The sequence below is a fragment of the Carettochelys insculpta genome, chromosome 4 (genome assembly GCF_033958435.1).
Source record: "Carettochelys insculpta isolate YL-2023 chromosome 4, ASM3395843v1, whole genome shotgun sequence".
NCBI lineage: Eukaryota > Metazoa > Chordata > Testudines > Carettochelyidae > Carettochelys > Carettochelys insculpta.
In genome coordinates this window covers 114,221,552-114,357,582 of record NC_134140.1, presented here as the reverse complement: position 1 = coordinate 114,357,582, position 136,031 = coordinate 114,221,552, and the positions used below count along the sequence as shown (strand labels likewise).

The following is a 136,031-nucleotide window of genomic DNA, read 5'->3' as shown; positions in this document are numbered from 1 at the left end:
TCCCTAATACAGTAAACCCCCACTTTACGCATCTTCAGGTTGCCTGAAACTCGCTTTAAGATGAGTTTCACACAACCCGAAGACACATGGCTGTCCGCCTATCTAGTTTCCCACAGCTGCAGACAGCCAGGCAGACTAAGAGCCCCTTCCCCTGCCTTCCCAGAGCAGCACTAGGCACCACTCTGGGAAGTAAGGGGAAGGCTTTTAGCTTGTCTAGGTGCCCACTGCTGCAGGCAGCCACGTGGGCTAAAACCCCCTTCTCCGAGTGGCACTGCTGTCAAGCTGACAGTGGCACCACTCTGGGAAGGTACGGAGAAGAATTTTAGCCCCCACTAGCTGCCCACTGGTGCAGGCAGCCACACGGGCTAAAACCCCCTCATCCCCCACCAGGCTCATCCCCGATCCACACAAGGGGCTCTCAGCCCCTGCGTACTACAGCCCCACATGGGGCTCGATCTCTAGCAGCAGTCATGGTACACAAGGCTCAGGATCCAGCCCCCTGTCCACCATCCCCGCAGATCCAGCTCCAACCCCTGCATACCCCAGTTCTACTCCACCTTCCCACCCCCCCGCAGCCCTAACCCACCCCAGGCTTAACACCTCAGCCCCAGCCACTGCCCAAGACCCCTCCCCCCCCGACTTACCCGAAATTCGGGATACATGAGGGTTGCACGGAACGCAACCTTCACATATCCCGAAGGACTGCTGCAGTGAACTGAGGTGTTTGACTTCCTTGGAGGAGCAGAGTTTAGCCCCACTGTTCTCGTCAGCATTTCTGACTGGCTGGTTGAAGCAGTTTCCATTTACCATGCTTGACTTCTGTGAATTCCTTTCTGAGGTACCTCACTCTCCCCATGTGTTATATAGAGAAATCACCTAAAAGTTAGGCCTTACGACGGGGTGGCAACCATTCTGGGGTCAGAGGTCACAGACGTACAGACAAATCAGTCGGGGGCCACACAAGTGAGAAGTGGAAAAATAAAACCAGAATACCTCTCTGAAGCAAACAGGAGCAGTCTGGGGATGTGAAGCCTGGCCAGTGGGAGGTGCTTACCTAGTGCAGCTCCCCAGGGGCACACATGGCTCTGTGGACCCCACCGCCCTCTTCTGCTGTCATTGGCTGCAATTCCAGGCAATCAGCCAGGAAGGAGATGCCTCCAGGCAGCACTTCTTTGCACTACTGATCTCCCAGCCAGGGGGAGGGGAAGCTGGTGGCCTGTGGAGCCACTTCCTGCCCCACACCAGGCTGAGCCCATGGGCTGGATCTGGTCCTAGTTTGCCTGATTCTGACCCATGAGGCTCGGGGCTCCACACCCTCTAGCCCACAACAAGCCAGATGCTGGGGATGGGAGTCCTGGGGACTGGATCCAGGCAAGCTGCAGTGTGGATCTAGACTAGGGCTGGGGGTTCCCCACCCCTGTTTTGCAAGGCTCAGTCCCTTTGTGTATGTAACCCGTAGTCACTTTGAGGCTGTTTTCAGTCTTGCAAGGCTACACGAACAAAAATGTAATGGAATGAATACTCTGGGTATAAAAGCTAGGAAACACATTTTCCATCATTTATTATTTAATGAGATTAGATACTGTATACAAATTAGAAAGAACATATAGCGATGTAGCAAAGAAGCATATTGCACTAAAGCGACCTCCTGTCTGCATATCCATGTATAAATGTTACATATGGGTATCATACATTTACATAGCACTTACAGCTGTGTATTTATAGCTGTTCTCTGTTGTGACCTTTGGTGTTTACCTATTCTATATTGTTAAGCACTGAACATAAATACTTTCAGAAACATGCAAAGGGCAGACAACTGAGTCATTAAGCAGGGAGGCTGGCTGAAGATGAGGCTGAAATTCATAGGGGAGTCTGCAAAAACTTAAGTTGAATCCTTAAAAAACCAAGACGGTTCTGGTGCTGCAAACAGAAAATAGAAAATATTTCAATGTTTATTTGTAACTTTTTAACATTTGTGCATAGCACCTGCATATAGACAATGCTCACTTTTTACCCTTTGTGGCTGCATCTGTTCCTACCTCTGTCTGTTGTTGACCAGCTTAGCAGCTTGTGCTGGGAGGGTGAAGTGCTAGCATCCAGAGGCACTAAGGCAAGGCAAACTTTTTTTGGCTCTGCAGTAGGCCAGAATGTACCAGAGGGTACCTCCAAAATGTCCCCTCACATTCATCCTTCAAATTGTGCAAGTTGAACACAGTGCTGTGCGATGAATATACTCAGTACATATCTCAGGAATAAACTATATAAATAATTTCAGTGAAAGTGTAGCGTAAAAGCCTTTAAAAAAGAGGTTTGTCGGTGCTGATATTTTCTTATAAACAAAACTAAAAAAGGAGGTGTTTAATTTAAAAGTAGATTTCCCAGTCCCTCCTCTGGAAGCACATGAATCCCTGCCTGATACACTGGGCTGATTAGGAAACTATGCATGAGAGCCCCTTGAAAATACTGATTACCTGGTCAGATGTGCTTTGCTAAGTGAGTGGCAGGAATAAAGTTTTGGTGGGTTTTGAAATGACATTTTATTTTATAGTTGCTATATTGGCACAATAAGGCTGATTTAATTTCTTGATAACACCATACCTCTTCCCCTCACACATAAGATCAAAAGCATCGTTGATTTTGTCAAATGGCAGAGTGTGTGTCACCAAGGCATCCAAATTGAATTTCTTTGCCATGTAATCAGATACCAGCTTTGGTACAGAATCTACGCTCTTCCAACCTACAACAAAGCATGTAACACTCCAGATCAGATAGGTTTATAACTGTAACAGAGAGGTAACTGTGTTAGTCTGTATCCTAACAAAACAAAAAAGCTATCATGTACCACTTTAAAGACTAACAAAATAATTAACGTAGCAGAGGGGCGTTGCTGGCACATGATGGCGTATATAACGTTGATTGAAGTATAGGAGAATGAGCCCCTAATGCTGTAACTGACATGGTTAGGTTCAGTGATGGTGTCTCCAGAGTAAACATGTGGACAAAGTTGGCAAAGGGGTTTGTTGCATGGAAAAGTTCCAGGATTAGTATTATTGTGGTTGCTAGTGAGAATTCCCCTGAGGCTAGGAGGTTGTCTGTAGGAGAGAACAGGCCTCTCACCCAGAGCCTCTTGGAGTGTAGCACCATGTTCCAGTATAGGGTGTAGGTTGGTGATGATGCTGTGCAGGGCATTGAGCTGGGGGCTATAGGTAATGACAAGTGGTGTTCTGTTATTGATAGGCTCAAGAGGGTCACTTCATGAAGCTGTGGGTGAGAGGTCATCATATGCCAACAATGCCCCTCTGCTGTGTGTGTTGGACAAACTGGACAATCACTTGGCCACAGAATGAAGGGACACAAAGCAGACATTAGGAATCTGAATACACATAAACCTGGCAGTGAGCATTTCAGTGGAGTGGGCCATTCTGCTAAAGACTTTATGTCTTACAACAAAGAGACTTTAACAGCAGATTACAAAGGGAAATGTGAACTGCAATTTATGCTCAGATTCAATACTTTGACAGTTGGCCTTAACAGAGAGAGCATCACAAAGGCAGCTTTCCTGTCTTTGATAGTCATAGTGATCTCGGGCAGGTCACTTCCAGTTAGTAGTTCTCTCCCCTCCAGCCTCCCCCCCGCCGCCCCTTTCTATTCTATGTACCTGATTTGTCAGTTTTTATTTCAGTTTGTTTTGTATCTGTGTTATAAAACCGTCCTGCCATTTCTTGTACAGCACTGTCACCAGATCCGAAGCAGTGGGTCTGCCCCGTGAAAGCTCAGCACCTAATCAATGATTTTGTTAGTTGTTGAAGTGCTGCAGGACTGCTGGTTTGTTTTGTTAGGTTTCTGGCTTGGTTAGAAAAAAGGTAATTTTGGTTCAGGAATAGGAATTCAGTCAGGGATTCACTTCAGGAGGGGATGTGTGTGCAGGAGTGCCTCGATTTTACACAAGGGTTCCCTTCCCACACTGCCTCGCATAGATCGAGTTTTGCATAGGATGGCGGGTTGCTTCTTTCCACCAGCAGAACGCACATTCTGCAGCTGGGGAAGCAGCAGCAGCACCTGGAGCTCCTTTTGCTAGGTAAGTCCTGGGGCTGGGGGGCCAGCTGGGGAGCGTTAAGCCTGGCGGTGGGTTGGGGCTGTGGGAGGGGGGCAGGAGGGTTACGCCCAGGATGGGTTAGGGCTGCAGGGGTAGGGGTGGGGGCAGAGTTGAGCTGGAGCCGCATGGGGGGGGCAGTTGAGCTAGAGCCACGAGCAGGGGTGGCGAGCCGGAGCCGAGCTCAAGTGGTGAGCCGGGCCACGGGGGGTTTGAGCTAGAGCTGCTTGTGGAAGAGGGGTCGAGATGGAGCTCTGCTCAGGTGGTGAGCTAGCTGGGGGTTTGAACCGGGGCAGGTCGGGGGTTTGAGCTGGAGCCACGCAGGCGGGGGGATTTGAGCCAGAGCTGCACACAGGGGTGGTGAGCTGGACCTGGGCACGGGGCGGGGGGCGCTGAGCCAGAGCTGCACGTGGGTGATAAACTGACTGGGGTTTGAACCAGGTCTGGGGGAGTTGAGCCCGAGCTGCGCCTGAGGGCTGGTGAGCCGGAGCCATGAGCGGGTCCTGGGGGGGATTTGAACTGGGTCCCTGTGGGGGCCAGGGGGTTGAACCAGGGCTTGGGGGAGCAGGATTTTGAGTTGTGCTTAACTTGCATTAATGTGAGTTATGCACAACTCAGAATCACACATTTCGAGGGTTTACCGTACTGTGATTCTCCCCCAGCGCTCCCATGGGAGAGGTCAGCATTAGCTTATGGCAGGGAGTCTGTGGAAGGTCCCCCTCACCCCACAGGCTGCCCAAGAGAATATCTGGATCAACGCTCGTTCTGCCCTCTTGTAAGCAGGTCCTTCTTCATGGGGTCTACTAGCTGCCTCCCGGCTCCCTTGCGGGACTGAGGCTACAAGCAGCCTGTGTCACCTCAGCCTATCCTTCTGGGTGCAGTTTCCACTATGGTGATGTCCTGGTTGTGTTGGTATTCCCCGGCAAAGCTCAGGGAGTGAAAAAAGCTGTATTTTGTATGACGAGAGGAAAGTAACAGCAGCCTGGTCATTAAGTCAGTACTCAATTTCAACATGTTTTCCTGTGAGGTTGTTTAAGTTACCCCTAGTTACTGCTGGAATTACCAAGTGGCTCTGTGCTTCAGCCAGCTACCCACCCGGGGGTTACCAGGGACCCCTGGCCAGTCCCCGGGGCTGGAGCTGCTGGTGGGGCTCCCAGCCCCAGGGATTCCAGGGCTCCATTGAACCTGATTGGGTCTCTGGGTTTGGAGCAGCCTGCAGAGCTCCTTGCCCCAGCTGGCTCCCACCTCTGGGGCTGCCAGGGTTTCCCCAGCCAGGCTCATGGGGTTGGAGCTGCTGGCAGGGCTCTGTGCCTCAGCCAGCCCCCCACTGCAGGGCTGCTGGGGTCTCCCACCCCCCCCGGCTGGGGTTCCCACAGCTGGGGCTGCCAAGGTGTTGGTGTAGAGTATTGGTCCGTACTGGCACAAAAACAGCGCTGCATTTAGGGGTAAATTAGAGTGAACTAACAGTGCAGAACACTGGGAGCCAGGACTGGTGGTTATAAACAATCTACATGGACTGTGGGAAACTTGGCCTCACCCACAATAAATGGACATTTGGCTAACTAACATCATGCTGGACCATGGATGCTGACTGAGGAGAAAGTGCCACATTAGAGAGGTTCAACCTGTAGTAATTGCGGTCTTTTTCAATGAAAATAATTACAATGGTTCACATCTAAATAAAATGATAGGGTGAGTATACTAGACTTTGGGCGTGCAATTTTTGGCGTTGCTAAGTTTCACAGGATTCAATAAATCCAGATTGCTCTCTTCATTCTCCCCTTGTGAAATATCTCACTGACATAGTCACTCACTTGTATGGAAACATTCTGCTTTTCCTATAAAAATACAAAACAGCATACAGCTCGGCTTCCAAGAATGCAGTGTGCAGAGAGGGCAAGGTTGTGCAATTTTGGATTAATTTTCTTGAGCTGGATGATAGACAGTCCTTTTGTTTGAGTTTATATTTACCCACATGTAGTGCAAAACAACCACAATATGTTTTTGAAAATATATCTTAGATCTCACGTAAGATGAATAATACTGTTCTTCTATCCCCTCCATTCCCGGCCGCTTTCTTACGGCTAAACTATGTAGGAAAACTGACCTCCGAAGAAAGTGGCATTTATTTTCTTTCCCATTATCAGTTGCATGGGAGAAACGTTGATTGTTTGTCCTCCCACCGCCACTCCAACAATCACACAAGTTCCCCAGCCTACTGTGGTGCACTCCAGGGCAGCTTTCTGAAAGACAAAGCATACTCCAATTTAAAGGGCAGAAGATGAACTCATTACAGTTGTGGGATCAAACTTTTTTAGACTTTTATGGAAGTTTGAGTGAGGACTGAACTCCTAGCCGCAGGCTAAGAGGTACCTGAAGCTGGGTCTATACTTGCTGTGGAAGATCGAACTCCTTGCAAGCCAGCACGGATTAAGGAATGCTAATGGGAGGAGCACTCCATCAGTGTTCTGCAGTGAGGACAGAGAAGAATATCGATTGCTGCTAACTTGGTTTTTGGTATGCAATTGGCACACCTAAAATTGTGTAGCAGCCGTCGACATTCAAGTTAAGTGTAGACCCAGCCTTGCTGTCTACAGAACCTGGCTAATTGTCAAAAAACAAGGATCAGGAGAACAGTAGTTTTCATCATGGAAGAAAGAGTGTTCAGAGCTGCTGACAATTAAAAGTGCCTGTCGTACCCATCACTGCAGTTCAGCTAGACATAAAGATGATCTAGAAATTTGCAAAACAAGAAAGATTTCTTTGACATAATTGTTATGATCATGAGGGTTAGCCAGCAGTCTGGGAGTAAAAGGGTTAACCTCCTTAGCCAGGTGGGGTTGGCCTGTAGGAATGTAGGTAAGAATTAAATTTTGGCTCCTCCCTCTTCTGTTCTCTGTTCCTTTCTTCTTCTCCCCAGCCATGAAGGAGAGAGACACAAAATATTTCCCTCCAAAAACGGGCCCTCCAATCTTCTGTACGTATGGTAAAGTTTAAATAGATCCGTTAGGCTTTATTGTTTTATGGTTTGGGAAGTGGGGTCTGATGTCTGTGCACTTTTTAGAAATGTTCTTTTACTCTCCTTGTAACTAAGTTCTAGGCCCGTGGTGGAGACTCCCCATGTGTTTTACTTTGTGACTCTTCCATCTAGTCATGAGGCTTGCAACACAAATATTGTTGTAATAATAAAAGTTCTTTCTTTTTCTTTTTATTAACTTGGTGTTGGTTAATGTTTGTGTCCTGGTTTTTACTTTTGGGGCTGAGATTTCCCAAGTAGTCTCTCCCTGGTTTCCTTATTATTGCTTGGGTGGTGGCAGCAAATTTTATCCCCAAAATCTAAGGTTTTTAGGATTTGGGGGGGGAAGTTTGTACCAAAACCTGGTAGATAAGGTTTTGGAGGTACTTTTGCTGGCCCCCACTTCTGCATTTATCTTGCTAGAGTGGGGAAGGAGCCATAACAATAATAATACAGAAAGATTGCATGTGTTCTTTATGCCTTCCAAAAAGTCAGTATAGTACTGTGTTTCGTCTTACCTGGTTAATACCACAATCACCTGACTTAAAGACAAATGTTTTACAGGAATTCTGCTTGTTTTAGTAATTCATTTTTACGTCATTTGTATTAAAAATTAAATAGTGATTCCAGTAAATGTCAGGGCCATACTCTCCTTGGGTTGAACAAAACCAGAATTTGGTCCTGGAATCATATTCTTGTAAATTTATACCTCATGCCGCAAAACAGTTTTGTTTTCAGAGGCGATCCCAGGGGTCAGCAACTCCCATTATGGGTGCCAAGAATGGCACGTGACCTGATTTTTCATTGATACGTGAGGTGGGAGCTCAGCCCTGCCAGGCCGCCTGTGGACTAACAAAAGACCAGCTAGTTCTTCCAACCAACAACTAAACAGTAAAGCTCTGCATTTTAATTTATTTACTAATGAAACTGTTGTAAGTGGGATTGTTAGTGACTTTAAAAACTATCAGCAGCACTCCGACCATACGTGGAGGTCAAATTTTGGCACTCCACCTCAGAAAGGTGGCTGACCCCTGGATTATCCCATAATCTTGTAGCTCCTGAATCCACAGATGTGCTGGGGTATTAGGAGACAGGATAAATATCGGACCTCTGTGGTATACTCAGTACCAGTTTGCATGGGTTAAGTAGGATCAAAGAAATTAGTAATTACTAAATAATTATGGGAAAAAAAGATTGAGGAATGTAATAAATTTCTGTTTTTGAGGATTTCTGGTTTATGGAATGGCACCATATGAATCTCTACAACACCAAAAAGGGAGCAAGGGATAAATTTATATGTACCCTCTTGGAGGAAACACATAGAGGAACAAGATCGCACATTTAGCTTATGTAACTGAGGGCTGGAAATTGAACACTGAGGTTATAGGTTTGTTTTGCTGATTGGTGCAACTCGTGAGAACTAGAGAAGATGCTTTATGGAAATGCCTGAGGTAATGTCTCACTTATCTGGTTCTCTTTCCCAATCAGTGAGAGGGATAGTGTCTGAGTTGACATCTAGTAGGAATTTGAGAGATTGCCTTTGGCATTCCACATGATGCAGTGGCTAAATGAACATGTGTTACGAGCCCACAAACCTGCCCAGAGCTAGATACAAGGAGCTGGTCAGCACTGGTCAATTTCCTGGCTCCCATAGTGGTGGGGAGCCAGGAACCAGGTGGCAGCCTAGCTCCTGACTCCCCTTCACTGGCGGGAGCTGGGAAACTGACCTGCACATCGCTGGTCAGTTTCTTGGCTCCCTCCAGTGGAGGGGAGCTGGGAGCCAGGTTGTTGCATGGCTCTCAGCTCCCCACCACTCCCAGGAACTGGGAAGATGCTCCTGTCAGCCCCCCACCAGCTGGGGAAGTCATGGAGAAGCCAGGGTGGCAGGACTGTCTGCCTGCCCAGCTTCCCCCAGCTGGGGTATCTTGGGGCTGGAGCAGGGAGCAGGTGGAGGAACTGCACTCCTGCCAGCCTCCTGCCCCAGGGAATCCCAGGATTTTGACTCATGTTAACGTAAGTTAAGCACAAGTGGAAATTGCGTATATCAATGGTTTACTGTACTAAGCATCCATCTCCCAAAATGGGCAGATCTCCCTTTCATTAAAACGTGCAGCCTCAGCAGGTGCTTCGTGAGTTCTGCAGAACATTTTGCTTCCCCAGAAACAACATCTCAGGGAGTTACAGCTAAGGAAGTGGACCTTCCAGTACCCCCTCTGTAAAGACACTGTGCAGCCCATAGAAAAGTAGGGTTAGCCACTTTATTCTTGTAAGTTCCACATCAAGACTGTACCATATTGGGAGGAGCTATTCAGGGAGACAGCTGCAGGGATGGTCTTTAGAGGGGCCTTGGAGGGGGTGTATTTGTAATGAATTATTACTGTCTTGTAACAAAAACAACAATTGCAGTGTAGCCGACTGTTTTTTCCCAATGAAGTGGTCATATCACACCTGTTACCCCTGAGACCAAAATATAAATACTGTAATGGAACTCTAAACTGAATTATCATCAGTGGGGTAAAACTAACCTGTCTAAACTGAATTATATGCTTCAGTCACTAGGGGCACTGTGTGTAAGAGGCCTTATTTAAAGCTAACCTTAGCCAGACCTGGCAGAGCAGTAAAGGATCTTGTAGTAACTGTATCTAATATGCATAAGCAAGCTGTGTGTCCAGTCCATATCTGGTACAGAAAAACATGAACGTACCATGACAGCAACATTGCCGATGCATTCAATGGCAAAATCAACACCACCACGGTTCATTTCGGTTATCACTTCCTGAATGGGCTTCTTGAAATCCTGAGGATCGAGGCAGTCGGTGGCTCCTAACTCTTTTGCCAGTGAAAATTTATCTTTGTTGATGTCAATTGCAAAGATCCGAGAAGCACCAGCAGCTTTACAGCCCATGACAGCTGACAGGCCGACTCCCCCCAAGCCAAAGACAGCGCAAGTAGACCCAGGTTCGACCTGTAATACTAAGAATGGTTAGGCAATGGCTTTAGAACTCTGGACACAAAAGCAGCTTTCTAAATGTTTGTCTGTGAGCTCCAGCTCTTGTCAGTAAACCACAGTAAATGCACAGGTTGGATGGCACCATATCCGTTTTACTGTTTGAAAAATAAAAGAAATGACCCACTTCTTGTGTGTTTAACGTGTCCTTTGATTCCTGACTCACCCAGATTATGCCTCTCAAATGGCCCTTGGTGTATTGTTTAAATGTTCTTTACTACTAATTAACAACAGAAATGTAGAAACTTGAAACTGAGGTAAACCATCAATTACAGTTTTGTTTTTAAAACTAGAACTGTACTAAAGATTTTAAAAATATATGACACTGTATAAAAATATACCAGCAACACGAGTGGAACTTTTGCATTGTTATTTTACATTGTACCTGCATGTGTGTGTGTGTGTGTGTGTGTGTGTATATATGTGTGTGTGTGTGTGTGTATATATATATATATATATATATATATATATATATATATTAAACTGTGTGGCCACATCCACACGGTTTGCTGCTGCTGGTAGGGTCATGCAAATGAGGGCACTCAACAATGCAAATAAGGTGTTAATTTACAAATTGCGCATTTCATTTGCATACTCTCACGTGATCACTGTCCTAGCTAAAGCTTCCATTGCCACAAAAGAAGTCGTGTAGATGGGCTTCTGTTGAGTAAAACACCCCTTGTCAACAGCTCCTTAATCACTGACAAAAATGAGGGATGAGGGGCTGTTGAAAAGGGGGACTTCGGCTGACAACTCCCCATCTCCATGGCTTGTTTTGTGACAACAGAAGCCTCTGTCGGTAGAGCGGTCACACGAGAGTATGCAAATGTGGTGTGCGATTTGTAAATTAGCACCTCATTTGTGTTGTCGAGTGCCCTCATTTGCATGACCCTGCCGGCAGCAGCACACCATGTAGACATGGCCTGTGTGTACAATGCAAAATGGTTAAGGCTAATGTACTAAAACAGCAAATTCTCCTTTTAAACTAACCGTTAGAGACAGTACTGCACACTAGTTCATGCAAGTAGACCTACTGAATTCATGATAATTATGTGAAACAAATGCCTCATTGAAGGAACTGTTCATGTTAGTATAGTGAGTAGGAGCTGGTCTTTCATTAGCTCACCTTGGCAGTATTGAGGGCAGCCCCATAACCAGTGGAAAAACCACAGCCAATCAGACAGACTTTATCCAGAGGAGCAGCATCGTCAATTTTAACAAGAGAGGTTTCGGCTACAACGGTGTATTCAGAGAAGGTGCTAGTCCCCATGAAGTGGTAAATCTGCTTCCCTCTGCAGGTGAACCGGCTGGTTCCATCAGGCATCAGGTCTTGATCAGAAATAGGTGTTTTAATTTTGCTAGGGAGAAAACAACAACAAAAAAGGAATTTACCTTTCACTGTCTCCTGATGTCAGCCCCCCTCTACTCCAACTCACCAGCCTGCTGCTACTCCAGGCACACTGGCTCCACTCGAGCAAAGATCATCAAACTGGTCTTGGTCGAATGTGAACAGGAGAATTTAGGAAGAGCGCAAGCATCAAACTCGCTTTTATGTCTGTCCTGAACAGAGATTTTAACTGGGGTGTCCAGATGTTCTCCTCTGCTAAACTGTGCACCTCCTGGCTCCTGACACACAGGTTTTTCAACTGGATATTTGAGAACAATTCTCCTGTGACTGTTACTTGCATTTAAAAGCTGGCAAAGACCAATGTTTTGTTCATGGAACTTTCTAAGTGCCTGACAAGCAAGATGACTAGACAGCGGGGTATTCTCTGACCTGACTCCTCTTGGCGAAAAAGGGAGAGGAAAGCCCTTGCATCTCCTCTGCAGAGTGTTATGGTGGGAGACTCTGATCAACATAAAAGGGTGTGCGTGGCTACTATATCATCATTCTTACCACAGTGTAAGAGACATATAAGGGGCAGGAGGGATAAGGCCTGTCTGGAGCTGGCTGTGCTCCAGCTCCTGCCAGTCGTAAGATGGCCTATCTCAACTGGTGAAGGTTAGAGCAGCCCCCAGGCTGAAGCTAAGCAGAGAACCGTATCTGCTTCTGTGAGTGCCTCACAGCCCCTCCGCATCCATGGCCCAGTGGAATAGTCTCTCCTGCTGCTCCCTGCAAGATAAAATGTTTCCAATTCCTACCTGATCTTTTCACAAAGGTTGGTCTTTGGATTCAAGCAGAACTTGCATTGGCCACACTGAGGCATGTAGAGTGGGATAACTTTGTCACCTAGAAGAATCAATATTTACTAGATAGGGTTTCTTTAAAGTTATTACACAATTCGCTGTTATTTTTTCAGTCTCATAGGCCCAGACTTGCAAATTCTCCAAACAGGCCCTATCTATGTTTAGTTCTCTGTTAATTACTCAACCTCTGACTTGCCTGAGTTGTTAAATTACATTCAATATTTTTAGCGCAAAAGATTGTTTGTTTGTTTCTAACGACATTTCTTTCTCCATATTACAATTTATATTTTCCACACAATATGTGAGTCTGTAACATAGCTGAGCAGAATAATAATTCAGATGTTGTTTACATTCCCTGTCACATGCTAGAAACAGGAACAAGCTCGCTGTGCATCTCTTCCAAGCTGGGACTGATAACTGAGGCCTGGCTAAGACAGCTGCAGTTTGCAGCCACTCTGTCAGACATGTTTTCCAAGCAGAAGCAAAAGAACAAGAACCCCCAACTGTGGCTTACCAGGCCTGCTACCAAACTGAGTCCAGCAATATTGTGAAGGGCTTGTGTGCCTTGTATGTACCCAGAAGGTGCTTAAAAACCTAACTTTGGCCTTGTACATAACACACCTTTCATGTACCTCATTCATGGTAAGAGAATAGCTTCTGCATTCTGCAGTGTATCTTCCTGAATGTCTGCTCTTCATTCTTTCCCCTCAATGCAGCTGCAACGGTGAGTCTGTTACCCGCTCCTACCCCAGGTCCTCCAGTACTTCGACTAACACAGATCAGAAGGCAAAAAACAGGTACTTGAGAAGAGATGTTTAATGAGCAAATGGGATCTGACTGCACCAACAAGGTGCAACTAAATGAACTGAGGAGAATGATGCTGCAGATGATATGAATGGTGCATGAGGAGAGGAGAACATGCAGGGAACATGAACACAAGACCCAGGATAAGAGCTTGAGGCTGCTGGGAGAGCAACCAGAGCTGCTTAGGCAACTGGTAGAGGTGCAGGAAAAGCATCTGGAGCACAGAATTCCCCTACACCCTATGCTGAACCATCTGCCCCCCTCACTGACTTCCAACGCCTCCTCTCCCAGGTTCCCTAGAGTGTGTGGGGCAGGGGGAGTCTAGGGCAGCCTTGCACTCAACTCCCAGGGATGTCTGCTGGAACAGAAGACTGTCATTCCCACAGCTGTGATGGACACACAGGGAGCTGTAATTGGCAGCTTGTTCTTGCCCTGCATGAGATCCTGCCCTGGACTCCTTTTCTATATCTGTCCCCTGCTTTTCCTTAATAAAAATGCTGTTGCTCAGAAAGCATGCATTTTTATTGCTTGTGTCAACTCGTTATTTGTGTGTTTGGGGTTTACAGGCCAGTACAGGTTGTACCTCCCTTGTCTGACACCTCGGGACCTGAATGGTCCTGAACGAGAGGATTTGCCAGATGAGGGGAGGTCAGGCCTCCACGCTCGCTGGAAGGAGGCTCTGTTCCTGCAGGGTTCTCCCACAGGGCTGCTGGGCTCCCCATCCTGACTGGGTTTCCCACTGCTGCAAGGCTACCAGCAGGGTTGCATGCCTCAGCTGGCTCCCCACAATCGGGCTGCCAGTGGGGGTCTCTGCCCCAACTGGCTCCCTGCCGAAGGACTGCAGGGCTCACCCCTCTGGCCCTGGGTGGGCCTCTCAGCTTCAGGGCTGCTGGTGGGGCTCTTGGCAGGGCTCCCTCTGTGGCTGGGCTCTTCACAGAGGGTCTTCCCAACCCCAGTTGGGCTCCCTTAGTGGGGCTCTCTGCCCTGGGGCCATCCATGGGGCTCCCCCAAGTGGGTTGCCGGCAGGGCTCCCTGCCACCAGCAGGGCTCCTCCACTCAGCCTTGCACAGCTGGGGTTCTCTGGTCCAGCAACATCCATGGTCCTGCCAAAGGAGGGATGTTGCCAGGTGGGAGTTTCAACTTGTGCACATAATGGAGGGGGCAGCTGGTTAAGAACAACATGCATGACTGTCACACCACCGCCTGGTCATTTGTGAAACCGGTTTTCAAAGCGTCCGTGGTTCTTAGTGGCCTTAAATGTCCTCTCCTTATAGCCCAGAAATCTGGCTGCTCATAATTAGTGGCTGGGTGATCTACCTCAAACCGCCACCCCACACCACCAGACACTTTCCCTCCTCGCTTTCACAGATATTGTGAAGCACAGAGCAAGCAGCTATAACTGGGAATGTGGCTTTTACTGAGGTCTAACATCATCCATAAACTGGGAAAGTGTTGCTTTAGGTGGCCGAAAGCACATTCCACTACCATTCTGCACTTGATGAGCCTCTAGGTGAATTGCTCCTTTCTGTTGTCTAGGCTGCCTATGTATAGCTTCATGAGCCAAGGGAGCAAGGGGTAGGCTGGGTCTCCAAGGATAACTATTGGCATTTCAACATCTCCCTTGGCATTTTTCTGGTTTGTGAAGAAAGTTACATCTTGTAGCTTTCTGAAGAGACTGGAGTTCCTAAAGATGCACGTCACGCACGTTTCCTGACCATCCCACATTGATGTCAGTGAAACAACCCTTATGATCCACCAGCACCTGCAAGACCATTGAGAAGTAACCCTTGTGGTTTATGTACTCTTTGGCAAGGTGGTCTGGTGCGAAAATAGGCATATGCATTTCATCTATTGCCCCACCATGGTTAGGGAACCCCACCATAGCAAAGCCATCCACTATGTCCTTCATGTTCCTCAGTCGCTGTTTTCCCTAGCAGAAGGATGTTGATTGCCCTGGCTTTTTGGATCACATCAGCCTCCGCTGTAGATTTACCCACTCCAAATTGATTCCCAACTGACTGGTAGCTGTCTGACATTGCAAGCTTCTGCAGAGCTATTGCCACTTGCTCCTCAACTCTGAGAGCCACTCTCATTCTGGTTTTGCTGCACTTCAGGGCATGGGAAAGTAATTTGTGAGGTTCAGTGAAAATGGCCTTATGCACATGAAAGTTTTGCAGCCACTGGTCATCGTCCTAGAGCTATAAGTGTGTGGAACCAGAACCGGCGTTTCACTGTGTCCACAGGATTGACTGCTGCCAGCGTATGGCAGTTGCTCCACTCAGTGGTTTCATGCATGTCCTCACATTCTTCTTCCCTCCAACAGCTCCTGGCTAGGCTCTGGACAAATGGCAGTATAATGTGCGAGGTGTTTGCAATGCTTGCCGTAGCAGTTTGAAGTTGAACAGGATCCATGTTTGTGCTGCTATGACATCTGCCTGGATAACCAGGGGAAAAAAGGGCACAACAAATTGTTTGCCATTTGCTTTCAAGCAGGAAGAAGGGAGGAGAGAAATTCATTATTGAAAGCTAACAAGTACCGAGAGTCACCCATTGCAGTGTTTATGTCCCATCAGGCAGTGGGAGCCTAACTCAGAATACAAATTGGCAGCAGAAATTGTGGGCTGGCTACCCAAAGTGTATCACTCTCCAAGTCAAGGGCAGCCATGCTATGGGAAGCATGCTCCATTGAGCTCATTCACCTAGTGAGGACATGCAGCTTGACTTTGTAAATTGGGTTGCTGAAAAATTGACCTTAATAACTTGGACCTAGCCTCATGGTGTAGACATACCCTCAGATACATCAGTGCCTTGAAGCTCTTGCGCTGATTAATTGAGGTGCACCCTGATGATTCCATGAGGAATCAAAACAAATTGAGGACAAAAACAGCTCAAAACCAAAAACCCAAGTGCCACTTTCAGTGTATACCAGCCTGCCTTATCCAGTGTTCCATCTCCAACTGCAACCATCTCTGCTGCTTCAGAATAAGTAGAGATACCCCTTCCTCTGAACACACTGGGAAGGGGAAATCCCTTCCAGATCTGAAGGGATGAGCCCATAAGCATGAGATGTTAGGAACATAAGACAAACTGGAAGGACAATGAAGGCTGCTGAGCCTTTCCCACTGTCATCACACGCTATTCTGTCATGCAACCCCACTCATAAATTTGTCCAGCTTTGTTTGTCACAACTGATAAAGTTGTTTGCCTCCACCACTCCTATTGGAAAGCTGTTTCATAACCTCAGTCCTCTGATCATTAGAAAACTTCTAAAGTCCAGCCTGAGTTTGTTCAAGGCCATTTAATATTCCTTCTTTCTTGTGCTAACTTTGCCCTTTGGCTTAACTAGCTTTTCACTGTCCTTGATGTTTACTCCTGTCCCCTGCAATGTCGTTACAGAAAGTAAGTAATTCCCTGATCACCTTTGGGAGAAGGGTGGTATGAAGGAGGAGTTGAGCTTATGTGCACTGTTTCCAGCAACTGTATTAGTGCCAGGTCGTCTGGCCTAACTCTGGAGCCAAAGTGCTCCTTTATCCCATTGCATTTTATCCCCCATAATGTATAAACCCGAAAGTTTAATTATAACTTAACTTCTAGCCTGATTCTGCACTGGTTTCAGCAGTTCATACCGGTATAAATCATTAACTTCAACAATGTATCATCAACATACAGCCCCAGTTCAGAATGGTGAATAAAGCTCTCACCCTACAATGGTATAGAAAATATAAGTACCTGGTTTAAATTTAGTAACTCCTGGTCCAGTGCTCTCCACAATTCCTGCTCCTTCATGGCCCAGGATGACTGGAAAAAGACCCTCCTTATAACTGGGACTTACAGCATGAGCATCACTACGGCACACCCCCGTGGCAACAATCTGCAAGGGAGCAACACCTTGACATTCACACTGTAGATTGATCATGGAGAATTACGACTGTGACTTGAATCAGATTGGAGAGCTACCCTTACCACTCCAATCCCATCAAGTTTGATGGGAGATTTGAGCTCTTGCCTTGATCATACCAACCCCTGGAACTTCAGCAAGGTCGCAACATTGATGAGTGCCACCTTCGCAGATTCAACTGTTTGCGAATGGCCACCACTTCCCTGGGGCTCCGGGCAGGGAGAGCTGGCAGCTGCTCTGGGCAGGGAGCACCAGCAGCCACTGCTTCTTCGGGGTAAGGAGTGCTGGTGGCTGCCACTTCCCTGAGGCTGAGAACTCCAGCAGCTGCCGCTTCCCTGGCTCCCAATGGCCCTGCCGCGAGTCTCTGCCTCCTGGGAGTCCGCCATATTCGTGAAATTCAGCATTCATGAGGGTTCTCAACACCAAACCCTAGCAAAGGTTGCGACCCTGCTCTGTTGTGCTTTTGCATGACCCAACTATCATCAATATGCAAAGGAAAAAATAAACGTGGATACCCTTTGTATGGAGACAAGTAATCCTAAATTATACAATCATTCTCTGTCCTTTTTGTTGAGAAGCAATGCACAAAGTGAATGAAATCTGATTCTCATGAAATATTGCTAGCCTGTGCATCTTGGTATGATCTAGGGAAGTGGTACGCTGTGGCCCTCTTCAGCAATACAAAGCAAGTATCAATCCCTCTTCAACAGACAGTTAAACTTGAGTGGCAGGTATTATAGGCCAAGGGAGGCACTGCCTCTCCCAGAGCTGTTGCTGCCACCAGACCCTAGTTGTGTGAGTGTGGTGGGGGAAGTTTTTGCTTTTGATTTAAGGTTCTGGGGCAGCTGAGGAAGTGTTATTCCTATGGGAAAGTTTGGGGTCTGTGCAGGGGAGGTGTAGTTGTGATGGGTCTGCCTGGCTGCAGGCACCAACTTGGGGTTTCTCTGGACAGATAGGTGGGAGGGAAGGGCTCCAAAGTATGGTGCCCTAGCCTTCAGTACAAGGGCAGGAGATGGATGGCAGGAGATAAATCACTTGATCATTGTCTTCTGTTCTCCTTCTCTGGGGCACCTGGCATTGGCCACTGTCGGCAGACGGGATACTGGGCTGGATGGACCTTTGGTCTGACCCAGTATGGCCATTCTTATGTTCTTATGTTCTTAACTGGCCATGGGGAGGATATCGTACGGGGGTTGTCTCAGGGTTTTGGGTACATGGTTGACAAGGATCTTGGGGCTGTGGCTGTGAAGGGGGTTAGACAGGGTTCCAGCTGCAGTGGGGGTGGATGGAAGGTGTGGGTCCAGGGGTTAGCCTGTGTGAAGTGGGGCCCATGCTTTATTTATGTTTGTAGCTGATTTTCCCAGCCAGGATATGTTGGTTAATCTTAATTGTTTTTTTCTTTTTCAAATACAATAGCCTTCACTGTTACACTACTTCAGTTTTACAGCAGCATTAAGTGAGATGGCTTACCTTAACTCGAATTTCGTGTTCTTTGGGTGGGGCGACTTCAACCTCTTCAACAGAAAAGGGGCTCCCTGCTTCCCAAGCAATGGCTGCCTTGCATTTAATAACCTTGGAAAGGAGTAAGCACATTTTGGATTTAGAGATTTTACTTTATGCATGCTCTTTGGTGAATTTTGAGAAATAAAGGGCCCGACACTGACCTCATTCATTCTGGGGTGAACCAAGAATAATTCCATTTAAATAAATAAAAAATAAAAAATGCATAACTCATGGACGGGAGATTGATAGTAATGGATATACATCGGAAGTTACGACTTGTAGTAAATTGATAAGGGAAGCAAGGGGACACAAGAACAGATCTGTGGCAAACAGAGCTAAGGAGAATAAAGAGTGTTTAAAATCTATTAGGAGAAAAAGAATTCTGACAATGGTATTGGTCCTTCACTAGATGGAAATGGTAGAATTATCAGTAATAAGGCAGAAGAATCAAAAGTGTTCAAATATTTCTGTTCTGTATTGGGAGAAAAAACAAGTGGTATATTCTAATCCTGTGGTGAGGATAACACTCCTTCCATTCTGCTAGTGTCTCGGGAGGATGTTAAACAGAAGTTACCAATGCCAGCACTGTCCCTAGTGGGAGGTGGGGCCCGGGACACCACTCTCCGTGCCAGGCTCCGCCTCTTCCTGCCTGTGTTTCAGCTACCTTTCCCCCCACTCAACCCCTTCTGCAGTCCTTGCCCTATTGCACCCCTGCCTCCAAGCAATGCAACCTGGTAGATTACCACAGGACCTGGTGCCAGCAGCAGAGGTCAGCCTTCTCCCATACTCACTGTGACATTGTAAAACAGAGTGAACCAGCTCCAGCCCTCTCTGCTCTCCCAGGCCCAGCTCCCAACCCCATCACTCGGGCTGGGCTGTTCAGATTCCTATGGCTCCCACTGCTGCTGGTGAGTGCAGGGGCTGGTACAACCCCAGCTGCCAGTACCAGGCCCTGCCAGTAATCTCCCAGGCCTCCCTGGGCGCTGCAGGGCTCCCCAAAACACAGGGCCTGGGGCCACCCCCCCTAAGCCATCCAATGGCCATTCTGCAGCTAGAGTTATCTGGAGCACAGGACTCTCTAGCCATGTCTCCTTTTTCAGGCCACACCCTGGCGTACTCCCCAGGCAAGAGCAAGCCCTATATTCCATGGGGGTTCACCCACCCTAGCAAAATCATTTGTGTCTGCTTGCCAGTTTTAAGGCTTCTCTGGTAGGGTGTCGTTTAAAATCTGAGCCATCCAATGGCTTAAAATATGAGTAAGCCTCCACTGGTAAGGGAAGGTGATAATCCATCTGTTCTTTCAACAAATTTTATCTGATAGCATTGGCTTATGTTTTTAAGACTTGTACAGATACAAAAATTCACTCTTCTCCTCCTTAGCTATTTAGAATTATTACTTCTTGGCTGAGACCCTTTGTTCCAAATGAATTTGTTTATCTGAGCTATGAACTGATGTTTAAAAAGACGGATCTGTCGTCACAGTCTCCAGACACCGTTCTAATGAGAGCAGCCTGAACTGGGGGTGTTCCTCAAAAATAGCTGAGACAAGACACACTGTTTGAGTCAATGCATGAACATTTTTAAAGACATTTTACCTTTAGCCAGCTAAGAAGCACAGGAATCAGATCTGCCAACTGGCACTGGAAATGTCTTCATTTTTTAAAAATATTGAGTGAACTGTGACTGTCCTATAAAAACTCATTGCAAAATCCATCCCTATGGGTGAAATTCATCACTGTGCAAAGAACTCATAAAGGAATAGACCAGAGTTGGGATTAGGTCTTAGTTAAGATTTATGTGGGTGGGTGGCCTTGTGCTAGTCTTCTGGGCATGTGTGGCAGTTTCAGGCTTGATGGATGGTTGCCCTGCATCATGTGGAACAATTGATGTCAATACAAGTTGAGTGCAGTCTGGTAAAATCCTACCAGGTCAGAAAGGTAGTAGTTTATTTCCTCTTGTCGTGAGAAAGCACAAGCTGCAGTGGGTAGCGATATGGGGACTCTGTCTATGGGTAGCTGATGAATTCTGCTTACTATTATGAAATTGTTGCACCATGGAATTCCTCTCATGTGGCTCATTTGCTGACTGTTGCAGCATTTTTCTACCAGACTAGAGACAACAGGGGTCAGTCTTTAGTTTTTAAATGGTCACTTATTCAGGGGAGATAAAAGGCTGGTCCCTACCCATAAGGACAGATTTACAGGGGAGGAGGTCCTATCAGCAGGGCTTGGATGTGAGGTCTGCACCAGGAGTGCATGCCAGGAGGCCCAAAGCCAGGGACATTGTTTAAAATTTGCTCCGCCACAGAAAGCTAAGGCATGTGAGATTCAGCATATGGATATCTTCAGCAGTCTGACAAGTATCCAGCAGAGGGAGCTTGGCCAGATCCCGGACAGAAGGCAATGATGAATGGACCCTATGAAAGTTGTGGAAGTAAGGTACGTTTGAAAGGCTGCCATAGTGAATCTCTGTGCTGTGCGCCGTATAACGAGTGTACTGGTGGGGCCCAAGACTGTGAAATAATGTAGGGGGGTACGAGGTTGAAGAAATCATCGCAACATGCTAGGGATGCAGCAACCTAAGACCCTGCTCCAGAAGTGTTCTCCTGCAGCGGAGAAGCTGAGAACTGTGCGGGGTATGGAGGACTAGAAAGATGAATGGCTTTATATGAACAGGAGATTTTCAGATTTATTTATATTTGCCATGGTCTGAAATAAACACCAACCCAATTTCAACTGGGGTTCTGTGACCAGTAGTTTCTATCACATCAGTGTCCAGCAGGGTTTGTTTGGTTCTGCCACTGACCCCTGTGGAAGGTGTTCCACTTTGGAAAAATAGTTAAAGAATCCTTGGAGCTGGTGATTGGACCTGGGTCCTTCTCATAGGTGAGTGCCATAGCCTCCAGGTTACGGAGTGAAGATTTGTCCATATGGCAGGTTAGTCCATGGCAAGCTGGGCTAGCATACCGTGCGCTACCTGGCAGTGTGACCTGCTACTGTGCACTAACAACTCCAGGGAGTAGGTCACACAGGCAAGACAGGCAGGGAAATCCTTGTCTTCAACTGATTTGTGGATCTTGCTGGGACTTTGGCATGAGATTAGCATCCAGATTCTAGAATGGAACGTAGTGCAGATGCCTAGAGGTAGAAACTTAAGTGGCCAGGCAATTTTTTTAAGCAAAAATGTAGGCACCTACAGAGCTAAGTAGCACCATGGGAAGGTTTGCAGTTTGCAGTAGAGTCTAAATCTGAGGTCTGTGTCCCTTTGTTGATCTGGGCTTCAGATGCTATATATATGGGGCTACATTAGTGCTTTAAAAAGAAAAACTCCATATGATCAACTTTCATATAGACTCTTAATTCAGATGCTGTTAGTTTTGAGGGCAATAAGGAATTGGAGGCTTTTTAATATGTGTTCATCCTTGAAATCTTGCAGTGTCATACAAGATTCAAAGATACAGCCAAATTAAAAAAATATATTCTGGTACAGTAAATTCTCGAGTTACGTGGGTGTTGTGTTCCTGCAACCCCTGCGTAACTTGAATTGCTGTGCAAGTCCAGGGGAGATGGGAAACAGGCTGCAGCCTGGTTCCCGGCTCCCCTGGGCTTGCAGGAGCTGGGAAACAGGCTGGTTAGTTTCCCAGCTCCCAGAGTAGTGGGGAGCAGGGAACCAGGAGCAGCCTGGTTCCTGTCTCCCTGATGCTTGAGGGATCTAGAACTGACCAGCACATGGACGGTCAGTTTCCTGGGTCTCACAGGTGGTGGGGAGATGGCAACCAGGCTGCTGCTTGGTTCCCAGCTCCCTCCTGCTTAGGGGTCCCAGGACCTGGTCAGTTTCCTGGGTCCCACAAGCAGCCAGGAGCCTGGTTCCCTGCTCCTCTATCCTAGCAGAGTTGGGAAACTGACCAGGGCAGCAGCCTTGGTCAGTTTCCTTGCTGCAGCCAGTGGAGGGGAGCTGGGAACCAGGGGCCGCCACCTCTCCTTGGAGCCAGGAAAAAGCTCCTGTCAGGGGCAGCAAGAGTCAGGAATGGCTGTAGCCAGACAGAATTCTCTGTGCTCTACTCCATCTTGCCCCTCTTAGGTGCTTCAGAGCACAAAGGAAACAGCTCAGTCTTGGAATGCCTGAGATCACAGATGCGCTAATCTCAAGCACAGTCTTTGATGCGTCAGAGCACAGATGGACTGTCTCATCATGACCCTGAATGGACCAAAACCAGACAACAAAAGACAAACGGGCTAGCAGACGACCAGGGCCTCAGGCTGCCCTTGGCTAGTACCGGTGATTGATACGTCTACACATCGTCCCAGGAGAGGAATCTGACGCCCATAAGAAAAGAATGTCTAAATTGTCTCCACCTCGCAGGTGTGAATTAAGTCCCTGAAACTCCCCTGTGAGAATTAGCGTCACGAGACGATCTAACACAATTGGCATCTTTAAGATAAGGAAGAGTATACGTGACCCAAGGGGTATAAAGAAGGGTCCGGCAGTCCCCTCTTTTGGAGCTCCAATTATCTATACCTGCCGGTCAGGAAGGTTTTTGCCTCCCGAGGTCCCAGGGGGTGCCCTCCTCGTACTCTTCTTCCCGAGGGATTGAGTGACAGACGCTGGCCACGCCAAAGTCGGGTAACGCAGGGGTGAGAATTATACCTGCTATGTGTTTTTCTTTTGCGCGCATTTAATAATAGATCTATGAATTAAAGTACTTTTTTATATGCTAGCTGCTTGTAACTAAAGAAGTGAAATATAAGCCTTGTAACCATAAGAGTTAAACAGTTACTATTTATTTGATAAGAAAGCTTAAGTTTTAGCCTGACTCCTCCTGTTACTGTGTAAACTGAACCCAAATAAAAGAACCCCAGCCGGTTTTCGGCTGTATTAGCATGGTCGTTGCGGAGGCGTACTGAGAGCTGAGCGCTGAGTCGTGCCACCTCCACGGGGCAGACTCTTGGGACAGCCGTCAGCCTCCCTGGCTGCCTGCTGCGATGGGACTTTTTCTGTCCTAGCAGTCAAAGACTCAGGTGAAGGAGGCTCTCAGTACAACATTTGGGGCATCCATCAGCCACCCCTGGCTGCCCACTGCGAAGGGACTGTCTGTCCTAGCAGTAAAAGACTCGGATGAAGTGAGGGCACATGTGGTATCTGACCCCCAACCATCGGCTAACAATGGTCAGGAATGGAATCTTGCAATCCGTTAGCAACCATTGTTGCCCTGTTATTCTTTTTCTTATATGATCATCCAATATTTCATCATAACTCTCCCTAATAGTGGTATATTTTTACTCAAATGTTCAGTTTCTTGAAGAAATATGAACTTAGAGTTAATGGAATGAGAGTGTCTTGTAAAATAATTTTAGGTTGTGCTGTCAGGACCTAAACCTGCTTGCATTTAAGTCGAAGGACGTTTTCTCTTATGCATGCCCCGGCCCCTGTCTTGTCCTGGTCAAGCAGGTTATCACCCTGTCCTTACTGAGATATTTCTGACAAACATTTTAACCATAATGCTCAGGAGGACTGAGAATTCTAACAATGCAGAAAACAAAGCACAGCACTTTCCAAGTTGTTTCCTCAATCATGTTTGGCAGTGTGCCATGTCTCCTGAATGTTTGCTGTTCAGACACTGCTTCTGCCAACATTTGTGCATTTGAATAATTCTACCCACATGCGCACTCCCACCGAAGCCACAGAGATAAAATTACTGATATAAATGCATGCAGGATCAGACCCTGAGAGTGTGTGAATTCTTTGGGGTCCTTTAAATCAAGTCTGATTCTAATCCATGCTATGGTCCCATTGGGCATTAGAGTGCTGCAGAAGGACTATAAAACTATGAAGGGGGCAGATACGTTGCTTCTGTGTTACTTGGGACTGGGATGGGACTGAGTTCTGGGGGGTTTTCTCAGGGCTAGAGGAGGAATGACTGCTGTGCTGTGCATTTCAATAGCTTCCACCAATGTAATGGCCCCTGTAGGCTGCTGCCCCACCTTTTTCCTCAGTTGCACCAAACAGATTTCTGGCAAACTTCTGACAAATACCATTCTGTTTTGCAGCGTGCAAAGGACATTGTCAATGCTAAATAAGTAAAAATAAATAATACTGAAATAAAGACGGAAGGATTGGGTCCCTTATACTGCACTTAGCCCAAGTTCTGTAACATTCAGATACTGTTATTCATACTGGCATTCCAGGGAAGTAGTTCTATTTCTGAGCAGAACAGCACATCTTCCAGGAATGTGCTCTTTTCTCTGATTTGCCTCATTTTGTCCAAGGTCAATTTTTTAAAGGTTGGATTTAATAAAACCCCTTATCTGCGCCTCTTAACTTCAGAAACAGCTTCACTGCATAGTGGTGCCCATTCCCTGGGGTGGGGCTTGCTCTCAGCGTGATCCTGCTACTCTCTTTCCCAGTTATGTGATCCGTCTTCTCCCCAGAGCCCCAGGAATATCCAGGGAACCCAAGGACAGCAACATCTCTTACTTTTCTCTCCACTTACTGCGCTCTGCAGCACCCTGAGCAGGAGGCATAGGGATTCGTCAGACTTTCAGAGCACTCTCCAGCTGTGCCGTCTCTCCCCCCTTGTCTCTGCTGCAGAGGAAGAGTGCAGCTGGGGGTACCTTCACAACACTCTGAGAAGATGCGTTCAGGCTGTGTAATCAGATAGGCTTGGAAATCAGCAACAGACAATCTTAAGCCATCGTCTTACTTTGCCCACAGTGCTCATCTTCTTCCTTTCTCTGGAGTCTCCCTCGGGAAGGAATCCGGGCTCAAAGAGTCTTGCTCAGATCAGCTGTGCTAGCAGCTCCCTCGGTACAGCACACAGACGTCTGTCCAGGGGGCTGTCTACACTGCCCTAAATAGCAGCTAGCGTTTTGGTCATTCCACTCCCCTTTTCCCTCCTGCCACAGCGCTCCTCCCACTTCCTTCTCCGCAGTTTCCAGGATTTACTCGACCTTTTGTTTGCCTGAGATGTGAAATATTAAATATTCTAGCTCACAAAAATGACTCTTTCTAACTACAGGTGAACTTGTATTGAATTCTGTATGTATTTCTGTGGCCTAGCAAAATAATAAACGCGCTGTTCATGCTGCATATCACATACTAAGCAACAGGAACAGAGACATCACTTGGCTTGGACTATGTTGACTTGCCGGATGATGGCTGGACATATATTTGTTATTATTGTTGTTTGACTTTGAAGGGAGAAGGAACAGTCCTGAGTCTGTAAGGGAAAACCTCCTCTTGGTACATATCTGCAGGTCTAGTAACAAGAAAGGAAAGAGTGCTTGGCAACCAACCCGATGAGAGAAGTACACTGGTGCTTTACTGTGCAGCTGGTAAATGCAAAACTGCTAAAAATAGACTAAAAGAAACCTGAAGCTCTGGAAGACTCAGGTTTAGGCCCCTTTCCTATAAACAATTTTGAAGTGATCTCTTTTACTGTTCCAGAAAGTAGCCATTACGCAACTGTCCAATGCTGAAAGTTTCTCTTTTTGACAATTCACTGAATTTCTTAAATATGTAATGTCAGTGGGGGAGCACTACTAGTAAAACAAGCTGTACATCTAACCTTAAAGTCAATTATTTGAATTGTTTCTTTTAGGCCTGGTCTACATTAGGAGATTAAGTCAATTTTAAGGGTCTAAGGTCAATTTTATAAACAATCTGTCTGCACCCCAGCACTCAGTAGGTCAATTCTAAGGGGCTCTAATGGTGACTTTTGTAATCCTAATTTCCCTGTGAGTAATTTAAGAAAGTCAAGTTTACAATGTCGAGCTTTGCAAGTGCATACAGCAGCATTATTAAAATTGATTTTATTAGCCTCCTAAACTATCCCACAGTGCCACTCCAGGTGTCCTTTCCGGTCATCACTCCACCTCCACTGCTCTCCAGGTGAGCCAGAAGTAGGTGACAGGAACCGGTGGTCATCAGCCTGGGAATTTTGGTTAGAGTTGGTTTCCTCTCTGGCCAGTGTGGCAAGCAGACATGTGGATCACATCTCTGCAGCACACCTAGCACACCTTGTAGCCATGAGTTTCCAGGATTACAAAAGGCCCCAGCATGGAGCCATCAGGAGGTCGTGGACCTCCTCTCAGTTTGCGGGGGGGAAGAAACTATCTTCCTCCAGCTCAGACCAGCAAAAGGAATGCTGATATTTATGCTAAAATATCACAAGGCATGATTGAGAAAGGATACAGCAGGGATGCTCAGCAGTGTCATGTGAAGATCAAGGAGCTGCGTTAGAGCTACCACAAATGCAAGCAAGCGAAGGGTAAGTCAGGGGCATCTGAATGCGACACTACAGTGAGCTTCACATTATTCTAGGAACAGACGCAACCACCTCTTCCCTCAGACAACGACTCCAAACCTCCTGACAGAGTGTTCCTTGGGAGGATGAGGAAGCATGCCCTGATGTGGAAGAGGTGAATGACAGCAGGGTCTAGTCAAGCGCAGAAGCAGAGCCTGAAAGTCAGGAGCTGTTTATCTAGGTGGAGCCCATGAGCCCATCCACTTAAGTCAGGAGGCAGCTTCGGAGGCAAATCCGGATCCTGGAGAGGGCACTTCTGGTAACTATGCTTTTTTCCTACTGATAATAGTATGTTGCAATCGTGGGGTGGAGGGTCTACGCCCATGTCCCTTAGAACAGCTTGCTAATATTTCTGAGGATGGAGCGCTGATCCTGTTTGGACAAAAAGCTGAAGGTCTTAGACAGGCACTCTTGGATTCTCCTCATGCGATTTTTGGGGAGACCTGACTTGTTCCTGCTTCCGCAGTAAGACACCGTACCATGCCAAGCCACTAGTAAGTGATCTGGAAGTATGGCCCCAGAGAGCATTCTTGAACATTTTCCAACATTGTACCCAGACAGAATGAGCAGTCTTTCCTTATCCTGTTTATTTTATTTATTTATTTTTTTAGATTCTGATGATGAGGCTTTTGTCTCGTTTGGCAACCTAGAATGCATGGAAAGTTTTGTGAGTCACTGATGATTTTTTGCCTTTGACCTACCCAGTGCAGAGCAAGACTCATGCATCTACTGGAGCAGCCGCTTTAAAATCCAGGCTTTAGGCAGCACACAGTCCAGGCAACACTTCCCCCACACATCCGGCAGGTGACTGGACCCTCCCCTGGTTCACGTGCTCCAGGCAACCTCGCTCCCCATGGTCCAACAGGTGATCAGACGCACTCCAGTTCATGTGCTCCAGGCAACTACCCCCTGCCCCGCATGGTCTGGTGGGTGATCGGACCCTTCCCTGGTTCACGTGCTCCAGGCAACCCCCACTCATATGGTCCGGTGGGCGAGCAGACCCTCCCCTGGTTCACATGCATGGCTGCAGTGACTTTTTCAATAATTTTTTTAACTCCTAGAGCAGCCACTTTAAAATCCAGTGCAGCTTTAAGAATGCTGAGATGCAGCCGCCCACTCCCCACCATCTGCTGGGACACGCAGTGGCCCCCCACCCCCTAACATTGCTGTAAGAAAGTTTTTTTCCATGAACTGAAGATAGCTTACCATAGTGTTGAAGGTAAACTGCAACTGCAGAAGAGCTTAAATTGTTCTGCTTGGAATCATACATTCTTCGGTCATAAGAATCACTAGAGTGACCTAGCAGTTGCAATATATTCTTCCATAGAGACAGACAGCCATTCATTCTGTCAGTGTGGTCATTGTTCTGAGTAAAGATGAAAATGTTGCTATTAAAAATGCCATTAATATTTGTATATTTATTTTATCAGGAACCAACCTTGGTAGATGACAGAAAGGCCCCAGTCCTGCCCGTAGGAGGTTGCCCCAAAGGTGGAGGAAGTAGTAGTCCTGGAATGAAATGTTGGAGACTTATTTTGATGTAGTAACAAAGGAAAAAGGAGAGCTGAGAGACTGGAGGAAAAGCATGATGGACTGTCAAACTTCATTCATGTCTGTAAATGAAGCTGTGCTTGAGAAAACAAAGTCAGCAAACTCTGCAGCCCCTCTCCAGCACATGCCCCATTACATGCCACCCTATCCATACACATTACCTTTCCCTTTTAGAGGCCCAGCATCCCCAGACCACTCCAGGCACCACCGTTATATGCCACCCTTACTTCATTCATTCTCCTCCCCAGGAAGGAGCACTGCAACACCCAGCCATTCCAGGCTCCATCATTTTAAAGCTCCCTCAATCCAGTCAGTCAACTCCCCTGCTCCTGGCTCTGTGTCCACTGTCCAGTCTATGCCCTTCTTTTCCATACCTCCTCCCTCCACACATTCCTCCCCCTCCTCTTGTCAGGGACCCAGAAAGAGGGGAGGAAGGCCATGGAGAGCCCTGCAATATAGCTCCACAGAATGATGCCCCACCAGAATTCTAACCTGTAATGACTAACAATGACACTATTATCCTTTTCTTTTCCCCTATACCCACCACTCTGCCATTAAGGCCCTCTAAATAAAAGCATTATAGTCTGGAGAAAGAATATTGTTTATTGGTTAACGTGCTTTGGGGTTGGTTGGGTGGTGATGGTTGTCTCACAGGTGGAGGAGGGTTTCATAAAGGGCAAAGAAACAGCATGGGTGCAGGGGGTGCCAGTTAGTGCCCTTCACTCTCATTCACAATCTTGGTTTTCAAGGCATCCCTGATCTTCAATGACTCTTCTAGGCTTTCCTGTTTTCCCTTGGGGTTGGTTGCTGATAATTTATTTCCAGGATCTCTGTCTCATCTCCCGCATGCAGGCATGAAACTTACCCCCCTTGACTTGCAAATGTTATGAAGAATACAGCAGGCTCTAATGACAAGGGTCGTGTTTTTTTCATTGTGGTCTAAGCTGGTCGGAAGGCACCTGAACCTGGCTTTTAAAGAGCCAAAGGTGCACTCTACCACCATTCTGCACCTGCTCAGCCTGTAGATAAGGAGCTCCTGGAGTTCAGGGTGCCTGTGTATGCCTTCACGAGTGAAGGGAAAAATGGGTAAGCAGGGTGACCCAGAATCACTGTGGTCATTTCCACACCTTCAGTGTTAATATTCTGGTCCAGGAAGAAAGTTCCATTCTGGAGCCTTGTAAACAGACCAGAATTCCTAAAGATTTGTGCGTCATGCACCCTTCCCGACCACCCCACATTGATATTGGTGTAATGAGCTTTGTGATCCATCAGTGCCTGCAACATCATGGAGAAGTACCCCTTGCGGTTAATGTGCTCTGAGGCCTGGTGGTCTGGTGCCAGCATGGGGATGTGCATTCCATCGATGGCCCCACTGCAGCTGGGGAATCCCGTGGCAGTAAATCTGTCCACTATCTCCTGCACATTTCCTAGAGTTACTGTCTTTCTCAGGAGAAGCTTGTTGATCAGCTTGACTACCTGGATGACAACAGCCCCTACTGTAGATTTGCCCACGCCAACTTGATTTCCCACTCACCAGTATCTGTCTGGTGTTGCAAACTTCCAGAGAGCAATTGGCACATGCTTCTCAACTGTCAAAGCAGGTCTCATTCTGGTACCACTGCACTTCAAGGCGGGAGATAGCAATTCACAATGTTCCAGGAAAGTGGCCTTATGCATGCGGAAGTTTCGCAGTCACTGTTGATCATCCCATGACTGGAAAAGGATGCAATCTCACCAATCTGAGCTGGTTTTGCAACTCCAAAACCCATGCTCCACAGTGTACAGTTTTTCCAGTGCTGTCAGAAACTCTGTGGTTCTTCTCTCCAGATCTTCACATCTGTCAGTGCCCCCAGCAGCAATGAGCTTATATTGGATGGGCAGTACATTCAGAAGTTACTGCATCACAGTGTGAGAACTCAGCACAAAATACTGCACCAAACTGAAGCGATACCTATCCATGGTAATGTTCGTAATGGCAGAAGACAGACAATATAAAAACAGCGTGAAAATCCTGCTTGTTTTCAGCTGGAAGTGAGGGAAATGCGTTCTGGGATGATGAGATCAGAAACCCAGAACCACTTGTGGCGACTTTTTTTCCCATGAGACCCTGTCACTAAATTCCAAAGTGAAAGGGGTCTGCAGGAACTCTGTTATATGTGCCCACAATGCACTGCTGCCACAGTGGGACTTAAGCTACCTTATGGAGACACACTAAATTGACGATGTGAGCAGGAGTGCACACTCAACTCAACTTTATGAAATCTAGTGTTAAAAAGTTGTCTTTAACAAATTCAACTTTATTCCCAATTGTAGACATACCTGTAGTCTCTGGCATCTGTACTACGGTACATAGCAGCCAGCAATACACACTTTACTGAAATTGCATGAAGTTACTCCCATGCATCATCATTTATAAGATTGGAACCTTCAGTAGGTTTTCACTGAATCTCAGTAAGATACAAATTATCTTCGTCTACCCATCATTTAGAGTGTCCAGTATGATATACAGTCATACCCCGAGATACGCCCATTTGGGTTATGAGAATTCAAATTTACGAGGAGTTTCATTTAATACCCCTACTTCGGCTTATGAGGCATTTCTTCGTATTTATGAGGACTGATTTGGATTTTGCGCACCTCAGCAGGACACGGCCACCCTGCAGCGGGAGAAAGGCTGCAGGTCCAGGCAACGGCTGCCTGCAGCTGCTGCCCACCCGGCACATCTCTCCGCAGCACCTGGCGGCGGTTTCCTGGAGCCCCCGGCCAGCCACAGCAGGCGCCAACTTCCGGAGCCAGGAGAGGAGGGGACAGCGCCCATCCGCAAAGCCGCTGCCCCAGGCACCTCAGCCTGCCCCTGCCTTTACCTTGACACTGCTGTGGCTGGTCTGGGTCTCCGCCTCGGTGCTGCAGCAGTGGCGGGCCCTGGCCCAGCCAGCGGCCGCAGGCTCCCTGCGCTCCTGGCAATGCGGGCGGGGCTGGGCAGAGGCTGGCAGCTCTGGTAGGTGAGCACCAAGGGGATGGAGTCGGCCGTGTTGGTCTTGATGAAGAGGCCATGCAGGGGGGCAGCAGTGCCCTGTGAGAGGGCGGCGGTCTGGTGCGGGGAGGTAGACTCGTCCAAGTCCCAGCAGCAGATCACGTCACTCTGTGAGATGTGGATGCTGGGCGCACAGCCCGTCCCATCCCCGCTGCTGCCACTCGCCCCTCCCCAGGCGTCTAAGGGGCCTCCGCCGCCCTCCTTGCGCAGCTGTGCCTTGGGTGCCGCTTTCCGCTTGCGGCATTCCGTCCCATTTAGCACCTGGCTTGCCCGCTGCTGCTGCTGGGGCTTCTCTGCCGCATAGCCCCGCATGAGCAAGGCATCACCCCTCACCAGCCGTGGGCCCCCTGTGCCTGCCTGGCTCCCCACGTGGCCAGCCCCTGGCACCACCCCTTCCCCGCTTAACCTAAGCTGCGCTCAGGCTGGGCTGCCTCCCCGTGCCCTTCTCTGCCCTGCCCACCCCCTTGCACCGGCCCTGCTTCTGCAGCCATGGGCGGCTACCTGGCTTTGTGCCCCCCTCCCAAGTGCTCTTCAATTTCCGTTCCCCTCGCAGCCCTGTCTCTGCAGCTGGGACAGCCCCCTGAAAGCAGGTAAACAGCCATATTATAGAGTAATTAATGAAGGGAAAATGTCTTGTTAGGTTGTGTTATGATAACTAATGTTATCTACTGAAGTAAGTGTGTCCATTTTAATGGGATTTGGTGGTGTTTTAGCATAAATGGGTGTAAATTTTGGGGCTCAGGAACACACAAAATTTTTTCACATTGACATTAGTGGTAATTATGTTTTTGACTTACGAGAATTCACCCTAAGAGGGGTTTTTCAGGAACGAATTACCCTCGTAAGGCGGGGGAAGACTGTATATTCCTCTTGCATATATCACTTAGAGTCTTATTAAGATGTTTTTGTCAATTATGTGGTAATGTTTTGAACCTAAATGAGTTATTTGTGAGGTTCTTATTTGGGTTTGTTAGTACAGAAATAGATGTCAGGTTCTGGAGCAGAGAGAGTGCAGATTTCTTTGAAAATAATTGAGCATTTGTAGTAAAGGCCACTTTATTAATTGTATAGACAATTTGTAATAAACCTGATAAACTGTCCACTCTAGCTGTTTTGCTAGACTTGTTGACTTGCAAAATTTCATTTTCAGTGGTATTCCTGGGGAAATTTTTAATTTTCAAAGCGATTTGATTTTTTATGCATCTCTTGGCAGTGTGTACTTAGACTACATGAGATTTATATTTTGAGGGTCATATTAGAAGAAACTGAATGGAATAGGTCTTTGGGTGCAAAGGGATTTATGTATTGAAATGGAAATCTGCATTATAATACCAACTTAGTAGTAGTAGTAGCATCCTTCAGTCTATGTAGACTGTGGAACGCGCCCTTCATAGTTCCGTTTGGCATCCTCATTTGCAGCGTCGTCTGTGACTGTGAAGACCCACACGAGAGTGACAGTCCTTGTTGCATCTGTTGCATATGTAATGGGTGTCTGGCAGGTCCTTGCTGTGCTTTCTGTGGGCTCGCTTCTCCTTTGCTTGCTGTCTGATCCTCAACTCACCCTTCTGAAGGCCCTTGTATAGTTCCTGCCTCCATCTGCTGCAATCGTCTGCCAGCTCCTCCCAGCTGTCTGGCTTGATGTCTGCTTCCCTGAGGTCTCTCTTGCAAACATCTTTGTAGCGCAGCTGGGGGCGTCTGGGAGGTCTGTTGCCAGAGGCTAGCTCGCCATACAGGATGTCTTTTGGGATCCTTTCATCATTCATCCTGTGGACGTGGCCAAGCCAGCGGAGCCGCCGCTGCCTGAGGAGGGTGTGCATAGTTGGGATTCCAGCTTGCTCAAGGATGGTAGTGTTGGACACTCTGTTCTTCCATAATATTCCAAGGATGCTCCTGAGGCAGCGCAAGTGGAAGACGTTCAGCCTCTTTTCCTGGTGGGCGTACAGGGTCCTAGTCTCGCTGCCATAAAGGAAGGTGCTGAGGATGCAGGCTCTGTAGACTTGTCAGACCTGTCACCATGGTCCGCACATTTCAGCAAGCAAGGTTGATTTTCTTATTGGTTTGCCTGGTGCTCAGCTTTCAGGTCACTTGTCAGGTTTGGGAACCTTAAGCCTCATGCACCCAGTGAGGCAGGTGAACTGTGGCAGGACAGTACCCTATTGGCTGGGGGCTGCCCTGCTTGAGGTGGGCGGTGACTGTCCAGTGAGATGCGACAATCTCTCCCACCATCGGAGGCAACCCCTGTTGCTCATTCTCTACGCCAGTTGCGCAAGAGCTTATAACCGGTATCTCTTACCTCCCGTGTTGGTTCAGCGCTGTTAGCGATGCTGGAGTACCTCTCCAGGCGCGACCCTGGGCGGCCCAGATGCCAGTGTTCCCCTCTCGGCTTTACTGATATAGTCCAAAGGAGAGGATAACCTCTACGTCTGGTACCAGCTCAGCTGCAGGAGTTGCCGGGTCAATGCCAGAAGTTGGCACAGAACCGCCTTAGGACTCCCCTCCGGATTTTCTGTCAGGGTTTACTCCCTTAGCCTTGCTCCTTTCCAGGATAACCCACAAGGCAGTGGCATACCACTTATTACCAACTTAATTAATTAATTATTAATACCAACTTATTGCTTTTATTACTTAAATAGCATGTCCTGTTTCTCTTGTAGTAGTTGCACATGTAACTGGCTGTTCTTACTTCTTCAGCCATAGCGCCTTTGTTTTGCTTTGTGCAATACCCTTTAGTATCTATCCACTGAAGCTTATTTTTTTTGTTCTCAGTCTTGTGTACAGTTGGTGATAAGTAGCTCATGCCTCAGGTTTCCAGTGGTGAACCTTGTGTTTTATATTACCATTATATTGTGTTTGTGTTATTGTAGCGAATCATAAGCAAAAAAGTGTTATGTGGCGTCTTAATCACTGCCTTGAAGATTTCCCGGGGAATGGCTGGCAATGCAGATTAATGACAAAGAAATGTATGACTTTTTAAAATCACTATGCTATTTAAAGATTTGGTTAGTAGAGCAAAAGCCTGGTTTTCTGGCACCCAGATAACCAGCACAGTTAGTCAACTGGCATGTTGCTGTGGCTACTGCAGGGCCAGCTGACTGGCTGGGTCTGGCAGAGCAGGCTGGTTGCGTGCTGTGTGCTGCCTGGCCCAGTGGGGCACAGAGGGTCTGGCTACCTGCTGCCCATCCCGGGGGGCAGAGCAGGGCCATATGCCCTCTTGCCTGGATGGGAGTGCAGAGCAGGGCTGGCTGGAGGACCCAGCTCAAATAATGGGCAAATTTTATTATCCAGCATCCTGGGAACAAGGTATGCCAGATAATAAAGGCTGTACTGTAACTGGAGTTGCATCACAGTATCTTAGAACGTAACATAGCATGGCCATACAAGATCAGACCAAAGGTCCACCTAGCCCACTATCCTGTCTTCGGACAGTGGCCGATGCCAGGGGCTTCAGAGGGAGTAAACAGACCAGGTAGTCATCCAGTGACCCGCCCCTTGTCACCCATTCCTAGCTTCTGGCAAACAGAGGCTGAGGGCCTCATCCCGGCCTATTGGCTAATGGCCATTGATAGACCTCTCCTCCATGAATATATCTAGCTCTTTTTTTTTTTCCTGAACTCTTTTGTGGTCTGAGCCTTCACAACAGGCTGTGGCAGAGTTACCCAGGTTGACTGTGTGCTGTATGAAGAAATACTGCCTTTTGCTGTTTTAAACCTGCTGCTTATTAATTTCATTTGTTGACCCTAGTTCTTGTGTTAGACAACACCTTCTTATTTGCCTTCTTCACACCAGCCAAAAATTTCTTTTTAGCTCATGTTTCTGAAGAGAAATCAAGTGATTGCAACCAAATCAGGGACTCATTCTAGTGCATAAGGACGCAGTTTATACCAACCGGTGCCTTTCTCCACTAATCTGTTTCTCTGGGGAGAGAAGCAGGAGTCATGCCCAAAACCCACACTGACGGAAATGATACATAACACCTCTTAGACTGTCTTTTCCCCAACAAGGATCCTGCTCCTGCTCTTTATTGCACACTTCAGATTCCTGTGCCCCTTGGTGACAGTTTGAGGTGCACAAGGAAAGCAGGAGGAGGATCCTTGTTGTGAAAAAGCAAAACCTGAGTGATATTAGGCAGCAGGAAGGTGAACGGGGCCCTAGTCACATATCTGTATATTCTTCTTGGAGCGATTGTGTATGCCCCTAACACTAGATGCATTGCTTCCACACTGTGTCACCGAGCTGATGAGAGTTCTTTCCAGCAGTGCATACAGGGGCAGCCCTGCCCTGCCCTGATGTCCTTTGTGCTCCCAGCCAAGGCTCTAAAGGCCAGAACTGCTCCTGCCCACCCTTCAGTTCCTCCTTGCCAGGGCTGTCCTTATGATTTTTGGTGTCCTATGCAGCCTGGGCACCTGCACCCACACCCCATGCTGGTGGGGATGCTGTGGGGTCTGGAGCTGGGGGGCACAGGCCCAGGGTTCTGCGGGAGGGGGCAGGAGCAGGGTAGGGAGCCTGGTGGGGGTGCAGGTGGGAGGCACCAGGTGAAGAGTGGCATCGGTAGAACTGTGAGCCAGGAGGCAGAGCAGGGAGTGGCTGCACAGCTGGCAGGAGATGGGCAGAAGGGCAAACGCAAGTGAGTGGCAGCTGGGCTCAGCCAGTGGAGCATTGGTGAGTGGACCTGCCAGTGCCAGCCCTGGCTTACCTGCCTGATGTGCGCTCCTGGCAGTGGCTGCAGGGAAATGCAGCATATGCAGCTGTGTAGGGCATCCCTACCTTTGGAGCACACTGGTATCCTATGGAGCTGTGAGGGTTGGCATGACTAAGGACAGCCCTGCTTCCTGCTGACCATGACTGGTGGTTATCAGGACACACTGTGCTTCAGTTTGTTCTGCCTGTAAACTTGCCTTTCTCGTGCATTGTCAGTCTAGCTCCATAAGTGGTACTTATTTGGGCCCCTTAGACATCTTTTCTTTCAATTGCTACTGCATCAAGAGACAATGTGAGTGTGGGGAAAGCAGACCCTCAGCCCTCCTCTGATGGGTTTCCTAGCTCCACCTCCACTGAAAACAGCCTGGGAGTCACCTAATATAAGGGACACACGCCGTCACTTGAAGCAGAAGAAACAGTTATTCACTTCTTGTGACAGCTGCTGTGCAAAATGTGTTGCATAAGGTCCAATACACCACTGGCTTTCAACCTTTCCAGACCCCCATGCTTCTTTCAGGAATCTGATTTGTCTTCTGTGCTCCAAATATCACCTCACTTAAAAATTACGCGCTTACGAAATCCTGTACAAAGGTGTCACAACACACTATTCCTGAAAGGTTGCTTCTTTTCTCACTTTGTATCATACGAAATAAATCCATCGCTATTTCAATGTGTAGACTGTAAAGCAGTATGAACAAGGCACTGTATGAAATTTTAGTTAGTACTGACTTTTCTAGTGCTTTTTATGGAGCCTGTTCTGAATTTAGGCAACTATCTAAATGAGTTGAGGTACCCCAGGAATACTCAAGAGCACATTTATCCCTGGTTGAGAACCACTGCATTACATGGCCCGCCTTCTTTCCCCAGCACATTGGAATCTATTGTCTAAGGTTCAGGGTTGATATTCCGGGGTTCGGTTAATCAACCTCTCAGGGGTTGCAGTCAGCCCCTGTACTCCTTGTGAGACACGAGGCATAAGGGAAGTTGACGGAAAAAACTCTCCCATCGACCTTCGGTAAGGACAGCCAAGTAAGCCGAGTGCAGACATGTCGATTCTAGCTACGCAATTGCCATAGCTAGAACTGTGTTTTGCCAGTAGACTTTCTTTGTCTCGTGTAGACATAGCCTAAGATTCCAGTCTAAAAGGACTGAAAGATATCTCCATCCTTCATATGATCAACTTGGAGAATTAGAGATGCCTCTAGGTTAGTGCTAGGGAAATCTTTCCAGCACTGGTGAATGAAGTGCATGTTCCATGGGAATAACAGGCACCTGCAACATATTTGGAGAGCAAGCGTTACAAGACATCAGTAACTTTCTTTTCCCCCTCTATACTATATTCTGGTGCCTGACCTGTTGTCCCTTCACAACATCAGACCGATCCTGTATATTTTAAAAATTATGTCTTTCAGCAAGGTGTGGGAACTACTCTGTAAAAATGGGTATGAGCTAGTTCTGCTAGGCACTTTCCGTGAACTGCACATACATCATTTTTCAATGTTCTTGCACAGACGCTCTTCGCTAACAACTAAACCAATCCTAGGCGACCCGTTGTGCATGCGCCGGAGGCGACGTGCATCCCCCTGCGTTGCCCCCCGACTCACTGTGAGCGCTGTGCCACTGCTGATGAGTATGGAGGCAGTCCCACCCCTCCCTTGTAGCAGTGCGCCATTCCAGGGGAGGAGGAGGGCTGCCCCCGTGCCCACCGGAAGCACTGCGGTGCTTCCTTGGGAAGAGGTGGGTGGGGCAGATCAGAGACAGGGAGTGGACAGGGCACAGGGAGAGTAGACATGGGAGGGGCAGGCTGGGGAAGCGGTGGGGCATGGGTGGAGCAAGGTCAGGAGGAGTGTGGCTAGGGGGATGTGGCCAGTGCACCTCCTAGCATCCATGCAGCACTCCCCTCTGAAAGCAGTAGGGCCTTGACCCTACAAGAGGCTGAGCATCTGCTCCAAATCCAGCCAAGTCCTTAATCCTGTGCTTAACTTTAACTACATGAAGAGCCTTACTAAAATGAATGGGTGTCCTCACATGCTGAAAGTTAAGTGCATGATTAAATGCTTTGCTGGACTGGGACCATAGTCCTGCTCAGGACCTTCAGAATTCAACCAAAGTGAATTTTTGGGGAGGCAAGATGGTCTTGCTATTAAGAGGGCAGACTGGGAGCCAGAAGAGCTGACTGCTCTTGCAAGCGCAGCTACAGATTTTCGGTGTGACTTTGATCAAACACAAATATCTCTGAACTTTGGTTTCCTGTGATGTTATAGGAGCTAGTAACACTTACCTACCTGTATATCAATCTCAGAGAGAAGCCTTGCAAGACTTATTTAATTAGTTTTGTAGAGCATTTTGAAGTTCTTAGATGGAAGATGTGCTAGAACAGCAAAGGATTATATATTACCCAGGTACACTGAGAAACAAATATTTTAATATTATACAGTACTCCAGATTCCTGGTTGGGAGGAATTAAGCATTAGTTTATTAATTAAGTGCTCCATTTTGCTTTCATTTAATTCAATGGAGGTGTTTTGCCATTGACTTCAATGAAAGGAGAATCGAAGTCAGATTTCTAATCAGAATAAATATGGCTTAATCAGAATATTATGGTTAAACAGGAGGGAGCCTGTTCTCAGCTCATGGTTTCTGGTTCTGTCTTTTTTCTCTTTATCTCTGGCTTTTCTGTTCATGCAGAATATGTTGCTAGGTTTATTTCATACCATAAATTGAAAACAATTGCTTAAAATCAAATAGCAGTCAGTCTTTTATAGAAAGGGCTATTTGTAAGGGCATTCTTCTAAGCTGTCATTAAATAGTGTGACTTCACATTTGTCCCTTCATATCTAGAGCTAACAGACACAATAAACCTCTCCTAGAATGGAAAATAATGAGGAAAACTGGTACCATTGTATCATGGAAATATGATTTCAAATATATCTCAGATATAATATTTAGCAGGAAATACAAGAGTAGCTTGGAAATGACATCTGTGAAGTTCTGAAACGTACGTAAAACATGAATAATCTCTCCTAACTACGTAGCAACAATATACTGCATGGATTAACAAATTCAGAGTGTACCCTGGTCTCACTATACATTTTTCATCTCATATTTCAAAGTTACTGCAATAGTGGGTGGGCTTATTAGGTTCACCTGAAGCACTTAGCACAAATGGGAACATGGTCTTGGTTAAAACCTCTAAGGCTGTGTCTACACTACAAAAATAACTTTAAAGTTGCTTACTTCGAAGTACAACTTCAAAGTAAGTAACTTCTAAGTTGAGTGTCTACCCACGTCCTATTTCAAAGTTAAACTTTGAAGTAGGGCACTACTTCATTCACGGGAATGGAATAAAGACTTCAAAGTTGGACTCCCTACTTTGAAGATAACTATGAAGTAAGGAAAAATGTGTGTAGATGCTCCGCATGCCACTTCGAAGTAGCAGCTTACTTTGAAGTTAACTTCAAAGTAAGTTTGTAGACACAGCCTTAGTGTATTATAAAAAATGTACTAATTAATAATATTTCTTGTTCTGTTTTCAGGGAGAAAACTATCCCTCAGTAGAATTAAAAGGAAACTAATGAGAATTCAAGACAAGTACAGAAGTACCTTCAAATAGGTCCATAACAACAACAAACTCCTATATCTATTCTAAAAATCACCTTAGAATCCCTAACCAGGAGTTTAAAATCCTGCATGTTTATTCTGTTGCCTACACTGTGTAATCCAGCCCCATCAGCAAATCTGGCAGTATCCATGCACCCAGAGCTGAACATTCCTGAACTTTGGAATATGAAATCCAGATCCAAATGCAAATTGGCAATATTTAGGTCAGGGATTCCCAACCTATGGGTTGGGACCCAAACGGGTCAGGATTAGATTTGTTAAGGGTCGCCAGCAGCTCGGCTCTGCATCTGTCTCTTCAAGGAGCCATTTGCAGCTCCTTAACGCTGCCACATCCAGCAGCTCTCTCTATCAATAGAGAAGCAATAATGCATTACAAAGACCACTTCTATTCTCCACCTTTGAGATTCACAGCCATCCCAGGCAAGCCACTTAACAGACTCTTGCAGTAAGTAATTTTTGCCTTCCCTCCACCCTTCCCCTCTTCCCCCCAACCTTCTGTTCTATGTAACGGATCTGTCAGTTTTCATTTTTTTTGTTTATATCTCCCTCCAGCCTGAGTGTGACTCATCCAGCCTCTCCAGCCTCTGAGTGTGACTCCCCCAGCCCTTGAGTGTGACTCCTTCCAGCCTCTGAGTTTGGGGTTTAAGCTTCTGGAGCAGTGGGGGAGCAGTTTGGGGATGAGGGTCTTTCCCCCTCCACCACTCAGATCAACTATAATAATAAAATAATAATAAACTATAATAAATGTATTATTATTATTATTATTATTATTAATAATGTATTTCCTTTTTTTCTGTGAAATAACTAATATAAATATATAAACGTGAGGAGGTGCAATTTTATATTCTTGCCTCAGGCGCAAAATTAGATAATTACGGCTCTGCTCCTGCCTGCTGCCCACTGTTTTTGAATTGCCTTCGGTCACCAAAACTTCCTGAATTGTCAGAATGGGTCCCCGTCTGGAAAAGTCTGGGAACCACTGATTTAGGTGGATCAGTTTCAAACCATCAAAGAGTTGTTTTTTTTAAGTGGTGAACTAGTATCCTGATCCAGAACAAATGGCGTGAGCTTATCTCTAATGCGATATTTTATTACTTGTATTTTTTCAGTAAAAATCTGCGTGTGTGTACTAGTACCATTCTGATTTCTCTACAAGTTACCAGAATCTCCGTTCCAGACCCATGGGAGAACCATTAGGCCACAGCTGATCAGAACTGCTCTTACACTATGTCACTAAGCAACAAACCGTAAAACTGTATGGGCACAAGTTCAATTCTGTAAGCTGCTTGCCACTCAGCAACCCTTAGAGTAGTTGCTGTCCCTGTCCAGAAGTTAATTTTGGTGTTGATGGCCTGATATAAAACCCAAATAGCTTTTTAACTCTAGTCTCAGGGCTTCCCCTTTTCATTCTGGCTTTATTCATCTTTAACCAATATTACCTTAAAGAAACACATTTGCAGTAAACTTGTAGGTGCAATGTGATTCATAAAAATAAAACTGCTGTGACTACTAAGAGAAAAGCTGTCTGTAATGCATCTCTGATGATTTACTTGCTGGTTGCCAGGCTTCTCTTTCTCTTTACCATTGTAAAATGTTAATTTCACAATTGTAAAATGTAATGGAGGGGAAAGGAAATGAGGAGAAAAAAGGATGTCATTAAGAAGTCCCCTTTTTAGAATCGCAACTAAGGCAAAACAAAAATAAAATGATGGTTTCTGGTCCAGTTAAAAAAAGCCATGGTGAAGGAGCCCTGTGTCCATGCGGAACCCCAATGGGCCATAGGCGTCCTCTTACGCGGGTCGTTCTAGTGGAATAATGAGCATATCTAGGTTTAGACTCTAACTCTAGAAGAATTGTCTCTGGCTGTAGGCTTTTGGTTTTTCCCAGTGAGAACTGTTGAAGGGGTGTGTGTGTGTGTGTTGGGAGGGGCATTCTGCCAGTTTTGGGGAGGCTGTTTTCAGCATATGTATATAACTCTTTAGTATTCTAGTTATTGAAAGTATCTGTCACTGGAATCTTTGATATTTTAATAATGATTCAACTGTTATGAACTACATAATTCCATTATCATGAAGAATAGTATATTAAAATTATTCCACTCATCTACAAGCTGTCTTCACTAGTGTCCTAGTTAAAATATGTTATGTTTCACTCAGTTTTCTGGATGAAACTGTCAGCTCTCTTATGTACATGTAGGTTCCCTGGTTTTGTTTTTGATGCACATTAGAGACAGCTACATTAGTCAGTTGTTTGTCTGTCCCCTTGATAATCAAAGATAATTTTTAAGTCTTCTGAAGGTGGCAAATGAATTCAGGCGCACACAGGTACAGTGAGTAGGAGTCTTATGAATTTGCAGTACTTTGAAGTGACTCCAAGATTTCTTTTTTGATGGGTAATAGCTAATTTAGGCACCATCACTTTGTATGTATAATTGAGATTATATTTTGCCATGTGCATTATTTTGCATTTAACATTGCATGTCATCCGCCATTTTAAAAGCATAAGAACAGCCATACTGCATCAGAACAAAGGTCTATCTAGTCCAATAACCTGTCTTTGGACAGTGGCCAATGCCTGATGTCCAAGAGTGAATGAACATTTCCAACTCTGACAAAAAGATGCTAGGGACTCCATTGCTATCCATACTGGCTAATAACTACGGATGGACCTATCCTCTATGAATTTATGTCATTCTTTTTTGACGCCTGTTAAAGTTTTGGCCTTCACAGAATTCTCTGATGGGCTGTTCCACAGATTCACTATATATTATGTTCAGTAATGCTTCCTGTTGTTTGTTTTAAGCCTCTATTGGATTCCCCCTGTCTCATTTGTTGTCCAAGCTGAAAAGGCCCATTTTTATTAATCACTCCTCATATTGTAGCTATTTCATACCCCAATCATTTGTGTTGCCCTTTTTTGAACCTTTTCGAATTCCAATGTATCTTTTTTGATACAAGGCAACCACATCTGCGCACAGTATTCAAAATATAGGCATACCAGGGATTTATAGATAGGCAATAAGATATTTTCTAATTGAGTAACTCTTTCTTAATGGTGCTCTTTTGGTAGCCGATCACCAAGCTTTGTGGGATTCCTTTGGAACGCTATGCTCTCTGTTCTGTACTTAACTATCTTGAATTATTTTGTATCATCTGCAAACTTTGCTACTTTACTGTTTGGCCCTTTGTGTAGAACATTTTTGAATATGCAGTACAAGCCCCAGGGGAAACCTTTCCCCATTCTCAAAATGAACCATTTATTCCTACTCTTTTTTCCCTATCTTTTAACTTTAGTAGCAGAACCTTCCCAGATACTCGGGTCCCTTCCCCTCACTTCATCTCCCTGCCACACGCTCAGAGAAAAAGAGCCCTGGCAGAGGTGTCCCAGATATCTGGATCACATTCTTTCCCCATGGGGCTGGTAGCACTGTTGCCCCTCTCCCAGGAAAGCTATTTTTAACACCTGGTCCATTTCCCTTGCTGCATCCCTCACCGCCACCCCTGGGCCTGGCAGCACTGTGGTTCTGCCACTAACGGAATCCTCCAGGATGCCTCAGTCCCTTTCTGTCCCTGTGGAGCCAGGGCTGGGGGAACCCAGCAGGGGATAAGGGTCAGAGAGATCATAGGGAAGACAGCACGGGAGGGTTCACACAAGGTGGAAGGGAACAGGGACACGGTGAGTTAGGAGCTTGGGAGGCTTGGCGGAGTGGAGACGAAAGAAGCTGTGAGGTTTATAGGGTGCACTTGAGGTCTGGAGACCGGTGTTCCCTGTAAGGTATGGTGTGCTTGTGCAGCCACTCAGGCAAGATTCAAACGCTGCTCGTCTGATTAGCAGGGCACCCACAGCTAGAGGTGCCGTTTCTGCTGGTGGTGCACATTCACACATGCCTGGGTGCACATAAAATGTATTCCACACGGCTGGAAAAGTTTAGAGGGAACATTATTTGGGGCACTGGGAAGAGAAGTGGTTACGGGCGGAGAGGGGAGCGGGGAAAGGAGGGAGCACTGTGGCATTGCAGCGTGAGCTGGCATGGGGAGCAGCAGAGGCACCAGGGAGGTTGGTGTCAGCAGAACCTTGTGTGCAGGATGCCTGGAGTCTGGCAGCAAAGGGACCCCTGGCAAAGTCCCCAGCTTCTCTGACCTCCACGTACCCAAACTGGCACTAATTGTTTGACCTGTCGGGAGAGCCGGGTCATTTGACTTCTCCAGGGTACTAGCTCCAATCCAGCCCCTGAGCAGGGAGGCAGACTGGTTGACTGAGAAGGTGGGCGGGGGGAGGGATTTAAGGAAATGTGACAGACGATCTTTCTCCTCTAGGGGGCGCCAGCTCCAATCCAGCCTGCAGTGGAGCCAGGCTGATCTCAGAGCCTCTCCCTAGCAAGCTGCCCTGCCCCAGCTCGCAATTCAGCGCACTCGTCACCTGTGCATTGGCCACTGTGGCCTCTCCAAAGCTGTGCTCATTGAAGGTGTGTGTGCCCTGAGCAGGGACCGGGAGCAGGGTGGAGGGGAAGCCGTCGGCAAACAGGAGAGGGCCTGATGGGGCAATGCCTGGACAGGGCTGTGCAAGGTAGTGAGGGCAGCGGTTCTGGCTCATTGCCGAGTGACCAGCTCTGACGTGGGTCCTTTCGACCATCAGATCCATTAAGAGGCAAGAACAGCCTGGTTGCCCTAGAGCCAGTCTCCCCTCTCCCACTCGCCTGTGTCCAGGCTCCCAGCTTCCCCCTCCCTGCCCTAACCCAGTAGCTGCCATTCTGCTCCCAGTGCTGAGGATAGAACCCAGGTCGCCTGTTTAATAGCTATCCCCTGAGCACTGTGCAGTCTGTAGCTCTGGTCAGGATTAAATCAAGATGGGCTCTTTTCCTAAGGAGTATGCTTTGGTTAAAGCAGGGATTTTTCCAGGGCCTAGGACAGATGAGAGGGTCACAATCAGGGATCCCATCCTGCTTTGGGATTTATGAGAACCTTATGCTGCCAGCAGAGATGCAAGGCAGCTCATTGTAAGAGCTGCCCTCAAGAACTTCATCAGCTGTGGCTGTCTGGGGAAGAGGAGGACCCAGGCTGATGGCCAGGTGGACAGGGAATTTCCCCACCTGCAGCCCATCAGTGGGGAAAGCTGGGTAAGGGAAGTTTATTTAAGGGAAGGAGCTGGGCCACGTGCTCTCTTTTGGGGGAGGGTTGTGACAGAGAACTCCCTTGAGAAACTGCACCAGATGGTGACTAATTTGGTGTTCTCTAGATGCTTGTTCCTTTGCTGTTTGGAACCTTCTTCTCATTTCCAGCATCATGCTGGCTCCAGTGAGTTTATCCCAGGTGGCTTTTGGGCCAATTCCATTCTTTAGTTTCACTATTTCCCTTCCTGGGCATACTTATAGCAAGTGACCACATCTCTTGTTTTTGGCCAAACAATTCTAGTGTCCTCTCAGGAGATTGGCTGGTTGTTTCCCTGATCATTGTAGCTGTCTTAATTAGGTTTCCTATTTGGACTCCATATTGGACCAGGAATTCCAAATGAGGCCTGGGCCATGGCATGAAAACATCTTGCTTGCTCCTGAAAATGAATTCCCTGGGACCTCAGCTGAGAATCACCTAAAAATACCATGTAAGCAGCTCCAGTGCATCATCCCAGAGGTAATAAGAATCCTACCCCACCCTAGAATATGAGGGCATTAATTGTTGTTATTGTATATGCTTCATAAATCCACCCCCACCCCACTCACTAGCACTACCATAATTCTGCCACCAATGTGCACTCTAAAAAGGGGATGCTGGTAATATAATGCTGCTAATAATGCCTACTTTGTACCGGGGGGCTCCCTCCATGCAATATGCTAATGGAAGAGGTATGCAAACAGGGGCACAATTCCCTGATAATTGTTGGGGTTGGGGGACACGGAGCTTCTCCAACCCTGGGGCTGCAGGAGTGCGGAGACTAAGCTTCTGCTGGAGCCAGTGGAGGTGAAGGGGAGAGAAGAGCAGGCTCCTGTTCATGGGCACAGCCCCCACCCCAAGGGATCAAAGTTAAATGTCTGTGTATGCCCCTGAATAATGTGCAGTGGTTCTGGGACAGGTGCGACCAGATGGGGTGTGGGAGCGCCCCCAGGCATTAAACAAAAGTGCTGCTGCAAATGTGCACATCATACGTTCCCCTGCCTGGGGTGCTACCATAATGTACCGTTCATAATGATACTTTTCCTGCCCCTACTAAGACCTCATGCTGCTGATAATGTGCATGTCCTAGAGTCCCCCTTCTTGGTTTTGCACCTCTCTCTGCTACCATAATAGTGCTGCTCATCCCCATGCCATAAGCGGGCCCTGATTTTGGTCAGGGCTACTGTAGCCCACATAGTAATGGTCCAGCTGCGCAGGATCCTGGCTGCCACTGCCATCCCCTTCCCCTTCCCTTCCTTTTAGCTCTCTCCCCCCGTTGCTGATCTCAGCTAATCACCCTGCTGTTCTAGGAGACTAGGAGCCACATCACCCAAAGAGTCGCTGCATTTGAATCACTAGAGCAGAAGGATGCAGTGAGATGTTGCTCCCTCAAAGCTCAGCAGCTGTTTGCCTCTTAGATGGCTTTGACTTGTGTTTCCTATTGTGTAACCTCATTGACTCCACCTCAGATTAGATTTTGATCTTAGTATTCCCCCAGCCCCGTGTCTCTCCATTGGTGTCTGATTTCACAGGGGTCTAACGGGAGCGTTCTCCACCATGGGATAGCCAAGCCTCTCCATGGCCCACTCAGGAACCAGGCTGCTTTGCTGAATTGTCACAACAGGTTGGTATTTCTATAGCTGTTTTTTTCCAACTCCACAGATTAATTCTGCATAAAGAGAGATGCTGAGAACGAGGCAAAGCTCCTTCCACTTGAAGTGCTATCAAATGCGGAGGAGACCCCCCCTCCATTTAAGGGCACAGAGGATGTGTGTGTGGGGGGGTGTTTTTGTTTCAACAGCAAATGCACCAACTATTTAAGACCAATGTCCCAGGGTGGTTGGCTCCTTTAAGAGGTAAAAAGTTCTGATCTATTCACAATGGGATGTAATACGTCTGGACAGTGTGGACAAAGGGTTACAGAAATCTCTCCAAGTCTTCAATGAACAAAAGGTCTCGCATGGAAGCTGGAGACACACTAGCCATTACTATTGCTGTGAAATTAGTGTACAAGACTCTAAGGCAGGTGTGTCCAACCTGTGGCCCGCAGGCTGCATGCGGCCCTGGACAGCTAGTAATGAGGCCCCACAAGATTGTAAACTTTTAACATTATTGTGTGATTTATATACATATGCAGCCCAAGACAATTTGTCTTCACTCAATGCAGCCCAGGCAAGCCAAAAGGTTGGACACCTGTGCTCTAAGGAGATGTGCGTGTATATATACATTTAAACTTTGAAAGGTGTAGCTCTCAGCTGGGATGTACAAACAGCATTGCAAAATATCCATAGGACTAGTGACATACAAGGCAATCGTTAATAAAGCAGTGTAATGTCATCAGAAAAGGAAGGCATGCGAAAACAAGCCATGGCTAGCCATCCTGCCTCTGAGTAAAGACAATGAATTGCTTGTGTGTGTGTGTGTGTGTGTATATATATATATATATAGAAAAGGCACCACTAAGGAGCAAAGGGACAGCATGGTTTGCAGGCAGCTTCCACTGAAAACACTTCAGCAGAGCCTGGGTGAGAGAAGCATCTTCAGACAAGAGGCTAACCTGCTATTTAAATATCGGCGGTCTGTGTGGCACGGGTGATGCCCGTAGCCTGTATTCTTACTAAACTGTTCTTTGCCAATAAACGTGTTCTACTTTTCATTAGTCTGAGGGCTGCCGCGCCAAGTGCTGATCCTGTTTATGTGGGGAAGTATTGAGTGCCGCAGGCTGGACCCCCCCCCCCACTGTTTAGGAGCGGGGCTTAACCCCGAGTGCTGTCACAGTTCCGGGAAGAGGGGACTCAGCTTTGCCCGCAAGACATCCTCCCCCCTTGTCTGCTGCATGAGCCCCGTCGCGCTTGGTTTAGCTGCACCGTGGGGGTGTCCCAGGCAGCCGGCCGACTGCTGCTCTGTGTGCAACTCTAGTGTAGCGACTGTCTGAACAAAACTCAGCCGCCGCCCGAGGTTTGGCTCGGCTCGTGCTGACCTCGGCCCGGCACCCGCCCCGCTTGTTTCTCACCAGCGGCGTGGCGGGCTGTATGTACCGCGCCCCGGAAGGCTGGAAAGTAGCACGTGCGTCACGTCGAACGCTGGGGCCGGGCTGCACATGCGCAACAGCGTTGCATAGGGCGCCCTCTCATTGGTGGGGAAGGGGTGGGCGGGGTACAAAGCCGGAAGCAGCCCGCGCGGGAGGAGCGGCGGCTGCTTTAGCATCCAGAGCAGAAGAGGTTTAGAGCGTGTCCCCTCTCCGCCCCGCACCCCGGTGTCCCGCCTTAGTCAGCTACTGCCGGAGCCGGCTCTCGGAAAGGTATCGCGCTCTGTTGGGGCAGGGCGGGAGCCAAGCGGGCCCGGCCAGCCTAGGGCTTGACCCGCTGTAGTGAGCGAGCAGCCGACAGCTTTGAGGTGGGGGATTGCGCCTCGTCAATAGCGCTAATGGTGGCGAGGCTGCCGGCCCGTTAGGCAGTTTAATTAACCCGACAGGAAAAAGCGCCTTGCGTCTGGTCTTGATATTTCCCTGTGATAACAGAGAGGGAGCCGTGCTAGTCTATACGCTATCAAAACAAAAAGCAGTCAAGTAGCCCTTTAGCAAACTAGTTTATTAGGTGAGCTTTCAGGGGACAGACCCACTTCTTCTGTCCCACAAAAGCTCACCTAATAAACTATTTTGCTAGTCTTTAAAGTGCTACTTGACTGCTTTTTCCCCGTGATGAATATGGGACACCTGGCTAATGGGCAGCAAAAGCCATTTGACTTTGCCTGCAGGTTCAAAGGGGAGCCTCACAGTATCCTGTCTCTTTTTTTAAACTTGTATGCTGATGAGGGCCTCTCTAGACCTGTGAATTAGTCAGCACCATTTATTATTAAAAATCACCCTCCTTCTCGGCCTTGTGCCATGGCATAATTATGGCTTACTACTTGTGTCTGACAGGATCCAACTACAGTCCTTAATACAATAATTTTAATGAACTTGTTGAAATAAAAGTGGTTATTGCATAGACATTCTGCTCCCTGCTTCCCCCCCCCGCCCCAAAAAAAACAAAAAAACAACCCATAGTTGAGTTCCCTACCCTCTTAGCAAGATCAAGCACCATCTTGTATTTTTTTTAAAAGAAAAACATCTATTTGTTCCAGGTCTGTAAATGGCCCCTTCAAGGATTTATGCTCAAGCCACTGAGTGCTCTCTCCTGCCATCTGCTTTTCAATGTGAGAGCAGTCAGGAAGTTTTTCTTGTCCTATCCTCAGAGGCCAAGTTAGGTGGTACTTGGTTTACAATAGGAATGTATTTCTTACAGGTGCTCTGAATGAATCCCACACTGATTAATTGGAGTAGTAGTATCGACATGAATTGAATTAATGCTTGTTACTGTGTATCAAGGAGGGACAACCACATACAGCATGGCTAAACCTGCATAACAGCAAATTAGGTGATACAGTTCATGAATATGCTGGGCAAGCAGTTAATCCTTGGGGATAAGGGGCTGGGGGAAGGAGTGTTCTTGAGCATGTTAATTTTTTTTTTTACCTTGGCAGTATTGATTGCAGCACCCTAACTGATCTTATATGTGGAGCAGGGGCTCAGTGGTAGTTGCCTCCCCTCCCTGCCCAGCTGGTCAGTTGCCAGCTTGCACCATTGGTTCTTATTATGGCCCTTAGGGAGAGCTCTGTGTAGCTCAAAGCTGCTTACAGTCTCATATTTCATTATTTCATCACAGTTCAGAATCCAGAAGTTATTAGGCCTGACTCTTGAGCGGAGAACACATGCTTTAAGAAAGAGGTTGAACAATGATGTTATTAGCTTGGCAGACTAGAATAGCAGCTAAGTCAGCTGTTTTACACAGGGTTGAAAAGAGATCAAATTGTGAAATGTGCATATATATCTTAACCCATGCACAAAAAAAAATCATTAACAGAGCTATAGTTGCTCAAGGACATTTCTTATTGGCAGAATCAATCACCTCAGTTCACATGTTTTGAATGCCTACTTGCTTAAAAACTGACACAGATTACTTTCCACCCAGATTAACCCAACAACTAATTTAAGCAAGCAGGAGTACAAGATCAAGATGGATATACATGGTCTGCAATCTTTATCACTAACATACACTGATTTCAGAGTTTTGAAAGTTGAAACTGCAAAATGAGCAATACATCCAATGGCGCAGCACTCTCACACTCACATTCATAGAAGTTCACAATTCAAGGATTCAGTTTTTGGTTGTTGGCATTCTCAGTTGCTACAAACCTCTCTGAGTGACCACAAACAGAAGGAAAGGGCTAGGATTTCAGAATTTACAACATCTTGCAGGTTCAAGCAAATTTCCCATGGCAAATGACAAGCAATAATCATGTCTAGTAAACAAATGAGTTCTGATGATTCTCTGCTAATTAATGCTATATATTGCTTTTTTCTACTGCAACATTGAGTATTATGTAATCCAGATGATCACTTATGATAAATGAAAAGTAATGCAGATTTCACATAATTGCACTAATTAGACTGAGCACGGATCTAAGGAAACCACCACCAGAGGGTCCTTTACAGCAGTGTTTCTTCAACTGGTGTTTTTGTCTGACAATTTTTTTTAGAGAAAATTTCACAGGTGTTACAAAAAAACAGTCCCTCCAGATGACTCCAGCTTTAGTTTATGTTGATAACGTCTGTGTCTGTTAGCATTCAGGGATTCTAAAACAGCAGGACAGTCCGAATACTGAAATAGAAAATGACAGGTTAAAGGCTGGCAAGCTGTTTTCCAAATGGTAATATGCAACTGCTAACGTTTCAGGATAACTTAATCCTCCTTTATACCTCTACCAATATGCTATAACAGAACTTATTTAAAATTATGTAATTTCCTAATGCTGTAGTTCGTCCTTGTTTAAGATCTCCTTAACCAAATCCTGAGATTTCATCCTTTTGCTTTCTTCCCAGGTATATACATTATCTTATCTTTTAAATATTCAGTTACATAGGTATAACTCCAGAGTAGGGTAACCAGAAATGTACATGATTTGCAAATATTTCTTAATGCTTGAAAAAAGCCTACAAATGAAGTGATTCCCATTGTATCCTCCAGGAAAATATAGCATGAGCAGGGCTCTTGTTGGATTCAAGAGCCCTATATATGCTTAGTGATTTTAAACTTAAAACTGCCTCGGATCAGCATTTTTCACAATGAATTCTCAGAGTCCACAGTCCTTGGCGTATAAATGAATGACCCTCACCTCTTCCCTGTCCGCAGTAGTTCAAATCCTTCATTGATTTTGTCGAAAGGCAAAGTGTGGGTTATTAATGGATCCAGGCTGAACTTTTTCTCCAGGTATTCTGCAACTAGTTTAGGAACAGAATCTTTGCTCTTCCAGCCTGCAAGAATTCAAGTTGATAACCAATTTCAAATTTTTCTGATAGGCAATCGTACTTTGACTCTCACTGGTTACCCAGACTAACCGTGTACCCCCCCTAACATTTGCCAGTATGTGTTCAGAAGGTCAGGCAATTAATGGAAGTGGCTACCTTAAACAGAGAGCTGGATTTTATACATTTCCCTACAGCAATGTTGTCATTTGAATTTGGTGATAAAAGGGCTATCAACTTGTGTGATTTTGGTAATAGACTGTGATGAGGGTTGGAAATACAAATCTAAGGCCAGTGAGAGCTTTAAGAGAGACAGGAGACCCATGCAATATGTGGAAATCACTGTTTGCTATTTACCACAGCCTCACCCTGAGGGAACCAGGGGCACACAAGTGTTTTTTCACTTCTTTTCATCTCCATACCTCCAAAAACACACCCTTTCCAGGTGCAGCCAGTGAAGAGCAGCATAGGACTGAAAGAGATCTGTGAGGCTGAAGGTGGTACCCCTACAATCACGCTCACCCCATAGTTAATATGGCAGGATGCCAGGGCAGCTTTCTGTTTTTTAAAAAAAAAAATACTTTAAGTCAGAAAAAGACAATGAATTACTAGAATCAGTATGAAATTTAATTGGTTGTGGTCAAAGAGGCAGCACAAGCCTCTTTGGCATCATTAATCACCATTGCCCAACCTGCAACGGCCTCTCCATGAAGAATCTGGATGGACTGCTATCTTAGAGTATCAATGTCATGCTTACCATGGTCTCAGGGCGTCCAATGACTTCAAAGGAATAGTCCACACCAATACCACCAGTCATCTCCTTCAACACATCTTCAATAGGCTTTGTGAAGTCCTGAGGATTGACACACTCAGTGGCTCCTACCTCTTTAGCCTTGGCAAATTTGTCTTTGTTCACATCAACTGCAATGATCCGGGAAGCACCAGCTGCTTTACAGCCCATAACAACAGAGAGGCCAACTCCTCCCAAACCAAAGACAGCGCAGGTAGAACCACGTTCCACCTGCATAGTCATCAAAACATGAGTGTCTTAGAATCCAAGGGACATACAGTTAGTTTGCATTAGTTATCCTGTAATCTTTTCATGTGAGTCACTGGGATTCAGAAAATTCCATGTAAATTTTGTGGATCTTCCCATCCGTGGCTTTGGTGGGAGACTCTCTAGTTTTCATTAAACATTGCTAAAAAACTGTGAAGAGCCCCATGCTTACTGGGAACCAATAATTTCATAGTAGGCCTTTGGCAATTTAATATAAATTAAAGAAAACTTTTTTTGTCATTCAGTAACTGCAATGGGGAAACAATAGCATGTCAAGCAGCAAAACCAGTTCTCCTGACTTTCACACTAATGCCTTCTTTTGTAGGCCACACAAATAATCAGCACTATTCCAGTAACAGAGCTTATCCCCTTAAACAGCCTCACCTTTGCAGTATTGACAGCAGCCCCATAACCAGTGGAAAATCCACAGCCAATCAGACACACTTTTTCTGGAGGAGCAACTGCATCAATTTTGACAACTGACGACTCATGCACCACTGTGTATTCAGTGAAGGTACTTGTATTAATAAATTGATAAGCCTGTTTTCCTTTGCAGGTAAACCTAGTGGTGCCATCCTCCATTAATCCATGAATTTTGTTAAGGCTATTCAAAAGACACCCAGAAATAAGGTACATTAGATATTTTATACATGGGTTAGTGTTGCATGAACTAATATTAATTTGCTTAGGATAATAAGGAATGCAACTCACTCAGTTTTAACACACAGATTGCCTCTGGGGTTTACACAAGCATCACACACTCCACACTGTGGCGCAAAGAGTGGGATGACTTTGTCACCTGGGAATAGATAAGAAAACATCCATCAACCAGCTAGACAGCACGTAAACCCATTTTCAGCAAGAGTACAATGCAGTTATTACCACCACCATTTCAGAACAGAATAGCTAGTAAGTACCTAAGTGATTTTGTTCCCAAGATTCAAAATTCCCTGCAAAATACACTAGAACCACCACACAAAAAAAACAAAAGGTGGGGGGGGAGAGGGAGACATTCAAATGGATTGTATCTAATCTCATTTCCTACTGTTCAAAGGGAGTATTGATAACCAGAAGGGCGATCATGAAAGTTACAATAGAATATTAAGATTAATATTCAAAGACCCTGTCATTGTCCCAGAATTCCAGAGGGCTATATCTGATATACAATATAAAGTCTAGCTGCTCACAGATTAGAGTATTAAATGTATGCAAGGGGAAATTACACTCTGTCACATGAGTTATATGGTGAACTGAACTGGAAGGGACCTTGGGAGATCATCTTGTTCAGTCCCCTGCCCTCTTGGCAGGATCAGGCATGGTATGGAAGAGGTTGATATGGGGGCTGCATTAAACAGGCCTTCATAGTTTCTTTGGTAACTCCATCCAGAGGACCTGCATAAACAGGAAACCTTAGAAGATCACAGGAGGAGAATTTTCCTGCCTTCTCCCATGCAGTCCACTACAGTTGAAAGCCAACATGACCTCTTCTTTCTGATCCCTGCTTCAACTACTTCTTTCAAAAGAAGCAAGCCAGTGTAGACGCTGCGCTTTTGAAAATGGGGTTTATTTCGAAAGAAGCTCTTCTGAAATTAGAATATGCAAATTTATACCTCATTTGCACGCCTCTTTTGAAAGAGGCATGCAAGTGTAGACACACCCCTAGTCTCTTTTCATTGAGCCCACCACTCACAAGAGCACATGTTAAGTTTCAGTGCTCAAAATACACTGATTTATTTCTGCCTCATCTTTACCACCTCCTTGCATTGTTTCCTAAAGAATGTACAGAACCTAGTGCAATGTGGAGATTTTATAAGTATTGTAACAGTATCAACTATACAAAATGGGAAATGACTGTCTCAGAAAACTGTAGAAAGAGATCTGGGGGTCATAGATGGCAGGACCAAGCACTTTCTAGACCATCCCTGAAAGCCATCTATCTAACCTCTTCTTAATGGAGATTTGCCAAAGAATTAATTCTGAGCCCCTATGAAGGTACGAAATTCAAATATTTTTAATGTTTCCGGTCAATACAATGGAATGAGCTATAAGAACTCTCTCTGAAGATTCAACAACAGGAGTGGCTGCTAGTTGCTTTGGAGAGATGTTTGCAGACCCTCTCTAGAGTATGTTGCCATCTGGAATTTTTAACAAAAAAAACTTAGTCTTAAAATTTGGGAAATAACTTAGTAAATGCATATTAATTTTCTCCACTTTTGCCCATCTTAATTCTGAATTATTGTTGTTGATCTCTCTCTGTATAAAGATGATACTTTACATTACCTTTAATAATTGGTAAGAGCAATTCCAAAAGGGAATAGACTACCGTACGATTGTCTGACAGGCCGAAACAAGAAAATTTAACTGACTTACGAAGTCTGAAGAGAGAACAAAAGCAGACTATGAACAGACCACTAGAGATAGTGAGGAGACTCCCAAACATGTAGTTTAACTTATTATAAATGTCTCAGAAGTTCAGATTCAACAAGTAAGATAAACTATCCAAGATGAAGCAAAGACTGTAAGCCACTTTACTGACACTTATTCAAGAACAGAAGATAGTCACAAATTGATCCTTGTCAGAATTAAATTTCTTAATACTACCTTTTCCATGCTACTGTAGCACCATATAAAGGGTAGTTAGTTACCCATGGATTAAAGCTAGGGTGTGTCTACACAGGCACAAATATTACTAATGAGGCACTGAATTGAATATTCAGCACCTCATTGGCATTAGGGCGCTTTGAAAGTGCGCAGCTTGGTGCGGCTCCACAGGGGTCCTTTCAGTCCAAAAAGGACCCCACACCTTTCGAAATCCCCTTATTCCGCTCAGTGAAGGGGATTTCTTTTGAAAGCGGCGTGGTCGGAAGCATCCTATTAGTAATCTTCGAAATGGCCATTAGCATAGCTAGTTCAAAGATTTGTGCCCATGTAGACACACCCCTACTGTCTTCTTTTTCCAGTGCAGGAAACCATCTCTTATGCTTCAGAATTATTTGATGAGGCATCTGTTTGATCACATTAAAATTCAGCAACGTCAAACTGACACGCAACTTTGCCTTTCATACAGAAAAATGTTCAACAGATCTTTAGCTAGGTTGGGGATCTATGGTCTTAGTCAACAAGGGTAGTTAATTACATGAGGATCTGAACTCTTGTTCTTCTCTTTCCCAGCCTAGAACCCTTGAACAATAGAGATACTTGATACTTCTTAAACATTCAGACTGGTGTGAAAATTTGCCTTTCTTATGGAAACAATGATAGGTTCAAGAATAGACCTTACTTGTAATTGGACCTTTGTATTATAGAAATGTGAGACACTACACAGAATAAAACATTAAATTTTTAATGTGATTATAACTGTGATATAACTACCAAGGTATGTGCAAAGTAAAGTCAATCTGTAGCAGAATAGCTGACAATTGGAAAGCAACAAATCTAGCTCAATAGTGCAGCAAACACAATGGAACCCAGGCAAACAACACTAGGATTAGACACTGTTTACCTGCAGTGTCTGACAAAAGAATCCAACTTTCCCACAGAACGATGAATTTTAAGCCTCGCTAATAATGGACAAAACATGGCTAACATAAAGCAAAGCTAAGCTGTGAACAAGGGGAAGGCCCTTGATAACAGAACTTGGCACAAACGGGGCTGAGAATGCAAAACTCTTGGTAATCAGCCCTGGTGCAGAAAAATCACAAGGTACCACCAGCTCATTAAGACAGACCTTGGTACCAGCTCCTCACAGATATAGACACAGGTTCAGGAAAGGGTCTTAAAATCACAGCATGATGGATAAGAGATGATCTAATCAAACATGAGGTGCATCATCAGAAGGTGGTAACCTGATACATCAGCAGTGAGGTGTAACTTGTTTGTACCTGTGTATAAAGTGGTGTCTTTCCCACTGAGTGAGTCCTTTCATTGTGGCAAGTACGTATGCACAGTTGGCTCAGTAGGGTCTACTGACAACTGTTGTTGTACTTTGCTTTACAATAAACCTGGCCTGGAACCTTTGATCCTTACATGGTCTGTGGTTTTTGGGGGCCCTCTCAGAGTCTGCTGTAGTCATTGGGCCCACATCACTGAACTCGCACACAACAAGCAGCCTTCTGGTTATCATCATCAACAAAGCCAGAGACCTGTGAGGATACCATGGTAGTAAATCCCCCTAACTACATCCATCCTGTATTATTTTGAGCCATCTGTATCCCGTCCCCCCCACTTTCCCTCCAGCAGCTGCTGGTGGGGGTCACTTCCCTGAGCCTTGGGGAAGCATGGCCAGCTGCCACTTCCCTTAGGGCACCCAGGGAGGCTGGCAGCTGCCACTTCCCTGGGGCTCTGGGGGGATTGCCAGGGGCTGCTGCTTCCTTCCCAGGTCTGGGACAGGGAGATATGGTCACCCTACTCATTTGGATAAACAAATGCCATATAATGTCTAACGTTAAATGGAAGCTGTCAGGGCTTCTAGTGCCAGACCACCTAGGAAAATAAATCATAGGGGATTAGAAGATGGAGGAGGGAGAAAAGAAGCAATCTTAGATAACTGTGACCAAAGCTTAGTAATACAAGACAGTTGAAAGCAACATTCTCATTCTTGCAACCTCACAGAAAAGGACACTGATAGATCTCCTTTGCCAACTGCCCTCTGAACTGCAATTAGCACAGAAACTTTCCTTTCTTCCTTCATCTCAGTCCGCACCAAAGGTCCTTGCGCCCAAAGCAACAACAGAATCCCTTCTCAAACTTGTTCTGGTGATTAGCCCAAAGCTGCAACAGGATCTCAGTGAAATTACATTATAATTAGCCTTAAAAGAACTAGTTCAAATTAATTCTCCGGAACAAATGATCATCACACGCACACTATTGCCATGCTCGGGGGTAGGGGGGGGGAAGAGAAGGAAAAAAAAAAAGTAAAGAATGAAAAGGTGCATCTTTGCTGCCAAAGCTTTTCCCCGCCCCTGCTCTCAGAAAAAAAGCTTATACAAAGTGATTTGATTTAGAAATCTGATGGGGTTTCCACCCCTTTATAATTCCAACCAAAATAGAATGGAGGTTTTTGTAATACTGAAGCACTGACATGGCCAATATAGCCAGGAGATGCTAAGATATAGAAAAATTTAATCAGTGGGTTGCATCCATTCAAAATTCAGATGCTGCTTTGCTTCATTTAATATTTTATCTTGACTTCACTTCTCACTCCTACTTACATAGTTCAGAGTTATTGGAGAATACGTACTGGTGTCCCATCTTACAGTGTGCAGAGGAAGATGAAAACCTTCTCTCTGGGTTTTACAATTACGTGCTCTGTGGCACAGAGAATATTGTGAAGGGAACAATGCAATGTGTTCCTCCTCTGAGGACAGGTATGGGCATACAGTTTTTTTGTTTGGAAGAAGAATTAAGGACCCTGGCAACTTCGAAATCCCCTTATTCCTATCTGCTGTTAGGAATAAGGGGATTTCGAAGTTGCTGGGGTCCTTTCAAAAAGGAGCCCCATCTGGGTGAGCTGTGTCAATTTCAAAGTGCATGGGCTAGTGTAGATGTAGCCTTTATGTGCTATTGTCATTCCAGTGCTGAGTCTGAAGAAAAGGGCCCTGGAATAGCAAGTACCTGAGCACATGCCTAAGAATGGGACTTTTCAGTTTAGAAAAGAGAAGACTAAGGAGGCTATGATGGTAGTCTATAAAATCATGATTGGTGCTGAGAAAATAAATGAGGAAGTTATTTACTTGTTCCTATAACACAAGAACTAGGGGTCGCCAAATGAAAGTAATTAGCATGTTTAAAACAAGCAGAAGGAAGCATTTCTTCATACAACACAGTCAACCTGTGGAACTCCTTGCCAGAGGATGTTGTGAGGGCCAGGGCTCAAAAAACAGTTAGATAAATTCATGGAGGATAGGTCCATCAATGGCTATTAGCAAGGATGGGTTGGAATGGTGCCTAAAGCCTCTGTTTGTCAGCAGCTAGGAATGGGTGATGGATCACTTGATGATTACCTGTTCTGATCATTTCCCCGGGACACCAAGTACTGGCCACTGTCAGAAGGCAGAATACTGAGCTAGTTGGACCTTAGGTCTGACTCAGTAGGGCTGTTATGTTCTTAACAGAGTGGTCACATTGAAGTACGTGAGAGTATGAACGTGTATAAAACTATGCACACATTTAAATTCCTTACTGAACCGGAACCTTAGTGAGGATCTGACGTCAAAATGGCAGGTCACATTTGAATCCCTTTAAATGAAATACAAATATGCCCCTGTTTGGAATGCTGGTGGAGGATCAGCATTTCAGCTGCATTATGGGATTTGGAAGCCTGTGGGGGGAAAAAAAACTTGAAGTGAACAGGAAAAAACTTTTGAAATAGGAAAGATCACTTGGGAGCATAGCAAGACAGAAACAATATATTTCTCCTCCAAAAAAATCCTTGATAAGGCCCTGTGAAGGCTGAAATGTTGGATTTTCTGCAGTAAACGAGTTCAGACATGAGTGTTATTGATATTGGAGCAGGGCACGCAAATGCTGTGTGAGAACTATGTATCATTGGTTAGTGCTTGAGGCTCTCTTATACCTGGCTTTACACAAGTCACCCCTTCTCCAACGCTCTCTACAACACCAGCTGCTTCATGGCCAAGAATGATGGGAAAAGGTGCAGCTAAGGCACCGCTCACAACATGTTCATCTGAGCGACAGATCCCTGTGGCCAAAATCTGTAGGGAAAGCAAAGAATATTTCAATATGTAAAGAACCAATTTTTCATACTTTACCTATGTGAAATGAAATAGAAATGAAGGTAGATTTCTTATGCTAACACAAAATATAAGACACAAAGGCTACAGCTTCTTGTCTGTGGCTCGTGACAAAGACCACACTATTTAGTGCTTTAGCACAGCAAAGTACGGCCTTTGTCATCTGCCAAACGACTTTTCCATGAACGTTCACTCTTCTTCTGGTCTGTGTAGCTGGAAAGCTTGTGTCTTTCACAAACAGACATTAGTCTAATAAAAATATTGCCTCACCCAACTTGTGTGTCTAATATTTTGGAACTGACACACCAGATTTAAATAGCCTGCATAACTTAATACAAGTTCGTCCTATAGTAAGCACTCTGATGGTAATATTTGTAAGACTGAACCCTGAATTTATATAATAGAACAGGCAATTACAGTACAGTTAATATTATATATAAACATTAATTAGTAATAGACAGTATATAATTTACAAAATCCATCTTTTTCCTACCTTAATGCGAACTTCATGTGCCTTTGGGGGGGCAACTTCCACTTCCTCAATGGAAAATGGTTTGTTAGGCGCCCAGGCAACAGCTGCTTTGCATTTAATGACCTGCGACAATAGCAAGCAAAACAAAAATGGCATTTTTATAGGCAGCACCTTCTACAAGGTGTGACTTGAGCCGCCTGCCTTGTGCTTTGTACTGAGAGTTGGTTCTCCCTTCTTCTCACCAGTTCTTTTTCTGACACCCAGTGCGTCCACCAAAGGTGACTCTTCACCTTGTCCCTTGGGAGAAGGAATAACGTTACCAGTGCTGGTAAGCAGTACAAAACCCACGCAGCCTCTCAGAACTTGGAGTGGATGGCTGCTTTAAAACTTTGTCCTGAAGCAGAGGAAGTGCTATTGTTGGAAGAAGAGGAAGTGCTGATTGTTCAAGGGTTGAAAGCAAGGAAGGGGGACATGTCAGTGGCTGTGCAGCAAGTGGATCCTCACAAAGCGAAGCAGCTGAGAGCCAGTCTGCGAGAGACAGAGCAGCTGACTTGGACCGTACCAGGATGGGAGCCAGGAGCAGCACTAGGCTGTCAAGGAATCACTTCAGAAGGACAAAGCAGAGCTGCACCATGGAATCATGGTCATCCAGAACTGCAGAAGGCCATGAGTACTAAGGCTTATCATTTTACGTTGAGAAGAAGGAGAGAGGTTGTAGGCAGTTAAATGGGAAGGCCATCATTGTGTTCAAAGAGGTAGGAAAACAAGGCACCAGAGGGTTTGTTGGGGAAAGTTTACCAGCCCCAAAGATGACCAGGAGCACCCAAGATTCACTGTTGAACCTGAACTCTGCCCAGTATTCTTGAGTTCTGAATCTGGAGGCTGTACTCAACTTCTGTCCTTCTATACTGTGGTAGCACTGGGCTCCTGAATCTTTGTATTGGATGTAACTGTTTTACTTTCCTCCCAGTATTTTCCCTCTCTTCCCCTTTTCACCCTTCTGTAAATCAATGTTTTTTCTTTTCTTACATTCACTGTACTATCCCACCATATGCACACGTGTTTAATGGGACAGGAGTTAGACCAAATACCTCTGGAGTGGAAAGGTGTTTCTGGGCTGCATTCATGCAGGTACTTTTTCCTGGCCAGAGCCTACCCCACACAGCAGACTCTCTCTTGGCCATGACAGCACTTACACAGGGCAGGCAACAAACAATACATTAATACCCCACAAATGATTGACACAATCTAACAATATAACAGAAGGGGATTTTACGGGGAGCTGGAAAATAGGATCTGGGCAAGAACAGGTTAGCGCTAACCAAGTATTTTAAAACTTCAGCAAAGCAATCAAAATCTCCCATCTCCCATCACTCAAATCTTCACTGTGTCCCTCCTGGCACCTATCCCAGCAGACAGTACATTAGAGATGAATCTGGGGAGGTGTGCTGCAGCACTGTGATCGTTAGCTGGCTTAAACAAAAAGGGTATTTACTGAATCTTCACCCTGAGCGGGGCAGATTCCTCTCCTTGCTTCCTGGTCAGAGTCGTGCACTGTCTTAAATTCAGTGCTGTCACGTGTCTCTGAATCAAGGTGCCCATCCATCCCGCTTTGGGTGGGACAGCCGCATATTTCGGGTACCATCCTGGCATCCCAATTTAGAGCCAGGAGCTGGACCCGCATGGCAACATGGCTGCTGCTTGGCTGCCCCCAGCTGGGGGAATCATACCTACTGCCCAGCTTCACTGGCAGGGCAGCAGCCCCGCGACTTGGGGCAGTCAAAAACCGCAGCTGCCCCCCTGCAGTCTCCCCAGAAGGTCTCGCCCGCCCAGGAAGGGTTGACCACCTGTCCCGTTTTGGTCAGGACAGCATCATTCCCCCCATGTCCCATATTTGGCGGGGTGCGGGGGAGAGCTATATTCACCCTACTCTGACTCATACCCAAACGGCTGCTGCAGGCCCCAGAGCATGGTCGGAGGGGTCCAGGCTCTGCATCCCAGAAGGGCAGGGCTCCGGGCAGTCAGATTTCAGCATCACCCAGACCGCAGCACTGCCCCTTCAGTTGCACACAGCTGGAGCAGCACTTCTGTGGCACTTCAAAGGGGCCCGGACTCCAGCCACCACTGCTTCTAGTTTGGCCAGAGTGCCGGGCCCCTCTAAAAGGCTGGTCTCTAAACTACATGAGCCAAAACTGTAACTATTTGGCGATCAGGTTGTCCATTAGTTGCAATAAGTGCAGTGCTGGGTTTGGAATCTTTGTCATTTTCTTCTGCAGTTGCCATCTATACAGGTTTCTCTGTAGGTTGTTCTTTCTGAGGAAGAACCTGCAGACTTTGAGGGGTTCTGCTTGGAGTTTCCATGGTTACTCTCATATGATCCAGTACAGAATTGCTTTTCTTCATTGGAGTCATTTAAATGTCCACTCATTGCAAAGGAGTCTCTCATCACTTCCTTCGGATACTTGAGCCAGCTGCCCCTACTGTAACGTAGAACTTCTTGAAGTTGTGTGTCGGTTGAAATTGCTTCTTCATCCACAGCATCCACATCTGCTTCTACATTATCTTCAAGCTCTTGTGAAGCTGTGTGTGATGCTAGGCTCTGTGACTGTTCATTTCTACCACCAATTTTTTCTGAGAAACACATTTGGCAATTGAGTTAAATCTCATTAACCTTAGCAACTGATGGCATTTCAGCTGTGCTTGACCCAGGTCTCCATTAATACATGTTACCAGTGGCCTATGGTCTGTCATCAGCGTAACCAAAGCAAGTCTGGACAGAGATCCGTGCGAGCGACCTCACGCATGCCAGGCACTCCTGTTTAATCTCTGCATATCGTTTTTCTGCTTCTGTGCAAAAGCAAAATGCACCTAGCTTCTTTTCAGAGCCAGTCAGTCCACCACCCAGGCCACAGCTGTTTTTACAGGCACCTACCATTGTGCTCATTAACATTGTTGTACTTGAGAATGGGAACTTAAGACTAGTTTAGTTTTGTTTTGTTTTTTTTTGTTTTGTTTTTTAAATAAAAAGTCTTTCTGAAGCCAATTTCCTGATCTGGTCCTGTGACAAAGTAAACCTGCCGCACACTAGGCCTGGAGACATCTCAGAGGATGACTTGGGGCAGCTGCCACAGGCTTTGTGCTTTTGGGGGCCATACTGAGGCTGCCCCAACTTTCCTACGGGCAGGGGAAGCCTGGGGGATTATGAGCCCTGGTATGGTGACAGCAGGGTTCGCCTCCCGCTCAATCGTGTGGGCAGTGGTGGGGAGTAAAGCTGCATGTGGCTTCTTGGCCACAGTGGGGATTAAAGTGCTCTGGCCACCCCCCCACCCCCCCGAGCGCTCTGCTTCCCACTGCATGGAGAAGTGAGGTGCAGGGGGCCAGGAGGGTGGTGGGGTGGAACAGGCTGCTAGGCCGCTCTGGCTTCTGCCGCCCATGGGGTAGGGATGAACCTGCTGCCACCACGCCCCCATGATCCGCAGGCTGAGTTGCTCAGGAGGGTAAGGGGACTGGGCACAGGCAGGAGGGGGGTGTTGCCTCGACCCACACCCCTTTTGGGGCAGCCCTGACTGGGCCAGTGGGTATGTCCCATGGTACGTTCAGTCTGAATCTCTGGCCCAGGGGTCTGACTGCTGAACCCAGCCCAAGTAGCGCATTTTAGTTCCTATCCCCCTACCTCCCTTCTGGGAGCAGGCACTCCCTCCAGCAGCTCCACTTATTGCAGCTGGAGGACATACAAGTTTCTGATGTTCAATCCCTGACCTTGGCTCATGGGTGTACAAATATGCACACGCTCAGGCCAGCCCCTTTCAAATGCAAACACTTGCATGCAATTTAGAGCAGTTTTAACACCTGGCTCTGCAAACCAGGAACCAAATTCAGGACCCATATGTAGACAGATTGCTGCAAAGCCATGGTTGCAACTCCCTGATTTGTTTTGCTGGTTTCTTCTCCTTCCCTGAGCAGGGCCCCTCCACTCTTCTGCACTCCTAATTTGTTTGCGCTTTCCCTCCCACTTCTGTATTGTTTGTTCTCTCCTATCCTTGCCAAAGAGCACACTTCTGCTGCTGTCAAGCATGCAAAACAGGGAGGAGACCCTTGAGCAAAACTAGTCTTAAGTAAATCAAGTTTACTATCCCTGTAAGGGTATTCAGGAGCAAAAGACATGGATGTGGGTCTGAACAGGAATGCTTTGTTTTTCTTGTTTATGTTAATGGTTGTAAACCAGAGATGATGTATCAGTCAGTGCTCCCAGAGAGACATTACTGAGGGGACATGAATGGAACTGGGAGTACCGGGTGTTAGGCAGAAAGCAACTCAGCCACATGGCCAGAACAAGCCACAGGTTATAATCAAGTTGCACATGTCCAATTGCAACTGCATTCTATTCCATTCTTTGTGAATAAACCAATATTTATGTGAAAAAGGAAAGAATAAACCTTGAAGCATAACTCTGGAGTTGATGGACTGTAATCAATGTTAGGTTTTCCTCAAGTACCACATCTAAGAGCCAAGCCTTTGTCAGTCTCCAGGCTTCATATTTTTTAAATGGCAACCTCTTTAGGATTTTTAACTGGAGAAACAAAAAAGAAAAACAAACCAAAAAAGCCCACAACAATTTTCAGGTAGAGCTGGTAGAAGTTTACCAAACAAAAAAGCTATTTGGAAAAAAAATAGTTTTGTGCAAAAATTTTCAAGACTGTCTTATGAAAAGTGTTTACATTTTAAAATTTGAAAGCAAATATTAAATTTAAAATTTGTTTATTTTGAGACATTTTGATACCTTTCAGGCAGAACTGACATAAATGTTGAAAATAATTGGAAAAAATGGTTCCATTTGGAAAAGAAAACAAGTTCATCATTGTGAATATTTTGGCTACCCTCTTTTAGATCTTTCTGTCAGATATAGTTTCAAGTTAGATTGGCAGGACACTGGAACAGCCATTTGTATAGCTGAAGTGCAGTCAAGTGACCTATACCACCTGAATGTTTCATGTTGGTCTGTCAAGAAGATTTTCCAGACTCCACCCTGCTGAGCCTTCAGCTATTGAACATCTAAAACATTTCTGAAGTTGCTTCAGCCATTTAACATTTTTCTTGTTTTAACTCACTGCTTTATAGCTGAATCTTTTCCAATCTTTATTGTGCCAGTTGTGCATGCACAAAAAATTAAGCTACCAGTATATACAGTAGATGTGGTTATTTAGTGGAAATACATCAATGTTAAGTGATTTTAATACATGTGCAATACGTTGAACTATTATAAAGTATGACTGAAATGTAATGTTTTCCCAAGACTCATACTTCCCAAAATAAGATCTTGAACTTAAATCCAAAATTCTAGCTACACAAAATATATTTTTATATTTTAAAATTAATTTCTTTGAAAGCGGTCACTCTAGTTGCCTCTTTGCAGACATTTCCAAAACCACATTTGTGTAAGTGATAAATTCATTTGAAAGAGCAGACATGTCAAAAACTTTTTTGTTGCTTTTTGTTGGACTTTTAAAAGAGCTATAATGGTGGCACTTTAAAAGGAGTGCACAGTCAACCTGTGGAACTCCTTGCCAGAGGAGGCTGTGAAGGCTAGGACTATAACAGGGTAAAAAAGAGCTAGGTAAATGCATGGAGGTTAGGTCTATTGATGGCTGTTAGCCAGAATGCGTAAGGAATGGTGTCCCTGGCCTCTGTTTGTCAGAGGCTGGAGGTGGATGGAAGAAGAGAGACTGTTACCTGTTTGGTTCACTCCCTCTGGGGCATCTGGCATTAGCCACTGTCAGCAGACAGGAGACTTGGCCAGATGGACCTTTGGTCTGACTCAGTACGGCCATTCTTATGTTCTTAAAAGTTCAGTACATTGTAAAAGATTCTACCTGTATGTATGATATTCCTTACTTTTAAAATGGGAAATGCCGGTGGAACCAGGAACCTCTCTAAAAATTACAACTGTGTAATAAAAGAAAAATTAGTTTAATTAAAATTTTCCAAACCTTTGTTTTTTAAATTTTGAAATGGATTCTTTGTTTTTAATCAAATCAGTCACAGTTATTTGTTAATTTCTGAAGTGTTTCACAGCATTTTTCCAAACATAATTTGAAAGGTTATGGAAATGTATTGTTTACTCAACCCAGGGATTTTAACAAATGAAATTTATTGGCCATTATGTTAATTATATTATAATAAGTATATTTTAAATGGAAATTAAGATCTTTTTGAGTGAAAAAACATCAATGTCAAAAAAAGGACAAATTTACAATGAAAAAACATTGAAAATATTTACTAGCATCTCTAAAAGTAAAATGGATTTTAACTGGGTCCACTATAAGATGGTGATGAACACTAGCGCAGAGGTGGGCAAATACCAGCCCGCAGGCTGGATCCAGACTGCTAGAGTTAGTCCCTGGCGGGCGCCCTTCTCTGTAATTAGCTTTGCCTACACAGGTATCAAGCAATCACAGCTCTCATTAGCCATGAATTGCCATTTGTGGCCAATGGGAGTGGTGGGAAGCTGTTGTGATAGACCTCTCCCCCTGGGTTTAATGGGAAATGGGTTATGAATATAAATATGCATAACTCAGAGATGCTTTAAACAAAACGTGTCTTGTGACCTTTCAATGGTATAAATCTACTGAATATGTAAATCCTTTTTTTGGGCAGGGATCATTTTTGTAGTTCAAGTTATAGGCATTGTCTACATATGTGTGTTCCAAATGTTTGTCTCTGTGAAGACCTCAACAGGATGTGTGGCTACCCTATTGTGAGAGTGTGACTTGTGAGGGGACAAGCAGTACTTAGCCAAAGAGCCTTTAAATATAAATGAACATATGGAGATACACATCTCATAGACGTGGAAGGGACATTGGGAGGTCATTGAGCCTAGTCCTCTGCTCTCTTGGCAGGACCAAGCACCATCCCTCTTTTCCCCCTCCCCTATTTTGCCCAGATCCTTAAACAGCCCGCTCAAAGATTAAACTCTCCATCTTGGGTTTAGCAAACCAATGCTGAAACCATGAGCTATGGGGGCCAATCAACATTGGAAGAACTTTCCTGTCTACATTCAGACTAGCATGCAGGCAATGGACAGAGTTAGGTGACTTCACTCATGAGACAATCTCCACCTTGGAGAATACTTTAACACAAAGAGAACAATAGAATTCTCTCCACAGGGGAAAAAGGTATAAAGAGGGGCCTGGGACCTTCCATCTTCAGCCTGCCTTGGAAATTGCCTGACGCACCCTAAGAATGACAGAGAACTTTACTGGAGACCCAGGTCAGGACAAGAATTTCGGTCCTGAATATTTCACTTGATATAAGTGTAACGCCAACAGACCCAGTTGGCTGGCAGCAGGTACTGAATCTGCGATTATACGGGCTAAAGCCCTGTGCTCTACTACATGAGCAAAAGGCCAGCTGGCACGCAACCAACGCTGTAGAGCAGAGACTCCACTCACCCTAGTATGAGGTCTCAGTGCCTCTGGGTACTACATAAAGATAGCTGTTAGGGTAAGAACTCACAAGTAACTGGATTTTTAGGGGAACAGAATTAGCTGTGTGTTTTCTTTTTTGTTTAATTTGGTAACTCATTTTGATCTGCTTATTTTCTCAGAACCACTTAAAGTTAAGTTTGACTGAAGCCTTATACGTAATGCTGTTATGCCAGAAGACTAGGTGCAAGCTTCTGACCAGTTCACGTGTCAGACATAAGGATGTCCAACACCACTTTACAGCTGAGGTCAGAGATCAGATTGTGAGGTGAGACATGGGGCACATAGTAGGAGAAAACCCCAACTTGTACATTTTGACAAGTATCAGAGACGTAGCCGAGTTAGTGTGTATCTTCAAAAACAACAAGAAGTCCGGGCACCTTATAGAGTAACAGATATTTTGGAGCATAAGCTTTTGTGGGCAGAGACCCATCTGATGAAGCAGGTCTTTGCCCACGAAAGCTAATGCTGCAAAATGTCTGTTAATCTGTAAGGTGTCACAGGACTTCTTGTTGTTTTTGTACATTTTGGTTTGACATATTTTATTTACCAGGTGGTGAGATATGGATTTCACAATCTGCAAAGGGCAAAGTCCCAGCAAATTTTGCAAACAGAAATGGAATCAAAATACTCCAAATTCTTAGTTACAAATAAATCCTAACACAAATACACTTGAACCCAATTTTTCTGTGTAAGTACAGAAGCCTCACTGAGCCCGGGACGTGCATTGACCCATTTGAGCATTGTGGGAGCCATCAGAGCTTCCCTGCACTTCTTGGAGGTCACACAGGCAGATGCTTCAGAACATCTACTTTCAACAAGTCTCTGGGAAATGGAGTAACCCTACTTTATACACAGTCTGGCCAGACATATGACCAGCAACAAAATATTGTCTCAAGACAACTTTCTGAGAGTGCTTCAATGATGTATATTAAGTGTTACATCCAGCAGGATCCATATTCATCTATCGAAAGCCATTATTCTTATATCAAGGTATTTTAGTGCCTTTTATGACCTCAACCACAATGTGGAGACTATGAGAACCTAGTAGAGGCATAAGCACTCATTTTTATTTAATCTTTGGTGAAATTTTACTACATGAATGTAAACCAGGAAAATGTTCACTAAGTGTAAATGTTTTCTCATGTAAGCGTCCTAAAGCAACAATAATTCATCTCTGTTCTGCATATCCTATATATTGTAGTCTATGTTGTTTACTTAAAGTTTGTATTCAATGTGTTTTAAGTTAAAAGTGCTGCATGAACAAGTCTGAATATCCTGATGCTTCTACAGTTACATTAGCAAATTGAAGTCAACATTGTCTTCATTTTTTCATTTAGTTTTTTTGAAAAAGAAGATAAAACACTATCCATATGCCCACAGCTTAAGGCACTTTGGGATCTTTGAGGATGGAAGTGCTTCGTTGCATTAATGTGTGTGTAAAAATTAAAAAAAAAATGGAATTTATTCAGCTAACCAATCAGCTATGAAAATAAATGCCCAAACAATTGGGTTTTACTTTGCTGTTGCTGCTATATTTTGGTAGGGTATGTTTAAAAAGGCAAGTTCTGTAAACGTCATTGCTCAATCTCAGTACAGTACTTACAGTATTTTCTTGGGTGGTACAGAAAACAGTCCGTCTCATATTTATGTCAACCATTATTTAGGACTTCTCTAAATTATTTCAATCTTAAGGGTCAAATTTAAAAAACAACTATCCACATTGAGGTTAAAGTTTCTAAGAAGAACTGCGTGCTTACTTTGCCTGTAGTGCTCATGCTGTCTTTCTCTTCCACAGCTTGCTACTTCTTGTTCCAGATGGACAGTTGGCTGTTGAGGATTCCTGTTGCTGCTAGCCCTGCTGGATAAACAGGTTAGAAGTTGTTCCTGCAGTTTTATGCTAGGAGTAAGTAATGGGAGAATTTGTAACCGAGCCTATTTGTTCCAAACCCCACCCTTCAAACAGCCACAGCAGTGAAATGAAAAACTAAACTCCTCCTCTAGTGAAACCGTACTCTGTACCTGACCTGTTATAACATAACTGGGCTGACTTCATAGGCTACTGTAGTATTATCTTGTGTGTATACAATGCCATATACATACATTGCATGCCAAAGACCAATGTGCTTGTCTTTATGTGTTGGTGGCAGATGCATGTCCAGTGAAGCACAAGGTACACAACCTCACATGGCAAATCAGAATTTGGATCTCTAGCTGCTTTCTCAATCCCTTCTCCAGCAAAGGCTTTTGGGGGGTGCCAAGAAAGCAACACACACACCTCTCAGCTTACAGAGATGTTGTCAACTGGACAAAAGAAAGCAGACATTGCTCTCAGGCAGCCCTGTCTGATCCCCCAACCCCCTTTTCAGCCAGTGGGGGACATTGGTGTGCTTAAAGGACTGCACAGGATCTTTTGCAGGGGGATAAAGCAAAATGTCACATTTATTGGTAATATATATACCAATCAATACTGTACCATATACATATGATATATTACACTCATGCATGTACACACACCCACTCTCTCTCCCCCTCCATCTTGTTGTTGTTACCACCTAGTTACCCTCCTTAACATCACTGGCCAGGTAGAGGGGAAGAGCCAGGCTTCTGCCAATCTACGCTGATGCTCTGTTGATAAAATGGGACTGGGGTCCACTTCCAAACACCTTACATTTAGAGTAGCTTTTCTTTCCTGCTAATCTACTAGTCATTTTATGTCAATCTGTGCACTGGAGCTGTCAGTCAGTGAGGGAATCATTTGTGGCACCTTCTTCTGGGTACTGTCCTCGGTGTTACCACATTCATCTTCAGAAGGTTTTGAATTTGCTTCCAAAGAAGGTGCTTGCCTGTGATTCTGAAGTGGCCACAACACACTGTGTAACAGCTCTAAGCTGCTCCCGATTCACACTGTTGCCAGGGGCTAGCATGGGTCAGGGCAGTCTTTGGCTATTTGTTTTCAATGGCAGAGGGGAGTGAGGGCCTACAACCACTTGCGGCAAATTTTTGCCACAATACACTGGCACGAAAAACCCAGATTGCAACGAGGCTGCAGGAACTATGGGATAGGTACCCACAATCCATTGCTCACACAGTTGAACCTAACAAAGGTAGTGGAAACACACTCTGTCGACTTTCTGGACACGTGGACATTCAACATCAACTTTATAAAATTTAGTGGTAAAAAGTCAACTTTAAGAAATGTGACTTTACTTCATAGTGTAGAGATAGCCTTAGTGTCTTGGGATCAGGCTCCAATCCCTCCTCCAACTGCTGCAGCTGAGGTGCTTGTTTTCCAGGCCTTATTCATTCAACACAGCAATCAAATCAAGCGGAAAAGCTCTATTCTGCTCCCAGTACAGGAGACATTTTCTTTACCTTAGTGATTTCTAAGCCCTATAACAAAGTTTCTGTATTATGAAAAAGGCTTAATACAGGGATTTAAGTACAACACTTCAGTACTGCACATTGCTAATAAGGTGGCCCACTTTAGGGAGGACTTAGAATTTCTTTTCAGCAACCCCAGAGAGGCCTATATCCTCCAGACCAGGTAGTTTGTTTGCTCATTTTGTTTTGCATGAGCTATTTTATTGTCAGGATAGGAATTCAGAACCTGAGTGACAGGAGGTACCTAGTTGGAATTTCCTGAGGGAAAGAGTTGCCTGCAGGCAGGAATAGCTTGCTGGTGCTTATAAGATTATATATCCATTTAGAGGAATTCTTCCTAGAGCTGTTTGTGCTGGAGGCAGACCCTACCTACCTAAATTGCTCCATTTTGTGCAATTATGTTGTGTCTAGCTTTCTTTACCACTTGCCTTCAACTAGTGTGACTTGACATGCAGCAATCAAGCCCTTTATCATACACATGAATATCTATCCAACCAGTAACTCCTCATCTCTTTTGAGGTGGAATTCCCTTGGCATGAGCATAGTCCTGGTGTCCCCAGTTTCCTTCATCTCTCTTTTTTCTTTCTTCTCTTATTTACTTCCTCTGTATTTCTCTTTGAATTCATTTTTAATTCTTCCCCTACATTCATGGCTAATGTGAACTTCACAGAAACGGACAAGAAAAATTTGGTTTTGACAATATACAATCTGAGCCCTATTACCATGTCCTGGTAAGATTGCTTGTGGGCTTTCTACATTATGGGGCAAAACAGAAGTGAGAAAGGAAAGGTTTCAAGAGATCACTTGCTGCTTCAATCCACAGCAATAAAAGCATGCTCAGGAGAGAAGAAGGGTGGGCCTAGGTTCAGGCAACTTTTGACCCCCTGAATGTGTCTCTTTCCTGCAGCATGGCTTCACATTCAGCTATTCTGATACCTCTTTGAAAGCCCTATCCTGTAGGATAGGATTGGCCTCCCAAAAGACAACAGAAGAATATGCTGTTTTAAGGGCTACTTAATGCATGCCTAATATCAGTCTGTTAAATTCCAATGGTGCCCTCTGCTATCTCTCTGACACTCATTAACTTAGGTAATGGCCTTTGAATAAATAGTTGCAAAGTTTCTCATCGAGTTAATCAATGATTTAGCCAAAGTTCCTTGGAACTGGTGGGGCTTTTCAACTACCCAAAAGTAATTCATGCAGTTTGATACCTCTGGTCAGTAATCCCAACGATTCTAGCCTCACATTTCAAGAACTATGTCACACATGACGAAGTTGACATGGCTCCCTAACTATTTTTAGAAAGCTTATCATAATCTATTCACATGCCAAATATTTCTGACAAACTCTGTAATAGTTAAGGAGAATGAAATGTGATAATTTTATCAACAATACAACCTTGGGACAAGGTGCTGTCACAGACGATCCCATAGGAATATTCCCCATGCCAGTGTTTCTCAACCTTTTATTAAAAAAAAAAAAGTACCCCCAGACTTCTCTTGTGTACCCCTGAGAGTGCCAGCAGTTGAGAAATATGATCCTAAGGTAATGTGCAGTCTTGAAACAAGTGCCAGTCAACCTTTCGAGATTACTGTACCCTTATCAGAAGTTAGATTTGTTTTGCACACAACCAAGTTACCCCCCCACTTAAAAACTACTTACAAAAACATGCAAAAATATTAGAGAAGACTCCCACTGAAAACTTGCTGACTTTCTAGCACTTTATTGTCAAATAAACTGATTGGAATAGAAATATTGTACTTGCATTTCAGTGTAAGGCAGATGAAGCAAGTCATTGTCTGAATGAACTTTTAGATTGTACTGACTTTACTAGTGTTTTTTTAAGGAGCCTGTTGTAAAAACTAAGGAAATATCTAGATGAGTTGATGTACCCCGTGGAAGACCTCAGTTTACCCCCAAGGGTACATGTACCCCTGGTTGAGAAACATTGCCCCATGCTAAGCATGCCACTTACACCTACCTTTTCCTCTTTGGTGCTCCCTACCACCATGTCCTGCTGGCTCAGATCGTCTGGTCTTCCACAGCCAGTGCTGCCGAAAGCCACTGCGGGCCCAGGGCTAAGTGTGAAGCGGGGTTCAGCTCCACATCCTGGAAAGGGCAGGGCCTTACAACATTCATCCCTCAGGGCCACTGGGACTGTGGCACTGTCCCTCCCCCATTCCTACTCCCTCCAAGCCCTGTGCAGTTGGAGCTACACTACTGTGGTAATTCAAAGAGACCCAGAGCACCAGCTGCTGCCTCTGCTACTTTGGTAGTGGCAGCGGCTTGAGCGTCAGGCCTCCGTGAAAGGCTGGGCCTCAGGGCAACTGCCCCTTTCCCCGGATTAGTTCATTGGAGCAGGGATAGCTCAGTGGTTAGGGGCATTGGCTTTGTAAACCAAGGGTTGTAAGCACGATCCTTGAGGGGGATCCTTTCAAGGGTCTGGGCAGGTTATATTTAAAACAAAATCAGTCAGGGATGGTGATAGGTCCTGCAGTGAGGGCAGGCTGATGGACTTGATAACCCCTCCAGGGCCCTTCCAGTTCTGTGATATACAAAAAGTGCTTAGTAACATTTTACTGATGTTAATTGCAACTCTCTGCAACTTAGCCAAGCTACACCTTTTAACACCCATTATCATACTAATCAACATCAAACATACCCGTTACCATATTCCTGTTTCTGCTACATCTTCACATTACATCTTTATTAAATATACCTCTGTACCAGATAAATAGGATTTTAATAAAACATTCAAACTGTAGCCAGACATGAACCCCCCATTTGGCCTTTTCTTCTTCCCCCCACTGGGAGAGAGACACAGAGAGAAATAAGCAGGGGAGACAGGTAGCCTTTGATGTCCTGGGAACGCAGGTGTGCTGTCTCGCCCAGCCTCTCTACTATACACAAAAACCAGACAGTGAATGGGCTAGCTAATGGCTGCCCTTCTGGCTGAACTCGGTAATTGACACGCCTTGATCACTTCCCCAGGAAGAATGGGGAACCCTGCCCATCACCTCTAAAGGTGCCCAATTGTCCACAATTCACAGGTGCGAATTGAGCCTTGCACCTTCCCTGGGAAACCTGGGGTTCAAAACATTCCTCCCCAATTGGCCACTTGAGACCAGGAAGAAGCCTACATGCCACAAGGGGTATAAGAGGGCTTGGCAGCCCCGCCCCCCCCCCCCCCTTTGAGTTCCAATCACCTACACCTGCTGGTCAGGTCTGGAATTAAGTCCCGAGACTGGGGACGCCTGGTTCATATCTACTTCTTCCCGAGGGATTGAGACAGTATGACTCTGGTTCCACCAGGTCTAAGAGGCAGGGGTGAAAATCACACCTGCAACAGGCCTTTCTTGTGTACACATTACTTGTATTAGTTTAAGCTAGCTAGTTTGTCTAAGTTAAATTGTGTTGTTTCCCCTTTAAAAACCGCGGGTGCTAACTGTTTTGGGCTATAAACTGCTAAAAACCATTAGCCTGTCACTCAAACCGCGGGAGGCGTTTACCCCTTTGATCTATTAGAACACTGCGATCCTCCACTATCTTTTACATAGAACTGTAGAAAATCATTATCTTGCCTATCAAACCCCAGGGGGTCCTTACCTTACCTTAACTGGCAAGCTGCGGTCAGCAATGACCTTCTGTAAACATTAGTAACCTTGAGAAAAGTCATAATCCTGTCACTCACTCGGCCGCTATCTTGGTTTCATTCATAAATTGAGCGGTCAGTTTAAAACCCCCTTTTACACGCGGCAGCCGCTTCTGTTGTAAAATTGCTGCCAGCGGTTTCCTATTAACTGTTAGTAAAGTTATAAACCAAAATTCACAATTGTGGTACTTTGATTGCTTGTCTTAGTTAAATTGTTTCCATCTTTGTATAAATAAAAAGTAACTGTTAAAGCCTCTCTAAGTGTAATTTTCCTCTTGCTGCTGTACCCAGACTAAAAGAACCCAGCCTGCCCTGGCTGCTTAGCGTAGCTGCTGGTGTGGCATCACCCCCTTTGCCCCACCGGACCTTTAGCTGGCACCTGGGCATTGGCTCACACTAACCCACCCCCAATTAAAGATCTTGCTGAATCCAAAACATAGCTGCAACATCCTTGTTATCATTACTTTTCTACTGGACTTCACCATTTCTACTTTTGCTCATGCTGTGAAACAATTCCCTATGCTCCCCTATACTTAGCTTAATAATCTAATGCATCCTTCATTCTTAACCTCTCTTTTTTCTCTACAGGTGAGAACTGCCCACCTCAGGAACTAAACGAGAAATATAACAGATAACCCAGCCCAGCACCAGCTGGGAATCTACTCCTCATGTGACCAACCTTCCTATGGCTAGTAAAGGCAGGACAGTGGCTTGCCAGTGGAATAAGGGATGCAGAGATGAGGGGCTGTATTGTGGAAGAATAGGGCTCATTGCATTAAATTAATAGGCAGCAGGTTTAAAACGAACAAAAGGAAGTGCTTCTTCACATGGTGTACAGTCAACCTGAGGAACTCCTTGCCAGAGGATTTTGTGAAGGCCAGGACTATAACAGGGTTCAAAGAAGAACTAGATAAAGTCATGGAAAAAAGAAAAAATCAGTCCGTCCATTACTATTAGCCAGGATGGCAGGGATAGTGTTTGTATCCTCTGTTCGTCAGAAGCTGGGAATGGGTGTCAATCACTTGATGATCACCTGTTCTGTTCACTCACTGTGGGGCATCTGGCACTGGCCACTGTAAGAAGACAGAATTCTGGACTAGATGGACCTTTGGTCTGACTAGGCGTGGTTGTTTTTGTGTTTTAAGGTCTGACAAATTTGGAAGAAAGCAGAGAATTGGTGTGCTTTGCAGAAATAAAGGCATGCGTGCATGGTCACATGAAGTCAAACATTTAAATACTGACAGCATGCCACAGAATGCTTAAGCAAACATTTAAAACAGGTCCCTCTCCAAAGGCTCTTAAAGTGTCATGGGATGAGAGAGAAGGTCCTCTCTTGGACTGGTAACTGGTTAAATGGCCAGAAACAAAGGGTAGGAATAAATGGTCAGTTTTCAGAATGGAGAGAGGTAAATAGTGGTGTACCCCAGGGGTCTGTGCTGGGACCAGTCCTATTCAACATATTTGTAAATGATCTGGAAAAAGGGATAAAAGGTGAGGTAGCAAAATTTGCAGATGACACAAAACGACTTCAAGTGCCAAGCAGACTGCGAAGAGCTACCAAAAGAATCTTCGTAAATTGGGTGATTGGGCAACAAAATGGCAGATGAAATTCAATGTTGATATATGCAAAGTAATGCACTTAAGAACAGCCATACTGGGTCAGACCAAAGGTCCATCCAGCCCAGTAGCCTGTCTGCTGACAGTGTCCAGTGCCAGGTACCCCAGAGGGGGTGGATCAAAGACAATGACCAATCGATTTGTCTCCTGCCATCCAATCAGAGGCCAGGGACACCTTCCTACCCTTGGCTAATAGCATTTTGTGGACCTAACCTCCATGAATTTATCTAGCTCTTTCTTAAATTCTGTTATTGTCCTAGCCTTCACAGTCTCCTCTGGCAAGGAGTTCCACAGGTTAACTATGCGCTGAATGAAGAACTTTCTTTTAAACTTACTACCCATTAATTTCATTTGGTGTCCTCTAGTTCTTGTATTATGGGCACAAGTACATAACTTCTCCTTATTCACCCTCTCCACACCTGTCATAATTTTATATACCTCTATAATGTCCCCCTTAGTCTCCTCTTTTCTAAACTGAAACGTCCCAATATTTTTAGCCTCTCCTCATACGGGACCTGTTCAAAGCCCCTAATCATTTTAACTGTCCTTTTCTGAACCTTTTCCAGTGCCAGGATATCTTTTTTTAGGTGATGAGACCACATCTGTACACAGTATTCAAGATGTGGGCATACCATAGACTTATCTAGGGGCAGTAAGATACTCCTTGTCTTATTTTCTATCCGTTGGACTGAAACATATAAAAAGATGGGTGCAAAGTTATAGAAGAGTTCTTCTTGCCATCACCACTCTTGGCTGGCTGGTGAGGCTTCCAATTATTGCACAAGAAAGCAAGCTGACAACAATGAGCGCTCAGCCCCGGATTCATGACTGCAGGTAGACATGCTGGATCTCCTCTGCCTTGGCTTCCTCAGCTGTCCTATGCAGCTCTTCACCTGCATGAGTCCACCTGTGTAAGCGTGTGAGTGTGTGTGCGCGTGCTTGAAAGCTAGTTTCCCTTTTTCCTTTAATCCAACAGCAGCATTTAAATCTGACTGTAACCCTGTGTTAGCCGGTGGCCGGGTAATGTGCGGTGAGGTACCAATTATGCCCTTATTACCATCCGAGTCTTTAACTGCTAGAGCGCAGGGCTCCTTCGCAGCGGGCAGCCTGGGCCAGGCTGTCGGATGCCCCAGGGTCCTAAACACCCGAGTCTTTTACTGCTAGAGCAGGGAGCTCCTAGCACTCTCACCTATGGCCAGGCTGTGGTAACCAAACGGTTAAAGTTCTTTTTATTGTGCCGGCTGTGTTGGAGTGACAAAGGGTAACAGCAGTCAGACTTAGATCTTAACTAGTTACAAGTTTATTAAGCTATAGTTATAAGCATGTGGTTACAAAAGGCTATTGTCTACTTCTTTATGCTAGCAGAGTAAACAGGTTACATTACAATTCAATACCACGATGTCTTAATGCAACAGCATCTATCTATAGAGCTCTAATTCTTTAACTGTGCGCACCAAAAGGAGACCTTAATGTGGGTATATGTTACCCTCCTTGTGTGTCTCAGTACCAGCGTAGCCAAGCCAGGATCGGTCACTCAATTCCACGGAAAGACGAATATGAGGTTGGGCATTCCCAGTTGCAGACCTCGGGAGGCAATCACCTGACCCAACCAGCAGGTAGTTGGTGGGAATGCACTCAGAGTCAGAGTGCTTCTGGGCCCACCTTTATACCCCCTGGGTCACGTATTCTCTTTCTTATTTATGGTGCCAGATCGTACTGGTCTGTGTTTTGTGACGCCAGTTTTTACAAGGACAGTTCTTACTTAATTTGCACTTGGAAATAAGCAATTTGGGAGTACAGGACATTCTTTAACAAGGGCGGAGATTCCTGGGATGGCTGTGTGGGCGCATCACTCCATTAATGCCAGCCAAGGGCAGTTCTCTGAGGCCCTTCGTTAACAGTTAGCCTGCTAGCCCTCTATCTGTGTTTTCTGTTTCTCAGGGTCACGATGAGCCAGCACATCTGGGCCCCTTTAGGAAGGCATCAAAGACTGTGCTGTTTAACTGCTGTTCAGTGCCCTGTGTGCTCTGAGGCACCTTAGAGGGGAGGCAAAAGTTGGTCTGTAGTGGGGAGATTTTGTCTGGCTACACCCTGGGGTGGTGTTTAGTAGAAATAAGTTAATAACCAAATTTATTCTATTCATGGCTGGAAAAAAATTAGAGGTAACATTGCTCAACAGCACCCCAGATCAGGTTGCACTCCAGGGAAACCCCTCACAAAGATGATGGAGAGGGATAGAAATATGACCACTTTTATTATGTTTCCAGTAGTGTCCACAATGTGCTAAGTGGCTGTATTTTCAGAAGTTTCATTTTGTTTCCATCCAGCTTCTTAGCAGAGAGGATCAAGCCATAAACTTCATGGCAGGATTATTTGGGGGTGGGAGAGAAGAAATAAGTATTTACTTGGTTTATCTGCACATTCCAGTAAGTATACATCTTCCCTGAAAAGCATGTGTTTATTACCTTTGTCTACAGACTTCCCTGAAAGTTTCTAGTAGTAAAAGCCAACATCAAGAAACCGAGCAATACGATGTTTAGTAAAATTACCTAATGAGCCGCAGATTGGAGCTATAGCAAATGTGCAAGCCATTTGTCTCTCAAGGACTTCAACAAAACCAAAAATAAATTAAGAGGATGTACTCTTTCTGGGCACTCTCCAAGTTTGGAAAAAACAAGTTAAGGCTGTACATGATATACATTCCTCAAAATGCAAAAACACTTTTAAAGATCACCAAAAGCATCTATGGAACACAAATCTGAGTACAAACAACACCATCACAGACACTTCTCTCGAAAAATGAGAATACTTCAGCATTCAACTAATGGAGTCTATCATACACATACTGTAAACTTAAGGGTATAATCATCCATCTAATGATATTTAGATGAGAACATCTTTAAGTACTTGCTACTAGATCTTCCTCAACACCAGTTAAGCACTGCAGGAGAGGTGACAAAATTATAGGCTAAATGGTTTCAGAGAAGTAACAATACCAATAAGCATTAGGAAAAACTCAGAAAAAGAGAACAGACACCTTTTTTTAAACCGGGTGTCTGAGTTAGTTTGTGAAATTCTGTCCTCGTTTTCCAGGGGGGGAAAAAAGCCCTACCTTGGAAAGATGTGGCTATTTAAGGTTGGTTGGTGTGTGGAGAGCTAAAAAGCAAGAGGTTGAAAAGCAGGCTTATTTGGGGTGGGGGAGAAAGTGAGAAAGAATCAACCTCCTATCACCTTCCTGTGTGATACTTCCACTACTAACTCACCTAAGACATGTGTCAGTCTTCTAGTCAATTGGAATGACACATGCTCAGCCCCTCTCAGGATTATGCCTATGATTTTTCTTGTTTCTCAGATTATAAACTGAAGTGCAAAGCTTATATATCATCTTTTTTTGTGTATGGCACCCTGTCAGCACCCAGCAAATACATACATAGCCTGTGACACTGACCCTTTTAAGTGGTTTCATGAATATATATAAAAAATAAAATTTAATGAACATTCTAGAGACAGCACCAGGAACGCCTGTCAGCCCATACTATTGATTAACCCTGTGACTCAGAACAGATTTTCTGCCTCTCCTATTCGAACCGTCATTCTGCAAATATGTCCAAATAGTCGTAGCTTCCGTTTTATAACCTTCTGCAGCAGGTTCTCTTTCGGCTGTATCGTCCTATATAATTCCTCATTGGTGACCTCCTGCATCCATCCTACTCTCAGAATCTTTCTCTAACAACTCCTTTCGAATGCCAATATTCTTTTCAAATCTTTCATTTTCACCTGTCTCACATCTGTACAACATACTGCTGAACACCCACGTTTTCAAGATGCTTAGCTTCATTCTTAAGCTAATTGCTTTGCTTTTCCTGATCTTATCCATTGCCTTCAAACTCACTCTTGCTTTCGCTATTTCTAGTTCAGCGCCATCCACACTGATCTTCCTTCCTATTTCCTTATCTCCAAATACCATTGTTTTTGTTTAATTAGTCCGTACCGCTTCCCTTCTTCAACACCCGTACCATTTTTGCTAGCTTCTCCTCATCTTCCTCAATGATAACTATATCATCCACAAACTTCAAGTTGTTGATTCTTTTCCCATGCACAGACAACCCTTCTACCTCTTCCTTGATCTTGTCCATCACTCTCTCCAGATGTGCGATGAAGATACTTGGCGATATTGGATCTTCTTGTCTCGTACCTCTACTTGTTTTAAACCAACTTCCCAACTCCCCGCATGTTCTCACCGCTGCCTCCACATCATCATTGATATCTTTCAACAACTGTATTAGTCTGCTACCCACTCTGTATGACCCCAACACTGCCCAAGTCACTTTCTGATCTATACTGTCAAATGCCTTTTGAAAATCGATGAAGCAAGTGTACACGTTTTTGTTCTTTCGTCTGAGCTTTCTCCGCTATCAGTCTTAGTGCCAATATCTGCTGTTTGGTACTTCTATCTTTTCTGAACCCTGCTTGCTCGTCTGCTATATGTTCTTCTATCTGCAGTCTTAATCTCTCAGTCAGTATCGTCATCAGCACCTTACCTAAATGACTTGTTAGGGCAGTCATTCTGTAGTTCTTGCACTCCAACGTACTTCCTTTCTTGGGTATTGTCACTAGCACAGATCTTGTCCATTCCTTAGGCACCTTCCCTTCTTTCCATGCTATATTACATAGTCGGTGTATTTCCTGAATCATGCTTTCTCTGCCAAATTTGATCATCTCTCCCGTGATCTTATTGCCAGGGCTCTTGTTGTTCTTTAGTCGTTTCACTGCTTTTTCTACTTCCTCCTTTGAAATATCGGTCTCACTCTCGATGCTTGGGGAGGGGGAGAGATATCTCTTTCAATTCTTCAATCAGTCTCTCTGAGACACTCAGGTCCAACTGTGCTTTGTATAGATCAGTGCAATATCTCATCCACTGCTGCACAGTCTTCTTCCTGTTCATGAGCACTTCTTCGTTCTCATCTTTGATCGCCATCTGCTTCGGTTGCCATTTCCTATTAATATTCCTAATTGTCTTATACACGTCCCTGGTCTTACATTTGCCATAATACCTCTCAATATCTTCACATTGCTCCTCTAACCGTTTCTCCTTACCCTTTCTGGCTGCTTTCCTTACCTCGTTGCATTTCATCCTATATTGCTGTTCTGCCATCTCAGAAGCATCTCTTCTGATCTTCAATGCTCTTTTCTCTTGAACCAACTTCAGTGTCTTCTGGGTAATCCACTTCTTATTGAACTTTACTTCTTCTGGAACAGTCTGCTCAATTGTCTCTTCTATAGCGATGGCTATCCCTAAAACTCTCTTATCTAGGTCTTTCTCTGTGGCAATATTCTTAATCTTCTCTTTGAGCGCTGTTCTGTATGCAATCCCTGTTTCCTCCTCATATAGCCTCGCCACATCTCTTCTTTTCTTAAACTGTGTCGTAAATTTTCTTTTGAGTTTTATCTTGATGTTTGCAATCACTAGACTGTGGTCTGAGTCTATATCTGCTCCTTGGAAAGTTCGGCACTGCTGTACTGATGTTATCCATCTTCTTCTTATCAAAATCATATCTATCATCTTCTTGGACTTCCCGTCATTCGATTGCCATGTCCGCTTCCTACAGTCCTTTTGCTGGAATCTTGTATTTCAAATCACCATCTCATACTCTGTAGCAAACTTTAACAGTTTCTCACCTCGTTTGTTTCTTTCTCCATATCCAAACCTTCCCATGACTCTCTCCCAACCTTCATTATCTCTTCCAACCTTTGCATTCCAATCTCCTCCGATGATCAACACGTCTTTATTTGGTATCTCCTCCACTGTCTTTGTCAAGTCTTTATAAAATAGATGAATCTCTTCCTTCGTACTGTCCGATGTGGATACATACACCTGAATGACTGAGATGTTGAACAGTTTTGCTCCGAATCATGCAACCATCATTCTTGCACTCACCAGTTTGTATCCTAATAATGCTCTTCTAGCTGTTTTGCTAAGAAGGAATCCAACTCCTGCGTCATGCTTCGTTTCGTTTCCTGACCAAATGACTTCACAACCACATATCTCTCCTGATCCTGTCGAATGCATTCTGCCAGTCCAACTATATCACATCGATATCTCTCCATTTCCTTCTGAAGCAGCTCTAATTTTCCAGTTGCCCACAGTGTTTGGACGTTCCATGTTCCAATGGATAGCATATGTGTTAGGTTTAATTTTCTTTCGGTAGCCAACTTATCAACCCAACCCCGATCACTCGATTGGTATCGCAGACCTTGTTTATCCAGGCTACGTCCAAGCCGGCATCTTTTAACATTTGGTTGTACTGGCATCAGATTTCATTCATACTGTTGTTTGACGGTCAGCGTATCATCTGACCAACCCTCCTGCTTCATCCAGGCTTGGGACTGGCATGGAGCTCTCAGTGGCTTCATGGCAGAGTTAGTAAAAAGACTGGAGTGGTATAAAAGGAGCACTAGAAGCACATTTCCAGCCCTCAGAGCCAGGAGGCTCTCTGGCTCCTGGATCTCCAGGATCAGAATGTCTCCAAGGTGGCCTAGAGCTCTGCGCTATGCTTCTTGGAGATGCAGCATAGAATATCTCCCAATGTTTTTACTCTGTTGCCATCTAATGACTACTCAGTAACCGACCTCAAATGAGTTGACCAACTCAGTCCAGATCCTGAGAACTCAAGACAACTCAAAAGCCACCACCACAGCTACTTACAACCGTTTGGCACTCTTGCAGCCAGATATATCAGCCAAGTCAAGAACTGAGAATGGGTATGAAGCAAGAACTAACTCCCTTCAGATACCTAAAGATTGTCCTTCCAAGCACTTGCAAACAACAAGCAGGCCTGTGGCACCTTAGACACTAACAAATTTATTAGGCCATGAGCTTCCTCAGATGAACATAGTGGAAAAAGTAGAATCCAGTTTGTTTGTTTTTTGGAGGAGGGCAAGAGTAAAGGAAAAAAAGTTTATCGTCACTAGTAGGATCAGTTAATGAAGAAAATTAAGTAGGACGTGTCTCATTCTTGCAAATGTCAAAGGTGGGGAAATTTCCCTTATCATGCATAAGATAGCTCCAATCTCTGTTCAGACCCAGATTAAAACATGTTAAATTTGCAAATGAATTCTATTTGGATGTCTCCCTCTATAATCTTGTAGCAAAATGCTTTTGTAGAAGAATGGCTACTTTTAAATCCATTATGAAATGCCCAGGGAGATTAAAATGCTCCCCTATAGGTTTAAGTATATTCCAATTCCTGATGTCGGATTTATGCCCACTCATCCTTTGGCAGAGACTGTCCAATGTACACGATCCAGTTTGTCCAACGTACATGATCATTTCATACTGCCAATGACCTAGTAGAATAAGCCCGGGGATGAAAGCTTGAAAATAACATTCTGGTAATTCTATAGCACCTTTCAAATATTTAGATATGCTTTTCATAAACTATGCCAAGTCCCAACTAATTAAAACATTCAAACATAAAAGGGATATAGGCTTTTCCCCAAATTGATTTTTATCCATCATCTCTTTGCTGTGCCATTGTGTGTACATGTGCATATTTGTCAGTTCAGTTTACATAACCACTTACCCATAAAATGATTCAAGTCAGCAAATCACAAAGGTGATCCAGAACCAAGATATTTCCTTTAACCCTTTTTGAATGTGTAAGAGCAGCATGTTTTCTTCTCCTGGGACTAGAGCCAGATGTCCTTTCTTTAAATCTCCTCTTGTATCTTTATTCATGAACAGCGTCTCTCTCTCTCTGCCTGAAGGCCTGTGAGCAGGCTGTGAATCACTCAGTTCTGTTGGCATGGTATGGAACTCTGCTCACCATGTGTCTTTCTACAGCACTAGTGACATGGGATTGAGGATCATGGGACCCATATGGAGTCACCTGTTTATGGAACCACAGACCAATAGCCCTGGCACTGCATTCATCCTCTGCTTAGCCCTGTGACAATTCTATTTTTGTCCCTTTTTACCCATGCCAACTTGGAATTGAAATGTTTTTTCTCTTTCTATCACATCAGGCAGGAAACCTTTGGTCCCAACAGAATAGCAGACGTCCTATATAAAGCACATCTCAAATCCTGTTTCTCCCAATATTGAAACTGTTCTTTGAATTATCTAGTGCTTTTCACTTCATTTTGAGTAACAAGTGTTCACCAAATAAAATAAAATAAAATATTGTGGCAATAAGTCCTATATATTATGCAGACAGCAATATTTGTTTACATAAATAAAGGCACCATGAAGAACATCTGAGAAATACAAATGCAGAATAGTCTAAGTATTACAGATACAATTATGCAGAGAACTTTAAGGTTGCAGTCAAATACTCAGAAGTTCAGAAATGCCAGATTTAAGTTTGCCTGTGCAACCTTTATCCTGCCCCCTTGGGCATATGTATTACAACAGTGCCTTCCCAACTCATGTAACCAAACAAGGTTTTTTACTGCACGACCATCACTTACAGTTAATGTGCATTAGCACACAAACTAACAACAGATAGCGTAAATGTAAAGACAGGTTTGTTTTCCCACCTCCAAAAACACTCATGCTGTTTTAAGCAAGCCATTCAATTATACTTAGCATCGTCACAGTAATTGTGACATACTGCAGTAACTGTGCCCTTATGGATCCCAATTGAAAATGTCAAATTCAGGGCAAAGAGCTGAGAAATAGGATAGACATACTCACCAAAAGCTGATGACTATTCTCGCATGAGAGATATCAAACCAGCCACAGAAGTAAACTTCTGTCTCATCACATGGGCTAACAAGAAGCCATAAAAGCAGTTCTCTGATGCATTCCAGTCTTTGCATCACCTCAAAAACACTACATTCAGAGATGAGTGTTCCTTACAACCTCTCTCATATGAAAATTTCTTCTGATCCCAACCAATCAGCAACATGTCCAGGTCAATGTATAACTCAGAGCTTACCCAAAATTCATGCTGTTGTTAATCCTTTAGTATCTACCATCTATCTATAAGAAGAAAAAAAGACAGAAAGGTGAGAATTAAAATCAGCTAAACAAGTCAAAACACAATAATTGCAAAGTTCTTGCTTCAAGCTTGTAGCAGTGATGGAATAAACTGCTGGTTTAAATTAAGTCAGTCTCTGGTTAAGTCCAAATCATTGGAAGGAACTAGTTCCTTTGTAAGAGTGCTTCCAGTAGTATAAATCCATAGGCCAGAGGTCTGAGCAGCAAAAAGGCGGGAGCAGAAGAGGCAAAATGGTGCCATGTCCACGGCCTTTTATAGCTTCTGCCATTGTTCCAAACAAAGCCCTCAGCACAACTAGAGGAAAATTACAGGTGAAGATGGGGTCAAGTATCAGAGGGGTAGCCATGTTAGTCTGGATCTGTAACAGCAACGAAGGGTCCTGTGGCACCTTATAGACTAACAGAAACGTTTTGAGCATGAGCTTTCGTGAGCACAGACTCACTTCATCAGATGCTGGTCTTGGAAATCTGCAGGGCCAGGTATAAATAAGCCAGAGTGGGGATAACAAGGTTAGCTCAGTCAGCAAAGGTGAGGCTTACTACTGGCAGTTGATCTGGTGGTGTGACCCTTGCTGACTGAGCTAACCTTGTTTTCCCCACCCTTGCTCTGGCTTATTTATACCTGGCCCTGCAGATTTCCAAGACCAGCATCTGATGAAGTGAGTCTGTGCTCACGAAAGCTCATGCTCAAAACTTTTCTGTTAGTCTATAAGGTGCCACAGGACCCTCCGTTGCAGGTAAAGATGGAGTATGGCATCATATGGGCAAGTCACATATCCATCCAGAATTTTGCCTTGTACCAACAGAAGCCATTACTTACACTCCAGTTCGAATGTTCACAGGAAGTCCATTAGATGTAGATAGGTGTCTTTTATGGTCCATTACAATCTAAGTGTTTCTCAATGAGCCACCTAGTGTTAAACAGTCTGTCCAAGATGTGCAGGTGCTCTACTTCATAGGCATTTCTCCTCCAGAAGCAAACATCTGAAATATAGCTACGCAGCTAATATTTATATCTTCAGAAACAAAAACAATCCATATATACCAATAGCATAATCGTGTTCAACAAATCATAATGTTTCCAGAGACGCCTCACTTGACACCCTTTGCAACAGATCAAATATATCACAGTGGTTGCAACAGCGTTCAGGTTTTAATCAGACAATGTCATGTTCAGATTTTAATCAGACAATATCACAGCTGGGTAAGAGGTATACAAGAGGTGTACTGGCCTGGGTAAAGATTGTAGCTGGGGCTGGTAGAGAGCTGAGCTGCTGCTTCATGAAGTAGTATGAGGCCAGTGAGTCATTGCTGTTGCCCAGCAGGAAGGACATAGAGGGGAGCAGGACTGGAGGCAGCAGGTTGCCAAGATCAGCCCCCTTGGGGGAAGCTTGGTCTGGAACATAAGCTCCTGGGTCCAGCAGTGAAGGAGCTGGCAACAGCCAGCACAAGATGGTTGTCCAGGTTCACTCCTTAGTCTGACAGCATAGGGAGAGCAGCCCATGGTGGGTTGGGGCACACAAGCTGCCTCAAACACCTCCTTACCTCAGATGCTCTTTGCGGACAGGTTTCCAAAGCTCAAATATCAGGGCTTGCATAGGAGGAGTTGTTGGGGCTCTGGTGCTCCATCCACACCACCTCAGCCAGTGGGCCATCCACAGTGTGCTCTGCTGTGCCAAGCTGGGGCTGGGAGAGCTGGACTCTCTCCGTTTCTCCCAGTGATTGCAACCCAGCTGGGGCTGGGACATCGCAGATGTAGTCCTCGTCTTTATCCGTGCCCCAGCTACCTCCTACCCACCATTTCCCTTGCTATCTCAACTTCCATGTCCTCTCCATGGCCCAGGAGGCACCTAATTAGTAGAACTTGTGCAGCTGCCGAGGCGTGCCCCTTAGAGGGAACTATTGTGCAGTGTCAGAGTCAAGTACAAGAAAGAACAGATAGGCTAGGTTTACACTAGCACCCTCCTTTCGAAAGGGGGATGCTAATGAGACACTTCAGGATATGTTAATGAGGCGCTGCAATGAATATGCAGTGCCTCAGAATAATGGCGGCTGCAGCACTTGGAAAGTACCACTTTCGATCGCGTGTGGCTTGTCGACATGGGGTCCTTTTCAGAAAGACCCTGCAACACTGCAAAATCCCCTTATTCCGATTTGGTTACCCATATTCATTGCAGCACCTCATTAACATATCGCTAAGTGTCCATTAGCATCCCCCATTTGAAAGGGGGAGGGCTAGTGTAGCCATAGCCATAGAGAGCTAACCTATATTACAAAAGAGACTATTCAAGGTGAAGTAGGCTGTTAAAACCCATGCAGGCCTAGTGCAAAGGAGGGGGAGATACAGATTGCTGATGGACTCCTAAATACAGCATCTTTAATAAGTTTGTGACTTTGGTTTCTAGAAGAGTTATAAATTTAAGGTCCCAGGTTCATCTTTTGAAAGTGTTGTTCAGGTTTCCTTTGACGACAAGGACTAAGACAGTTTTGTGGGATTTTTGCCCAGAAATTCTTCAAAGCTTGTCTTTACTGAAGCTGACATTGCCGCCTTATAATTATTAGTGTTTTTGTATAAACTGTGTTATAACCCAGCCATTCAACATAACCACCAAAGAAGCCAGTTCCAGAAACACAGTATAAGGTTACAGTGTACAATACTACTGCTGTTGGTAAATAAAGAACTCTGCCTACATTTTTGTTTGTTTTTTAATATCTAATCTTGCTTTTCTTTAGTATTATGCATTGCTAGCTATGCCTCTCTATTATCAATAATATTTAAGTATCTGGCAACCTCCCAGATATGAAGGAATTTAATGTATTTAAAATGCCTAACTGACCAATTGCTGAAAAGTTTTTAGACTTGACCAATGCTTTAATCTCACCCAGCATTTCTGTCACATTTGTATATTTAACTGTGTAAATTCTACAAACATAACTTATTGAAAATTAACTGCGTACATGTCACTTGTGCTTCTGTCAAAATGGTCATCAGGGTATCTCTGTTTTCATATGCTACTGATAAAAATCACTTTGCTTGCACATTATGTAATTACAAGGCTTTGAAAATGTAGCCCAAAGACATTGCTGCACACCATAACATGCCATATTCCCAGTCTCCAAAGAAGTCAGATATTTCTGATTCAGTAGTGGGGTATGTTATTTTCCCCCTACAGAAAACAGAAATATATAATAGCAAATGGATTTCAGACACAGGAGCATTTATTTCTACTAATGCTAGGTACAGAATAACCACCTGACTTTATGGAACTTTCCAGGTGCATGCAATGAAACGATGTCATAAAATATGCACACAACAGGAGAGAGAATACATTCTAGAACTCAGACTTTCAGCAGGTCAACGGACACCTACCTGCCTGTTACTAAGATGTTTGGTGTTCCATAACAACCAAAGAGTCAGGAAGGATAAAAGAGCAAAAGGAATAAGAAGTTTGAGAGAGTTGACTCAGATAAAAGGAGCTTTTTGAAAGAAAAAGATTGCACTGTCCTTTCAATACTTAAACTAAAAAGGCAAAAGAATCTAATTCAACAGAGGAAACTTTCATCTTCTGTAGAATAAGAAATGCTCTACTGACCTAGCAGTCTGCAGAAAACCCCATCCTCTTGCAAGATTTTGCTTGTCAGGTATTTTGAGTTTCTTTCTATGCAACCATTTTAGAAAGTTTCAAATGGCGATGGGCAGATGTTTAAAGTCACTTTTTAAAATGATGTCACTGATGAGGTACAGATTCAAAACACTTTTGCAGGAAAACCTGTTATGCTAAGAGAGGCATCTAGACAGAAAATTACTGTCAGAGTAAACTTTGTGCATATGCACCCCCTTAGTGCTAGCGTTGCCAGCTCTCCCGAACAGACAGACCAGATGCCATTTGTGGCAATGGCATCCATTCTGGGAGAAATGGCAACCCTACCACTCACCCTAGTTCTTTCTCTAGACAAAGCTAGGATCACTAAAACTTGCACAATCTGATAAATACAAGTTTTCAAACATACTGTTTATTTATGTAGCATATTTAAATCAAGAAGATTTTCCAGTAACTTTAGGCTTATTTGGGGAGGGGTACATTTGTTTGCCTCATCAAAAGAAAAATGTAATAAATGGTACCCTAATCTCTTACATTACCTTATTATATTGTTAGAACAGCATAATTTGCTCTATTTTCCTTGTAAGAAGTAGACATCAAACGTTACCAAAAATTATGCAAGAGAAATGATGAAAATAGACTTGGAAAAAGCAGGTATGTTTTCGACATGTGATTTCATAGATTTTGAAAGAAAGGATTTGAATCTAAAGACAGGAGAGCATGTACAATGACATATATAGGGTCCTTTGCAAAGCAATGATCATATAAAACTTTCAGATTACAAAGAAAAAAGAAAAAGAATCTAACCAGAAGTTACATTTTGCAGTTAACAAATCAACAATTTGTTGACAACAACAAAACACTCTGTGTTAATTGATAATACATGGGAAATCTCCAGGATGACGACTTAGTGACTGATTCTTTGCCCAAGTAGATCACAAAAATACAAACATGGTTAGCTAACCATTTCTAGCGCTTGAAAAAGACATACCAGATTAAGAACAAGTGTAATCCTGTGTGTGTATTATAGGACTCAGAGGGATGTTTTTTCTTGGAAAATTTAAATTAATAAAGCTCTAAGCTGCTTTGAATTGGTGCCAAGCTGCTAGGTGTGCCATAGCACAATTTTGCTGTGATTGGACTGTCTTGTAGGGTACACCGACAAGACAAAGTTGTTTTGAAATAACAACCCTTATTTTGAAATAACTTTGTTAGTGTTTACACACAGCAACTTCTATTTCAAAATCATTTCAAAGTAGTGGTTGGCTTTTTACGAAAGAGATAAACCTAATTCTATGAGGAATAGTGCTTAATTTGATCTATTTTGAAATAGGGGCTGTGTACCCAGGGAATAGCGTTTATTCTGAAATAAGCCATCATGTGTCCAGTGGCGTGTAGATGCTCTATTTCAAAATAGCAGAGGGCTATGTTGAAATGCATTTTGTGGACAGCAGCATTATTTTGAAATAAGCTATTCACTTATACCCTTACACAGTCTTCATGCAGGCTTGAGTGTCAAATCAAACACACAAGTACAGTAAGTTCTGCATCACAGATGAACACAGTGGGCCATAGTTTTCTATTTTAAATAGTAAATCTGAGAGAAAACATTTTTTAAAACTAGTGTGCAGATTTCTAATTTTTACAAGAATCAGAATCATAGGCTGTATGTATCTCATTTAAATCAGGGATAAATTAGTGGTATGACACTCATGTAAAACTGTTGTAATAGGAGATGAAAATCAGGCCCATGGAAGTTACATTAAAAGATTCAGCATTAATCTCAACTGTTGGAGGAAATCATTGTGAATCAGATGCCTGTACAATCAAATCTAAAAGAGCATATTTTAAGTTATGCAATAATTACTGTAAGTTGCTTTTAGCCATGTGGAAATAACCTGGGTGTGCAATTGAATGTTAATTCACAAAATGTAGTATGGTCTTTATTAAGTTTCTTTTCCCCTTCCCCTGCCTGGTTTTCTGTTACTTTTCTCCGTCTCTTATTAGTTGTGATCTCTGAGGTATTTTTGATTGATCTCAGACATTTTACATGAAGAGAAATGCGACAGAACCCTTTCATAAAATGTCTAAAAGATTGCTATCATTCCTAGAGCACTGACATGGTAGTTCTTATCAGTTGGGACACTAAATTAACAATGCCTAGACGTGCTTGTCCAGGAACAGAATGACAACATGGAAAACCTTCAACTCTAGGATTCAGTTTCCCTTGTTAGACAGAACCTGAAGTTTCTCAACCCTGTCAGCACCTTGAAAAACCTATTCATTCGTGTTTTCGCCCAGGGTAGGAGAGCACCATTTCAACAAGAGGCTTCCTCAAAAGCACTCTGTGTTAATTGATCATACATGGGAAATCTCCAGGGAGTCTTCTCTCCTCCCACATACACCAAAAATCAATCAGATACAGGTCATGAATTTTCCCCTCCCCACATAAAAATACCCCGATTGTTCCATACTCTCTCTGTTCCCAAACAATTCAAAAACCAGGCAGTAGCTCTATCTGCTGCTCTTAAGACATTAATAGTGATCAGAATAATTATTAATTCATAAATATTAATATAATAGATGATAATAATAATAAATAATAATAATAAAAGGGGTAAAGTTCACACTTGGCCACATAGCCAATAAGACCCCCTACTTTTACCTCTCACAAACAAAAACAGTTTGTGGAAAGCCATGGGCTTTCTGGAGAGATCCCTTTGTATCCACAGGATTAAGTAAAAAATGTTAACCCTTCCTTGAGGCAGTTTGTTTACATATATAATTGTTTTCAACATTTTTTCGGGGACCCAACTGTAGCAAGACAGAGCCCCCCCTTTTGCTCTACTCCATCTTGCCTTCCCTAGGTGCTTCAGAGCACGAAAGGGTTAAAAAGGAATAGCCCAGCCCTGGAATGCCCGAGAGCACAGATGGGCTTATCTTAGCCAGGCCTTTGAAGCTCTGGAGCAAAGCTAAGAACAATGGGCTAATTGACAGCTGGGCCTCAGACTGCCCTTGGCTAATTACCATTAGTTGATTCGCCCACACCAGGAGGAAAAATCTCTGGCCCATTAAGAAACAAATGCCCCTAATTGTCTCTACCTCAGGTGTGAACTACACCCTTGAACTCCCTGTGAGAACCAGTGTCAGACCGTTTAATTCAATTAAACCAAGGAAGAAGCCTACATGACCCAATGGGTATAAAGAGGGGTCCAGCAGACCCCCTATTTAAGCTCCAATAATCTTTCCTGCTGGACAGGAGGGTGGGGGTCTCCCCTGTTCCCTGAGGACGCTCGACGCCTGGAAAAAAAAAAAAAAAAGAAAAAAAAAGAAAAGGGAACTTCTTCCCAAGGGATTGAGAGGAAACGGGCCAAGCCACGTTGGTAAGGCAGGGGTGAGGATAAGACCTGCTAAGTATTTCACTTTTCATTTATTTTTGTGTGCATTTAACAAGTATAGATCTTTGAACTAGAGTGCATGCTAGCTATTTGTAATCAAAGTATAAACTTTGTAACAATTGTAACTACAAGAGCTTAACTCGCTAGGTAACAAATCAAGCAACATTGTAACATTGTAAGTAAGAGCTTAACTTGTGAGATAAATAAACAAAGTAATTGATTAAGTGGTACCCTGACTCCTCCTGTTACTGTGCCCAGCCGAACACAAAAACAAAGAACCTAGCTCTGAGCCTGGTCACTGGTGGGCTCTGCCCCAGCCAGTTGAAATCTCATATTAATACAAGGGCATAGTGGCATCTCACCTGACCATCAGCTAACACCATCAAAACCCAGCTTGCTACTGTATTAATCTGGACTAGCTGTAAACTAACCCAAAGTCCACAACCTGTAGATAGTGGCAGTGTTTTTTTGGTTTATTTGTCCAGTTAGCTGCTGCCAGGTGAGGTCAAAGGTCTAATTAGGAAAGCTCTTTGTGCCAAGCCCATGGAAACTGCTGGCTGGCTTCCACAGCCCAGTAAAGAGCCAGGGAGACCCCCACAATCTGCAGGGACTTTCTTCAAGGTGCCACTAACCTCCAAGTAACACCCCTCCCCCAGATAAAACCGTTCAACATAACTCAACAGCTGAACAAGTCCCCTGACTCGGAAGCCTCCCTGATCAACAGTCCCTGTCCCAGGCAGCTCCTACCCTATCCTTAAAATGCAGTTGGGCTGTTCCAGGCTTGCCACAAAAGGCAGCCTGCTGCCCTCTTCAAGGGTGGCCTGACAGCCTTTGCAGGGATCAGGTACTCATTTGGCGATCATCAAACCTACCCCAGCTGTGTCTGAAAACTCCCTCTGCCAAGCTCAAAGGCCTGTTTTTAAAGGGTTCTGCCTCAGAACAGACCTGGCTGGCTTTAGAGTCCATAGCCCTTAAAGGGACAGACCACCTGCTATATCCACAGGTGCAGTGTGTAGTCTTTAAAAACAAGAATTTTCTGATGATACCTTTGTTTCATTTTCTTCTTTTGGTGGAAGGAGACTGAATTTGATTTACTAATTATTCAAGTCATCTGATGTGACATGCAGAATACCCACAGCAGGTATATGGCTTTTTGATTTCCCCGCTCATTATATGATTAACCGTATAACAAATACAAGTAATAAAGGAAAATAATTAAATAGGTATGTTGGTTCCAGAGAGACCCAAAATATGAAAAAAGCCTGACCACCTGTTATATCTAATTTCTAGCACAACAGCTTCCATCTTTTCTTATGAATTTTCCATCACATAAAATGACTGGGAAACCTACAAAAAATAGTAAAGGTCTATCAGGCAAGTATGGCTGAATAGAAAAATCCTAAGCTTTACTTCTTTGGCAACTTGAGGAAAAACACACACAACTCATCCTGAAGGAAAAAATAATAATTTTTGATACTTATTAAAAAAGATTTATCAGGGACAACGTTTTTATGGTGTAAATACAGAGATGGCTTAAAACAACTCAAACATTCTTAGGATAGTGCACTGGAGCTGGTGGTTCCAAAAATATCCTATCCAAGATGGAAAATTCAGGTCTGAGAGAAATTGTGTGAGAGCATCATTAGAAGATGGAAACAAAAAAGAAGCAAGCTAAAGGTAGTGACACATAAACATACACAAAGCTAATAGTGGTGAGTCATAAGTATATCAACCACACTATCCGAGTTTTGGACAATACTACAGCAAACTGTTAAATGGTACTTACCATCCCACTACTATACCATCTGGTATTAATAAATGCATCAGGCCCGTCATGAAAGGTGACATTTGTGGCCCATCTCTTCTTCACTCATTACTACCCACCTTCTTATTTCCACACCACTCATCCAAAAATCCAGTCTCCCATCTCTGTTATTTCCTCCTCCAAAGAGCTGTCCCTGTTTTTGTTCAGTTGTGTGCAGTAATGAATGGGAAATCACATAGGAAGAGGCGTTGCATGTTCAGAAGACCTGTTCAGGGCTGGCTAGCAATAATTGACCATAGTGGTTCCAAGACTATTTTGGCACACTCCAGATGTGTAGCCTGAGACAGTCTCCTAACTGAGCCTGTGGCTTGCTTAAGACTGCCCCAGAATGAATGTTAGAGAGACAGTAATAAAAAAGTAGCAATTCAAGTGTTAGACTCCCTTCATGTCCATGATTGTTATTCTTTACTTCCAGCATTTGTTGGCTGTTGATGAGCTGGTGTCAGGACTGGCTACCCCAGGAGTCATTGTGGGGAGAATAGCAAAGCTACATCATGAATATTAATTTCAAACAACACCCGGAGCCTGAATTCAATGACAAAGTAATAAGGCAGAAAAGTCAGAGTGAGTCGCCTTCTGGATGGACCAGTGGAACTTATTTTCTCTCCAGGCACATCCCACATCCCAGGACAGTCTGCCATATTCAAGGTAAAGCATCCTCCTAGAAACACATCACCAGGCTGCAACCTCCAGCCTGGTTCTCCTGAAAAGAAATGTAGGAATTTTGTGTTTGTCTTAAAAAAACAAACAAACAAAAAAAATACTCAGCATCACACACACACAAAATCTTTCACGTTTGCTTACCACTTTCACCAAAAAATCCCAAACCAAAAGAAAAACTGAAAAGCACCACATAGCCAACACATAACTGTAGGTAAGGAATGAGAAGAAAAGAGTGGTAAGGAGCTATTGAAGGACTGAGAAAGTCAGATCATTTAAATAAGTCTGAGGCTAGGATTGCAGGTCTGATGTTTAGAATTTGGCCCTGTAATTGGAATTTAATTAACAATTCTGTGGATAATGATTCATGAGCCATATGGGAGCCTAACTCATTCTCCTCTAGCACTTGAGAGACAAGGCACGTCACATGAGTTAGTTTCTGTGTTTTTTAAAATCTTTACAGTCAAGAAGGTAGTGTGCTGCCACTGAATAAGGGCTGGCCAGAAATTTTCAGCACAAATGAATTTTAAATATGTTGCAATGTTTCCCCACCTGTTTTTTTTTTTGACCAACCTCATTTCTGAACACACACAGGTAGCAACTTGTTGAGTAAATACATCATTTTATATTATCTGCTTTTCAACACTAGCTATGTTTAGAGTGAGCAGCTGTCATGCATTTACTGTGTGCCAAACTGCTGAGCCTCAACTGACTTTCTAGGGTGGCTGCTTCCATGCTGCCCTACGTTACCTTACAACTTGCTGAAGTGCGTTAATCTTAACTTCAGGGAGAGATTTTGAAAGACTTGACAAACGACAATGAGGGGCCTATTGCCCGTCATCCCTATTAACAAAGAAATGGATTTGCTTTGGTACAACAAAAAGCAACTGCAGAGAGCAGCAGCCTGAAAAAATAAATGTGATGCTTCTGGCAGGGAGAGCCAGCAGCTGCCAGGGCCGGGTTCAATACTTGGGAGTTTCTCTCCACACATCCAACACAGAACTGGCTCAAGCCCCAACCCAGTAACCTGAGAAAGTCACTTAACACCCCAGACTCCTCTGAGAGTGCAAGCATGGAGTCAGAGTGTGGAAAATAACCTTTATAATAAAGGGAAGTGGAGTAACTGGGCATTAATTTGGGGACAAAGCCCCACAGAGTTCATAAACAAAACTATGGGTAAAAGTGCTACCCCAGCTAGGTTGGGCAATGTCCTCTTCCTCTCGGGTTCTTAAGTCCAGAAATCTACATGTCCCATTTGTAGCGAGATGCCGTTACCAATGTGGCATCTCGATGGCTGTTCTGCTCCCTTCTGTGTTGATAGCCCTTGGCTGTGTGCCTGTGTTCTCTTTGGAACTGCAGTGCAGGATCTGTACAGTCAACCCGCACTGCAGACCCCTGAGATCCCCCAACAATCACAAACCAAATGAGGTGCGAAGGCACTGGAATCAGGTTTACTGTCATTGGCACATGGGCTCTAGTTTTCCAGACAGCTAAATCAGGTGTCCGGAGTTTACACTAGTACAAGCATGAGCTGTGACAATAATCCAGGGGACAGCAGTGCCCCAGTCTGTCCCCTAAGCAGTACAGCCCCTCAGGGTGACACTTGAATGCCCAGGTACAAAAAACTTATGTGAAAATTTGAAGTGTGAATATTAACATTTGTAAGACTGGGATATCAGCCCCTCTTAGGGGCATACAAGGGGAGGACAAGATGCCCAGAGTGGTCTTGAGCTCCCAGTTACCTTATGCAGCCGTGACCCACCACTCGTGCCCCAAATGTCCTCAAAACAGTCTGATGTGAGGGGTCTTGTCCTCATCTAAGACACTCAGAGAAATGACATTTGTTTGCTCCTTTAAAGGGATGCTATACCTTATTAACTGGGACAAACAGATATTCATGTACAGCACTAAGCTGGTCTCTTGGAGACAAAATGTTTATATAAACACAAAACCACAGGTTAAGTAATACCAAGTAGAAGGAATGTCCCTAAACCGCTCTGTCCCTGAACTTGATATCAATCTGGACAGAGATAAGCTAGAGACACGTTACAATAATTTCAGGAAAACAGACTTGGTGGTATCTGAACGACAACAAATAGACTTGTGGACAGAAGGCCTGCAGGAAGGCCCCATAGTTAATGAGTAGCTGTCTATTAACATATCTAGCTACTGGCCCCATTAAGTAAACTTGAATTTCTCTTCTGAATGGCTGTCAGACAGGAAAGCAGTCAGGCCATCAACATCACTTGCAGCCATTTGCTGTAACAAAGTGACCAGACTATGTTCCTCTGCCCTCTACTGGACTAGACTAGATCATATCTGTTATTCCAATGGTTGTGGCTCCTTTAGCTCAATAAGCAGACTTGGTTGGGTGTGTGAATGCCACTAGCAGAGCCATGGAAAGCCTACTGCTTAAAGTTTGTCTGTTCTGGGGAAACTATAAAAGATGGATTCTGTTCACTGAGGCCTGGCATCAAGGGGTGACAGACGAGGCCTTGGTTTCATACCAGCTTAAAAACATAAGGGAATCCAGAGCAGAGCTCAGTGAGTTGCAAGGTCTTGTCTACATGAGGGAAAAAGTTGGTAGAAGCTAATGCAGAGAGGCTAGTGTGCACTAGGTATTCTGCATGAGCTCACCTTCCTGTACAGTGCCTTACTGCATTTTAGGAGTGCATTAAGTTAAGCCATCCCAGGGTACTCTTGGTATGCTTAAATTTACACCCTGTCTTACTGTGCACTAACTTTCCCATGCAGACCAGAGTCAAGAGTGGCCTGCTAAGAGAAGCCCAAAGCAATACAGAGAACAGTTTGAGATGCAGAGGAAACTTGCACAGAACCTGTCAAGTTTCTGCTTGGCTTTATGAAGCAATATAAATCAAAATACCTCCTTTCTCCAGCTACAATAGGCTGGATGCAGAACTTGTCAATGCTTCTCTCTTCAAGCATCAACTAGAAGGGTAATGTCTCGAAGGAGATGAGGTATCTTCTCCCTACAAGGACAATGTGCACAGCTTCTGCAACGTCCATGGTCTCCGCCATGGTGAGATGAAAGGGGCTAAGCATAGGACCCAGAGTCATGATGGAGACCTTTGGGATTAGTATAAGAGTCAGAGATGCTGGTACTCTCCATTCTGTGCAGCATGTGTTCACATTATTGTTCAGATCTCCTTTCACAGGCACCATTCAACAGGCACTAAGTTCACTACACACACACACACCCCAATGAGTTTTTATAGCAACAGCGTCCACCACTCAGCTGAGGCCCTACCCCAATGATGGTCTGCAGACATTTGTTAATGGCGATTAAAGTTTGCATCTCTGTACTCATCTCCTTCAGGGTTAAATAACGCACCTGTCTGTGTTGTGAGAGATGCACGGAGTTTTTCAAGACCACACCAGGCTGTCAACAAAATCCTAATCCCACAGCGAGAACGTGAGCTGCAACATGAGCTAACTCGACAAGACATGGATGAACCATCTGCTAACAGCACTATGCTAAGCCTCCAGGCTTATCCACACATTGGGAAAGGTCCACGCCGACCAGGCTCACGTGAGCAGTTGTGATTTTGCATAACTCCACAGACTATTAAAATGAAATGTTATTATCTTGATTTCAACATTAAACTCGCTGAAAATATGTTTCTCTGTCAACTTCCAGAGCCTGGGAGAGAGGAAGTGACTGAGTTCTCTAAACGGGTGAGAGACTCCCTTGCTTTACTGAGAAAGGTAAAGAAAGATTTGCCGTTATTTATAGCAGCTCTGTGCCCTTAGCACTTAGGTTTTATACCTACACTCACAGCTCTCTTGCTGCCAGGGAGAGCAAAAGCTCAACAAGAACTGCAGCCTTTAAAGTATTGCGAGGACCCAAAATCAGAGATCACAATCATCAAATCAGTAGAGGAGGGAACCTTGACATTAAGCAGGTTAATTTCTGTAATATAAACATTGTCTAACTTTTCAGCACTTTTACGTCAATAATTGGGACTAATTAAGAGTCTGAGCATTGTTTACAAGAGGCCAGTTTTTCTTGTATATCCCTGCTCAGACATCTTCCATTAGTTATACCTTGAACTCAGAGTGCTTGTCCTCTCTGAGCCCCAAAGCATTTGACAAACACAAACACCTGTTAAGACAACTATTTCACCCATTTTTAAACCAATTAGTAAACTAAGGCACAGAGACATTAAGCAACTTAGCCAGCATTATATAATGTCAAAGCCAGGAACAGAACGCAGGAACCTTGACCACTCATCAGCAGTTCTTTCAGAGTGCTTTTCAAAATCCCTGCTCTTTAGAGAGTTTCACTCCCATAAGAAGTTCTTGATGGGAAAACTATGCCCACAACAACTCATGTCCAGAGAGATTTTCTCATTTAATAAGAAAAATCCAGATTTAAGGATTAGAACTGGATCCACAAAGCTCTTTAGGAGTCCAAAACACCATTGAGACACCTATGCCTCAATTTTAGGCAACATCGTAATCTACAAAATCCCTACTGGGCTGCATCCTAACCCTGTAAGTGCCTCAATTTACTAACAGGCCTTTTGTGGATCTGAGTCTATGATTACCACCTGGGCGCACTGGGGGCACTGCACCTACTGTGAGTAGTTATTGGACTAGGCTAAACTATTAACTGTGTATTTCTCCTTCTTTGTGGTCCTGTTGCAAGAAATCTAACACTCTTAGGGATAGAGAGAGAGAGCCATGCTAGTGATAGGCTTAGGGAGGGGTTCAACACCCATTGAAGCCAATGCTAAAATAACCATTGGCTTCTAGGGAGGCAAGGCTGGGCCTTTTTTCCATTCAGCCTTTAATCATGTAATTTGTACCTGCTGAATCTGTTCATACCTTGCCTTCTGCTCAGGAAGATCTTTTGAAAAAACCACCAGCTCGTTCGCTGACTGCAGCTGGCCATGAGATGCGTCCTTCTCTTACCTGTCCCTCTTCGCCAGGCCGTTTTACCCATTACAAGCCAGAAGTCAGAGAGAATATAAACTATGCCCCAAGCTACCTGGATCAGGAAATAAAAGTAAGACAAGTAGTAAGTGGTTACTGTTTGTGTAACGTTCCCAGAAGACGGTGCAGAGTTTTGGGGGTCAGTACCTAACTAAATCGATGAATTTGTATCCAGAGATTACTTTGGGAGTTCGTAGGGGGTTGACCCTGTCAGAGTGCAAACCTCAGACACTGGAAATGTTAGAAACAGAGAGAGCAGCGTAATAGGTACCTGAGCTGCAATCAGTGCTCTCTGCTACACTGTGTACAGGGTGTAATCCTCAAACCTCCAGTTCGCCTGCTCTCCTCCTTGAATGGTACGAATGTCTATTAATTAGCGCTGCACAAAACTGATTTTAAAAAAGGAATTTCATTCTGGGCAGCTTGTACCACTAAAATTTTGCATACCCAATTTCACAACATTGGGACTTAAGGGAAAAGGAAAAAAAACTGTGAGGAGTTTGATGGCACTTGAAACACTAACACACTTATTTGAGTATTAGGGCATAAGCTTTCATGAGATACAGCTCACTTCCTGAGACGCTGAAGGAAAAACAAAACCAACCAACCACTAGGGATTCAGAGATGGGAGTGTAACATCAGTGCTATTAGGAGCAGAGTGGCTGTAGCTCATCTCCAACAGTGATGAGAAAGTAGGAGAACCTGAATGGGAAATTATCTGTTGTAATGGGAATGCCACTCCAGGTGTCTATTTAGTGCAGCAGTGTTCAACAGGAATTCAAAGATTGCCACCCTTCTGATAGTCGTCATTCCATATTCACCACATTATATTATACAAAACTTTATAGAGCCAGGTGCTCGAGCCTTTCCCTTGCCCAGAGCCAGGCACTACCAGCTCCCCACCATGACCCCGTTCTAATTCAATGCTGGTGACTCACCAGAGCTTCCAGAGCCACCGCCGCAGCCGCCACTTGCTCCTCCCACCAAGTGGTGGGGGCGCATGCATGGAGTGGGCAGATTGCACTCGCTGCTTGCATCTCTCAGGAGAGGTATTTAAAGGTTCCAAGTGCCACAGGTTGGCCACCCCTGTATTCGCCACATGTGACAAATGTATTGGACGCCCTTGGTTTAGTGGTTGGTTCAGTGTCAAATTTACAGATGAATTCCAGTTCAGCTATTGCTCCTTGCAGTCTGTTTCAGAAATGTCTTTGCCTGAGAATGGCAACTTGTAAATCCAAGAAACTGTGTTCAGGAAGGTTGAAGTGCTCTCCCACAGATTTTTGAATGCTGCCATTCTTAATGTCTGAGTTTGGTCCACTTTTTCTTTTGAATAGAAACAGTTTGATTTGTCTGAGGTATGTGACAGAGGGGCATTGTTGGCACATGAAGGCATACAGAAGTAGATGTGCATGTAAATGAGCCTTTGGACAGTTTGGTGCTATGAAGTAGGACTGCCTAAGAATTGCACTTAAGGCTAAACAAATTAAGTAGAGTAAAAATAGCCCCGATTAATTGAAGGGGCGTGTGAATGTTTAATATGTCTTCATATAAATACCTTGCTGTGCCAGCTACAACAGTGCCAGGAAAATGCCTGCTTTCACCTTCAGGTGAGACTGTAAATCAAAAGGGATGAGCTCTGATAAATGATCTCCTATAAATGTAAACACATTTGTCTGTCTTACAAATTGGCTGAACAATTAGTGCTTAATGGACTTGTATATTGATTTATTATAGTTTAACAGTATGGTTAAAACAGCAATCGATCAACTTTTTTTAAATCTTGCAATTTTTAACAAATTGTTTGATGGCCCTACTATAGAGCTGTCTGGCATATTCGTACCCCTAAGTCAGTCAGAACTGTACTGCACTTCTTCCAGGTCCTGGAAAAACTCCGTGACATTCTACAGACAGACTCCCTTGCAGAGATTCAAGAGTGGCTGTCAAGGGCAAGTATAAGAGGTGAAAAATTCATGTGCGTGCACCCATATGTTTTTAAATTATAATGGCCCTGTCCCAATTACCCAGCTAGCTGCACTACTGTCCTCTCTCACGACTTACCAAATTAAAACCTACAGATGTCAGGCCTTTCTATCACCAGTAGGGTTTTGGGTTAATTTTCTGGTTTCCATCTATGACTAATTCAGGAATTACAACTCGGATTGCACTCTGAAAAGATTTCTCTTCAAGAGAACATGACAGCACATCGTTTCTTCTGTGTAAAAGGCACACCATGTAAAATAACAGAGACCTATATATACACATATATATATGTATGCCCATTATTAAGCTTAGCCACTTTACCCACAGCTTGGGGGTATCAGGCTTATTACCTATCCTGTACATGGGAGAGAAACCCTATCTTGCTTGCAGATTTCTGAGTGACTCCTCCCAACTTGTCACCTTTTTCACTGACACTTCCCAACTGGCTTCTCTCAGCTCACCCCAGAAAAGCCCCTTTTCTGCTAGGGCCACTTTAACCAGTTTAGGTCTTTTTCTCAGAGGCCTTGTGAGAAGTGAAACATCCCATCCTGAACTGAACCAGCTACATAAACTCTTCACCAATTGTTAGTGTGAAGCTGGATATGTGAGACTGTCTTATTCGTGGCATTGTTTTACTTCTCCTGTTTAGTTCAGCCACCACTTTTTCACTGCCTCACTTGATTTTGCTCCATGTATTCTGTAAGGAGGCAATAGAAAATTGAACAAGGAAACTGACACACACTATAAATGACACAAAATTTCTCAGTTAATCCTAAAGCCATTTTCTGCTTTCACTTGTACTCATACAATATTTTCGAAACCCCACTGAACTGAATTCAGTGAGAATACAAAGATGAAAATCAGGGCAGAATGTGGTTAGACTGGGGTAGCAATTTTGGTTATTAGGGTATCACTGACCACATGACCTTGCCGCGTTGGCTGAATCATACTGCTCAGAGGGTACGTCTTTCTTAGGATCAGATCTAATGGATCAGCTTCACTGCCAGCATTAAGTTACAAAAGCCCCAAAACACACCACTCAAAGAAAGGGGAGTGGGGGGAAACAGTAAAGTACATATTATGCTACTACTGCACTGATTTGCAAGTGTTCACTCATTCTTTGACGTTGGCCTTAGCATTTGGCCTTAATGCATTTTGCCAGCACGACTACCTGCCATGTGTTATTACCTAGTCATGTGTAGTTAAACTACCAAGTTTCCCCATGCAATGCTTTTATTTAGCCAACACAACAATGGATTGACTCGCTTGGCTTTTAGAGACTTCTGACTTATAAAGCCACCCTCTCGGGGAACCTGGGTAGGGCTGCTAACTAGAAGTAAGCCTAAACCAGAGGTGCAAGCTATAACCATGCCTTCATGGAGTCACAACTGAGAATACCAAATTCAGGACAAACAGCTGGGAAATAGTGCAAATATACCCCCAAATGCTGTTGATTATTCTCCCATGAGGGATATCAAATCAGCTATAAAAGTGAACTTCTGTCTCACTGGCTAGCAAAAAGTCATAAAAGCAATTTCCTGATGCATTCTAGTCTTTGTATCACCCCCAAAACACTGGTTTCAGACAGAGATGAGTGGTTCTTTACAACCAGTCTCATTAAATAAAAGGTTCTTCCAAGGAACAGCCACACTTCCAAGTCAATATATAAATAACTTAGATCTTTCCCAAAGATCACACTGTTACCAATCCTTTAGAAATCTAACATAAGTAAGTCATGTGCCCATATCTGATTTGGCTTAGTCACAGCAGAAACCATTACTCTCACATTATAGTTTGAACATTCACAGTAAAGACCATTAGATGCAAATGGGGTGTTTTCCATGGTCGACTGTGACTTAAGTGGTTCTTGGTGGGCCACACAACTGGAAGAGTCCCTTTTGCAATGTGCTGTCTAAATACCTCATGGGTCTTACCACAAAAGGCAATCGTGAAATATAGGTGCATAGCCAGACTTCACATGCAAAAAGGGTACATGCATAAATAGCATACTAATAGCTAGCAAATCAGAACCTTTCCACAGATACCACGCATGCCATCTTTTATGCAAGATTTGTTGGAAATATGTAATAATGGTTGCAGTAATAATCGGTATGTATTGGAGGCAGTAGCTGTGTTGGTCTGAATCTGCAAAAATGAGGAGTCCTATGGCACCTTAAATACTTTTATTTGGGCATAAGCTTACGTGGGCAAAAATCCACTTCATCATATGCACGGAGAGGAAATTAAAGGGCTTATGCCCGAATAACTCTGTTAGTCTTTAAGGTGCCAAAGGACTCTTCATTGTTTTAATAATTTATATGGTTATATTTTAATTTGATAACATCACATAAGCTTTTTAAGCAGAAAAAACAATTCGAGGAGTTTCCGCTGGGATTAGTTTACATTTCAGATCTATCTTGTGAAAGTGAGGTCTACAGCAGACATGCTACATTCAACTCAACAGTACGTAACAGACATACCAACTCAGCTCTGGTGCTGGGCAGTAGGGTTCCAGTCCTGATAGGAGATTGAATGAACTAGATGCCCAATGGCTACTGGAAGGAAGAGCGTTGGGTCGGGGGGAGAGAGAGAGAGAGAGGACCTGTGTGTCTATCTCCCCTCAGCCCTTTTAGTATCCATAACCTACATCTCAGAAAGCAGATGTCAGTTAGCTGTGGATTATCAAGGAAGAAAATACCAAGTGGTGTAATTTTTTAATTCTGAGAACTCTGATTCTGCTTAATTCATACTTTTATAGAAAAAGTCTACCCAGCCAATATGGAATATGGAAACCTCATAAGTCTAACCAAAGAGCAACCACTGTCACTGTGTAACTGGCAATCATCACTTTCCAGCTTTAACTGATCAATTAAACTGTCAGAATAATTTTGTTAATAAAAAAAGGCTAGCTCTCATGAGCTATACAAATATAAGCTGTGTGTCTTTACATACAAATCAGATTTCTTAGAAATTATCCAACTGATTTACTATAACCTTGAGGAAAATGGGAAATTTCATTAAATTTCTTTTTAAAGCAATCACTTTCAAAGGGTTTTTTTTTCTGATGATTTCTGTTGTTGCAGAGAAAGAGTTTGTATCTAATTTGATACGATCAGAAATGACTAGCAGAGACTTGCTGAATTATCAGCAAAATACTCCAAAAGAAAATGCAGTGGAGAACTTGAATTTCCATGCCACAACGAAGCTTTCACATGCCCCTTGGACAGAACCCAGGGAGGAAATGAAAAGGCTCAGGTAAAGTCTGCTGTCATGCTGGTAGGATCTGGGATTGTTTAATTCACAACATTAGGAATGATGTTCAGAGTAGATGTATTACAATTTAGAATGATTTTCTAAAGGTTACCTGAAGTGCTGATGTCTGAAAACTTGTGCTAGAAATCTTGAGAAAACAATTTCCGGTGCTTTCCTGCTTCTAGCTCTTGCAGAAATCTTGCCAAAAACAGAAATATTGAAATATTGCCACAGAAGCTGATTCGGATATCAATTAGAAACAAGATCCCAGGCCTACAAACACTTATGCTTAAATTTATGCACTTGAGTAGCTTCACTGATGTCAGCCTGCTCACAGGTGAAAAGTTACTTCTGTGCCCAAGCTTTTGCAGCATTGGGAGGTCTAAAATAGTGTTTGACAAGAACTCCATGAGTCAGGCATTTCACAACTGCCCAAAACATTCAGTTTGAATCTGGCTCACTCCATGCTGATTGAGAATGAAAAAACGTGTTTTCATTATTGAAAAGAGGGTTTAAAAAAGCTTAATAGGTTTTGCAACTTTTTCTTGCTTTGGCAAGATACTATTTGGCAAGACTTATTTGCAATTGTACTTGTGCCTATTTCAAAACTTCACTAAATCCACAGTAATAGCTGAGTGTTTCGCACACGGTGTCCCATGGAACCTCAGGGTTCCATGAAATGAAAGCAAGGGTTCTGCGAGAAAATTCCATTACAACAGGTGACTGCTCTGCGGCTCCCTGCCCTGCTGAGGCTGAAACCGTAGAACTAAATTTAATTGGTTTAGCAGCCAGCAGAGCAGGGGGAGGGATCCAACTGTTAAACCAACTGAATTTAGTTCCATTATTTCAGCAGTGGGAAGGCAGGGAGCCACTGAGAGCCCATAACCACCTGAGAGGCTACACTTGGCTCACTCCCAGCAGTGGAACACCTCCACACCAGCCTTCCTTCTGCTGGGTGCACATGGCCACCTGGCCTAGGCTCCGCAGCCAGCGCCATGGAAGGATTAGCTCCGGGGGGCTAGTTTGGGGCTGAGGTGGGTTAATCCTGGGGATGGTGGGGAGGAAGGTTTTGGGCCAAGAGGGATTAAGCCTGGGGATGGGCAGGCAGGTTTGTGAGAAGCAGGGGGTGTAGATCTGGGGGCTGAGGCAGGGAAATCCTGGAGATGGGGGGGTGGGTTTGGGAGCTGAAGCATGGTAATGGGGTTCTGCAGAATTCTTTTGAGTTTAAAAGTGTTCCATGGCCAAATAAAATGGGAAACACTGGAAAAGATCATTTATCTGGGGCAAAGCATTACATTGTTTTTTCTCATCATTGTTCAAAGTGGTCAGTAAAAAAATAAATGCAGCATTGGGGAAGAGATTTTTTTTACCACCAGAGGTGAGTCTGCGCTGTAAATCTTCAGCATGTAATATGTTGTACACATCTGTTGCTGAATATGTCTGTAGACTAATGAGCTGTTTTGGTTGTATTATTCAACTGTTCTTTAAAGAAATTAATTCACCAAATTAGACTGCATTTTTGGAAGGAAACTTTTCCCATAGCAAAAAATCAGAATGTTGAATAGAAATGAAGAATGGAAATAAATGATTTAAAAATGTAAATGGTGAAAACACTGGTTTTGTGATTGAAGTTTGTCAGCTAGAGTCTGACTTGAAAATGCTGCTAGTTATGAAAGATTCCATTTTTGGGTCTAAAGTTATACCACTAGAGCAGTGCCAAACTTAACAAGCACCAAAGAACTTTTTAAGCCATTGCTGTATATAGGAGCTCTCAAAGAATACCTACTATTTCTGTATAAGCTCTCTCTCTTCTATTCAGGCCTTCAAGCGGAGCATCAGAAACAAGTAAGGGAATGGCAGAAGGTAGGTCATGAAAATTATAAAAATTCTAGCACATTATATAGCTAGAAGTGTATTGCATATAACAGCCTCAATATTTTTCAACTGTTTAGTCTATTTCTACAGAAGGACAAAAAAAATTCAATGGCAGTAGGAAAAATACAGCAATATGCCAAGTCCGTTAGATTTCTGAGAACCTTCACTTTCTATTATTACCCCTGAATCAGCCCCTCCAGATAGAGCATTAACGTATCACCTTTCCCCAGTAACCGTAGGTCATCAACAAAGCAAAGTACATTTATTTCCAATCTTACTTCAGTGAGGTCTGACCTTCTGAAAAATCTGCCCAACTTCTCCCTCCCCAGTTTAAACCTCCCACTAGTCTTCAAAAATGTGCCCAAACTCTTCCTGTCAACTACCTTTCAGAGTCCATCTTGCCTTACACCATCAACCAGCACATCCCTCCTCCTCCTCCTCCTCCTCTATGTAAAACATGCTGTGTTAGTAAGCCTGGCTCAGATACAAAATACGTATTTGCAGCTCCCACCAGGCAGCTTCACCATCTTCAGACCAGCATCTTCTAAGCGTCGTATACCTGGATCCCAGGAAGTGCAGTAAAGGTTAACAAAGCAGCACAACCCAACAAATCCACAACACCTTCAATAAGGAGATCATCCCATCCCTTCTACAAAAAAGTGGAAGTCTGAGTTGTTTACATGCCCATGAGACTGTACTAGTATTAACCTATATTAGCATGCTGGGATAGAAACAGGGAAGGCACACTATACTGACTCCAAAATACTATCATAATCCTACAGGGAGCGAAAGCTTGTACTTTATACCTATAGAAAAATGGGGTGTGTGGTGTTTGTATGGGAAGGATGAAAACGGAAACAAGGGGAAAAAATGTAATTTCTTGGAGAGCAACAATTCTCGTCTTCAAGCGTCATCCAGGTGGAGCTCCTCCAGCTGACTTTTCATACCACCACCAAACAGCACCTGTTTGAAATCAAGCAAACATTGAAAAACAAAGCCAAAGCTTAATGTTGCATAATGCTTTATTCAAAAATCTTTTCCAGAAAGGCAGAGAGAGGGTCCTTCGTCCACAGGAAGGGAGAGATTTACAGCACCAAATTCTGAAAGCTTACACCAAGGGAGGTCCTCCAACTCCCGGGGAATAAACCACAGCCCTTCCTTAGCACTCCAAAAGAAGCCTCACCTCCGCTACAGCAAGTTAGATCACAGACATCTTACTGCCAGAGAATAACTCATAAGCTTCTGAAGCCACAAGCAGCACAATTGTTCTTCTCAAGTTTTACAATATCTACTATTAGCAACAAGAATTAAAGAATATAGCTAAATTTGACTCTCCTTTAAGAAAAAAAACCCAACAACTTGTGTTCATTTTGTTTAGTCCCTAAGCGCTTGTCTACACTACCTCCCTACTTCGAAGGGAGGATGTTTAGCGGGGTGTTGGGAACTGCTGCGCTACACATGCAGCACTTCATTAAGCTAATTCTCCCGCATGGCAACTTTGAAGTGTTAAACTTCCAAGTGCCAGCATGCTGCATAGCCCCAGCTAACTTGCCGGTACTTCGAAGTGCCTGGGCAACTTCAAAGCTCCTTTACTCAACATTTTGAGGAATAAGAGGACTTTGAAGTTGCACAGGCACTTCAAAGTACTGGCAGGTGAGCTGCGGCTAGACACGAGCTGGTGCTTCGAAGTTTAACATTTCAAAGTTGCTGCAGAGGAGAATTAGTTTAATGAAGAGCTGCATATACAGCGCAGCATTTCATTAATAATCTCCAAACACCCTATTTACACTACCGTACTACTTCAAAGGGAGGATGGTAGAGACAGCCTAAATGTTTTATATAAAACCACTGAAGAGTACATTCACAAACTTTGGATACACTCTTCATTTAAAATGCCTAACAGTAAGGGTAAGTGAACAGTAAATACAAGATGTTAGGTCTACCCTGCAAGACACTGAACACAGGCATTTCACCTTTTAGAAAACTTAGATTTGCTTTTAGCTTGGAACGTCGAGTATTCACTGATATTAGGTCTTCCAACAGTATGAAATGATGCACTGGGCAGTACTGTATTATTCTGTGATTATAACTTGAGCTGTGTGGGTGGAGTTTTAATAAACTAAAACAATCCTTTTCTCTGCATTCTAGAGTGTACAGCACAGTAACATGACACCACTAGAGAAGGCAGCAAATTGATCAGAAAACCTGAGGCAACAAATTAGAAAGCTTGGAAACTGACATTCCCCCGCCCCCCGCAACAAGTACATGCATGTATACACACAAGTTAGGGCCAAAAATGAATACTTGCACATGGATATAGCAACTGTTCAGATAATTACAGAGATGTATGGATGGAAGTCAAAAAGACTGGAGAAAAAAAATCCCAACAAATGCAATCAAATAACCCCAAGATCACAGGGGCAAGCAAAGACTGTCTAAAACTAAAACACTACTTCATTTCATCTTGTTGGGTGTTTGCATAATATAGGTCACACCTCAGCTTTTGGTTTTGTGAAAAAGAAACCCCAACCAACAAAGCAACTCACTACTATAGAAAAGATTTAGAAACATGAACTAAAGCACAACAGGGTAACCAGCAAGTTCAGGATGCAGAGAAACACCTGAAATCCTGATTGCACCGACATCTTATTTTATTTATTATTAGTAAAATGAGGGCCTGAAACAAAAGCCCATGAAATGCAGACCTGGCATGACACCTGAGTAGTCAAATGTAGTCAAGACTTTGCTAATATAAGGCAAAGCTGAGCTTTGAGCAAGAGGCAGGTCCTGCCCACAGAATCTGGTGACAACAGGACTGATACCTCTTGGATGTGTTTCTGTAGTATCAGACACAATGTGTAAATACATTCCAGGATAATACGATGACACACTCTGTAGGTAACAAGAACATACTGACCCATGCAAAGGATAAGGTCAGAATGACAGCATGATGGACAGGGATGTTCTGATTGAACCAGTGTGTGTATTAGCAAACTCTTGACTATTAGTGCCTAGGCCTCAGATCTCACACCAGGCCTGTGATACATGGGCTTAAGCATCAGGCACTCAAATTCTTACTATACTTACCTTTGTCCTTTAAAAAATGCAGTGCCTTTCAACCTTCCCAGATTACTGGACCCCTTTTCAGGGAGTTTGTCTTACATAACCCCCAAATCTGTATACAAACACTCTATTGCCAAAAAATGGTTTAGTTTTTAAATTATACCATACTAGATTTACCCAGTGTTACCCCAGTCCTTAACTCAATTTTCGTTTTTTTGAAAGTAAAATGCAAATGTACATGCTTCATTTAAATCACTGCTCTGGGGGCAAGGCTGGGGATGAGGAGTTCAGTGTGGAGGCTGCCCCAGGGACAGAGAATTACCACAGCTCCCTCATTACAACATCTTGGAGCCAGCTGAGAAGCATCCCTCCGTGGCTGCTGCCATTTCAGCAGGCACAGACAGTGAAGGGGTACACGTTTCCCGGCTGGGGCAAGTCCAGGGTTCGTCTGTTCCCTGCACTACCCAGGCAGAGTGAACAATGCAGCAAACTGTGCACTTTCCCCACTCCTGCTGAAGAGGAACAGTCAGCAATGTCCCTGTATGAACTGCAGGGGTGGAGGGGAAACTTTGTCTCCCCCCACCCCACACACGAGGCCAACTGGAGGATGGACCCCTAATCCAGCCCCTTCACCTGCCTGGTGACTGTATGTAAAATGTGATTGCCTGTCATAAAACCATATAGAAGAGACATTTTCCTGACACATTTTCCTTATTTGCTTTAAGTTACAACATGAACAAAGTGGTAGACTGAATGTGGTGGTCCTAGCTTTTACCATTTAGGAGTTTTTTGAACAAACAGAAAAACTCTCTCAATATATAGGTTACAAAATAAATCAACTGGAAGATAAATATTGTACTTTTCTGTGTACAGCATATCAAGCAGTGTATGAAGTCGTATTAAATGTTGGTTTGTACTGACTTTGTAAGTGCTTTGTACATAGGCTGTTGTAAAACTAGGCAAATATGTAGATGAACTGATAAATCCCCGAAGACCTCTGCATACCCCCAGGGGTACACCTATCTGATTAAGAGCAATGATTCTCAAGTAAACTGATACAAAATCAGTTTGAAGAACAGTAGTACAAGCTCAGTTTGAGTACAAGAGTCATGACTGAACAAACGATGGCAACAATACTTGTGTCCTTCCAACAGCATGCTTATGCTTTCCTCTGAAGCTGCTTGTGGTCCTGGTAGGCTATCAAGCAAATACATTAGAGTAGGAAGTATGCTGATTCACAAAGATGGTTACTATCAATGTTTTCTATGTTTTTTTAATACCATTTGTAACTAACTGTGGTGCATACATACACAAAGCGAGTCCCCCCATCACTTAGTTCAGTGAGAATCCCACATTTGATGTAAGTACTTCAGTAAATATATGTAACATATCAAACAGTCCTTTAACACAACACATGGAAACTTGGTAACAAACCACTGCCCACCTCAATCTAATTTTTGACTGCTCCTAGTAAAAATGCTGCATGATGAAATTTTTCTAAGTTAAAAGAAAACTCTGTGTCCTCCAAATCCTCCTTTCACTCAATGCTCTTGTGCACCTGCTCTTTTAGTTACTTGGTTTCCCTACAGAAAGTCAGTGCATAACAGTGAAGGAGACTCCCATAAGACTATTCTTGTGAGGTAGTCACATTTCATTTTACTATAATAAAACGACATGGCCCATCTATCACTGCCCCTGACACTAACAGCTGAATCTGCAGTCTTCAGGATCCTATCTGCTGTGACTGAAAAGGCTTGGATATTACATTAGTTTAAAGTGCTCATACATCCAAGTCAAGCATTTTAAACACTTCATGAAGTACTCAGGAGGTAATCTAATACTTCTCAGAGTATTTATACTCCATTTCTCTTGGGAGCTATTCCCATGTTATTGGAGACATGGCTCATTTATTAAATGTACAGTCTTTGTGATGTGTAATAAATACAAATAGTTACAAGTTATATACCCTTTACTGTCTTTACTAAATACAGACAAGCTCTCAATAGCTGCACTCTTCATAAAAAGAAATGAGCACAGAGCTGTTTTGGCTACGCAGAAGTAATTTCTATAAGCAGTTACGAGGAAAGCAGATAAGAGTCACAAGAAAGAAAGAATAATGTTGAATATTATTGAGTGACTACGAACAGCAAATTAAAGCTCTACTTGATATTAAAATGAATGTGAGATATAGGACCCTGTGATAAACCACGCCCAACTATGGGGAAGGAAAAAAAATAGATTACCTTTTGCTACCTCTTGATATTGCCTCATAAAGGCATCAGGACTGCACAACTCAACTGATGTTGCTTATGTTTTAACACCAGCAATACACTTAGCCTAGGAAAAGAAACAAAACCAAGATGTCCCTGACCCAAAGTGCATTTAATTTAAAATACTAAGAAAGGAGATCACATGATGCATTGGGGGAAAGAAAAAGGAATCAAGTTACACTTAACTTGCCTTTGCCTTAACACAAATACCAAGTTGAAAAATTGTCCTAAAAAGTTCATATTTTCTCTTAAGTTTGCCATGAGGCACGTTGCCCACAACAGAAGTGCAGAATGCTTTGTTTTGCTCTTTTATTGATCAAGAGCCTCCTGCTTACAAAGGATTATTTTTTACATTATGCAACTCATTATTTAAAAAATTGATGAGCAACCTACAACCACTGCCAGATCAGTACATTTGTCACAATAAGACATAGTGACTTCTTAGTGCAAAACAAAAAAGAGAAATTAAAAGTTGAGGCAAAAGCCAAATGAGAGAGTGTGGCTAACAAGCTATAGAAGAAAATATCAGAAAGAAATTGTTTTAATTCATGTGTAATATGGTAAAATAAAGACAAGAACATACTTCAAAGTTATTTGCAGAAAATGTTGTTACAAGTGTCTGTTTCAGAGCATCTTTGGGTCAGAAATAAATTCTTGTTTAATATATGAAAAGACTAGAAGAAACAAATAACCCTGTAACTGTCGCTATACGAAATTAATTCTGATCAATACAACAATGCAATAGAACTACTTTTGAGTGTAATGGAAGCAATTCCCCATAAATAATTTGTAGCATTTTATTTTAATGTACTCAAATCTGAGAAGGAAACAAGACAAGTATGAATAATAGAATCTTACTGAAGCTTCAAGTGTTTAGGTCAGGTTTAATGAACACTGTTTGCAGCAGCATGCAAGACCTCAATTGTAAAATGCACACTTTATACTTTGGCTTTTTGACATGTTTATTAGCAGAGGAAACTGGGCATGGCTAGTGCTTTACTTTGCTCATAGTGTACATTTCTTTTGGCTCTTCAAACAACACAAGACAATGCTTTTTTCCAAATGTCTCCAGGTCCATAGACAATATTTAACACATTTCTCTGTGGCATATCGTCACAAGACACCTACCATAGTACTTTATTTCAGCAGCAAACTATTGTCCATGACCTCTGGCAAACCTTCACTGTAGTTTACCAGATGGCTGCCAAATGAGTTCCTGAAATTAATTTTTTTAAACATAAAAACAATCCCATTGAATATGTCAAATTATGATTTGCTTTTTGCAAACCCTGTAAAACTGTAGGCCACCTGTACAGCTGCACATATTCCAATTCACTTCCCACTCTGAAACAGGTAACTGTTGAGGAAGGACTGGATCTGGATACAGAGCCAGTCATATCTACATCATCGGTTCAAAATCAGCCCAGATCACACACAACCAGACAGTTATCTTCCATATGCTCTTTGGGAGTCTGTTGACGATTGAAGCCTTGCTCTTGGTTGACACTTGTCCACATCCAAAAATTTCTACTACACCCGAATCCAAACTGTAGAAAGGGATGGGATAAAGGCCTCACCCATATGAAAGAGGGCTCTGTTTTTGACCTCCTTCAGGAGTGCCAAAATGGCTATATGAAAAATTAAGTTATAACAGTGAGCTTCAGTTCAAGACACCAGAAGAATAACTGTTTTTGAAGCAGAAACAACACTGGAAAGTATGATACTCATTCTATAGGCAGGTCTGCTTTGAAAGAAATTATTTTTAAACAACTTTGCTTTACAATGTCCAAAGCAGACCACAGTTCCTGGCTCACAATGTCTTTTTCGGAGACTGTAAGACCATACTTTGCTCAGGAAAACAGTCAGTCAATCAACAGTGAGAGGTTCTACCTACACTGCAATACACAATGCCAGAAGGTGCTTTTAGATTCATTAAACTTTTTACATTCATTGTTTTTAAGAAATAATACACGATGGAGTGGGTAAAAAGAATAATAAAATATCAAGGGCACATACATAAAACAAGGACAGTTCTGAACACATGAACAATTAGTTTCCACCATAAGCTGCAGGAAAATAAAACTGCTGGGCATATATCAAAAATTTTAAATGAAAAATAAATATTAACTTCCATAACAAAATAAGTTTTACATTAGTTTATAAAAAGCTGCAAAAATGAAGTATTTTCACGGTAAAAATAACATTCGCCTTTACCACTTCTGTCCATAATGGTGCTATATATAGCCATCTAAACAACTGTATACATCTAGAGAGATTGTTCTCAGAGGTTTCATCTAACTCATGTCTCACGTCTATCCCTTTTACCATATACGCATTTCATTCCTGCCCATTTCCGCAGAAGCCTAGTTGCTGTCCGAGTTATCATCTTCACCAGCTTCTTTTTCATGCAGATCGCATTTGGAGGAGTCATTGGCTTCTCCCAGAGGACTGGCCCCTTTCCGCGGTGGCAAGACACTGAAAAATGCTTCCTTCCAGTCTCTCTTCTCCAAGTAAGAGAGGATTATCTCAAACACTGCAACCAAGAGAAACCTCCAGCTCTTCAACAGTGAAGTAAATTTAATATGACAGCAAGAGACACCAATTTTTACAGAATATGCATCTGAAAAGCTAAGTCAGCTTTTGCAAGGAGTTTACCTTTTCCCCAACACCACAACATAAAGCCCCCTGGATTAAACAGAAAATGCAGTAGTGCTGCAGCAATCAGTAGTTCTTGTATGAGGCATTCCTGCTGTTCCCCCCAAGAAATACGCTGTGAAAATTTAGAACAGCCATAGAAATACACTTCACCCAGGCACAAAATGTACTTGCTTTCTTTTACCATGCTAGAAAATGGTGAATGAAAGCTAATTACCGAAATAAAAACACCTGCCATCTTTTTCTCCCATCCACTCACACTGGAAAAACAGGAACATCATAGTTTTGCCACATTGATTTAATAGTGTTTGTTTTCAAATAAAAGGACACAAGTGAACATAGGCCCTAAATTTGACCTGCCTTGTCATAAAATTTTGTAATTAAGTATGCTTAATCATCTTAGTGCTTTACAAGCAGTAAATCCTCACAATGATTATTCAAAATAGACAAATAAATATCTGAATTCTGTAAATGAGGAAATGGAAAAAAGATGTTTAAGATCTCTGCCTAATGAAGAGGGATTCAGTAACCAGGATAACTGTTCCTAGCTCAGTGTCTTGTATTGGGATCACTCTCCCCATCAGCAGTCAGAACTAGAAAGAATGTGTTAGCTCAGAGGCACAGGGAAATTTTAAACATTTAGCACTAGCCTTAGGATGTTGGGTTTAACTGAAGGAATCCAAGGTACTTATCCATATAACCTTGGCTATGCCCGATACGGTATTTTAGATACTACATTTGAGATCACAACAGAGGATACTCTTTTTAACCTTAAACCAAGTAAATGTAATTTCAGATGTTTATGACTTTGAATTGGGCCTGAAAAGCATGAAGAAACTAAAATCCCCCATGAGATCTACTTGAACCCTAAATGAAAATTTAATAATGTTCTTGCTCATCTTCCACCACCAGGTGGCGCTATTTAATTAAGATGGTTGGGAGAACCATAACCCTACTAAAATGTTTATATTATGCACCTATCCCTCCTCATGCCCCTGTGAGACAGTAGCAAAAAAAAGTGTCCAGCTTATCTGGTCACTTTATCTGTAGCCCCCTTCTACTATATCTTTCAAATTTTATACATGTTAAGGTATGCAACTCCCAAGAGTAGCAGATTCAGAACCAAACAGGTGTTTCACTGTGCAATCAAAAACAGCAAAATAAAGGAAAATATATATTTATAGTTTAAAAAAAGGTTACATGAAAATACCATTTACATTATACATATACACAAGATAAATATGGGCTGGCCCAATTCTGCTATTCTTATTCACGTCAAGTTGTACTTTGCATGCAAGTATAGAAATTGGACTAAATAATATTATAGTTTCAATATATGCAAGGGATTCAATTATAATAGTTAAACACTATACATTTTAAATGTCTTGTCTTTTGTGCCTGAAATCCTCAACACAGTGCATTAAAGTAGGATTTTCATATCAATACTTTATGTTATTGCTTTCCAATGGCAGATAAACATAAGAAATTTCACTGTAGGGGATAGATACAAAGAGTTAGAGATGCTAAGTGACATACCCAAGAAGACACAGTGAATCAGGAGAGTCAGAAACAAAGCTATGACTTGACTTCCAGCCTAGAAGATTAGTATCATTTTTGGAAGCTGAGGTCAGTGTAAGACTGTTGCAGGAGAGGTACTAAAACAGCCCCAGCTAATATTCTGCAGTTTTAAATGGACAATACATGAAACCTGTTCCCTATCTTGTGATACAATATTTAAAGCTATAGGTGTGAGGATTCCAATATATGGGTTTTGGAAGCTCTTAAGCTTAATCATTAACTATTGACTTAAAAGTCAAAGCTGATTCTATGCTAAATTTATGGCGTGCGCCCACTCACAATTCTGAGATGGAAAGAACATGCCATTGCATATGTCAACATTTGATAATAGTTAAGAGTACACATGTTTAGCTGCAAGAAAAAGGTCACAACAATGTAACAAAACCAAACCTGCATATTTGCAATAAAATAAAAGACAAAGAAGAAATTAAATTGATGCAAAATAAAAGACACATAAAAGAGTTAAACCAAATTTAAAAAAAAAAAATGTTGAGCAGCAGCCATATGGCATATGCTTCCATTTAAAGCAAACTAATCACTGGAAGATGCTAGGTGTCAAAGCTGAAAGACTAAGGACTTTAAAAAGTATGTAGAACATGTGGCTGCATACCTTCAACCTTTCCAAAAACCAAAATCACATATTCTGGGCTCTTGCTAAATGCCAGTGCAAGAGAATCGGGGATAGAAAATAGAATATTGCAACTTGCAAGTGAAATTAACTGTTCAACTATCTATCACGCAATCAGTGCACACCAAAACTGTGCAGCAGGGCCAGTTTTTCATCTCTTGCATTTAAAAGGGAAAGAAACACAAGGGTAAATCCCAACTTTCTGGTCCTCTGACTATATTCAAGGAAATAATTAATTCACTGTGGGTAGAATTTTCAAGAGTATTACATTTTCCAAGGGACAACTCAATAGCACTTAAGTTCCTAAGTCACCTCAGGCACAACTAGAAAAAAAAATTCACTTTTATACTAAACCATATAAAAAACACCCCACCCAGTCACTCCTAACAACAGAATGAAATAAGAATTTGATCTTTATGCTCTTATACACTTTTCAAGATTAATAGAATTTGATATTGCTGACACATTCTACAACATTCTCATTTTGCAAACTCCTGACTTACCATGATTAACTGCCAACACTTTCCGGCTGTTCATTTTCACAAAGTTTCCAAGAGGAAGTTGTGCATGACCAATTCCCTGTTCTATTGCTTTTTTGTAAGTAACCCCCTGCAGCAAAGACATTCCCCCCCACCCCCCCCCCAAAAAAAAGGTTAATAAGCCCCACAATATATAATCAGACTGTACAAGACAATGAGATTTCTACCACTGGGCAAGACAAAGGAAATAAGATAAATACTGTTTTCAGACATGTTTTTTCCAAGCAGTGTCATATTGTTGCAACTCAAGACAAAGGAGAAAGTACAGGTAGTTTTAAGGTAGTGTTTACACTGAACACAGTAAGAATTAATATCAATTATTCAGACTTGTATCTTGTTTAGCAAACACTCAGACACACAAGTTATCTGAGCTATTTTATTTTACTTTTAAAGAGAAGCAACAGAGTAGTGTTTGTTTATTCCATGACCACTTTAATACTTAAAACAAAAGTGAGAAATTGATCTTGCAGTGACTACATTCTACAGGCAAACAGAGCCCCCATTTAGATTTCAGCCTTGTTCAGTGGATCGTGTGCCATGTCAACATTTATCCCACAATTTTTTATTAATTAAAAAGGTTAAAGGGAGTTAATTCAATATGCTATTCAAAGGAAGGAACTTTTAATAGTGGTCTAAACCTTTCAGTAGCAGTCTCGCTGATGTGTCAATTGCAACAAGTACAACTCCACATCTAGGCATGGAACCTGAACTGAGACACAAAAATATTACTTGACCAGGTCAATCTGACAAACCAAGCCACTAAAGAAGGTAGGATGTCCAAGATCCATTGCATATACAATCACGACAATTCCATGCAAGGGCATAACTGCATTAATGCAGACATTCTTTCAGAAGCTCTAGTCTTCAAGGGGTATAACAGGAAATCAAATTTGTACTTATGCATGCTTACATTTAAAAGATAAAATTAAAATACGTTTTAAAAATTAGCAAAAGTCATTATGCACAATCACCTCTAGAACCACTTTTTGCTTTTAAGAGCTTTACTGAACAAAAATCAATCAATATGCTTTTTAAATAAGTATCTTTTGCTGATTTGCATGTATTAAATAATAACATTGAACTAGATGTTAAAAGAGCAGGTTTAAAGCATGTACTATCTTCTACCTTGTGGTGATTATGATCCACTAGACCTCCAATTACATAGGCTTTAGTCTCATCTAGTTCCTTCAGCAGAACAGGAGAGTCTGATGTAAGATACACAAGGTCTTCCTTCTTCATTAGCTCAGTATAATGCTCTGATAAAATATGGATATCCTTTGAGATATAAAGAAATTCATGGGTTACACGCACTACTGAATAATGCTTGACCAAGCTAAACACAAGCTTAAGAGCAGCATACCCATGCTGGCCAAGCAGTATCAAGCATAATTTTGTCCCATATCCTCTGTACTGGTTTCTGGACATCTATGCTGCAGCTTTTAAAAAGCAGTAATCAGGACATGTACGATGGAACTGCTCTATCATTTATGAATATAGTTTGTTGACCAAGTTATTGTTATGAACATATTGGTTTAGTAAGTGCTGTAAGAAAAATAAATCATGAAGGAAAGAATGGTTCAAGATATGCCACTTCTCTGCATAAACTCGAGGACTGTTAGGAGAGAATACCAGGACAGGAAAAAAAAAAAAATCCATGCACAGAGCTATTGCAGGGTTTAAAAATGCTCTCTCTCAAGACAGAAATTGTGCAAGTAACGCAGCTATAACAGACCAGAAGGAATTCAGCTGGGGGTATTTGAAGAACTTGGGCCCACCTACGTTGACATCAGAGAATAGTGAGCCTCTAGGTAAAGTATATATGCAGGCCCTGTTAGTTTAAAAGCATTTTATAACTGCACCATGAAGGCTAGCCAACTGACACAGGTAAGCTGCTGGTGTTTTTACAGACATATCAAAGAAGCGTGTTCAAAGTCATAACATTTGACAGAAGTAGGTAAAGAACGCTGTACTCCTTGTAGGTAATGCTTCCTCATACAAACAATGAAAATAACGAAGGAATGTTATTAAAGGGAAAAAAAAGGTTACGAGGATGCTGAATGGGCCAATATTGCCAGTGACAGTTTCTGGAGCAAGACAAGATAGTATGGATAAGTTCACTACTGTTTCATCTCTGGAAACCCAGAATCTAGTCTAGAAAAAGGCATAACAGATGTAATTATCTTCACATTTAGTCAATACAGTCTTAGATAAAGGGCCATGTATTGTAAGAACTAAGGAGTTAGAACATTACTAGTTAGAACAGAGATGCATGGACAATATTAACTGAAGAAATGCCTAGGTACACAAAGCTAGTCTCAAGCCAGGTCAGTCACTCTGCTAAATTCACTCAAAAGTGAAAGCATGAACAGCTGAAGTAACACCACTTTTTCATGTCTTGATAAAAATAGAGTACATAGAAAAGTTACAATCCAAGGTAACTGTAGCACCTTTGAATGACTATTAAGATCATACTTTTCCTGGGAAATGTCTGAGTCAGATAATTGCTTAACTGGTTATCATTACCTTCCAGTTGACCCATCCTTTGTCAGTTTCATTCATGTTGTCCTTCAACTGCCCTCCATGGCTGGTCAAGTAAAACTTAAAGGGAGACAAAGAAAAAAATTATAATACCCAAAAATCAAGATGCTGATTTCTCTCCACATGTGCTTTATCAGACAAGCTTTTTGTCTGAAGTGTTATCTAAAAATCAGTTTCATTATCTACCAGATGAATCTGGCACTAAAAACATTTTTGAATGGTCAGTACAAAGGATTAAAGGATAAAGCATTTTTTGCCTTATGTTCTGCATAAAGTGGATATCAAAAAGTTATTTTGGACTGGCAGACCTTATATTAACATTCACATTCCTTTTAATCTATGTACATATTTTTATGTTGCTCAGCATTGCAGAGACAGTGTTTGCATTCCCTTATACAGGTGTTACAAAAATATGATCAAAATTAAGCTATCCTTTTCTTTTCTGCTAAAACTATTCTCTCTTTTGGGCGTGGACTACCTCTTTTACATGTGCTGCACATCACTAAGCAGGGCCAGTTTCCAGCAAATATGGACTGTTTGTTGCGACATACCTGTACGGGATGTAAGGCTTTACGGTTTTCTGCGTAACACCGCTGAATTTGCTTGTGAAGCTTCTTGACATCCTGTATACAACACAATTTGTTTTTATACAGTCCTTCAGACAGATCACCACAAAATGCTTTACCAAGAGTCAGTCAGAAGCTAGAGAAAGAAAGAGGAAGCTTTTAACCAGCAAAATGGATTCCTGGATAGGAGAGCATCAGATCCTTCAAGAGAAAAGGAGAATGAGCAACTGTGAGAGAATTACGTGTATACAAAATACAAACATCTCCCCCAGATGATCCATTTAACCACTAATAAAAAAATTGTGACTTGATTCGCACTGTGCATTGTTCAGTCACTCACTAACTTATAATCACACAGAACAATCTGTAATTCAATAGCAATATATAAAACTACTTCCAGGAACAGAATAGATTTCATCATGCATATTTTTATGATCAAAGCCCCTCTAGTGACCACACAAAACACACCCCATGCTAATTACACTAATTGTTAAAGGTTCAAGCAAGTGATAGACAGGAAAGGCATTGATACAGTGTTTTTATTTTAGTTACATAAAAACAATGTTTATCAACTATGGAGTAAAGGACAAAAACCAAAACCCACCACAAATCACAATGGCTTCTCTCTAACCAACCATATCATGAAACAATCCAAGTTTCCAGCCCTTCTACCTATAATCCCTCAGCCTCCCTAAATTACTTAGATCCATCAGCTTTTCAGCCCTTGTATAGACAAACAGTCTTGTCTTCTTGTACCATAGCCTCCCTTCTCCATGTACTGCCATGTCTTTTCACAATAAAATCTTCTCATCTCTTTGGAAGTCAGCCAAGTAGCCATTTCAGTTCCCATGTTGACAGAGAGCTTCATGTTATGCCCCCACACATTTTACTGCACCTACTCTCAAAACTGCACTCCTGCACTTCAATTTGCTGTCTGATCACTTCACTAAGGACTTAACTTGCAGACTGAAATTCCCAGAATTCTTCTTTTCATCAGTCTCTCAGTAACAGACGGCTGCTACTCCATCTTCATCGGCACCCATGTTTTGCTACTGGGTGACACTGCTGGCTGAACTGTTGAGCTAAAGAGGCTGTCCACGTGTTGTGTTGTTAATTTTTTCGTTGAAGGACGGCCTTGATACAACTGAATACACAAGAATCTGCTTTCTTCTTAGGCAAGAGTTCACCTTTCATTCATCACTCTGGTTTAACTAGTCTTTGTTCACATTGATTTCCCCCTTCCATTTCATTCGTGTCATCATTTCCAGGCAGGCTGTAAGGAGTTTCCATGAAACTGTGTCTCCTTTCACAGTTTTCTTAACTGGGATGCAAAGAGTATTAAATAAAGTTATAGCAATAGTGTAGTCAGAATTTACTTCCTTTAATACTTTGATATAAATTGTTTCAATGCCCTGCTCTGCAAGATCTTTCAGTGCTTGCTATAATTTCTTGACTGCATAGATCACTACACTTTTTCCACAGTCACTCAACAAAGAGAATACAGTAAACTGGGTTTGGTCCTGCTTAGAGCAGGGGGCTGGACTCGATGGCTTTTTTAGGTCTCTTCCAGCTCTACTGTTCTATGAAACTCTGGTATCTCCCAGCGGTTGCTGGATATTCAAATATTTAAGTTAATGGAGAACTGCTGGGGGGAGGCACAGGCAGGGGTTAATGACCCCGTAAGAAAATTCAGCTCCTCCCACTCCCCAGTACCAACTCCCACTCAAATGCTGCCTTGTTTACTTGCACATCAAATTTCAATGATGCTTATTTGGCTCTGATGTGCAGGTGCTGGGACACGTGAGATGCAACAAGTTTGGTGTACAATGCTTTGTTCTGTTAATTACTAGTTTTCCACCCGTTCTCCTGCACCATTATTGTTTACCTGTACAGTGTCAATTCCCTTTTGCATTTTTGAGGCTGCTGCTATCTTCAGGTGTCTAAGAATCTTTCATTTCGGTACTTCTCAAAGTCCTCTTATCAGAAGATGAGTACTTAAGTTTGTCATCATCCTTTCACTGTACATTCCTCTGCTTCTCCAGCAAGTGCCACATTTCCTCAGAGATTCTTCCCTTCAGTCTCTTTCTTTCTGCTAGTTTCACACATTATAAAAACTTTATTTGTAAGCTGAGGTAGTCTTCATTGCAGGTCTCTGTAAGATTCCGGTCTTCCTTGAAAATGTTCTCTGTCAAGACTACCTGATTGCTGTCTCTGATTTGCCATCTCTAGTGTTTTCTACCCCCAGCCCCTCCCCCCAGCTCTAACTCAATGTCCTCCCACTCCTCCCCATTATAACCCAATTCCCCACCCCCGAGCCACTGCTGCTGTGCACTTCTTTCACTAAGTGGTGGGTTGCATGCACAGAGCAGCAGATGGCACATGGCATGAAGAGCACTGCACTAGTTCCAGCCTGGGGGTGGGTGGGGAAATAGAGCCCACGAGTCCTGGCTCACAGCCCTCCTGCTCTAACCCCCAGGCTAGACTCAAACCCTTGAGGTGGAATAGAAGCCACTAAGAGTCCTGGCTCCCACCCCCCTAACCACTACCCTAGACTCCCCTCCACTAGGATAGAATCCAGGTGCTGGGCCAGAACCCAGGAGTCCTGGCTCCCAGTCTCCCTCCACTCTAAACAGCAGACCCCACTCCCCTCCTGGTGCTGTGCTGGTACCCACAGGTCCTGGCTGCCAGCCCCCCTGCTCTGAGCACTTGGATAGACTTCCACCCCCCACCTCCCTAGGGGAATAGAACCCAGAAGTCCTTGCTCCCAGCCTCCTGAACCACTAGACTCTGAGACACACCAGTTGCGAAGCACTGGTTCAAACTACTGAAGAACACACTCCACTATCCTCACTGTCAGACACACCAGGGCCACCAATGCACTAAATACTTTAGAAAAACAATAGTTTTTTGCACACAAAAGGAAGGGAGTCTATTCTAGCATCTAGAAAGCTTTATGGAAAATGCCCTGCCAGCACCTGCTCTCTTATCTCAAAAGAGCATCTCTGATCTCTGTTGTCACAGTATGGTATGAAGAGAAGTGCCTCACGTGGGTTCTAACCACTTACGACTTTAAAGAGGTTCAGGCAATCACTTTGAACTCTACGTAAAATCCCACTGGACAATAGTGCCACTGAACACTGTTGACATAGGCTCCCTGTGTTACATGCTAGCTTCCAGTTTGTTCTGCCTAGTTTGAATCTGAGTGTCTCAAAATGCAGCCTCATACAGAGTGTAATACAGTCGTCTAATCTTCAGGCATTAATGGAATTGTAAATTCTTCAAAGCAGAGACTGTCTTTGTGATTTATATTTGTACAGAGCCCAGCGCAACAGGTCCTAGTCCATAACGAGAGCTCCTAAATACTATAATAGACACAGATGATGGTAGAAAGGCTTGCATCAAAAAGAAAAGGGCACAGTCTTTTGGTCAGATGTAAATGAAAAAGACTGGCTTTTTGATTATAGCTACTATTTAGCCAACTGGAGATTCAGTAAAACCAAGATGGCATCTGGCTCACAACTGGTGGAAACACTCCCTTGAAGTACAGGTGATGCCCATTCTGATTTGCCCCATTATGTATCCTACCCACCAAAATCACTCCAGGCTTTTTTTTTCCCCCCTCCTTTTCCTTTTTAAAAATTTATTAACCAGAAGCCAGCTCAACTTCATCTAGCCTTCTATTTTATAAAAACTCAATTATTTGTTATACTAGACCAACCAGCTGTGATGTAACTGAGACAGTGCTGAGTACCACCATAATGCTAAACATACTGTATCCCAGGTACTCTCACTAACTGCTATGGCTTTAAACATACCCGGAACAGGAGGGTGATGGGAAAAGAGGAACAACCTCTGCAGTGCTCCCAGCAAAGTGGTTTCTGAATGAGAACTGCTCAAGGCTTAAGGGCTGGTGCCAGGAACAAGGTTCTATTTTCTGTTCTGGGATCAAGTTAATTTACAAGAACAGATCTGTAAGACTGCCTCTGTATAAACTTGCCAAAAATATCAGTTATCTTTAGAAATCTGGCAAATTTGAAAATCTAGCATATAAGCTATCCCTCACGCACTAAGAAAGATTTCATTTCCACCTGCTCTCAGACCATGCCATATAGAAAAATCAATCTCCCTCCAGGAATAAAGTTTCATTTACCTTTAATGCCATTAAGTTGTCAAAACTGCAGTCTATAATAAGACGAAGAGTACTAGGAACAACATCCCTACGTATACGCTTCCTGACGCTCCCTTCATTGTTAGATTCCAATTGATACTGACGCTCCAGTTTTCTTTTCTGGCGTTTCTCTTTTCGTTTCTGCCTAGTAAAGTTAAAATTAAGCATTGTCAGGCTTGTGGAAATAGTTCTGTATGATGTTCAGAGATACATATACTTTACTGAAAAATTCAAACAAGAGAGAGTGGTAGGCTCCACCGGTTCCCTGGGGAGTAATGTAGCAATGGAGAGAAGTTCAGAAGCAACCCAAAACTTATCTTTCTCTGACTCTGGAATAGTGATAAAACCTATAACAGGTCTCTGACCCAGAACTCACTAACATCATTGGAAAGAATCCAATCTATTTCAGTGGGATCCGGAGCAGTCCATACACTTCTAAGAACCACTTTGGCCAAAAGGGCATAGAACTTTCCGGAGTCTCAATCTAGGAGTTAACACATATTGTTTAACACTGAGAGACTAAGGAAACGTATTAAGGTGTGACAGATGGGACAAGTTGTCCAAAATCAAAGCAGGAAACTAAGGCTCAAGAAGTTCATTCTGAACAGCCAGTGTCTTGGGAAGGTACCACTTAACATATGCCTGTACCTAGAAGAGCTCATGCTTTGATATCCTTTCTCTCCCCCAGAAAAACAACAAAAACCTACCAGCATATCATCCTAAAAGATCATGACCCCCCCATGACAGCATCATGTATCATCAATAAGGCTCACTCTCTGATTATTGGTTTTGGCCTCAACTTCAGGCTACAAGGACCGCTTGTGATAGAGGAGTAGTATGCTTGGCCAGTTCAGAAACTAGAAATAATGCCTCTCATTGCTCAGCAACCACCATTTCAGCCAAAATATTTGCAGGGAAGATGTGCTGACATCTTCTACCTGCTGAAAAACAGTTGCTGAATCACAGACCACTGAGCAGGACAATAATTAAGTACGTTCTAACAGAGCAGCTCAGGGTGTGTCTCATACTCCACATTTGAGCCAACAGTGACTTTAATTCTTTTTGCTATGCAAAAACTTTATAGACAAATTCTGCTCACATATAAAAATCACTAAATTAAATACTGGATGGGAATCAGAAATTGGGGAAGTCATAACAAATCACACCTGCGTAAATCTCTTTGCTCTTCCCATTGTTTCTGCTTCATTAGCTTCTTCATTTGCTTCTTTGACATAACGCCAACACACTCTGCCTTGTCTGATGCCAGCTCTCCTTTACTGACTTGATTATCATTTGAGTTAAGCTTTTCTTCCACATCAGGAACCTCTGTGGATAACGGATTTTCAGCTGGCATTTCTGAGGACATTCGCTTTCCGATGGCTTCACTGAATCTTGCGTAAATAAGTTTGAATTTGCAGAGTAGGTATTTCATAAAAAGCAAGGGGTTTTCCCCCAGAGGCTGTTTCTGCAAGAAACAAAAGATGGAGGGGAGACAGAGGAAGCAGGCACATGGAGCCAACTGGCTATGCCGCCACCAGCAACAGTAGGGACAGGGAGCCATGTGCAGTGACCAATGGAGGCAAGTGCCCTCCATTTGGCAACCTGAATGTGTTACACACCCCACCACTGCCCTAAGCCTCCTCCTGGACCTAAACTCATCCCCAGAGTACGGCTGCAGCCCCTGCCGGCCCCACACCAACTGTACTATAAAATGGACTTTCTGTGCAAATCAAAAATATCATTTTATTGAGCTTGCCAGTTGGGGAAGTGCTGAATAAAAGGGCTTTTAATGTAAACTCCAAATACATGTGCAGGAGAAAGAATATCAGCTCAGATGGCATGCCTCAGATGTTTGTTGTTAAGTAAAGTTCTCTGCCTATTTACTGCAGATTTCCCAGACTGTTTTTATCTCTTCATTTTCTTAAATAAGTCAATGTAGTGGCAAACAGAATTTAATTGGAAGAGTCTCATCTTTTGTGGTTTTCCAATCACATTACCCTATTTTTAAGTGTTTTTCTTTTTTCCTGTCCTCTTGCTATCTAAATGTTGCAGACAAATAGGGAACTATACCAGGCCAACTGTGTAGGGAAAATAATTAAATTAACTATCATGCCTACATAGTACTATCAAAAGGTACAAAGTAAAATTGAACAAATTAGAGAATGTTTTTGTAAACTTACATTTAGAGTAACGGTACAGGTTAATTATAATAATAGAAATTAATTTTAATTTTTAATTGGAAAGAGATGTCTGTCCTTTTAAAACCAAACTTTGACTCTTACCCCTTTAGAAATTTATGTTGTAATATCAACTGTCATAGTTAAAAAGTTTGCCATGGGGGAAAACTAAGGCAACTGGGGAAGAAAGGGAATAACTCGTTTAGCGGAATGCCCTGGATACAAGTTATAAATTTGCTCTAGTTCTTACCTTTCTGGTTCTTAAATGAGAACTATGACAAAGGTTATATCGTGTTAGTGTAAGCATCAGAGAGATAGTGATGTTACTCTGTATTCACAGAAACGAGTAGTCCTCTGGTATCTTACAGAGGAACAGATTTATCAAAGCACAAACTTTTGTGGGCAAAGACCCACTTCAGCACCTGCCTCCAGAATTTCCATTACATGCATCTGACGAAGTGGGTCTTTGCCCATGAAAGCTTATGTTCCAATAAATCTGTTAGTCTCTAAGGTGCCACAGGACCTCATTGGTTTAGTGTTAGTATAGTTTGGACTCTTTTGGACTCTCCTAAATGCTCCATGAGTTCTGCTAATTTGGAGTAGTTATCAAAGTCATGGTTTGCTAATAAGGCTGTGTAGTTTGCTATCCTATGTTGCAGAGTAGCTGAGGATCTAAACTGGGGAGTCTTGTATCTCTGATTTGCAGCATCCCCCACCAGAAAATTGGGGTGCAGGTGGGAGAAAAGAAAAACAAGTTCTTTTGAGGGGGACAAAACACTTTTTGTCTGCCCTTTTGCAAGCTTCTTGAATGCTATTCCACCACTCGAGGATGGATGAATGTTTTTAAGGAGGAGATGCTGCTTCCCTTTACTTCCTGAAGCTTGACTTCTTCTGTAGTGGCCACTTGGGGTTTGGTACTTGGCTACTGTGAAGCAGATGAGGTCTCAAAATGCACCCTCAGTGTCACAGCACTGGTGCCTGGAAAGGTTCTGGGTGCCCAAGTGCTTGTGGCGCTGGCAGGATCCCCCTGCTGTGTCCGGGGGACAACTGAGGTGGCAGTGACCTAGTTAGTGACAGCCCATGTCCCCTTTGCCTCTTAGGGGTCGGGAAAGCCAATCTCCAAATGGGGGAAACCTACCTGTTTACTGTTGGGCTCTGCATTAGGTTGTAGAGACTTTTCTAAGAGCAGCATATGGTGCCTAAGTTCATGGTCCTTCCTGGCTCTCGCTGTCATAACATGACAGTGGTCACATTCTTGGGGGCATGTGGCTCCCCCATACAGCTGCTCTGCTCAACAGAAGCAGGCATTGGTCAGTGCAGGATAGGCATTTCTTGAAGCCCTGTGAGCCCGGCATGATAAGCCATTAATGGTTGATGGCAGTGCTGTGGACTCAAGATAAAAATGTCTCTGCAGCTTCCACCCACTAAGGGCAGTAATCTCCTTTGCTTGGTCTTTTGGTGAGGTCATTTTGGTTTGTTTGTTTGTTTGTTTTTTAAAGCAGCTGGCTGAGAGTGGAGCTATTGCTGATGAAGTGGGTACATGGCAGAACAGCTCATTCTTAACTGTTTATTATTATTATTAAGAAAATAGCTAGTGGAGGAGGAGATTAAGTGTCCAGGAGGCAGATAGCTCCATCTGTGACCTCGGGTGGTTGAAGAGGAACTGAGAAGAGGGAATTAGGCCGTGCCCAACTGTCAAACTGCAGGCACTGCAAGATGCCTGCTGTGCATGTGTGGCCTGACCAGCAACAGCTTAGAAAAAGCTCCAATTTGCAGCTCTGGAGATGTCCACCCCCATATGTGGAGCACACACGGGGGCATCACCCAAAGAAGAACTAGTGGTGTCCCCCTCAAGGGTCTGTACTGGGACCAATCCTATTCAACTTATTTATAAGTGATCTTGAGAAAGGGGTAAATAGTGAGGGGACAAAATTTGCAGATGATACCAAATAGCTCAGGATAGTTAAGAACAAACCAAACTGTGAAGAACATCAAAAAAGATCTCACAAAACTAAATGATTGGACAACAAAATGGCAATGAAATTTGATGTTGGTTAACATAAAACAATGCACACTGAGAAAAAAATCACAACTAGCCACACAAAGTAACAGGGACTAATTTAGAGATCTTGGAGCCATTGTAGATAGCTCTCTGAAAACATCCACTCGATGTGCAGCAGCAGTCAAACAAACAAAGCCAAACAATGTTAGCAATCATTAAAAAAAACTGACAGAAAATATGGCAGAGAATGTCTTATTGTCTCTGTATACTTGCATGCTACGCCCACTTCTTGAATACTGAGTACAGATGTGGTCGCTTCATCTCAAGAAAGATATATAGTTAAGTCCCCCACTTACACAGGTCCGAATTACACTGACACAGTAAGGTCTCAGAGTATGAGAATCCAGAATATGCAACCCACTCTTACACAGCTGATCCCCGATTCATACGGTAATTCCCGGCTTTATGTGGGTTTACCTTACGCGAAATTCGCTTTAATGCAACTTTCACACAAGGTGAAGCTGCTGGGCTGTCAGCCTGCCTAGTTTCCCGCAGCTGCAGGCAGCTAGGCAGGCTAAGAGCCCTGTCCCCCTGCCTTCTCAGAGCAGTGTTGCTTGACAGCCACTCTGGTTCACCCCCATTAAACCCCTACACTGGCTCAACCACCCCACTCCAACTCTCCCACACTCCTGGTTGCAGCTCACCCCCCCCAACAGCACCTGGCTCACTTTCCCCAGCAGGAGACTCCAGACATATGCTGGTGGGGTCCCTACCAACCCTCATGCACCGGCTCCAACCCCCGTGCCCCAACCCCGCACAATTGGCTTAATGCGCATGGCACTCCAACACCCCCGCCACTCAAGCAGCCTGCCCTGGTGCACCCCCATTCAACCCCCCCCCCGGCTCAACTCCCCACATTCCCCATGTGGGGCTCCGGCTTCAACCTTTGTGTGGGCTCCGATTCCCCCCACTCACCCATGCCACCCCAGTGCACCTCCCATTCAACCCCCGCTGCTCAGCACAACCCCTCCCCTCATGGCTCCAGCTCTCCCTCTCCACCCCCTGCCATCTTACACAGAGCTCTGGCTATCAGACACCGCTGGCAGCATGAGCAGGGGCTCTAACCCCCCTGCCAACCCAACCCACCAACAGAATAATCAGTCAGGGTCCTCATGAGAAGGAAAAAAATATATATCTCAAAACTCATTGACTGGGCTCCCAACCAAACTAGGGGCTTTCCCCAGCAGTGGAACAAGCTGGTGTTTATGCTCCAGCCTCACGGAGAGTGCCAAGGTTTGGAGACTTGCTGTGAGGCTGGAGCATGAGTGATGACTCAGCCCACTGCAAAGGGAAAGCAGTGGAGCCTCACTGCGGGGTAGATCCAAATAAGCTGAGATTTGTACCCAGACTGCATGCTATGTGTGTCTCATCCCCGTTCTAGAGCCTTATCATCACACAACTGTTAAAGTGAACGTATTAAAGAGAACTACTACTAAATTCCTAACACTTTAGAAACAACAAGAAGTCCTGTGGCACCTTATAGACTAACATATTTTGGAGCATAAGCTTTTGCAGGCAAAGACCTGCTTCGTCCGCTAAAGGGGAATGAGCAGCTAGAATCTCAGGTGTTAAATTTACCACTAGCATAAGTTGGTTATATTCCTTAACAGCACCCATGTTCTTCTAATGAAGCGGGTCTTTGCCCACAAAAGCTTATGCTCCAAATATCTTAGTCTTTCAGGTGCCACAGGACTTCTTGTTGTTTCTAAAGTGTTAGGAATTTAGTAGTCGTCCACTTTAATATGTTCACTTTAACAGCTGTTCTTGTTATTTTTGAAGATACAGACTAACTCGGCTACCTCTCTGATACTCACACTTTAGAGCTCTGTAACATCCTCAAAGCCATCATAACATTACTATTTTAGAAAAACATGGCTGCTGTTAAGGAATATAACCAACTCACGCTAGTGGCAAATGTAACACGTGAGATTCTAGCTGCTCATTCCCCCCTTAGCTGTAGCTGCATTTACCCACGTGTCCACCCTACCTATGCAGTGCAGCTGGCCGCATCCGTGCGGGAGACCCCAAGCACTGAACTGACAGGTATGTTCTGGGAAAGGGTTTGGACACGCTGCAGTCAGACCGAGGCAAGCTCCTGCCGGGGGACGTGGGACACCAGCGCGCCCCTCTGTCCCGGATACACGCCTAGGAAGCACTGGGGCCCAGGCAGGGGAGCCCCAGGGCACGGGAGCGCGCCGCGCACGGGGAAAGGCGGCGCCCAGCTCTTGCAAATCCACTGGGGCAGTCACTGGTCTTCAAGCCGCGAGGCCCAGGGAGCCCGCAGGCGAGCGCGGTCCGCCCCCGCCGGCGGGCGGTTCCCGGAGCTGACGCGGGCCGCTGGTGAAGCCCCGTCCCGGGGGTTAGCGCGGACAGCACCGCATGCTCTCGGAGCGGGCCGTGCGACTCGGTCCGCGAGGGCTCCCCAAGGGGCGGCACTTACCTGCGCGCGGCACTCGCCGGAGGCTGCGGAGGGGCTGTCGGCCCCAACGGCTCCTCAGCCGCAGCTCGGCGGCAACTCAGGCAGTGAAGTCACTGGAGCCGCGTCGCTCGTGTGACGTCATCGCCCCGCGCCACCGCCCTTGGGCTCTTTTCGGGAGGGGCTGCTGAGTCAGGGAGCGCAGACGCCGCCGAGCAGCAGCGTGGCACGCGGGTGCCCCTATGCGGAGCGATTCTTCCTCTCACCCCCACCTCAGCTCGCTGGACTCCGGACACGGCGGGCTTTGGTCTCCTGAATTACTGCTCTCTCCGGCCCACAGCGGCGTGTCCGGGCAGGGCCCTTACCACTGCGCGCGAGCTGGAGGGGGCACGGCGGCAGCCTACGGCAGCCGCTTACGGCTGCGCCGTTAGAAGCTCAGCGAGGTGTGAGGGGAGCTAGGGGCTCCAAGCACAAATCTGGTCAGTCTCCATTGCAACAAGGCCCATGGTGTGACCCACAAAACTTGTCCTTGGTGGGGTCTTATAGCCCCCCTGGAGGACGCGGTTTGCTGTGGCAAGTGCAACCGTGAATGCTGAGCTGGGGGCAGAAGTAGGGCACATGTTCAGTGACCTTCAGGCACAGGGATGCGTGGACAGCGTGGTTGCTAAAAGCTGTGCAGTGTAGACATACCCACAGAAGGCTCCCGCGGCCGTTAGAGTGCTGATCTGGAGCAGCTGATCGACACAGGGCGGACCCATGAAAGAAATTGCAACAGCCTCCAGCCAGTTAACATGACACAGTTTTAATCATGTAACCGGTTTCAGTGGCTATTTACATCCCTACAGATTATCAAGTCGTGTTTTTTAAATGTTGCCAGTAAAAATATTCAAAATGACAGTTGGCAATATGGTCTTTCAGTTCATATATACATTGGGAACATCACATACATTAACATTTTACAATACCACTCATTTTCCTGATATAAAAATAGCTTTTGTCTTTTCTCAAAAGCAGGGGGGTCTTTTGGGGTAGGGGCTCAGTAAGCAGATAGGAACCCTTGCACATTTACTATAGAAGTCACAATTTTAATCTGATAGAAAAATACCAAACAAAGCTATTACCCTCTAATGCAGGAGTCAGCAACCCTGGCAAAGGTGCCAAGAGTGGCCCATGAGCTAATTTTCATCAGCATGTGAGGTGGGAGCTCAGCCCCTGCCCCTTCCCACAACGCAGCTGGGAGCTTGTTTGAAGTCATGCTGGCTGTAGATTAACAAAAGAGCAGCTAATGCTACCAACGAACACCTAAATGGTAAAAACAAAAAGCAGTCAAGTAGCACTTTAAAGACTAGCAAAATAGTTTATTAGGTGAGCTTTCGTGGGACAGACCCACTTCTTCAGACCATAGCCAGACCAGAACAGACTCAATATTTAAGGCACAGAGAGCCAAAAACAGTGAGCAAGGAGGACCTGCTTACTGTTTTTGGTTCTCTGTGCCTTAAATATTGAGTCTGTTCTGGTCTGGCTATGGTCTGAAGAAGTGGGTCTGTCCCACGAAAGCTCACCTAATGAACTATTTTGCTAGTCTTTAAAGTGCTACTTGACTGCTTTTTGTTTTGATAGTGTATAGACTAGCACGGCTTCCTCTCTGTTACTAAATGGTGAAGTTCTGCATCTTATTAATGAAACTGTTGCAAGTAGTACTATTAATGATTTTAAAAACTATCACTGGCACTCAGACTGTACATAGAGGTAAAATTTCATTCCTCTGCCTTGGAAAGGTTGCTGAACCATGCTCTAAAGGTTGCTCTCAGTTTCAATCTGGCCTTGGGGAAGTTGACCTTGCCATAGTCTAGCTTGAAACTGCTTTGTGGATAGTTGGATGTTTTCAAATGGCAATTTTGACATGCATACTTCCTGCATGTTAACAATTTGAAGCGTGGTTCTGCTCTAAGAAGTCAACTCTCCTGCATACCTGTCTGCCCCAACTCCCCTGCCTAATTCTAGAGAATAATAAAAAGGAGATAGCAACTCTCTCTTGGCTATAATACTACCATGAGTAAGTTACTGAAAAGTCAAAAGCCATGGCCCATTTTGGGGGTGCCAGTCCTGTAATGGAAAATGTATCTGCACACTTACTCAGAGTTCCTTCCCCTGCATCTAGTCCACCAGTCTTTTACTGGCAGGACTGTAGTTGAGTCAAAAACAGATACTGTGTTGCTGCTCAGCTGGATCTCTTGTTGTCTTTTCCACATCTGCCTCCTCTTCTCACTGTTCATGATAGAAGCTTGGGATTCAGCCACCTTGCAGACATCAGCATTTATCTGTGGTGGTGGTGGGGTCTTTGCCAAGATGGCAGACAGCTGCTTGTAACAGCAAAAGATCTGCTTGGTGTCAGATCAGTTGTTGGATCCCTGACCTTTCTGAATGCCTGCTAAACCTTCTTAGCTTTCATGCAGTGCTGCTGCTGGTTCCTGCCACAGCCCTTCTCATCAATCACCCAAGCAATCTGCTTGTAGCTGTCCACATTTCTACAGCTTGTTCTGAGCTTTATCTGCACAGCATCTTCTCCTCATGCACACAGGAGATCCACTATCTCCTGTGTACTTCAGGCACGAGCGCATCATTGGGCAGTTGCACTCAATAATGGAGAGCTGTTAGGAATGTTTGCCAAGCTGAGCAATCAGGAAAAGGAATTTTTAAAATCTGTATGGCTTTAATGCAGAGCGGGTGAGCTTCTGCTGGATCTGACTTTTGGGCTGTAGAGCTCACAATGGTTACCACAGCTGTCGGTCTGGGATATTGCTGGACAGTTGCTAGAGGACTTTTAGGGCTGACAATAGGTAATACCGTGTCTACTCTTGCGCTGTGTAGACCTTAGTACAGTAAACATGGCTTGATGTTATTTGGGGAGGTGGTGTTACTATGTTGGCATAACAGGCAGTTACATCAATGGGAGACAAACTAAGTGTAGACACGTACTCCACCAGGTTGATGCAAAAATCCCTTGTCTCAGCTTAATTCCATAGTGTACACTAGGCCTAAGGCCAGACCTGAGCCCTGCAGTTACAGTTTAGGCTCCACTCCTTCAAACACTTATGCAAATGAAGTAGTTCCCCCACTGAAGTCAAGGGGACTGCACACAAGCACAAGTGTTTGGAAGAGATAAGTTAACAATTATGTTGAGAATGGGCAAGAAATAATAAAATGCCATTTACTTGCCTTCAGCTCTGTTGGTTCCACAGGCTCAAGAAGAGTGAAAAGTAATAACACATTTATTTTTATCTGTGGATTAGTGATGTACCCAAATGCTCAGAGGTAAGAAGGTGCTATATTTACAGTCAAATTCTTCAGAGAACAACCATGATTTAAAAAAAAAACAATTCCATATCCATTCCATCTTTTAAAATGTGTTACAGTATCCGCACTGCACATTCACATTCATTATTCACTTAGTTCTTAAGACTACAGTGCCATTGCCCAACTGGAGTGGAAGTACACTATGTAGTTCTTATCTTTTCCAACCAGACAATCTGCTGGAAGAATGCTGCAGAACTGCAGTTTATTCTGGAGCTCAATGTGGCTATATGTACACTAGAGGGTTCTGTCGACAAAATTCATGGCATATCCAGATTCCCAATGTGTTCTGTTGACAGTAAATCAACTGAACGCAGCACTTTTGTTGCCAGTCTTATCCCGTACCCTATGAGGCATAATGCCTCTATTGACAGAGATCTGTCAACTGCCAGCCTCATGGAAGCCCAGATGAGCCCCAGGCAAGGGGGAGCCCTGCCAGCACCTGCCATGGCTGGAAGCAGGCTAGTCCCAAAGGCAGCAGCCTGACCCCAGACACACTAAAGAGTGAATCTCCCGACGCACAGGCATGCCCACAGGCAAGATGCAGCAGCTGCTCCTGCAGGCAGCACTGCGAGTTGCAGGGGTGTGTCGGGGGGGGGCCCTGGGGAGGGCCAGGCTGCTCCTAGCTCACCTGTCACCCATGCAAGGACCCCTCTGTGGCTGGACACCCCCCATGGCCACTAGCCCGTCAAGCAGGGGTGGGGGCCTCAGTGGTCCGCTTGGTCCCAGAGGCACCATGCAGTCCCTGTGTGGCAGGGCCTGCTGTGCAGGTCACACATGCCTTTGCCCCCCAAGACATTTCCATTCCAGGGCTTGGGGGGTATTGGTGGCTGCTTACGGTGGAGGGCATGGCCTCAGGGGCTGTGTTGCATGAATGACTCACCATCTCTCCTCATCTTCCATATAGCTGGACCCTCACTGAAAGAAGGCTGAGCCACCCCCACATCACCACCAGGGTGAGCCAGCCCCAGCCCAGCACTGGACCGAGGCAGCCCTGAACCACCACCAGGGTGAGCCAGCCACAGCCCACCAACAGGGGATGGGGGGCCCGCAGCCAGAGGGGCCATGACCACATGCATGAGGACCTCCAGAGGGACCACAATGCCGCCCTCTGGAGGCTCACAGACCTCCTGGAATGGCAGCTGTGGGACAACTAGGAATGGCAGTCGCAGGCCTGGGACCAACTCATATCCCACTTTGATACTGCCATTGGCATCTGGTGCGACATGTTGACCCAGCCACCGGTGGCTCCTGTCCCCACTTCCCCTCATGCAGGGGATCATCAATCTCTGGCAATGGCTGAGGGCCATCCCTGCCCCCACCATTACCCAGGATCCCCTGCTCCCCCTGCTGACCCAGATCCTGCCACAGCCCCACCCCCTCCATACCTCCTCCTGCTTCTGGCCCCAACAGGGACCCCAAATCCACAGCAGGAGGGGCTCTCAAGGCCAGTGCTGGTCAGGGTACTGCTCCCCCTTGAGTTTGCACCCGCCACCCGCTCCCTGGACTGAGGCCCTCCCACCCGTCCCAAGGCTCCCCCTCCAAGTTCTGATGCCTCCTACCCTGATCCAAAGCCCTTAGTGTATATAGCTCATTGTTTTGGCACTTGCCTTTGATGTACATAGCTCTTTATTGCACTATTTCTGTTTTGCACTGGTTCTTATTTGTTTAAGTAAAATAATTCTTTGAGGTACACTTCCGCATGTTGGGTAGAGGGAGGGAAGTGGCGAGGGGGTGACGGGAGTGGTCAGGGTGGGGATGGGATAGGACTGTGGCCCCAAGGCCACTGTTGGGGGGCCCTGGGCAGGGTTCTTGTGGGCCGCAGGAGAAGCTGTCCCTCAGGGCC

The 136,031-nt window shown here is 44.1% G+C and overlaps 4 protein-coding genes across 26 annotated transcripts; 1 reads left to right on the top strand and 3 right to left on the bottom strand.

Annotated features, from left to right (window-relative positions):
• Positions 1–1,536: 1,536 nt before the first annotated feature.
• Positions 1,537–25,332, bottom strand: LOC142012775 (all-trans-retinol dehydrogenase [NAD(+)] ADH4). The gene is made up of 9 exons (XM_074993541.1): positions 25,209–25,332; positions 18,476–18,577; positions 16,837–16,978; positions 12,259–12,346; positions 11,243–11,474; positions 9,814–10,074; positions 6,201–6,336; positions 2,599–2,737; positions 1,537–1,920 (listed from the first exon to the last, which is right to left on the bottom strand). Exons 1-9 carry the CDS (start codon positions 25,224–25,226, stop codon positions 1,896–1,898), a joined length of 1,143 nt encoding a protein of 380 aa, XP_074849642.1. The 5' UTR covers positions 25,227–25,332; the 3' UTR covers positions 1,537–1,895.
• Positions 25,333–48,042: 22,710 nt separating this feature from the next.
• C4H4orf17 (chromosome 4 C4orf17 homolog) lies at positions 48,043–120,603 on the top strand. Of its 14 annotated transcripts, none has more exons than XM_074993554.1 (12): positions 48,058–48,162; positions 52,821–52,894; positions 68,768–68,842; positions 76,189–76,456; positions 93,864–94,096; positions 97,446–97,658; positions 97,767–97,834; positions 98,973–99,137; positions 100,942–101,023; positions 104,128–104,299; positions 106,116–106,159; positions 107,215–107,700. In XM_074993554.1, the coding sequence occupies exons 5-12, from the start codon at positions 93,943–93,945 to the stop codon at positions 107,400–107,402; spliced, it is 1,086 nt and encodes a 361-aa protein (XP_074849655.1). In that variant the 5' UTR covers positions 48,058–48,162; positions 52,821–52,894; positions 68,768–68,842; positions 76,189–76,456; positions 93,864–93,942; the 3' UTR covers positions 107,403–107,700. The 14 variants fall into 14 exon arrangements, with proteins under 14 accessions (XP_074849658.1, XP_074849650.1, XP_074849648.1 ...); XM_074993553.1 differs by lacking the exons at positions 52,821–52,894; positions 76,189–76,456 and adding exons at positions 67,092–67,237; positions 92,700–92,764 and having other exon boundaries at positions 48,088–48,162; XM_074993548.1 differs by lacking the exon at positions 52,821–52,894 and adding an exon at positions 67,092–67,237 and having other exon boundaries at positions 48,088–48,162.
• LOC142012776 (alcohol dehydrogenase 1-like) lies at positions 49,919–84,981 on the bottom strand. Of its 3 annotated transcripts, XM_074993543.1 has the most exons (10): positions 83,206–84,981; positions 68,730–68,830; positions 59,510–59,611; positions 58,839–58,977; positions 52,976–53,063; positions 52,649–52,868; positions 51,965–52,228; positions 51,630–51,765; positions 51,078–51,216; positions 49,919–50,563 (listed from the first exon to the last, which is right to left on the bottom strand). In XM_074993543.1, exons 2-10 carry the CDS (start codon positions 68,745–68,747, stop codon positions 50,539–50,541), a joined length of 1,131 nt encoding a protein of 376 aa, XP_074849644.1. In that variant the 5' UTR covers positions 68,748–68,830; positions 83,206–84,981; the 3' UTR covers positions 49,919–50,538. The 3 variants fall into 3 exon arrangements, with proteins under 3 accessions (XP_074849644.1, XP_074849645.1, XP_074849643.1); XM_074993544.1 differs by lacking the exon at positions 59,510–59,611 and having other exon boundaries at positions 83,206–84,978; XM_074993542.1 differs by lacking the exon at positions 83,206–84,981 and having other exon boundaries at positions 68,730–68,847.
• TRMT10A (tRNA methyltransferase 10A) lies at positions 112,230–130,985 on the bottom strand. 8 transcript variants are annotated; one of them, XM_074993537.1, is made up of 8 exons: positions 130,856–130,985; positions 125,343–125,567; positions 124,159–124,321; positions 119,994–120,065; positions 119,428–119,502; positions 118,030–118,179; positions 116,869–116,974; positions 112,230–114,037 (listed from the first exon to the last, which is right to left on the bottom strand). In XM_074993537.1, exons 2-8 carry the CDS (start codon positions 125,540–125,542, stop codon positions 113,868–113,870), a joined length of 936 nt encoding a protein of 311 aa, XP_074849638.1. In that variant the 5' UTR covers positions 125,543–125,567; positions 130,856–130,985; the 3' UTR covers positions 112,230–113,867. The 8 variants fall into 8 exon arrangements, 6 of the variants coding, with proteins under 6 accessions (XP_074849638.1, XP_074849637.1, XP_074849635.1 ...); XM_074993536.1 differs by having other exon boundaries at positions 125,343–125,641; positions 130,856–130,984; XM_074993534.1 differs by lacking the exon at positions 130,856–130,985 and having other exon boundaries at positions 125,343–129,046.
• Between the last annotated feature and the right edge of the window lie 5,046 nt (positions 130,986–136,031).

Coding starts and splice junctions, on each gene's coding strand:
- C4H4orf17 (XM_074993546.1), top strand. CDS start 93,943: ATGAATATTAATTTCAAACAACACCCGGAGCCTGAATTCAATGACAAA. Junction 101,024..104,127: donor GTCAAGGGCAAGTATAAGAG/GTGAAAAATTCA, acceptor CTGTTGTTGCAG/AGAAAGAGTTTGTATCTAAT. Junction 104,300..106,115: donor GAGGAAATGAAAAGGCTCAG/GTAAAGTCTGCT, acceptor TCTTCTATTCAG/GCCTTCAAGCGGAGCATCAG.
- LOC142012775 (XM_074993541.1), bottom strand. Junction 16,979..18,475: donor AACACGAAATTCGAGTTAAG/GTAAGCCATCTC, acceptor GCTCCCTTGCAG/ATTGTTGCCACGGGGGTGTG. Junction 2,738..6,200: donor AAATGCCACTTTCTTCGGAG/GTCAGTTTTCCT, acceptor GCTTTGTTGTAG/GTTGGAAGAGCGTAGATTCT.
- TRMT10A (XM_074993534.1), bottom strand. CDS start 125,770: ATGGAGGGCACTTGCCTCCATTGGTCACTGCACATGGCTCCCTGTCCC. Junction 120,066..124,158: donor ACAACTTAATGGCATTAAAG/GTAAATGAAACT, acceptor TGTTGTATACAG/GATGTCAAGAAGCTTCACAA. Junction 114,038..116,868: donor AGTGTTGGCAGTTAATCATG/GTAAGTCAGGAG, acceptor TCTTGGTTGCAG/TGTTTGAGATAATCCTCTCT.
- LOC142012776 (XM_074993543.1), bottom strand. Junction 58,978..59,509: donor CACATGAAGTTCGCATTAAG/GTAGGAAAAAGA, acceptor CTTTCCCTACAG/ATTTTGGCCACAGGGATCTG. Junction 50,564..51,077: donor CTACTGCGGACAGGGAAGAG/GTGAGGGTCATT, acceptor TTTCTATTTCAG/TATTCGGACTGTCCTGCTGT.